General features: G+C 38.9%; 2 protein-coding genes across 2 annotated transcripts; one reads left to right on the forward strand and one right to left on the reverse strand.

The window, feature by feature from the left end:
- The first annotated feature begins 48,148 nt into the window (after positions 1-48,148).
- mtmr2 (myotubularin related protein 2) lies at positions 48,149-86,880 on the forward strand. The gene is made up of 15 exons (XM_028800499.2): positions 48,149-48,309; positions 52,638-52,707; positions 53,529-53,604; positions 60,561-60,655; positions 60,843-60,947; positions 67,607-67,708; positions 71,051-71,134; positions 71,221-71,370; positions 71,557-71,745; positions 71,897-72,082; positions 72,162-72,368; positions 83,281-83,373; positions 83,671-83,784; positions 85,647-85,823; positions 85,908-86,880. The coding sequence occupies exons 1-15, from the start codon at positions 48,230-48,232 to the stop codon at positions 86,070-86,072; spliced, it is 1,893 nt and encodes a 630-aa protein (XP_028656332.2). The 5' UTR covers positions 48,149-48,229; the 3' UTR covers positions 86,073-86,880.
- Positions 86,881-86,988: 108 nt separating this feature from the next.
- cep57 (centrosomal protein 57) lies at positions 86,989-119,344 on the reverse strand. Its single transcript, XM_028800500.2, has 11 exons — positions 119,187-119,344; positions 112,991-113,153; positions 104,494-104,673; positions 104,269-104,390; positions 103,874-103,990; positions 103,710-103,787; positions 101,747-101,845; positions 101,579-101,659; positions 92,617-92,849; positions 90,891-91,035; positions 86,989-87,264 (listed from the first exon to the last, which is right to left on the reverse strand). The coding sequence occupies exons 1-11, from the start codon at positions 119,220-119,222 to the stop codon at positions 87,046-87,048; spliced, it is 1,473 nt and encodes a 490-aa protein (XP_028656333.1). The 5' UTR covers positions 119,223-119,344; the 3' UTR covers positions 86,989-87,045.
- Positions 119,345-121,896: the final 2,552 nt, after the last annotated feature.

A 121,896-nucleotide genomic window follows, 5' to 3' on the forward strand; every position in this document is an offset into this window, starting at 1 on the left:
TAGGAAGGACATGAGACTGGGAAAGGAAACACAGTTGTAATGCAAATATGTCATCAGTTGTAAGAGTATTGGTTGCTCAAGTAATCACTGTTAATTCTGTGTAAAGTGAGGCCTTTGAGTCTTGGATGCATGTTGCACAAGACAAGGGAAACACAATGAAAGAAGACCAGGAGAGAGAAGATCGTCACCCAGACAAGACATCTGAGTTCTCAAAGAAACTAGTTAGACCTCTACAGACTTAAGAAAAGTTGGAAGCACAAAGATATGAAAACATTTCAAATTCCATCACCTGTATTTTAATAGGGCAGCACGGTGGTGCAGTGGGTAGCGCAGCTGCCTCACAATTAGGAGACCTGGGTTCGCTTCCCGCGTCCTCCCTGCGTGGAGTTTGCATGTTCTCTCTGTGTCTGCGTGGGTTTCCTCCGGGTACTCTGGTTTCCTCCCACAGTCCAAAGACATGCAGGTTAGGTGCATTGGTGATTCTAAATTGTCCCTAGTGTGTGTTTGTGTGTGTGTGTGTGTGCACGCCCTGTGGTGGGCTGGCGCCCTGCCTGGGGTTTGTTTCCTGCCTTGCGCCCTGAGTTGGCTGGGATTCTGCTAGTAGGTCTGCTAGTAGTTAGGATATAGCGGGTTGGATAATGGATGGATGGATGTATTTTAACATAAGTATTTTTATTGGATCCTTTACAGATACTTTGCCTAATCTTTAAAAACTCTTTCTAAATATATGTTTTAATACATTTCTGAGTTTTATTAATTTTGCTTTATAGTAATATTGATTTTATATTGTTTGTTTGGGTCAAGATATATTGTTAGGAGCATTTGGTGAGGGTAATTGCTGTATTCCCACTGGGGTTAGCAGCTGAGGAGATTGGCATAGTTGTAGCTTATGTCTAAAGAGAGTCATGTCTTCTGTTTGTACCAAGCTAGTAGGTCTCTTTTCTTGAAGCAGCTCTTCACATACAGCTAAGACTGTACACATTGGGCACTAAAATACGCGATAATAATACATTTTATTTATATAGCACCTACAAACAACTGAGTTAACAGTTACTGTAGCACAGGTGAACCAATAAAACCAACATAGGAATTTCCACCTGGTGTGTGTGGTCACCATATTCCAACAGGGGTTAGTAGCTGAAGAAAAGGGCAGTGCAGTGAGCGGGCATCTGCTTTGGTGATTGCACTATGCACTGGTTGACTAAGCAGAGTCTCCAACAATCAAGTGATCCATTAAGAAAATTAAAAAGATGTAGCTAGAATCATGAATGAAAAGTACAAGAAGACAAACATAAGAGAAAAAAAGATGTTGTCAACCCAAAAAAACATATTAAGTAGGTAACCTCCATGTTTGACTGTAACTTTCTCAAATGCCAATAGAGTCAATCTGTGAAAATATTTAAATAATTTTAAAATGCTTTCAAAAGCTTTCTGGTTTAGTTAGTTAGTTATTTAAAGATCAAGCTGTCCCCTTAACACATACCATCACTTCTCAAGTATACAGTGTCACAAGAACGACCATGAGACATCAAGAAGGTTTGGGGCAGCCACCCATTTAATCCATTACAGCTGCAAAAGAGATCAAAATTGGCATACATGTTCATTCAACCAAGACCAAAACAGAACTGACTTCTTCAGACAGTATGGCGGCTTTTAAAGGCCAGCTAAGGAAGTGATGTCATCAGCCCCGGAACCGGAAGGAATGTCATTGGCTGCCCCAGAGCCGGGCGGGATTTCCCTAGAATGGTCTGCAACAGATTGAGAGGGAAAATTAGTACACTCCGCCACCCCCTGGCCTGGCATGGAATTACCTGTATTTAAGCCCTTTGGCTGTCTCCTAAACACACGTGTGTGACAACAGTAAATATATAAGTAGCTTCTTCAACAATAAGATAATAGGATGGGTCAAGTTGCTCCAGGCTCCCATTATATGCCGTGAGAACAAGTGAGTCATGAATTTCTTGTTAAATGCACAGCTGGTCTACACCTTTTTATAGCTTTCAAGCAAGCAAACGTTAACATTATTCAAAGTTATTGTCTGTCTGTATTCCCGCATTGTTATCACTCTTTAATATTTTCTTTATCAGCATGCTGCTGCTGGAGTATGTGAATTTCCCCTTGGGGTTAATAAAGTATCTATCTATCTATCTATCTATCTATCTATCTATCTATCTATCTATCTATCTATCTATCTATCTATCTATCTATCTATCTATCTATCTAAAGACTAATATCATTATTAACTGACCTTGACCACTTCTGGAAAGGCAGGATATTTAACAAAAACATGCTAAAGTGAACCCTGAAGTTCATATTAGATGTTTATCCAGTTGGTAGCATTTGCTGGGACTCATTCACTTGGGTTTTTGGCAGGTGCAGGCATTTGCTCCAGCTAATTTTAAAAGGGTTCTTTCCAAGGTTATTAAAGTTAACAAAAACTAAAATTAAAACTAAACTATTACTAAAAAAACATTTTCATAAACTGAAATAAAATAATTAACAAAATCCAAATGAAAAACTAATACTAAATGAAACTATTAAAGTAGCTGGAAAGACTAACTGAAATAAAAGAATAATTTACTAAAAATAGTTTTAGTTTTCATTTTTGAATGAATATTCTTGCCGTCCGTCTTCAGCCCTTGTAACTTTTGACTCTAAAACAGAAAGTCATCCCTCACGAGCCTCCCACACATATTCATCCAGTGAATGGCGGCTGGTGACGGAGGGCAGGTGTTCACACAGCTTTTGTAGTGACAGTGCGAGCTGAATACAGACGCATAAAGCATGTGAAATACAAAGCGACATACATGTCGCCTTTCTTTGCACTTTTTGTATATCAACAGGCAATTCAAATGCTTGAAATCGGAATGTGCTGGTCAACAAAACCTTTACCGTATGGGTCAGACAGAAAAATCAAAAGTGATTAACGTTTCAGTTTACTTCTCAGGTGGCTGAATTTTGTTCACAATAATTCAGCTGCCACTTCGCACAGGAGACATCCTTTCTGCAAATAAAATGGCACTGATCGAGAGACTGACTAGGTCATCATACAAGATCAGCATATTGTTGCTGACTAATCACTTTTGCTCATAAAAAGTCGTTTAACAACAAAGCAACACAAACTTTGTAAAATTCCCGAGCTGGCAATGTCTCTACTGAACTACAGGTAGGTAGGCGAAGAGTGTCTGCCAACTGGTGAAAAACTAAACATACTAATGTGTTTTTGTATTTATCATACATATCAAATCTGCTGGGGTAGGCTCCAGGTTTCCTGTGATCCTGCTCTGGATAAACAGGTTTATATAATGTATATATCGTTCCTAATCTCAGATGCTGTTTCTGTTGTTTTGTGGCTGTCTGTACTCCTATTACCTGCTCTTTTTCTGCTCATTATGGGTTTACTGTTCTTATGGGTGGCCTATTCAAGTCTCACTACCACTAACCTTCACACTACATGCTTGTTTTTCTTTGCTTCTCTCAATACAGCTAGGTGGGGTCTGCACACTAATTCAACCGTAAGAGTCCTTTTCTTCCCAAGCCCCCATGACTTTCATGATCACACCTATCAGAACACAGTAGAATCTACTTTCTGATTTTTTATATATTTTCAGGCCTGCAGGTGGCAAAATTCTGTCTATATATCAATCAATATGTCTGGTAGAAAATAAATAATCCCAGTATGGGAGATTTTTGAATGCAATATTGAAGGCATTCATTATAAGAACATTGTCATGGAGCAGGATATGTTGTGTGCTATAGACATTTAGAGTAAAAACCCCTCAAACCTTAAAATTCACCTACATTTCATTACAAGTTGGCCCATTCTGGGCAATAAAAGGAAAAGATGAAAGGTGTCAACAGTCAACACACATTTGTTCAGCGCAAATGACATAGAAAATATTTTAAAAATTATAAAATTGTTCATATTCAGTATCTGGTTTTGATTATGCTTGTTTTTAATCAGACAAAAACAAAACCAGATAGTAAACCATGTAGTGTAGTAAACTTCCGCAAACATTAAACTAATATTATATCCACATCCATTAAGTGTACAGTTCTGATTGTGATTCAAAACTAAACTCCATAGTAGCTCTTTAACCATTCCATAATTACTAAAGCTAAATTAAAACATTATCTCATCATCTCTAATGCTAAGATACCAGTATAAATTCTGAAAGCACTAATTCCTAATACCAGCATTTGTTAGGTGAGTCAAAATATATACTGTATGATCAGTGAAGGGTCCTCCTCTGACCATCAGTAAGGGCTGTCCATAACTGAAGGCCAAGTAAGGAGACAACTGAACTACACACAGGAAAAGCTGTAGGTCCTGAAAGAGCCAGTCCTCGAGTTCTTAAGGCCTATGCTACCCAACTTTGTGGTGTCCTCTGTCACCTGTTCAAGCTGGCCCTAAAACTCCAGAAAGTGCCACTGCTGTGGAAAACACCCAGCATTGTTAATATTCCAGAAAATGCAGATGTTTCTTCACCTAATGACAACAGACCAGTGGCACTTACATCTCATATCATGAAGACCTTTGAGAGACTGGTCCTGAACTATATGAGTCCTTTTGTGGTAGACCACCTGGACCCACTTCAGTTTGCCAATCAGACAAAGGCTGAAGTGGAGGATGCAATCATCTATCTGCTCAACAAGACTTATTCTCACCTGGACAAAGCTCTCAGCACTGTGAATATATTTTTTTGATTTATCCAGTGGCTTCAATACTATCCAGACATCCCTGTTAAGGGGTAACCTCAGAGATATGCAGCTTTGCTTTGTTTCTTGGTGCAAAGAGAATTGCCTCTATCTTTATATCAGCAAAACCAAGGATCTGGTTATGGACTTGTGGATGTACAGGTTGTCCTCTCCTACAAGTACTTGGGGGTCTGCAGCAATGACAGGTTGTACTGGTCACAGAACACAGAAGAACTGTATAAGAAAGAGCAGAGCAGACACTTTTTTCCTAGTAGAATGTGTTCCTTTAATAGCACATTTATAAAAATAAAAAAGCTGGTTTCTGATGCTTGCTGCAAACAGATGTAGCCTTTTAACTAAAGGTGCACTACCAAAACCTACTAGATATTAATGGTGGTACCGTGAAATGGAAATAGTTTACACTACTGGGTTTTTAATCTGTGGAGTATGAATGAACAGTCTTGAATATGTGACATTTTCTGATAAGGTCTAAGTGTTGATGCCTTTTGATAATTAACAGTACCTGTATTATTAAAAACACAATCTTCAAATGTTCCAGCTTTATTAATTAAAGAGTGTCAGAACTTTATGCGAGTGTTTATTTTATCAGTTGAAGGTAATTAGGATAACCAACCAACAGATGTGTTGCTGGTAAATCAGCTTTATGGTCACTATACCATTCGCATAAAGGACGGTACCCTTATGACCTCTATTTTTCACAAACCAACAGACAGACGGAAATATCTAAGAAATGACAGTTTCCACCCAAAGCATATATCGCATTCCATCATCTCAGCCATTACAATCCATCCATCCATCCATTGTCTCCCGCTTATCCGAGGTCGGGTCGCGGGGGCAGCAGCTTGAGCAGAGATGCCCAGACTTCCCTCTCCCCAGCCACTTCTTCTAGCTCTTCCGGGAGAATTCCAAGGCGTTCCCAGGCCAGTCGAGAGACATAGTCCCTCCAGCGTGTCCTGGGTCTTCCCCGGGGCCTCCTCCCGGTTAGACGTGCCCGGAACACCTCACCAGGGAGGCGTCCAGGAGGCATCCTGATCAGATGCCAGAGCCACCTCATCTGACTTCTCTCGATGCGGAGGAGCAGCGGTTCTACTCTGAGTCCCTCCCGGATGACTGAGCTTCTCATCCTATCTTTAAGGGAAAGCCCAGACACCCTGCGGAGGAAACTCATTTCAGCCGCTTGTATTCGCGATCTCGTTCTCGTTACCCATAGCTCATGACCATAGGTGAGGGTAGGAACATAGATCGACTGGTAAATTGAGAGCTTCGCCTTGCGGCTCAGCTCCTTTTTCACTACGACAGACCGATGCAGCACCCGCATTACTGCGGATGCCGCACCGATCCGCTTGTCGATCTCACGCTCCATTCTTCCCTCACTCGTGAACAAGACCCTGAGATACTTGAACTCCTCCACTTGGGGCAGGATCTCGCTACCAACCCTGAGAGGGCACTCCACCCTTTTCCGGCTGAGGACCATGGTCTCGGATTTGGAGATGCTGATTCTCATCCCAGCCGCTTCACACTCGGCTGCGAACCGATCCAGAGAGAGCTGAAGATCACAGCCTGATGAAGCAAACAGGACAACATCATCTGCAAAAAGCAGTGACCCAATCCTGAGCCCACCAAACCGGACCCCCTCAACACCCTGGCTGCGCCTAGAAATTCTGTCCATAAAAGTTATGAACAGAATCGGTGACAAAGGGCAGCCCTGGCGGAGTCCAACTCTCACTGGAAACGGGTTCGACTTACTGCCGGCAATGCGGACCAAGCTCTGACACCGATCGTACAGGGGACCGAACAGCCCTTATCAAGGGGGCCGGTACCCCATACTCTCGGAGTACCCCCCACAGGATTCCCCGAGGGACACGGTCGAATGCCTTTTCCAAGTCCACAAAACACATGTAGACTGGTTGGGCAAACTCCCATGCACCCTCCAGGACCCTGCTAAGGGTATAGAGCTGGTCCACTGTTCCGCTACCAGGACGAAAACCACACTGTTCCTCCTGAATCCGAGGCTCGACTATCCGACGGACCCTCCTCTCCAGGACCCATGAATAGACTTTTCCAGGGAGGCTGAGGAGTGTGATCCCTCTGTAGTTGGAACACACCCTCCGATCCCCCTTCTTAAAGAGGGGGACCACCACCCCGGTCTGCCAATCCAGAGGCACTGTCCCTGATGTCCATGCGATGTTGCAGAGGCGTGTCAACCAAGACAGTCCTACAACATCCAGAGCCTTGAGGAACTCCGGGCGTATCTCATCCACCCCCGGGGCCCTGCCACCAAGGAGTTTTTTGACCACCTCGGTGACCTCAGTCCCAGAGATGGGGGAGCCCACCTCTGAGTCCCCAGGCTCTGCTTCCTCATTGGAAGGCATGTTAATGGGATTGAGTAGGTCTTAGAAGTACTCCCCCCACCGACCCACAACGTCCCGAGTCGAGATCAGCAGCGCACCATCCCCACCATATACAGTGTTGACACTGCACTGCTTCCCCTTCCTGAGACGCCGGATGGTGGACCAGAATCTCCTCGAAGCTGTCCGAAAGTCGTTCTCCATGGCCTCCCCGAACTCCTCTCACGCCCGAGTTTTTGCCTCAGCAACCACCAAAGCCGCATTCCGCTTGGCCTGCCGGTACCTATCAGCTGCCTCCAGGGTCCCACAGGACAAAAGGGACCGGTAGGACTCCTTCTTCAGCTTGACGGCATCCTTCACCGCCGGTGTCCACCAACGGGTTCGGGGATTGCCGCCACAACAGGCACCGACCACCTTACGGCCACAGCTCCGGTCAGCTGCCTCAACAATAGAGGCACGGAACATGGCCCATTCGGACTCAATGTCCCCCACCTCCCTCGGGACATGGTCGAAGTTCTGCCGGAGGTGGGAGTTGAAGCTACTTCTGACAGGGGGCTCTGCCAGACGTTCCCAGCAGACCCTCACAACACGTTTGGGCCTACCACGCCTGACCGGCATCCTCCCCCATCATCGAAGCCAACTCACCACCAGGTGGTGATCAGTTGACAGCTCCGCCCCTCTCTTCACCCGAGTGTCCAAGACATGTGGCCGCAAGTCCGACGACACGACCACAAAATCGATCATTGAACTGAGGCCTAGGGTGTCCTGGTGCCAAGTGCACATATGAACACCCCTATGCTTGAACATGGTGTTCGTTATGGACAATCCGTGACGAGCACAGAAGTCCATTACAATCGTATTTGCTCAGACCCAATGGATTCGGACACACAACTGCAGAAACTCAGGACAGACTTCATCAAACAAGGATACACTCCTAAATCAACAGACCTACAAATCAGGAGAGCTAGGGCTATACCCAAAACCTTCTGGAATACAAAGGTGCAGAAACCAAGAACCGGGACCCACTAGTTGTAACTTATCATCCACATCTGGAAACACTTCACAAAATTATGAAAAAGCTTTTATGACCAGATATGTGGACTAACAGACTGATTGACCAGCTGACTACATCAGAGGCCTATCTTACAGACAATGCACTTCAAAAAAACCTTATCTTATCTCTACATTTTATTAGTTCATTGTTCTCTTCTTTCAGGGTTAATTCATCTAAGGTTTATTAATTTTGCTAACATTTGAACAAAAAGCTTGTTAAAATGAAAGAAAAAAATCACTTTGCTGTCCCAATATAAGCTAGAGTATTTTTCAGTTTCTTTGTTACACATTGCCTTTACATTTGCAATCTATTTAGTTAGGCAATAAAAGGTGTCAGTTCACCCTATATTTTGGAAGAAGATGATCCGCTGTGGCAACCCCTAACGGGAGCAGCCAAAAGATGAAGATTTGACCCTATGTCTCCTGTCTCAATCTAACACGGTACAACACTCTACTGCTATGAAGTGCACAAAAGTATCTGCATTTGTGAAATTCGACATGGCAGACATAAAATAGTATTTGAGATGACAGAACAAAGTTTTTAAGAACAAATCTTTCTTCAACAAATGTGAGTTATTTTCTATAAGTTTACAAATATATTGTTAAACGTTATTTGCAAAACTGTTCTGTTAAAAGTGTGTTTATTAAACATCCAATCCGTTCAGTAAAATAGACAGGGTTAATATATGTTTAATGTAAAGGCTAGATATTAGGATAAATCTATGTATCTATTATATAGTGCCTTTCATATCTATCTGTCTATCTATCTATCGAGGCTTGCATGTTGTGGTGTGTTCAGTTGCCGGTAGAATGTGTCACTTTGCTTGACTTCTCATTGCATCCATAATGGTTAACACAGTACAACACCCTAGTACTATAATATATAAGGAAATCCGCAATGGAACAAAAGCCACGTGACAGGAGGTGACCACACATGACAACATTTGGAAACTGAGTGCATGCAGCACTGGTCGCTGTCCCGTGTTGCCCCAATAATAATCATATTAGTTATTCTACCATTAAGCAGAAATACTATTGCTATTATGTCCCTGCTGTTTTTTTCTAAGACTGTGAAGTGCCTTGAGCATGGGAAAGGTGTTATATCAATAAAATGTATTATTATTATTATTATTAATGTGGAAAGTGACATCCTTCACACCTACTAGAACTCTGTGATTTCCAGTGTGGTTTGCTATTGTAGTGTGCTGGGTTGATAACATTACTTCAAGAGGGGTACACCAAATCAACAAGCTAATTAAAGGGGCAAGCTCAGTTACAGGACACACTCTGGACCACCTGGAGGTCATAGCAAAGGACAGAATTAAAACAAAACTGAGTGCCATTATGAGCAATACTACACATCCTCTCTCTGACACACTAACACTAAGGACTTTCAGCCAACAAATCATTCAGCAGAAATGTGTCAAGAAACACTACTGGGGCTCCTTTATACCCAAAGCAATGCCTCACTGGGACTGGGACTGGGACTGGGACTGGGACTGCCAAGTCAGAGGTTTTCTTTCATTTTATTTTTTCCCTTTTTTAGTCATTTTGATGTGTGGTCAGACTATTGTGTATGCTTATCTATCTATCTATCTATCTATCTATCTATCTATCTATCTATCTATCTATCTATCTATCTATCTATCTATCTATCTATCTATCTATCTATCTATAGTGGTGTGAAAAACTATTTGCCCCCTTCCTGATTTCTTATTCTTTTGCATGTTTGTCACACAAAATGTTTCTGATCATCAAACACATTTAACCATTAGTCAAATATAACACAAGTAAACACAAAATGCAGTTTGTAAATGGTGGTTTTTATTATTTAGGGAGAAAAAAAAATCCAAACCTACATGGCCCTGTGTGAAAAAGTAATTGCCCCCTGAACCTAATAACTGGTTGGGCCACCCTTAGCAGCAATAACCGCAATCAAGCGTTTGCGATAACTTGCAATGAGTCTTTTACAGCGCTCTGGAGGAATTTTGGCCCACTCATCTTTGCAAAATTGTTGTAATTCAGCTTTATTTGAGGGTTTTCTAGCATGAACCGCCCTTTTAAGGTCATGCCATAGCATCTCAATTGGATTCAGGTCAGGACTTTGACTAGGCCACTCCAAAGTCTTCATTTTGTTTTTCTTCAGCATTCAGAGGTGGATTTGCTGGTGTGTTTTGGGTCATTGTCCTGTTGCAGCACCCAAGATCACTTCAGCTTGAGTTGACAAACAGATGGCCGGACATTCTCCTTCAGGATTTTTTGGTAGACAGTAGAATTCATGGTTCCATCTATCACAGCAAGCCTTCCAGGTCCTGAAGCAGCAAAACAACCCCAGACCATCACACTACCACCACCATATTTTACTGTTGGTATGATGTTCTTTTTATGAAATGCTGTGTTCCTTTTACGCCAGATGTAACGGGACATTTGCCTTCCAAAAAATTCAACTTTTGACTCATCAGTCCACAAGGTATTTTCCCAAAAGTCTTGGCAATCATTGAGATGTTTCTTAGCAAAATTGAGACGAGCCGAAATGTTCTTTTTGCTTAACAGTGGTTTGCGTCTTGGAAATCTGCCATGCAGGCCGTTTTTGCCCAGTCTCATTCTTATGGTGGAGTCGTGAACACTGACCTAAATTGAGGCAAGTGAGGCCTGCAGTTCTTTAGACGTTGTCCTGGGGTCTTTTGTGACCTCTCAGATGAGTCGTCTCTGCGCTCTTGGGGTAATTTTGGTCGGCCGGCCACTCCTGGGAAGGTTCACCACTGTTCCATGTTTTTGCCATTTGTGGATAATGGCTCTCACTGTGGTTCGCTGGAGTCCCAAAGCTTTAGAAATGGCTTTATAACCTTTACCAGACTGATAGATCTCAATTACTTCTGTTCTCATTTGTTCCTGAATTTCTTTGGATCTTGGCATGATGTCTAGCTTTTGAGGTGCTTTTGGTCTACTTCTCTGTGTCAGGCAGCTCCTATTTAAGTGATTTCTTGATTGAAACAGGTGTGGCAGTAATCAGGCCTGGGGGTGGCTACGGAAATTGAACTCAGGTGTGATACACCACAGTTAGGTTATTTTTTAACAAGGGGGCAATTACTTTTTCACACAGGGCCATGTAGGTTTGGATTTTTTTTCTTCCTAAATAATAAAAACCATCATTTAAAAACTGCATTTTGTGTTTACTTGTGTTATATTTGACTAATGGTTAAATGTGTTTGATGATCAGAAACATTTTGTGTGACAAACATGCAAAAGAATAAGACATCAGGAAGGGGGCAAATAGTTTTTCACACCACTCTATCTATCTATCTATCTATCTATCTATCTATCTATCTATCTATCTATCTATCTATCTATCTATCTATCTATCTAATCTAATCTAATCTAATCTAATCTAATCTAATCCAATCTAATCTAATCTAAGGAAATGTACTTAATCTCACTTCCAAGCTTAGTCAGAGCCTTGTGGATAACAAATGACATCTTTTCTGTAAATCTGACTTAAGAAAACTAAAGCTAGCAGTTAGCTGTTTGGTTTCAGAAAATGGTGTGCCTAGAAATGAGTACTATAGATTGCTCATGACTAAATAAAAATTCAGTAAATCAAATGGGAGAACAGATTAAATAACTTAGTTAGAACTCATGTCTGACTGAATGACATAGCTTAGGCAGAAACAATTTTACTCTGTCCAGAGAGCCTTGAGACAGTATTCATTCAGGTGGGCTAAAATAGTTTCTATTGGAGTACAAATAAATAAATTTGGAAGGTTTAATACTGACATACTGTATAAGAGCTTTTGCATTTCCTATTTTCAGAACATGACTTTTATGCTGTGATTTTACTGTAACTGGCAATACATTGCCTTTGGTGTTGCTAAGTCAAGGCAAATTGATTTCAGAATTGCTATGGTGTGCTTAGTTATCTGACTATAATCATTCTGAGCCCTTATGAGGAGACACATTTTAAAAGCTATTCTTGTTTTATTGTGTTTGATCATGCCACCTTGTTGCCCTCTGGCTACATTCAAAACCAAAGTTGTCGATGCATCTTTAAATTTATTTTGCACTGAATGTCTGTACTGTGGTAAGTCTCAAATGGAGGAGGAAATGTGAGAAAGCTCTCCGTAACCATGTTTATGAGCAAAGGCTGATATGGTACTGAAAGAGGGGTTCTTGTGGTGAGTGTTGAGAACTGTTTTGTCCTATTCTTTTATAAATAGTTGGATATGACAGTTATGTGAATGCTCTTATAGGAAAATCTTATGACTTTAGTTATAAGTGGTTAAATACTTGTGTGTTCCATGTCTTGCTTGTCCAGTGCAGCAGTGACTTGCAAGTGGTTTGGATAAAAGCACCTGCTAAATACATACATAAATACTTAGGGCAGAGTGGTGGCTCTGATGATAAGGATCTGTGCTGGTATCCAGAAGGTTGCCGGTTTGAATCCCCGTCAGTGCCAAAAGAGATCCTACTCTGCTGGGCCCTTGAGCAAGACCCTTAACCTGTAATTTGTTGTGAAAACTAACAAATTCCTAATACAAGAAATTGCATAAGGCGAAATAAAGAACAAGAAAAAAATACATACGGTACATGCATTCTTAAACCTGCTTAATTCAAATCTGGATAGCAGGGGCCATAGTCTATCCTGAAAGCTCTGGCCAAGGTGGAAAATAACCCTACCTTGGATACGACACCACAAGGCACATGCATGTGCACACTCTCATTCGGGCCAAGTTAGAGCTGCTCATCAATCTAACCTGAATGTCTTTAAGGATGTGAAGACACACACAGACATGCAAATATTGTGCATACTCCATACAAAAAATGACCTGGTGCAGGATTCAAACTCAGGACACTAAGTCTGTGCCACCATGCAGCCCATCTGTTAAAGAATTGAATTTAACTATTAGATGAGATATGAGAAAACGTATGTTACTTGATTTTCAAAGGTTTTGGGTTAAGCTGGTCGAGTCAGCATGTATTTCACTAAGTAGGGACGTATCAAGTTAGGTTGAAAATGATGATACAAAATAGGAGCAGGACCAAACAATACCATTACAATAAGAAAACCACTGTATAATAGAAAAAGTGCTACTATATGGAGGTAGGGCAATAATTTATAGTAAATAAAAAACAGATATGGATATATAACAAAGTGAGTTTGTGAATTTCCCATTGGGATTAATAAAGTATCTATCTATCTATCTATCTATCTATCTATCTATCTATCTATCTATCTATCTATCTATCTATCTATCTATCTATCTATCTATCTATCTATCTATCTATCTATCTATCTATCTATCTATTTTGTGTACAACTTGGTCAGCGGTAACTTGTTTAATGACAGTAGATTTAATCCTAGCCTTAAAGACTGAAGAACAGTCGTAGACTACTAAGCACTGTTGTAAGTCGCTCTGGATAAGAGCGTCTGCTAAATGATGTAAATGTAAATGTAAATGTAAATGTAAATGTAAATCTATCTATCTATCTATCTATCTATCTATCTATCTATCTATCTATCTATCTATCTATCTATCTATCTATCTATCTATCTATCTATCTATCTATCTATCTATCTATCTATCTATCTATCTATCTATCTATCTATCAAAGAGGGGTGAAGCTTAACTTAGTAGGAGTCATTCAGCGCAAGAGGCAGTAGGAGGGAGACCGATAATATTAAATATGGCACTGTGGTACCTAATATGGGGGGCAGAGTAGATCACACTTGCTTGCCACTTTACAGTTGAGCAGAGGTTCAGGGCTGCAGAAACAACAGGGGCTGATAGCAAAAAGTTTACGAAGATTTCCCCTGAAGTTCCAGGGGTATACCTGACACTGGAAATATCCCAGGATGGTTCTCCCAGTTTAAAAGGGTTTAGGGATTTTAGTTTCCTTTTTTAATTACATAATTTTACACTTTTTAATGAACATTAATATTATATACACCAATTATAATGTCCCACGTCAAAGCAAGCATCCCTGTCACACTTGACCAGTTCCAGTATGCTTATTGCCTAAATAGGTCTACAGAGGATGCCATATCTGCCGCACTTCACTCTGCTTTGACTCACCTGGACCTCCAAAACAGCTATGCTATTAATTGACTATAGTTCTGCATTCAATTCAATGATCCCCTACATGCTGGTTAGCAAACTCCATTCCTTAAGTCTAAATTGGATATTGGACTTTCTAACCAACAAGCCCCAGAATTTTAGGATGGGTAAACACATGTCTTCTACCTTGTTTCTGAGTACAGATACACCACAGGACTGTGTGCTGAGCCCCCTGCTGTATTTGGGATTCATCTACAGCTGTGTCCCTGTTCACAGATCTAATTTTAACATTTAATTTGTGAGAAACCTCTGTGGTAGGCAAAACTTCAAACAACAATCAGAAATGTTCATCAGCTAGTGGCATGGAGCACAAATAACAATTTAGCTCTAAACATCTCAGAGACTAAGGAATTGACTTGGGACTTTAGGAAGTCCACAAAATGTACACCAACCCCCCTTTGCATCAATGGAGCTGAAGTAGAACAGGTGTCTAGCTTTAATTTCCTTGGCACTTACTGTACATTACAGAGAATCTAACTTGGACAACTAACACCTCCTCCTTGGTAAGGAAGGCTCAGCCATGTCTTCACTTCTTAATGAAGTTGAAAAAAACTCATCTGTCCTTTAAATTGCTTGACAATTTTTACCGATGCACAGCAAAGACCATTCTAACCAGTTGCATAACTATGTGGTTTGTCAACTGCACAGTCACTGATCAGAAAGCCCTGCAAAGGATTGTTAAAACTGAATCACACTTTCATCTGTGAAGAGACTTCTACACAAAGTGTTGCTTGCTGAGAGGGATCTGTATCACTTGTGATCCTACCCACTCTACCCACTAGGTACTGTTTTCATTCTGTCTCTCATGAGGGTGCTACAGGAGTATTCAGGCCTGATCCTCTTGACTAAGAAATAGTTTTTTTCCCAGGACTGCAACATAATTAAATACTCAACAATGGCTAACAGCTCTGGAACTCTGTACTGTCTATACCTGCTAAAACTTGCACATTTATTGTTTTTTTTCTCTTTTTATATTTTTATTAGCTGTGCTACCCATCTAAGAAGGGCTGAAATCAAAGTAATCACCATAAGCTCCAGCATGAATGCAAGCAATGCATATGTCTTGGTTATAAAGTATTTGGTATGGGATTTATAAAAGCAATGTTATTGTTTGTGATGTAACCAGCTGTTGGAATGACAAATCCAATGCATATGTCTCTGCTATATGCGATTTGGCATTGGATATTTAAAATCAATGTTATTGTTTGTGATGAGCCATCTATTGGAATGACAAATGCAACGTCTCTGTTATACGACATTTGGTATGGGATACGTAAAAAATAGTGTTATTGTTTGTAATGTGCCGCCTGTTAGAATGACAAATGCAAGGCATATGTCATTTGGTATGTGATGTATAAAAGCAGTGTTATTGTTTGTAATGTGCCATCTGTTAGAATGACAAATGCAAGGCATATGACTCTGTTATTTGCCATTTAGTATGGGATGTATAAAAGCAGTGTTATTGTTTGTGATGGGCCATCTTTTGGAATGACAAATGATATGCATATGTCTCTGTTATTTCCTAGTTGGTATTGGATTTGTAAAAACGGTGTTAATGTTTGTGATGCACCTTCTGTTGGAATGACAAATACAACATGTTTTATTACTAAAATGTTTTTGATATGCCATCCTCTGGAACAACAGAAACACGGCAACCGGATGGACACACAGACTACCAAATAGACACTTATCCTTTCATTAAGATGGATGCTATTATTATTTTTTTTTGTTGGTGCGATTTTGTTGGTTATTTTTTAGCATTCATTATTTTGCCATTGTACAGATGCTCAGGCAATGTACAATGACAGTAAAATTGAATTGAATTGAATTAAAATTAATTGAGTCGAATATAAAAAAGGTAATGAAAGAAAGCACTGATTTTATTATATATATTTAAAACGCTGCAATAAGTAAGAAATTGTGATCCTTTACCCTCTACTTTGTAATTTTTGTTGCAAGTTAACTAAGCAGAGGTGATCTATTAGTCACTTCTACACGCTCTCCTAAAGGCTGAAATCCTCCCCCATCTGGCCACTGCCTTATGCACTACATATTGTATACCACAGATTCGGTGACCAGCCTCTTTTCCTCTCTTCTTCTTTGGAGACCAAGGACCTCCATACACAGGTATAATACTAATTTGTTTACAGTAAAGCTTCAGCTAAGAACTTCCGTCTTAGAAACTGGGAGAAATGGGAAGCCTTCCACCATGGCTTTGGAAGGTGAATACCTTCCTGTCTTCACTGGAAATGGAGTCCATTTCTCTGCTCAAGGACCATCTCAGATTGGTACTTTAGAACAACTCCTCAATGTCTTTTCAATCCTTATGATTGTCTTTTATCAGATCTAAGTCTTCAGACTCCAACATGTTGCCTGGTCTAGGCTACGTTTAGTGCTTTGTATAAAATAAATCAGTAACTATAGCAAGTTAGAATAATTTCCTTGTCTCTCAGATATTGATATTAAAATAAACATTTGAGAGGAGAAAGTGGGTGGTTAAGAATGTATTCCATGTTCATTGTTTTAATTTAGAGCAGCATTGCGGTGCAGAGGGTAGTGCTGCTGAATTATAGCTCTTTTCTCGATTGAAGGGACTTCTAAATTGTGCTTTCATCCAAACACCCTTCTTTTTGTGGATCATGTAAGGACTTTTCTTCCCAAAGACATACCAGTGTGGTTGAAAGGAGTCTTTCATTTTTTTCTCAGTCTGAATGACTAGACTCTGACATGCAGTTAATTGAAATTGAAATTTATTCTCAAGTGGCAAAGTGCTATCAGCACATGCTCCCAACCTGTACATAGAGCAATGCAATTCTTATTTACATGTCTTCAACCAATTACTGTCAGTAATACAATATCAGCATTGTCTGTAAAAATAGAAGGGCTGATTTACCTGGCAGAAAAAAATCTGTTTGAACAATGTGTTTAATTAAAACACTTCAGTTGAAGACCTGGCTGGGATGAAAAACCTGCAACCACAGGGAAGTCCCCAGTCATTAAATATAAGCTTCAGAATCTCAAGTAGAATAATAAAAATTCTGAGAGGCCATTTAGTTAACCACAAGTATGAGATAGCTTCAGTGCCAAACATGAGGTTAGTTGTGCAGAGTAAAGAATTACAAAATAAAGGGAGGACTGGCCTTACTGGAAATCTGCACTTTAGAGTAGAATATTCTCCCACCACAACAATTGCTTGGTTTCCATTTCTAGTTTAATGTCCATATTCTGCTTCTTCCGACTACTCAGTCATCTCCTTGAAATGTAGTGCCTTAGTATCTGTTGAAATTCTGACCTGATATCACTTATAAGGCCAGTGGCCTACAACATGATTCTGTCTGACAGCATGTCAACTGCTGGATCTTGTCACCTTGAGTATGTCAGAGTAAACCATTAGGAATTACAGGGGATGACAAATTGCATGATTGCCATATGCCTCCTCGATCCAGTCTCAAATTTTCAAACACATTTTCACCCCATTCTTACAACCAGTTAACACAGTGCGCGACAGAACTGGTGCCTGTGCAAATGGTTTCCAGGTATGGTGAGTTCAGCTGCAGTCTCCGTCTGTGTTTTTTCTTTATCAATTCTGTCATGGTACAATAAACACAAGACAAAGGACAGATACGCCTTTCTTCTGTTATCACAGTCAAAAAACACTTATTTCCTTTTTTTCCTTATGGCCACAGTTTATGAAATGTACTTCCATCCTCATTGGTTGTCAGCTCTCAGACCTGTGGCTTGTTGCAGACTGTTTTGACTGAGACTCTGAGGATGTGAACAGGGCTGCTTAATTCCCACTGCATCAAACATTGTCATTTTTATAGAAGCACTGTGTCAAGCAACAAACTATCCAACCACTTGGTGTAAAGGGCTTGTTCTTGAGCTTCAGAGTGGTCAACTCTTCATCGCTTCTTGGGGGATGATCTAAAACCAGGTTAGAGCATGAAAGCCGTTGCGATTTTTGGATGGCAGATTGAACTGTAATATTCAGACCTGAAGATGTGTAAGAACACCCAACTGGAACAAAGAAAAAGATGTAATTAATAACAGTCATGCAAAGTTTAAGGTTTAGATTTGTGATGATGAATTATTTCAGCTGTACAGAATCAAATACAGTATGTGAAACACATACATGAACATGGAAAGTGAAAAACAATATTTCAAAGGAGACACACCTAGCTGGTTTGAACAGCGCCTTAATCCTGGAAACATTTATAGTCACAATGGACATGGTTTTCCAGAAGCCTACAGTGCTTATAAAAAAAGTATTCAACCCCTTGGAAATTTTAACATTTTATTATTATATAAAATTGAATCACATTGGATTTAATTTGGCTTTTTTGGCATTCATCAACAGAAAAAGGCTTTAATGTCAAAGTGAAAACAGATCGCTCAGTTAATTACAGCTATAAAACGCATGATAATTCATTGCATTCAAGTATACCCCCCTTCATATCAATAATTAATAGATGCAAATTTGGCAGCCATTACAGCCTTGAGTCAGTGTGGACAGGAATCTATCACCTTTGCACATCAGGGTACTGCAGCTTTTTCCCATTGGTATTTGCAAAACTGCTCAAGCTGTGTCAGGTTGCAGGAACCACATACTCGATGACAAGCAGACTAGCTTCTGCATCTACGTACATCAGGAGATGCCCAGCTTTTTAGCTACACCCTTATGTAAATTCCAGTTTTTACATATTTCTCTTTCTTTGTTCTGTGTTTAGGTGTGCATGCTACAAATGGCAAGAAACAAAAGTATTAAAGTATTACGATGTGTTGCCTGGTGAACAAGGCATGGAGCAGGAAACATGCATTGACAGTGGGGTACAGAAGGAAGAGTAGAGTCACAGTAAACCCTGAAAATGTACTGGATGTCCTATAAGAATTAAGGGAATGGGAGCACCGGAAAGAGATCACGAGCAGTGACCTGGAAGGAAATCAGCAAATCAGCAGCATTTCTTCAGAACATTACAAGGCGGGTGACTCAAATGGATATAAAGATAATCTGACCATTCATATATAGAGTGAGGCATAGAGGGTTGTAAAAAAGTTAAAAGACTTCCAGGTCTACAGGGAGGCAGAATCATGCTGAGAAGATTAGAGCAGAGCTGCATGGTGTGTTGCACTGCAGATATGGACTTATTAAGACAATTGAAAGACAAGGGGTGCAGGAACACTACCAGAATCTATAGGGACCAAAAGCTTGGTCAAACTGTTCCAAAAGAAGAACCCTATCTGACCCTGGAAATGATCTAGGGATAAGGTTAAAAGCCAGAAAATGTAAAATTTACAATGTAAATTCAGAGGTGGGATGGGGCAAAGGATCACCTTGTAAGTGGAAAAGTGTTCTGCCAAGATGGAGTTGACCGTCCATGAAGGAAACAGAGTAAATAGGACTGGAAGAAAACAGGCCACGTTCAAATTAGGAAGGAGCGAAGATCAATTGTCATACCAAATACTTATGCCAGAAATTTAAGAAGAACATGAAACTAGACTCTTTAAGAAATGTTCGCTCGAACAATGGAAAGATATGCAATGCTGGTGTAGCCTCCTTAGCATGCGATTGACATGAGCGTCACTTATGGAGTCATCAAAATCACATTTTCGATTTCACTGTCCCTTTCAGTTTCACTGCCTGAAGCAGATTCACTTAGTCATCATTATTTGTATCACTGTCAAGAGCGTGCAACACCAGGGCTGCTGAAAAATGTTTCTTACAAGACACCACTATCAGCCTGGGAGAAGACGTTGCTCTTTAACACTTGGGCCTGTCACTTATGCAAGACACACTTATATTGTTTCCCAAGCAACACTCAGCACTAATGTTGCTGAGCACTTTTACAGCCCGAGTAACCTTCAGGTCTAATGCTTATGTGAGATGCATCTTTACAGTTGCCCAAGTGACCCTTAGGACTAACGCTTTTAGCTCTGTTTTCTTTGCCGCCTGAGTGACGCTCGAGTCTAACGCTAAGGAGGTTCAAAAGTGTCACGTCAATGACGTCATATGACACAACTCGAGTAGGTTGGGCATGGAAATGAATAAAAGAGCAAGTCTTAAAACAGATGAACAAAACAAAAGTGAAATAAAAAAGTGCAGTCTTCAAAACCCTAGGAAAGACTTAAAGTAATACAATGATTTATATAAATGTTACTTACACCAAGTGGTTTATAGTGATGGCCAATAAAAAAAACGAATCTCATGTTTTCATGCAGAATGGAGAAAAATATATTATCATATAATGAAACCTAATAGTTGCCAATGGCAGACAACAACAAATGATGTGAAAACCATATATGGAAACAAAATGTTACTCATTTTGCATAATCCATGTGTCCATTATTCCAGTTGAATGCTCAAACCATGCAAAAAAACAAATTTTTTATTCAAATATTAATAACATTTACTGTACTTCTGGAAAAAACAGCATGTCTTGTAAACAGTACAACACATTCCCATAATTCTGTGCTTGGCCAATGAATGAGGGGGGAGAGGCAGGTGAGTCTTCAATTCAGACGCTCGATTGTGTGTGTGTGCATGTTTCTTCCTTATTTTCTGTAAGTTGTTTATTTAAAGATATATAAGTAAAATTACATGTTTGGAACGTTGTGAGCAAATGAGTGGATGACTTTATAAGTGAATTATGCAACATGAGTAATGTAACATTTTTGTCATGGATCTTTTGATATTGTTTGCTTTGTCTTACATTGGTCACCTACCATGGCCATTAACACATAAATTTTCTTACCTCCTTTCTGCAGGAAAATATGACAATAAAAATTTTCCTTGACTGTCACTATAAAGCACATAGGGTATATAACATCAGAACAAAATATTGTTTTTAGGTGGAGTCTCTAAGAAAAATTTGTGAAGCTGAAGAAAAATGTAATTAAAAGAAGCCAGAACTGAGACAGTCAAATGGGATTTGACAGAAGTGAGTGTTTTTTATGGACCTGGAGAGGAGTGCAAGTGAACAAGCTGCCCTATTTGACAAAGATGGCAATGTGATGTTGTTTCTTTTGTTTATTTACACAGTGTAATCTCCCTTGTATTCATCTGTTTAATAAATTTGATATTTTTGTGTAGTTTGCCTATCTTGTCAGGAATGTGCAGGAGAGCTGCTACAGGAATAGCCATGTTTAAAACAGCATACTGTTAGAATTCAGAGCAGCCAAAACGCAGAAGTAGACCTCAAACCCAAATTTAGGCCGGTACTCCCACACAGTCAATGTAGGCCGTATCAATACAAAGTAAGCCTAGCTGCAAAAAATCAATAAGCAGGCGTTTTGGTCTGTAAAGCCTACAAATTCAAGAAAGAGAAGATAGTCATGAAAGTCCTTGGCCCAAAACACTAAAAAACAATAACTGGTAAAATAATGATAAGAATGTTAACTCAATAAAATGATTCAAAAAGATGAAAAACACAAAACATACTGCCAAAAACCAGAGAGCAAACCATAAATAAGCCAAAAGTCCACTAAATAAAAAAAAAATACAAAAATCATAAGAGGATTCCCAAGAAGAGAACTGAACAACAGCAGTGGAAACTAACATTGCAGCAACACTGGCCTCATGTGGAGCTGAGGGTGACAGCTACAAAAAACAATGTCATAAATAAAAGACTCAAAGAAAATTACAAAAAATATAAAAAAGAGAGAAAACATGCAAGGAAAAATAAATAAAATACTAATAAAAATAATTTAATGATATTTATGTCAATGGTCATCCAAAATAAATTGTAAAAAAAAGTAAAGAAACAAAAATGGAGAATAAAGCTGGGAAGGGAACTCTGGCTAAACCTTAACACATGCAGAGTTTTTCAGGGTGCATCCAATTTTTTTTAAGCTCAGTGTGATGCTATTACAAACTGTTTTACCAACTCACTGTTCCAGTAGTTCTAGAATATTCAGTTAGCAAACTGCTAGTGTCTGCTTGCAGACAGAGGGAATAGAGTTTCTTGGAAGTATGCAGAATCTCCCACGAGAGGAAGGTCTTGTGCAAATGTAGCCACTGGAGTATATGCCATGCCTATGTGCTCAGAATATGTGATCATTTAGAGCTGCAAATGTTTGTCCTCTTCTCAAAGCTGGTTGTTGTTCTTTATTTTTGATTATTAATGAGGGATTTGTTTTAGTGTTTTTTAGGGCTGGGGATATGGAGATAGATTGAAGGTTAGCAGAAATGTTGTTTGATTCAAAGCATAACAGGCTATATTCTATAATGATTTACACTACACAGCCCCACACACAACAGGCTGCAGTGCACTGTGTGTTCTGATACCTTTCTGTCATGGCTAGCATTACGTTTGTGCTACAGTAGCTCTTCTGAGCCTTGAGCGCCCATGGCCCTGTCAGAGGTCACCAGCTGTCCTTCCTTGGACCACTTTTGGTTGACACTAACTACTGCATACTGAATACTCCCCACAAGACCTACCATTTTGGAGCTGCTCTGGCCCAGTTTTCTAGCCATCACAGTTTGGCCCTAATCAAAGTCACTCAGATCTTTACGTTTCCCCATTTTTCATACTTCCAACACATCACCTTCCAGAACTGACTGTTCACTTGCTGCCTAACATATCTCACCCCTTGATGGGTGCCACTGTGACAAGATAAGCAATGCTATTCATTTCACTTGTCTGTGGTTTTAATGTGGTGCCTGATTGGCACATTACAGGGAGCAACTGTACTGTAATTTCAAACTAACTGCTTAATCAGTGACAGACTACTGCTACATGAGCTAAATCCCACATCTGTTTATGTTTGCTCTGCATCAAGCTTGTCTAGGCTATTAGCAGAGCTGCTGACTTTGCAAAACCTATGGGGTTAGGAATTTAACATTTTGTTTGCGATTAAGTTAATAATCATGAAAAATAAAGTGACGTTAGTTGGAAGTTTCAATTAATATAGAAGAGCAAACATCTGCATTTGTGTGTGTTCATTGTGATTAGAACCTGTACCTTTTTATTGATAGCTGACTGTTAAAATCCCAGAAAACAAATAAAGTAAATCATTAATTTGAAGAATCGTTAAAATGAAGCAGGGATTCCTGGCAACTTTCAGCAGTGACATCAATATAGAATACAGAATCTAGAAAAATGCATAGAAGTCCACAATAAAAACACCAATTAAAGCTACTGGTCAAGTCTGGACAATCCTGATGAATCATTAATTTATAGGGAGATTCTTACCTATACCAGGTTGAGTTGTAGGATATGGAATCCATGAAGCATCTGAAGGATCTGCAAAGAAGTCAAAAGGTAGAAGATTTAGATGTGAACTTTTAGAGATGCACCAACTGTATCACAGCCAAAGTTCTATACAAGGAGTATGGCCGAATGGAATCCTGATTATTGCCTCATTAACCTCCCAATCGAACCTTCATGTTATGCTGACTTAAGCCTGTTACCTGGTGGGGCTGGTGGCTGCTCCAACAGGTTGGAGAGCTGTGGATATGTGTCAAGAACTTCTGCTAGCATATCCTGGAACACCTTGCAGGAGTCTTCACCCCGAACCAGCATCACATCTAGTAGATCAGTGGTTCTTTCCACAGGGTCCGTTGTTGACTTAATCCTCTGATATTCATGTTGTGCAAGTAGATCCTTGGAGTGGGCTTTCTGGAGAATATAGCTGGAATCATTTTGGAAGCAACTGATCAGTTCACACTTTTTGGACTGGATGAAAGCCCGGGCCGTGGATCTAAATGAAAAAAGGAACAGGATTAGAACAGCCCAGAAAGATATTCAAGAAACCAGACATTGCACAGTGAGCTTTCCTTCTGTAAATCAGATCCAGAAAGAGTTGGAGTGAAACCATACCAATTTCATTTTCAAATTATGGATCTCTTTCGCAGTGGGATAAACTTACTCTTTATGCTATCAGAGCAAATGGATTTGTCCTCCTTCCTCTTAATTTTTTGTTTGTCTGCATCTTCTCTCTTATATCTCTTACTGATCTGATTAAATGCTCAGATGCTTTTAAATATATTTTTAGCTAGAAAAGTGGGCAGACTTTAGTGTAAGAAACTCTTTACAGGAGATATTTGAAGAGTGTCTTACCGATTAAGAACAAATAATACAGTTTTCGGAATTCCCCTTGGACCAGAAGACCTGCATGCACATGAGTTTGCTGAGCCCTGCGTAAGCAATGAATGCTGGGGATTTCCTCAGTGTACACAATGATCACATGAGAGTTTAGAATTTCCTGTCAAACTAATGACAGGAAAATTTCTCAGTGATTAGTTTGGATCTCAATTACTAAAAGTAATAAATAGCCATCTGGGCAGTGATACAGTTGTCATGGCATCTCTGAGCAAATTTTGGAAATCACTAGTATTTGAGTGTGAAATACTATAAAGAGTGAGCTCCTACAGAAAATTAATACTGCTCACTCTGTTGCCAGTTCAAAACATAGAAGGCGGGTGTACTGCTCTTCACTCCTATAGTCACATATTGTACACCCACCATCCTCTTGTCCAACTCACTGATTCTACAACAACCGTCCACCTCCTCCATCTGTGTTCAGCCATTTCAATCAAGTCTTATCATCACATTTGGAGATTTAAGAAATAAGCCCTCAAGACAAGTACACATTTCCAAATGGACTTTGAAGACATCATTACCAGTGGCATTTTTAGCATGAAAATCCTCCTGGTTAGGGCCATGTCAGAACTTTCCGTTATGTCAGCAGACTTCTCTAACATAAACATTAACTTGTCAAATTAATAAATCTGTTCCTGTTTGATAATAACCCACTAAAAATTTAAGTTCTTACATTTTGAACATCAAAAAAAATCAGACATTAGGATGCTGGTGCCTGACCCATCTCAATTGGCATAAGAAACCATCTGACATCAACATCATCTGACAAAATACAGCCATTTACATTTAAATGCTACAATAAATAATGACAGCCTCTCAACCACCCACTGCTCAAGTAAATCTACTGGCTATGAGCTGTCTATATTGAATGGGCAACAGCTCAAGTTTAAAATCGAACAACTGTGGGGTGGAAAAGGACAATCACATTCAAATAAATAAGATGATAAAACATTAAAAGACAGAAGAACAGATAGGACTGCACATGACAAATACACAGACCTTCCCCATTTCCTTACCGCTTTAGCTTCATTGCTTTCTGTCTGTCTGCTTTCGTCTTTAAGAAGCCAAGCCTGTAAGTTCTGCTTTAAATACGTCCTGCTTGCGTATGTTTAAGGCAACACCTCAGTAGGAATTTCACTACTGCTTAAATCAGCAGTACAACACTTTGTGACCATGTGCAGTGGGAAAGGTTATCTAGGGAACTCCCAGAGGTTGTCTACCTACCCCAACAAGAAGATACCTTAAATTTTTCTTTAACACAAAAAGCACGCAAAAAAAGTACAAGACTGAGAGAAGAGGTAATTGCCAATGTGAGGTGGTCCAGCAGATCTGGGCAACAGCATCAGTTTTGTAGACACTGCACCAAACTGTGCTGGTCAAGTGGGAGCTAAGTCCATGGGCAAAGCATTCAGTATTCCAGTCATTCTCACATTCATCTGTGATCAGGTTGCAACCAAAAGAATGAGACTACAAGAGTTACCAGCTGAAATGAAGTCCCTGTGCATGACTGCTGGTCTTACCCAACCACATTAACACAATACAGAAGAATCCATGAGTAGACCACTACTTACCTGAACTGAGAAGAGCCAGCAGAGGTGATTTGAGTATGTAGTTAGAATATCTCCTTTATACCTCCTACAGCAAGTGTTCAAGGCATGGCCTGCTGAGAGAAGGTCTGGGGGAATGGCGTGGTGGGCCCAGGACACATGGGATGGATTATATATCTTGGGTTGTCTAGGAAACGCCTAGAAATTCCTCAGGAGGGGCTGGGAAAAATTGCAGAAATTAGGGTGGCTCAGTTAATCATGTTGGTACAACAAATCTCATAAGGATAAGCAGAGTGAAAATGAAGATGATGAATAATGATAATTTTTGTGTACAGACACCCACCTTCATCATGCAAACACTTAATAAACAAAAATAAGTAATATTGGAGATTTTTCTTTTTAAGTCTACGATGATGTGAAAAAGGAAATATACCCTCTTTGAAAACTGTGGTTTTACATGTCACAACATAAGTGTTAATAATATAGTCCTCAAATCTAACCTCAGGTGACTAAAAACACAGATTCTACTTTAAAATATTTTACTTAACAAAAATAATCCATATTACTAACCGAGAATGCTAAACCGGATGGACGCAGGGACATCCAGCCATGGGCCGTAGCCGCAAAAAGACGTACTGCGCAGGCGCCCCAAGAAATGAGGGGCCGCGAGAAGCGGATGAGGGGCCGCGAGAGGCGGACAAGACCACAGAAAAAAGGAGTGAGCACAGAAAAAAGGAGTCAAAGAAATGAGGCGGCGCAAGCACAGAAAAAAGGAAAAGGCACAGAAAAAAGTAGTCAAACGCAGGCACCGCACGAAACCCATTGCACATGAAACTAGCACACAAAAAAAAAGAAGACGCTCGCGCACAACAGCAAGGCACTCCCCCCCCCCCTCCAGGCACCGGATGGGACACACACCAAGAGGGGGATTTAACAAGCCCATGGAACACAAAAAAAAAAGAACACAAAACCACCCCACACACCCTAAGGTTTCGTGCGGCACCTGCGTTTGACTACTTTTTTCTGTGCCTTTTCCTTTTTTCTGTGCTTGCGCCACCTCATTTCTTTGACTCTTTTTTTCTGTGCTCACTCCTTTTTTCTGTGGTCTTGTCCGCCTCTTGCGGCCCCTCATCCGCTTCTCGCTGCCCCTCATTTCTTGGGGCGCCTGCGCAGTACGTCTTTTTGCGGCTACAGCCCATGGCCGGATGCCTCATCCGCTTCTCGCGGCCCCTCATTTCTTGGGGCGCCTGCGCAGTACGTCTTTTTGCGGCTACGGCCCATGGCCGGATGTCCCTGCGTCCATCTGGTTTAGCATTCTCGGTTAGTAATATGGATCCATATTTCGCACGCTGAGGAACAAACAAGTCATGAATACACGGTCACGGGTACAAAACGATTCGGATCGGATAACGGGACCAAACACACGAACACGAATGAAACAACAAAATACACGAACACGAATGAAACAACAAAATACACGGGGGCGCATACAACGCGCTTCGGAAACTCCGGGAGAAAAAATGTCTCGGATCAAAAAACGCAAAGCTCAAGTAACCCCATTACAGAGACGTGCCCAAATGGACAGACACATTGAACGTAGACGCATACAGCGCGCGTCTCAAAGTACTGCATCGAAACAAGCACGATTTCAAAAGAAAGAGCTTGCGTCTCAGACATACAAAAAAGGGAGCGAAGAGACAGAATAAATGAACGCAGACGTGTACAACACGCATATGACCTGCCAGAAAACAAGCAAGCAAGACTCCAAAAGCAGAAAGCTCAACTGACCGACATACAAAAACGGACAAGGCTCGATACAAACAATGCACGACGTAGACTGAAACGGACTTTTGGCAAAGCGGAGGCGAATCAATTAAAAATCCAAAATAGCGCGTCACAAATAATGGACATGCAACAACGCGGCACTCAAACGCCACAACCAAAACATGCCCGTCGTGGACATCAACGCCAGACACCTGCTAAACGCTTACGCCAGTTGGCTGACAACGCCTTCAATAATGAGTCCACTATTGAGGAAAATTCATTGGGATTAATGAATGTCATTTGCAATCATTGTCATTCACTTAACTTCCCAGAAGAAACAACTGGCAATACAAATAATGAATTTACACGTTGTTGTCAAAAGGGGCAGATTAGACTGCCTCCTTTACATTCATATCCTGCATATCTACAGAAGCTTCTAACTAACGATGTGCCTGAAAGTAAAAACTTTATGAACTGCATTAGATCCTACAAAAGTTCATTTGCTTTTGCATCTACCGGAGTACATATCAGGCCACCAAAAGGCAATGGCCCATACTGCTTTCGCATATGTGGTTAACAAAACGCACTATATTATGTCCAAAAAATATTAATGTTAATCACATTAATAACCAGGTCATTTCATTACTTCCTGGAGAGACACGGCTCTTTCTAAGCTCTGACAAAGTTGACTCTGATGACGACAATGAACATCTGAATTTCCCCTTAGAATATTTGAACACTATTAACCCAGACGGATGACCACAACACAACCTTACCCTTAAAAACGGTGTTATTCAAGCAACAGTTCTTACAGAATCACATGCTAACAATACTGTTCTCATTCCTAGAATTGACCTTACGAGTTCTGACCTGGATTTACCTTTTACATTGAAACGCCGACAGTTCCCCATTAAACCTGCATTTGCCATGACCATCAACAAATCAAAAGGACAAGCCATGGACAAGGTTGGCATCTACCTCTCTGAACCCGTTTTTGGACATGGACAACTTTATGTTGCCTTCTCACGTGTTCGACGTTCATCTGACGTTAAAGTTAAAGTTATAAATGATCCATGCTAAGGAAGACTCATTCAAAGACAAGACACCATCTTTACTACTAATGTTGTATACAAAGAAATATTCCAATAAAACATTACTCTATGCCAAACACTCTATTTTTTATTTATATAGGCATCATCCAAACCTGCACACTATTCTATATCTAATTCATACATCTCACTCTTTGTCATGCCCCAACGCCAGGGGTTGGCGAGCGAAGCGAGCAGGGGGCGGAGCCCCCTAGTCCAAATACAGATTCCACGTATGAGAAAGTTCCATAGTTGGTAGAACCACCATTAGCAGCAATATCTTGAAGTAATCCTTCCTCTATATAAGTTCCTGTCCCTTATGTCATACTGGTGAAAATTCAGCTCAATCCTCCATACAACACTCTTTCATTTCATTGCATCTTGAAGACCCTTTCTTTATACTCACTTCTCTCAAGGCTCTGCCACGTCTTAATGATGGTAACATCCAGACCTGGATCTGGGTTGATCTTTTCTTTTATATCCACTCAGTTGTAGGTTGACTGGTACATTCAGATTCTTTATCCCACTGAACTTTTTGCAACAAAGTTTAATCTGTTAGACAGGTGTCCTTATAGCATTTTCCAGAATACTCTGGTACAGATGAAACCTCATCCTGGAGTCGGTAATTGCAAAACAACTAGGTCAAGTGTCTGAAAAACAACTCAAAACCATCATTCTGTCAGTACTATGCTAGTAATACACACTGTTTGTGTTTTCACCGATGTGGCATTGTGCAAAATAAGTAGACCATTCCAGCTTGGTCTTGCCTGTTCAGAGAACATTGATCTAGAGTAGGGGTCCTCAATCACAGTCCTAGAGGGCCACAGTGGCTGCAGGTTTTTGTTCTAACCCGGTTGCTTAATTAGAAAGCAATTCTCTCCAGTAATTTGATTTCATGGCTTGTTAGTGCTTTAACTCTGCTATGTCAGGTAATTCTCATATCCTAGATTTTCTTCCCCTTTCTAAGGATATCATCCAAATGATTTGAAGGCTCAAATGGATGAGTAATTCCCAGTCGTTCTTTCTCTTCACTTTCATTCCAAGTATTTAATTAAAACCCAATAATGCATGATAAATACACACAGGTGTAAATGGAGATAAGCTAAATGGAAAAATGCTGGTTTCTTTTGTCGTTTACATGTTATTGCTAATTAGGAGCAACTAAAAACCAAGACTACAGCTGTTTAAGACTAAAATAAGCAATAAGGGTTCAAAATCTTAACGAGCGAGACAACTAAAGTGAAGGAGAAGTGTTACTTGAACAATAAGTGCTTCTTATTAAGCAACTGGGTTGGAGCAAAAACCTGCAGCCACTGTGGCCCTCCAGGACCGTGACTGAGGACCCCTGATCTAGATCAAATTTGCAAACCTAAGCGGTGCTAGCTTGTTCTTTATGGAGAGAAAGAGCAATTTTTTGCTGATGGCAAAGTCATGAATTGTATCATTTACAATGCTGGCAGAGGCCTATAGATCTCTGGACATAGCTTTGCAATTTCGCAGAGATTTATACAAATAGATATCTATCTGGATTGGTTTTCCTAGGAGGTCCACTTTTGGTAAGAGTGGCAACAACCCCAACCAAATTCTATTTCTAGTAAGTAATCCTTCTGATTGTTTGCCTTACAACCCTTCCCAGACTAATGGCAGGTACAACTGCTTCTCTGTGATTGTTTTGTATTTGGCATGTTTCTCCCATAAATCTCAATGCTGTAGACTGACCTGATATAGGTTCAGGTTTTATATTTATTGGTAACACTACAACTGATCATCGACTACTCAAGTGCACTTGATTAGAAGCACTTGGATTTAATTACAGTATTCTTTCAGCTGATATGTAAGTAATAAGATTGAACATGTTTTTTTACACCCCACAACTACTAATATTTAATGTATAAAGTTGAATAAAGATATTTCAAACCAAAATTAAAATATTTATAGAAGCAACAAAGAAACAAAACTAACTACAAATATACAAAAAGAAAAAGAAAATAAACTAAAGAACAAAAAGCAAGTACACTAAATCCAAAATCAAAAACATGAGAAAATTAAAACAGTCCAAAGACCAACAGACTTACAAGGGGATTCACAAAAGAGAGTTGAAGAACAAATTAGCCAATGCCATAGAACTTAAGTAATGGCAACAGTTGCCTTAAACGGCTATCATGTAACACCTGAAGGTCCTGGAGTGATTGAGGGCAAAAGAGATCCGGGGAAAAAATACAAATAACACAAACAAACTTTTGCAAAAGAAAAACAATGCACCAAAAACAAAAAAGACTAGATAACAAAACAAAAAAACAGCCCTTAAATTGATGTGTTGTTTATCACCTGAGGTTCAGTTTAGTTAAGTTTAGAGACTGGTAAGGTCTAGATGAATGTTAGTTACTGTTGTAATAATAAACACAGACAAGCATAAAGGTTTGGGGTTTTAGCCCCGAATACTGTAAATAAATCATCAAAAGACATAGAAGGATAGGTAGACGGACAATTTATGGGGTCGGACCGGAAATTAAACTGTGGGATGCTGGGAAAATCGTGGTGATGGATGGGTGGTTGACGTCATCAAACGGGGATCAGTGGGAACAAAGGAACCCGGAAGTGCTGCTGCTCTTTGGATCGTCCGGGCGGTATTATGGCAGACGGTGCCTCGTTCTTTCCGAGGAAATAAGAAGAGAGAGGTTAGTACGCTGCTGTTGTCCCCTGGCACGACTTGTCGTGGTGCGTTTTGGTTCTTAAACTGCTCCCCATGTGCTCGTGCGTGACATGACCCCCCTTCAGCCCAGACCCGTCAGGTCGGGCGGCCTGAACTGAGAGATCATGAACCCATGAGAAAATGTGTTGGCTTGGAGGTTACCTCGGCGATAAGTGACGGTGAACGTATATGGGTTCGAGTCCCTGTGAAGGGCCATCCACTGGAGGGCAGCATGGTCCGTTACCAGGGTGAACTCCCAGCCCAGCAGGTAGTACCGCAGGTGAGTTACCGCCCACTTGATGGCCAAGGCTTCCCGTTCCACTGCTGCATACCTTGTCTCCCGGTCCAACAGTTTCTGGCTCAGGTAGATTACGGGGTGTTTGACACTATCAATGCTTTGGCTCAGCATGGCACCAAGACCTGTGTCCGAAGCATCAGTCTGGAGGAGAAAAGGAAGTGAAAAATTAGGTGTTCTCAAAACAGGTGCCATTGTAAGGGCCATTTTTATGTCACTGAATGCCCGTTCTGTTGATTCGTTCCACACCACATGCAAAGGAGCCCTTTTCTTTGTCAAATCTGTTAAGGGGGCGGCCCTCTCAGAAAAATGAGGTACAAACCGGCGGTAGTAACTCGCTAATCCTAAGAAGGCTTGCACCTGTTTCTTGACTATCGGACAGGGCCATTCCAGGATGTCTTTTATCTTGGAACACTGTGGTTTCACCAATCCTCCTCCTACCAGGTAGCCCAAATATTTGGTTTTGTTCATCCCGAAGTAACACTTCCGGGGATTGATGCGCAGCCCGGGTCTCGCTAGCGTCAGGAGGACAGCGTAAACCTGCAAAACATGCTCCTCCCTGGTGCCGGAAAAGATGACCACGTCATCAAGGTATGCAGCACAATAGGACTGGTGGGCCCATAGCACTCTGTCTACCAGACGTTGGAAGGCTGCTTGTGCCCAGTGCAGCCCAAATGGGAGTACCTTGTACTGCCAGTGTCCACTAGGGGTGCTAAATGCCGTTTTCTCTCTTGTGGATGCTGTTAAGGGAATTTGCCAGTAAACCTTTGTCATGTCAAGAGTAGATAGATAGATAGATAGATAGATAGATAGATAGATAGATAGATAGATAGATAGATAGATAGATAGATAGATAGATAGATAGATAGATAGATAGATAGATAGATAGATAGATAGATAGATAGATACTTTATTAATCCCAATGGGAAATTCGTCAAATAACGGGCCTTGCCCAACCTCTCGAGGAGCTCGTCCACTCGGGGCATGGGATAGGCATCAAACTTGGAGACCTGATTAAGACGCCTAAAGTCATTACAGAATATCCATGACCCGTTTGGCTTAGACACGAGGACAATAGGACTGGACCAGGAGCTATGGCTTTCCTCAATGATGTCCATGTCCAACATCCGTTGAACCTCTAGCTCCACCTCAGCACGTTTCACCTCTGGGAGGTGATAGAGCCGTTCCCTGACAACCATCCCTGGGTCCGTCACAATGTCATGCTGAATCAGCAAGGTCCAGCCTGGTGCTTCACTGACCACTTCTGGGAAAGACAGGATCGCACCTTCGAGCTCCTGTCGCTGGGGGGAGGTCAAATTGTGGCAGAAGTTAAGTGTGGCTTTTTCGGAGAAAAGGCAGAGGGTGGGGCCGGAAAGAGGGCGTTCTTCCCTGTCCTTCCACAGCTTCAATAAGTTGATATGATACACCCTCTTGCTCGGTCAACGGTTTGGTTGGCTTACCAAATAGTCGACAAGCCCTTTTCTTTCTTTAACTTCGTATGGGCCTTGCTAATGGGCCAGCAATTTTGAGTGGGAAGTGGGCACAAGCACCATTACACGATCCCCCGGCTGAAATTCACGCAGGGAGGAGTTTCTGTTGTAATTCCTGCCTTGTGCTGCTTGAGTCCTGGACATGTGTTCTTTAAGTAAAGGCCGAATTTTATCTAATCTATCGCGTAACTGCGCGATATACTCTAAGAGGTTAGTGGAGGGAAGTACCTCCCCTTCCCAACCTTCTTTGAGTACGTCCAAAATGCCCCGGGGTTGGCGTCCATACAGAAGTTCAAAAGGGGAAAAGCCAGTGGAGGCTTCTGGCACATCTCGGTAAGCGAAAAGCACTAGGTGTAAAAGTTGGTCCCAGTTCCTACCGTCCACGCTGACCACCTTGCGGAGCATCTGTTTAAGTGTCTGGTTAAACCATTCTACCAGTCCATCCATCTGTGTATGATAGACGGATGTTTTGAGATGCTTAATACGGAGCAGCTTGGCAACCTTCCTGAATGTATTCGATGTAAAGAAGTCCTTACGGATCAAGGTATGCCCACTTGGGAAAAAAGCCCTACTAATTCCCGTGCGATATTCTTTGTATTAGCAGCTCGCAGGGGAACCGCTTCTGGGTATCGAGTTGCATAATCTACCATGACCAATATGTACTTATGGCCTCATACCGAAGGTTCTAGGGGTCCTACCAGATCGACACCGATCCTCTCAAAGGGGACATCTATAAGGGGAATCGGGACTAGAGGAGCGCGGTCCCTCCTGGGTATCTGATAAAGCTGACAGACTGGGCAAGACTGACAGAAACGTTGGACCTCCTCATTGATCCCGGGCCAATAGAACTGGAGTTTTACTCTCTTCAATGTTTTCTCGGCCCCTAGATGGGAGCCTAAGAGGTGGGCATGAGCTAGTTCGCAAACCTCCCGCCGGTAGGTCCACGGAACTAACAACAACTTTTGTACCTCACCTTCGTGTTCCACAACTTGATACAACAGGTCATTATCCAAAGCAAAGTAGGGTCCCGGAGGTGTGGAATCTACTGATGATATGTTGTCTCCGGACACGATGGCATTCCGGGCAAACTTCAGGGAATCATCATTCCACTGTCTGTTCTCTTTTAAATGACTCCGGCGTAGACCGAAACTGATAGTCTATGCCGGCGAGCGGGTCAGGCGTCCAGTCCAGGGTAGCGCTCACCTGCCCTGGAACTCCACAGGTTGCACTTTCGGGTCAAGGTCCGTCCCCAAAGAGGGGTCCCCCGGGCCTTCCACGTCATCATTATTTGCCAAGGAGCACAGCGTGGGAGCAGCTGGGAGGGCCCCATGACCCTCCATAATCAAACCCAAATTAGGTGTAGGAGTGGTGACAGCTCTACCGCGTTTACTTTCCAACCAGTCTTGTACCAATATAACTAGATAGGGGGGCTCGGGCAGTACAGCAACGAGCAGTTGTTTAGGACTCCCCTCCAAGGTTATAAAACACTTTGCGGACCTGTATGATCTGGTCTCCCAATGTACACAAGTTACGTTTGTTCGTTGAGCAACCCACTGTTGCAGTAGAACATAACGGCGAGCAACAATGGTAATATTGCTCCCAGAGTCAAACAATGCCACAACCGAGTGCCCATTTAATAACAGTACTCCCGTATTTGTGACTGCCAGAGGGTTCAACAAAGCACAATACCTCTCTCCCTTTGCCCAGCTGCAGTCCATCAGCTCTACGTTGAGGGGACAGGTGAGAAGCATATGCCCCACCTTGCCGCACTTGAAACAGCACAGCGGGACAGGCACCTGGTCTCTCGGCTTAGCTGGAGCCTCCGCAACACAATGGGTGGGCTCAGGGGTGGTGACACATCCCTGTCGAATCCCGCAAACTGGCTTCTCAGACCCCCTGAGTTGGGTCACCGCCAGTTGTTGTTCTAAGACCTCCAGAAGACCGTTCATGTCTTTGAATGGATGTCTCCGGACCTGCTGGACGAGGTAGTCCGGCATAGCGTGGACCAACCCCTCGCAGGCAACCTGCTCGACCACCTGGCGAGCCTGGTTAATATCTGGCCATAGCCAGTGACTGAGCTTGCCCCAGAACTCGAATGCCTGGGCTCTAGCCGGGAGATCGGGGTCAAACTTCCACTTGCCTGCTGGCTGGAGGTTATGTCATAGCGTTTGTAGACTTCGGCATTCAGGAGGTCATATTAGACGGCTTCCTCTTTGGGAAGATCGTGATAGGCCCGCTGCGCAGGGCCCTTCAGTTACGGAGCCAAGATGGATGCCCACTCCGTCCATGGCCACTTGTTTCGAGTTGCCGTCCTCTCAAAGATGGACAGATACAACTCAATATCGTCTGCCTCTGTGAGAGGGACGATCGGAGGTGGTTGAGGCCATGCGGGTTCCGGCTTTACCGCTTCCGCTGCCGCCAGCCACCTCTTAGTTTTGGCGAGCTCCATCTTTGTGGCTGCCTGGTCCATCTTGACGGCTTGGAGTTGGTTCGCCAAAGTAGAGAGGACTGTGTTCAGGTCCTACCCTTCCGATATCTTCGGGCTGTATCCTGCCAACTGCGCCACTGTAATAATAAACATAGACAAGCATAAAGGTTTGGGGTTTTTAGCCCGGTATACTGTAAATAAATCGTCAATGGTTTCTCCAAAACTCAAAAGACATAGAAGGATAGGTAGACGGACAATTTATGGGGTTAGACCGGAAATGAAACAGTGGGATACTGGGAAAATCGTGGTGATGGATGGGTGGTTGACGTCGTCAAATGGGGACCAGAAAGAAGAAAGGAACCGGAAGTGCTGTGGCTCTTTGGATCGTCTGGGTGGTATTACGGTGGCAGGGCCTCTGTCTTTCTGAGGAAATAAGAAGAGAGAGCTGCCATTGTCCCCTGGCGTGTCGGGTCTTTAAACTGCTCACCATGTGCTAGTGCATGACACTGTATATATCCTGATATCTAAAGGCATGCAATTGAAAGATATTGTATTTAGTTTTCACCTCTATCTACTGATCCATCATTACTTGGTTTTTATTTTTAAAGTTTTCATAGAGTTAGAGTTTCCTTGGTCATTAAAAATATTTGAGACATTGTTTAGAGGTTTTAGAGGTCAAGAAATCTAGTCATTTTATTTATTTTTTGAACAGATCAGTTTTTCATTGTGTTAAAAATTAATATTATTTTCCTGCAACCCCATTTTCGCTTCATTATGAGTGCCTCAGTTCTATGATCCTTGGTATCTATGTTGCCAAACAGTTGCCAGGTAAGATCAAACAGGAGTGTGTGACATATGACGTCCCAGGCTGGTGGCACGTGATGTCTGAGGAAGAAGAACACTGAGATCTGGTCCTTGACAATGACTACACTGGCTAACTCTGACTCTGATTGTCTTATTATCATCCTGGGATGGCAATCAGGTGAACGCACCTGCAGCTGCTCCCCAGCATATAAAAGGGCAGTGCAAGGGGCAGATGGTAAGAGAACAAAGCAGAGGTTAAAAGAAGGAAAAAGAAGCTGGGAAGGCACCAGGAGTCAGTGAGGGCCAGACGGGGAGCCCCATTGTGACCACCATGGCCTTTGAGGACCCCAGTCTTGTGTTATAGCCATGGAGTGGCAGGGACCTGGACACGTAGAAGGATGGTAGGCACGTGTTAGATAGCTGTCTCCTCAGCTGCAAGGTCCAGTCAGGATAAGCTGAGGAGATGGCTATTTTAAAGGAGTGCACCAGGTCTCATGTTTTTAAGGACAGTTTCAATGGCTTCTCTATTTATTGGATTTTAACCTCCACAGAACACTTTCTGTTTTTGAATTATTTATTTATTGAATTTTTGGAGCACTGCACTTTGGACAGTTTTAATAAAAATATTATATCACTGTTTTACCTACCTCTTACTTAGCGTGTGTTTGTCCTCATCTGCTAAGCTCATCCCGGTCATGACTATCGATGATGTTGGGTTCAAGTAGCTACCAAATGCAACAGGGAGCATGAAGCCGACCCGCACTGTCACACTATCTATCTATTTCAGGAACGAGAGCATTACTAGGTTGAATGGTTTTGCTGCTTAAAAGGTCTTTTAGCATTTTTTGGCCTTACAGAATGCAGCAGAGTGTAGGTGTGGGTTTTTGGTTCAGTGGAACTACCAAAGTATTTGTTTGTTATTTGTTGACACTCCCCTCTTCTACTAAAGATATGCTCATGTTCATAGTCCATTTGTTTTGAACTAATTCAGATGATTATTTACTTTGGTTCAATCTCCAATTTCACACAGCAAACTTTCAAGTGAGCCAGAAGTAATAACAATAAATGCCCTGTGGGCGTCATGGACATCGTTCATCAGACAGCAACGTTTTGTTTTCCTGGAAAAAATGATCATGAAGGCACAACAAGAGCTGCACTTGTGCTCCACAACATTTTAAATAATTCTGTGGTTTGTTTACACAGCAGTATGCGTATCTGATCACCAGAAGAGTACATGAAAATGTGTTACTTTGCATGCCACAGAAAGGACACATTTCATCAAGGCAACTCAATGCAAGCTCTCCTGAGGAAATACAGTGATGTACTTCAGGAAACATATAATTTATTTGCATATGTATTCTCCATTATCCTAATGACACCTCTGTTTAATTTCTCAAATCGCATGTCTACTGTCTTTAATACAGTAAAAATTTGTTAACAATGTTCACCTTGGAATATATCTGATTCATATTGACTATATTCTATTAAAGTTAATATGCCTCCACACTGCCACTCCTGAACCTCTTAGATGAGACCAATCTTGTTTTCAGTTTCCTCAACCACAAGGACTGAAGCATACCCACCAGGGTCTGGCTACACCGAAAGGATTGTACACTAACCTAAATGAGAATTTCCACATTATATTACTATACCTCTTTTCACCTAGGTCAGGGTCTTGCTGTTTTGTCAGTGCACTGGCGGAGAAACTTTTAACTTTTTGACCATGACCAGAGGACGTAGTGCCTTGCAATAGACTGGCCTCTTATCAAGGTTGAGTTCCTGATTTCTTTGTATTGGTGTGAAAGAAGAATTAGAATTCCTCAAACTTGATTTGGAGCAGGTGGATTAAGAAAATGGATGAATGGTTAGATGGGGTGTGTGTGAACTAGGAGTCCCAAAAATACTTCCAAAAATGTGCAATAGAGGGGAATATCAATGTCAAACCCCAGTTAGTAATAGGACAAACACAGTCTTTATAAATAAATAAAAATGCTTGTACTAAGAATGAAACTCCCATGGAGCACAAAAGGCCCTCTGGATTTATATGGTGGAAGACAGCTCCTAATATTGACTGGGAGGTGGCCCCACCTCTTATGTGACCAATCACAAAGCACATGGAACATAACACAGGCAGCCTCCACACAAAAACAAAATCAAAAGCAAAGAATAATGCACATAAGCAACATAACAATGAGATAAAAATGACCCTTAACCTCAGCTGGGGAAGAAACCCTGACAGGGTGGTTTTCAGATACTTTTGCCTCGTATAAAGTTCACTGTTGGGAAATGAGATACTTACAGTATGTTAAAAGGCATCTAAGACATTACAGTAATTACCATCTCTGTGGTTTGAAAAACCACTGACTTGGTAAAACCAGTACTTTTGTAGGGTACTGCAGTGAAGCTGAGAGGGGTATTTCAAAGTACACCCAGCAGCTCATTAACTCTTTGAGGGCTAATTCATTTTTTTTTTTGTTTTGGCCCAAGGCAGAATATTTTTTCCAAAAGCTTAGTTTTCTGGAAAGCACACAAAGCAATGGTTTCATATACATAAATCAATATAAAATGCTTATTTATGACAAATGTCAGTGTGTTTTGTGTTCTGTGAGCCTCTACAGTATGTGAATTCACATACCTATTACATAACATAGTCCTGCAAGATATGGTAACATTCAAAGCAGTCAATGACGTGCTTTGCTGCGTTACACTGCTTGCAGTATGTGTTACATGAGAATACGGTAAAAGCTCAGCCAGAGAATCACAAAACTGTTTAGCGTATGTTTGTCTCATCACTCATAAGCTCAAAGGCACTTTCTGAAAAAAACAGCTTGAAGTAGTGGAGTGGCTAGTAATCTGTAGTGTCCACTAGGATGACGCGTCGTTTGGTAAAGTCCTGTATCCAGCTTGCCTCCCATAGATCTATATCTGAGTAGTCCTCCCAGGCGAACGTTGCCATAGGCACATCAGCTACATGAACATCTTCATCACCATGATCAGCTGGGGACTGATCAACTGATGCAGGTACCTCACTTTCATTTTCAATCTCAACATCACTTGCATTAAAATTGCTTGAACATTCAATTTAATACAAGCACATTTGAGAAAAAGAAGTCCTATTCACACATCATTTCTGAGGCAGAGAACAGCATTTTCAAAATCATGGAGAGTTTTTTCAATGCGTTTCAGCACTCAAAGCATTTTTCCTCAACCATTTCACTTTATAAAATAACTAAAGCTGTATGTTGCACCATCCATTTTATTTTTCAAACATACTCTCAATCATTCACTTTTGTAACCTTGCAGTGCATTCAGCTCTTTTTAAAGCGTTACTCTATATTTATTTAATATACAAAAATACACTAATGACCAATTCAGTTTTCCACATACTTTCTACTGATACCTCCTGTCAAACCCAGAGTGAAATCGAGGGAACTCTCCCAGACGGGCACTATTCCTACTCAGCGACAGTGCCCGATGCATGCCGGCGTATCCCTGAGACAACATAAGTTCTCTCTTAGGCAGACAAAAGGTCTCACATACACTTCTCTTATATCGTTAAACCTAATAACCCAGTATTTACCTCAGAGCTGGACTTTCACCTAGCTACAGTATTTGTATGAACAGCACGGCTCTCTAATGCCCTACCCTTAATGGCACCTTTCCATCTCGCATTTAATATAAATCTCTACAATTATACAGTGATCTCATCTTATTCCTAAATCTATACAACTATTTTACACTTTCTTTATATCTTACATCACACTTATTCTTCTTTATACCTTATCTCCGTGAGATTCATCCTCCCACTGGTTGCAACCTTTAACACCCTGCCACTTTAGTATTCCTTCCCCCTTGGTGAACCAAGTAACAAGAAGGAGATCTATTTGACTGGAATCAAACCTCCCCCACCTCACCCTTGGCCAAGCAACAAGAAGGAGACCTACTCAACTGGCAGACCCAACCAAGTAACAAGAATTACAACTACTGGCTGCGGTAATCGTGAACTTTCCTTTTTCTTGACTCCACTGCCAAAGCAAGTGTAGCGACAACACAGAGGAGATACAAAACATCCCCCCATATCAAACTATTCTAATTGGTTAGGGTTAAATCCAGTGCCTTATCCCCAAAAGAACAAATGAACATGCTTCCTCCTACCCCTTCAGGTTCGACAGTCGCATCCTCCAGAGTCAAGTCCCAGATGGACGGGAGCGGACCAGTCCTAACTTTGGATGGTGTCCCACTGTACTTTGTTAGCCTTGCTTCTGAGATTCCATACTGCTGGGTGTTCTTTCTCTGGGAGGAATTGGACCATCCTTCATTTGGGCACCAAAACTAAGGACGAAATCAACATATTATTTAAAGAAAGAAACTTATCCTCTACTGGGACAAGTTTGATAAAATGTCTTTGTGTCAGAAACCAGGCAGGAAGAAACTTGCATCTTTAATTTACTCTTCAGCAAATGCTGAAGATGAAACATTCATCACAGCAGTCTGTTACATCATGGTCAGAATGGTCAGAATAATAAGGGCAGAGGTCTGTTTTATAAACAACTGAATTTACATTTACTCTAACTGGTTTGTTGGTTTACACCCAAATGACTTATTGAAATAAAAGTCTATTCTATTACACTCTTGTTCTTCTTATACCCTTTATGTTCAGCTATTATCCTTTGTAAAACAGAGAGTGCTAGACAACAATCTTAAGAGTTGGGAATTCCACACCTTATACTTTAAAATAAAGCAATAATACATCTTTACAGATGCGAGCCCAAAACAGAACTGAAAATTAAATAACAAGAAGGCTGTTTTATATCTGGCAGGCAAGAAGAGGAAGGCTCTATGGGACCAGAAGTGGAAGTGATGTCTCTAGGACAGGGGTCTCCAACTCCAGTCCTGGAGAGCTACTGTGGCTGCAAGTTTTCATTCTAACTCTTTTCTTAATTAGTGACCAGTTTTTGATGCTAATTAACTATTTCCCTTTAATTTAATTAACTTTTTTTGAGACTCTGACCGCTGAATTGATTCTTTTTTCCTTAAACGGTACCTAAACATAAGTTTCATGTGAAATGAGCCAACCGATGAGCAACTAAGTTGGGGCCTGAAACTCCAACCAACTTCACTTCATTCAGTTTCTTAATTTGAAGCCAGTTCTCGTTGCTAAATTAAACCCATTATTTAATTCCATGGCGCTCATTCTGCCATAGCAGACATTTCCAAAACTGTGGATTTTCTCTTTTAAGAGTGTCAAAGTGTTTTGTGGACCTGAGCAGATCAACATTACTGAGGCCTTCACCTTTCTTTATTTTCACTTTATTGTGTGATGGACGCAGGTTGTTGTTTATGTGTTGGTACATTTTGTGTCTTAATATTGTTTGGTTGCAAATTAAGTAAAAAAATAAATTATTAAGGAGCCTGAGTCTTAAGATGTGCATCAATTAAAATTAAGGCAAAGAGTTAATTAGCAGCAAAATCTGGTCACTAATTAAGAAAAGGGTTAGAATGAAAACCTGCAGCCACAGTAGCTCTCCAGGACTGGAGTTGGAGACCCCTGCTCTAGGAGGCCGGTTCTTCTGATGGTCTGCTGAGGTAAAGAGGAGATAGTGTCAGAGAACAGAGCCAACCCCTGGTCAGACAGGGAGACACACTTAATTGAGCCCATAAACTGTCTCCCATGCGTACATGTGTGACACCTTGATATCTCTGTGTACGTGAAAGCTGTTCAGTTTTGTTGTTTACAGGACATCTGCTGATCTCTTAATCATCTCCTGATACATTTTGTGTATTACATCAATCTTACCCCTTGTCTTTTATTCATTTAACTATTTCAGTGGTTCTCTTCATTACATTTCTAAAACAAATGCTTCTGTATTTCAATGTGCACTGCAAACTAAATTACTTAACTACTGTTACCTCACACCATAACAGCACTTAGTACACACAGTGCATACCGTACCATAACGGAACCTCTTTGTGAATGGGGGACAAATCCCCCCCCCCCCCAAAAAAAATGTTTGATCAGATGTCACTGTTTGACCATAAATAGAGGACTGCTAGTAATATGGTTCCACTTCAAACACTGCGCATATGTTACAAACATGCCGTGCCACATTAAAAGATTTCCTTTTTGGTCCGGTAACAAGCTCCACCCATGTAGTAATACCTTCAAGAGCATGATTGGAAGCAATGGCTTGCCTAATATAAATCCTTTTGTAGCTCCACGAATCATTTGCCTGAGTCCAGGTGTTTTTCTATTGTGTGGCTGGTACTTGTGCACCGATTACATCAAATTCACCAGGCTCATATTTGAGTACTTGCCTACACAGAGAATATGCCGTGCTAATTGTTGTTATAGCATCTTGTTGTTCTCTTGCGTGTGTATTGTTTATTTTGGTACTTTCCAGGCTTTACAAAACTCCATCCTTTACTCAGCATTTATAGTTTTTAAGTTTATATGCAAGTATTTTCTAAATGATTAGTTCAATTGGGAGGGGAGACACAGTGGATGACACTGCTGTCTCACAGCTAGAGAAACTCTGTGTTTTATCAACATTTAACTATAGAAACTTTACAGACATCCAGCCTTTTATGGCATCAATGAAGTCAAAGAACTAAGTGAATCATAGCATCATGGCATCATGGATGGGTATAGCTGAACATTGTCAGCATAACGGTGGAAGGTGTGACCAGTAGAGGGGTGTTATAGAACCCCAAACACAACAACCACAACACACGTCCTGGGTTGAAATAAAAGGTGTATTTGTACAAATAACATACAAAAGGCTTCTTGTAATCATAAACACAGATGTGACTCTCTTTTTCTTCGCCTTCACTCCTCTAGGCAAGTCCTGTCCTCTTCCACTCAACTCCAACTTGCCTGGATGAGGTTGAGTGGCATCTTTTATCTTAGACCAGGGAGTCCATCCGGTGCTATGGCGTAGACTGCTGGAAGCACTTTTGGGTCAATTGAAAACCCCACAAATTAGGTATCATGGATACCTGCAGCACCCCCTGGGAGTACCAACGGAACCCAACACGCCTGCTCCACGGGACTACAGTTCCCAGCATGCCTTACGGGAGTCTGTACAGGTAGCATTACTAAGAGATACTGCCACCTAAAGTATGAGGGGAGCATGTGGTCCTGACTGCTTGTCTCCCCCTGTCCTTCCATCACACTGGCTGGGTTTTATTAATTGGTCCAACCCTGCCAGGATGCCAGCAAACCCAGTTCTGTACTGGCATCTCCTGCCTATCTCCTAGCTGAGGCAGGACGATCCTTGGCTTCCTTCTCATACATTAGAACAGCTGGCCTCCAGTCTAGGTAAGGAACCTTGCCCCATTTCAGCCGGGACATCTGCCCATGTGCACTGTCCATCACAAAGGAAACATTTAAGCTCTTCCTAATAGTAGGTAAGAGCATAAAGATAGAAGCCCTGCAGAATACTGTGACAATACATTAAATAATAATTACAGGAATGAGTGTCTAACACAATAATATATTTGTGTACACATAGTTATGACTTGAACCCACCTAAGACAAAACCAGTGAGACCTGCCCAGTTCTGAAGCTACTCAAGTAAGATGCCGTAGTCAACAGTATAAAAAGCTACACTAAGATCCAGAAAAACTAAGACAGAAATATGGTATTTCCTGGGCCTTTAATCACTCTTACACCATTAGGACCTTGAAAAAATTTGCTATGGTAGGACCACCCCCCCACACTGAATGTTTTCATGGGGATTATGTGAATTCAAATAGTCAGTTTACTGAATGGCTATAGCCTTCTTGATTTATTTTGCCTGAGAGAGAGAGAGATTGGAAATACACCAGTAATTACCCAACACAGAGAGGCTGAAGTTATGTTTCTTTAGTAGAGGCTTAACAAGGGTAATTTTCAGACAGGAAAGATTCATCGATGTAGTGATTGGTTAGCAATGTATAAAATGTCCAACCGTAGGAATTTAAAAGTGAGCTCATTTTATTAAGTATTGGGGTATCAATAAATTTGAAAGTGCACAATCGATTAATAGAATCTTTGCATGAAGAAGAGACAGTTTAGTTTAACACCTGAATTTTCATTAGTCTTGTTACTAAAAGCAGAACTGAACTGATCACATTTCTGTTTGAAAAAGTCTTCATTTAGCCTTTATTTATGTAGAGGTGGGGTTGAGGGGTTACTAGTTTCTCAGTTGTATAAGGGAGGAACTTTGGATTATCTCTGTAATAATTAATGATATTGATGAAGTCAGACTTCTTAACATGTTTCATCTCTCTATTAGAAGGTAAAAGAGTAACTTATACTGATTCTGTGTCAGTCAATCAATCAAACTTTATTTATATAGCACCTGTCAGACACTTTCAAGTAGGAGGCACCCTCAAGGCTCTGTTCAGGTAAGTAATACCACCCTGGGTCAAGAGGGGGTGCCCTTGTTAACACAACCTATCCTTCATTTCTGGGACCACATCATTAGGACTCACCACTTCTAGGAATCAACAAGATAAAAGCACCAGTGACCATAAGAAGGCGGTCAGTTTGTTGACTACCAGCAACTGAGATGGACTGCTCGGAAGTGCTACTTTGAATGGTAAACTTAATAAACGTTACAGCAAGATCTATACTACATGCAACTGAATCTAAGCATGTTCTGGAGACCATCTAGGAAAAGCTTGGGTTGCTGCTGAGGAGGTGTTGGTGAGGACAGTAGGGGGCGCTTACCTTGTGTTCTGAATGTGGATCTCAATGCCCCAGTGCAGTGACAGAGACACTGTGCTGTAAATATGTCCTGTGCATCCTTCGTAAAGAGCAGGGTGTATCCTGATGTCCTGGCTAAATTACCCTTCAAGGCCTAGTCATTTTTCATCACCTAATAGCTCATGTGTGGTGAGCGTACTGGCGTAAAAATGGTTGCTGTTGCATCATCCAGATGGATACTAGACATTAGTGGTGGTTGAAGTTTGCATCCCACTCCCTGAAGTACTTTGAGTAGTGAGAAAACTGCTTTATAAATGAGAAGAATGATTAGATTTTATTATTATTATTTTATTTTCATTATTTTAGCACTCTCATGTGCTGTTTATTTTTGGCCATTTTCTTCCTATTACTTTCTGGAGTAAATGGGGGCCTGCAGGTCCCCCAACACTCTTTGTGGCATAAAGTTTGCTATTATCGCATGCCTTTCAAACAAGTCAAATGCAATTCAAAGTACTTTACAAAAGATTGACAAAACATTACTTATTAAAAATTAATTTGTAAACTAAATGTATGCATATTAAAAGAATAATAAAAAATAAGCTAATCAGATGATAAAAAATAAATAAAATGCCTTTAAATACTGACACCATAAGATTATAAAATGTTACATAAAAGCTAGAGTAAACAGATTGGTTTTCAGTTTACGTTTAAAAATATCAATGTTTAAAGCTTCTCTCACATCTTTAGGAAGGCTGTTTCAGCGGCTTGGAGCAGAATGGCTAAAAGTAGCACCACCAAATGTTGTTGTTCTGATTTCTGGAACAGCTAACAAAGAGGAACTGAAGGATCAGAGGGGCCTTCCTGTTTTTTTAACCAAAAGTATTTTGGAGAGGTAATCTGATACAAGGCCATGTAGTGCCTTATAAACTAAGAAAAGTGTAACGACTTTAAGATAGACGTAATGTATGCTCTTCTTCTGGTCCTCGTCAACACTCATGCAGCAGAGTTTTGAGTAAATTATATCTGATTTATTTTATTCTTTAGTAGACTAGAAAAAATGGAATTTCAATAGTCTAGCCAGCTTGTTATAAAAGTGTGCATTCATCTCACTGTGTTACTCAGAGGGAGTAAAGGCCTCACTTTCTTCAAATGATAGGATGCTGTTTTTTATGACACCCCCGCCCATTAGCTTTGAAATTAAAAATCAAAAATCAATCCTCAATTTCTTTCTTCTTGGCTTGGGTCATGTCCTAGAGTTTTTAATTTAGGGGTCAGTTTCTTCTGTTTTATCGTAGTTGAACTGTAGACAGTTCTGTGACATCTAGACCTTTCTATCTAAAATATAGTTTACAAGTGAGTCAGTTGGACAAGTATCATCAGGGCCCTGTTGTTCAAAAAGTTTAATGGGGATCAGAATGATCCTGATTTTGAAATTCCATGTTTTGCTATTCAGGATCAGGTAATCCATTTTACTTTTGTGACCATTTTTCGGAGCAACACTGGATTGGATCTTCCTGATCTAGATAGAAAGTTTTAAAGATTACCAAATTTAAATTACTAGTGTTCTAAATGGGACTACAGTATCACAATGTATAGACTATTAGGTAAGCAAAGAACAACAAGTGGAATAGCTAGCATGGAATCACTTAAAGTGTTTTTACAATACAGACATCCCCTTCACCGAACTGATCATCATAGACTGCATCTCGAATTGGCCTGGGACTATCCATGATGTGTGTATTCTGAGAGACAGCACTCTATATTCAGAGCTCCAAACAACCAACCTGATGGCATAATCTTAGGAGACAGTGCCAATCCAGTTCTACCATGGCTGATGACCCCTTTTTTTGTAGCAAACACACCTGAGCAGGCATGCTTCAATACTTCTAATTGCAAAACAAGATGTGAATCAAGAGCTTAAGGAGTTCTGAAAAGGTGCTTTGCATGCCTTACTTACGAGTGGAACCACAGGGAGGATGCAACATGATACTTACCTGTATTGTCCTGCATAACAGCACCAGCAGGCGCAACGTCCATCTCTGCGATGACGTTTATGAGGTACCTGACCTGACCTGTTGAATGCCCAGACCAACCTCCAGCGTTCTCACAGAATGAGGGACTGACTGGGCCAGCAAAAAGAGATGTAATTGTTACAAACTGTTTTTTTTTTTTGTTCATCTCTGATGATTGGGTCATTGTAATTAATATAATGTGATGTATGACAGTTAAAATTAATTGTATCACTTTTGTGTGAAGTTGAACTCTGTTTGGGGGATTATTTTATGGGGACAAAATCCTCTTTTTTTACCTTACTGTCCTGAACGGCTTAAGAGGTAGCCTAATGAAAAGGATAATCCTGATTTTTTAATCAAAGTTATCCCAATCCTACTAACATTTTTGAACAACACATACTAAAGGTTATATCCAGATTAAAACCAAGAATGGGTTCTGTAATCTAATCCGATTTCAGAATCCTTTTTTCTTTTGAATAAACCATTTTCAATATTTGATCCAATCCGATAACTTTAAAATTTAAAAAAAACGTAAAATCCGAAACTTTAAAACTTGCATGGGGAGAAGTGAAACAACTAAGAGCATATGACTGCAAGGAATGTCCTGGCCGACTTCAAACTAGGGTTGCCACCTTTACTGTGGAAAAATAAGCGAAAACCGTTCCGTAATGAACAACACGAAACACGTCTTTTACTTTTCAGTTACGGACGATTTCGTATTCAACGACGGTTGGCAACCCTTTTTCAAACCGTATACCAATTTTTCAATGTTTTTTTATTAAGTGCTTATTAATTTCGTTTTATTTTGTATCTTTTTCTACTAATATGTATTCTACGATGAACTTTGATACAAAAAAGTTGCTATAATAAAAAAACGTTATTATTACATTAGTAATAATTTTATTGTAACTGATCACCTCGGAATAAAAGGTGAACTGAACGAACTGTAATAAAAATGAAATGGTCGCGCAGCGGCTCAAAGCGGCTGCGGACCGCGCCCTCAGCTGTCACCACAATGCATTCTGGGTAAAGATGGCCGCTTCCGGTGTACTTTAGCACTTTACAACGCCTTCAGAAGTCGGACTTCACTATGGAGAAGAGCGAAAGCAGCGAGAGTCTGGGGTCCAAACTATCCTCTTCCCGGCAAGCCAGCATAGACTCGCTGTCCAGGTACCGGTTAACTGCCGAACGCGTGTCTGCATGACGGGGAGAAAGGGGATGCAGTAGCTGCCTTTGTGGGACAAGCACATCATTATAATCTGTTTAGTTAGTACTGGTTTAGATGTGGATTCCACGGCTTCGCACAATGTGTTGGTTTTTTTCTGGCTTCTTCATACGCTTACCTAGTGGAAGATGCAAGGCAAAAAAGACCGGAGGCAGCCCAATATGGGAGCGATAGGAAATCTGACACTCTCGAAACGAGAGCCGTTATTATCATAAGATTCTCTTGCAGAAAATAAAACTACCGGGAACGCAATACTTCTCAAAGTGTAGACTACATGAAGGAGCGTTCCATTCTTATCAAGTACAAACTATTTGATGTTCTGTTTGGTGAGCAGAGTGATGCAGCAAGATTTGCTGACAGTTGGATAAGGTAAAGAAGCGAGGGAGCATTTGCGATTTTTCGAATGTTTGTTTCATGACATGACTTAAGTTAACGATCTGAAACGTCTTTAATTTTCCAGACTCTTGAATGACCTACCGAAATTAATCAGGTCAGCTGATTCCATGAATTGTTTTAAAAAAACAACTCAAAACTCATCTGTTCAGGAAGGCTTTTAGCTCTACTTCACTTTATTACCCTTCTCTCAGTTTACTTCTCTGTCAAGATGCTAATGTAACCTGTGTGTGTGTGCTATGCCATCAATTATGTTGTCTGTTTTTTTTTTTCAGAATTCACTGTCTTAATCTTCTTTATTTATCTGGTTTGTACAATGCTATATACTGTATACGCTGCCGTTCTTTATTAAATTCTGTAAGTGCCTTGAGCATGGGAAAGGCGCTATATATAAATAAAATGCTTTATTATTATTACTTATGGGACATGGGGACAGAAGTTTTAAGTTTACCTACTCATTGGATTAAGTGCTCCTAAGAATCAAAAATGAAAAAAGTGGCTTGAATAGTTTTAAATTTCACAGTTGGCCATCCCTTCATATTTCCAAGTTGTATTCAGTTTCTGCACTGTTGAACTCAAGGTAGGAATGAACTTGGAAAATGGCTTCACTGGGTGGATCTCATCATCTCCCGCAATCTCCTTTGTGTAGGTTTTTCATCCACCTCCACCACATGAACTGGGTGTGGGGCTCCATTATATTCTGTGGTGTTATGTTTTACATGAACCACTTATATTTTGTGTTATATTTTACATAACCTAATTAGTGCAGTTTGTGGTGTTTGTTGGTCAAGCATGTAAATATGAATTGTATTATATCTGGACACGTGACACTAACTATGATGAACTAATTACGCCACATTACACTTTTTGTCTAATGAAAACCTTAAGAGGCTTGAAATAGGCGATGCCACTGGCCGTCTCCATGTAATTACAAAGTTCGCAATACCAATCAGCACTCACTATTTTGCACTTGTTGTAGCATGTGCATGAACAATAGCAAAAATACTAAGGCCTTTTCCAAAGCACAGATGAATCATATAAACCACAAGGAAACACATGGAGTGCCACCAACCAATTACCAGATTTATTTTACAGTACATGCTGAATCACTCATTTTGAGAATACAATAAAGAGAAAGAGAATGACTGTGGGTGTTGTGTTTGAGTGAGTAAAATTAACCAGTAGCTTTTATTGCTGCTTCTTTAAAAACATTTATTCAAGTCCAAAATATGATGAGGCAATTTTACCTGGTGCCAAAATAGAGTTGTGATTGATTGATTTATTTGTAATCACTTTTACAACATTACTGAAGTAACATGATGAAATAAGAGTCCAGGGGTGGCAGAGGAATGGACTACCACTCAGACAGCACTGGCAGTAAGTAACACTTAAAGGAATCATTTGTTACACAGTGGCCTAACCTGATCACCCTTTCTATGGCCACCTTTTCCACATGGTTCCATCCCCTTCTAACAATCCACAGACAGGTTAAAAGGGTATATAATGTCAATCACAGACTTTCTGTTTGTACCACACCCCCTCCCATTCTCCACACAAACCGTAGATGCTTCCTGTGATCCACAATCAACCCAGAGAACATTCCACAAAATATCTCTTTCAGTTCACAGCAATATCCAAGGTTGAAATCAACATTTTCTCATCCTTCCTTAGAACATCTAGGGATACTATCTGCTTTTCCTAAGTCATTAAATAGTTTGTCAGAACTTTGAAGATTTTCTGAATGCCATTATTCCTGGCACCAGAAAACTTTTCCCACATCTAGACCTTTATTTCACTGAATGCTACACCTGCTGCATTCTTGGCCTGATAGTTAAACATATATGGAAACCCACCTTCTTTCACTTGGATCTTAAGTTTACTGGCTTGACAAGTAATCTTTTGGCCACTGCCCCTTGCAGTTTCCTGTCGTTTGAAATGGTAAAAAAGGTAAATTCCTCTTTTTAACCTCTAGGTTCTCCAGACAGAAGTAGCTTTTCTAGAGGGAAGCATTTTAATAATCCGTTACAATTTTTTTATTGTGTCCAGTGATTGTTCCAGTTGTATGGGCCACCTGACAGAGCATTTATTCGTTTTCAGCTTACCACCGCTCCATCTAGAATACAGTGCCACAATGAATATCACAACTATGAAGCTGGTAAATTACTTTTATCTCAAGGAACTCTGGACTTCTACCATTTACACATGTGAGCATCTGCGTGTTTGAACTTCTTCTTGATCCAGGAAAGGAATCCAATACAGTTTTCCACTTGGTTTGAAATCAGACAGGGCATTCCTCCCAAACAAGCCTTTTCAGATGTTTCATTCCTTCCTGTCCCAATTTTAAAGTCTATTAATAAAACTACATAATCAGTATACATTACCATTTCACTTTCTCAAAAAAAATCTAATATTAAGAATGCTTATTAAGTGCATACATGCAAACAGTAGGGTTCTGCCTTTTCCACTTTGATGTCACAGTGAAGCCCAGGCTTGGCTCTTTCCTTAATAAATTTTCCAGAATAGAAGAACAACCAGTCCTGATCAAGACACCTGGATCAGTACTTTAGTTCTGAAAAAGATCTACAGTTTTCCGATAATTTTACTCCTAATTACGACATTGTAAACAATGAGCAGGAAATAGTTCTATCAATTTAGTTATTAAAAAAAATAAATCCATTATGTTTTATGTGTTGGATTAATTTCCAACTCTAATTTATCCCTTAGTGGCAATTAGTGCTGTTAATTGATGTTCTGAGATTTTTCAGGTAGGAAGACTGAGGTTTTGAGGTAACTTAGTTATACTTGCTGATCATGGCACCAGAGAGTGGTGACATGTTACATGTTGATTAGCACGTGCAAGTAAAATTTAACTGTGCTCTATACACATGTCAGTAGTAATGATCATAATCTTTTTCTTTTTTCTGCTGCTCCCATTAGGGGTCGCCACAGCGGATCATCTTCTTCCATATCTTTCTGTCCTCTGCATCTTGCTCTGTCACACCCATCACCTGCATGTCCCCTCTCACCACATCCATAAACTTCACTTAGACCTTCCTGTTTTCATCTTGCCTGGCAGCTCTGTCCTTAGCATCTTTTTCCCAATATACCCAGCATCTCTCCTCTGCACATGTCTAAACCAACTCAATCTCACCTCTCTGACTTTGTCTCCCAACTGTCCAACTTGAGCTGACCCTCTAATGTACTCATTTCTAATCCTGTCCATCCTCGTCACACCCAATGCAAATCTTAGCATCTTTAACTCTGCCACCTCCAGCTCTGTCTCCTGTTTTTTGGTTCTTTGCTAGTCTCCTAATAATTTATTAAAACATTTTGGTGAATCTTTAGATGAAAACCTGCATGTATATGCTCATCATTTGAAACCAATACCTAAAGTGACCTGATTATATTTCCATTTGTCTTGTATTTAAGTAGAGGTTAAACTGATTATTTCTCTCTCTCTGACAACTTAATGGGTTCTCCCAGGTTAGTCTTTTTTTTCCCCCAAATCTTAAGGTGAGGGAGATTCCCCCAAATCTTCGTCTGTGGGAACTTTCTATGGCTGGATGCCCTCCCTGAAGCCAGCCTTCATTCTGTCAATTTTTACAATGTGTGTGTGTGTGTGTGTAAGAGGGAACACACACACACACACACACACAGGTAAAGATAGGTAATTCAGTATCTTTGTTGATTTGAATGCACTTCTGGCAGTATTAAACAGAAGTTAACCAAGTGCAAATGCATTAAGTGGAGGAAATTTTCAGCATTTGGGATGGTTTCTGCTGTGTAAGAAAGTGATCCTAGTTAGACAGTTTATTTCTAGTTGATTTTTAATTCACTCACAATTTATTTGATTGCTATCTCTTTTTTTTCCTCTTAACAGCTCTTCTACATCCCGCTCAGATCGATCCTTTCATTTGAGGTCTAATACCTGCAAGTCACCGGAACTTCGGGTATGTATTGTAACTAGGATGTTGAAATGATCTTTATTCATTTAGAGGGTCTGAGTGGTGTAGCCATTGTGCCAAAAATATACAGTAAGGTGAAGGGAACACAATGCTGCTAATATTTGGAATTTACAACATTAGAGGAACCTGGATGCCCCATAGGGATAGATTACATATATAAATGGAAATAGGGCAGGCATGGCACCTTTTTGTAAAACACCAAAACTTTGGAAATACTGGGGACCTTAGTGAGTTTTTACAAACTTGAGGCTGGGTTCATACTGTATGGTGGCTGTATAGCTGTATAGATAAGTGTCACTATTTTGATGTGTTCTTTGTAGGTCTTTACCATGTTTGAGGCAATCATTACCGGTATTTTGATATGTCGTATGTCCTGCTTAGAAGTTAGGTTTTCTTTCAGATTGTCTACCTCACTAAGACTCTTTCTAGCTGAGGCTGAAGACAGGAGCACATATCTGTATGGTTTTTAGGGTTCTTTTCCTCATAGTTACCATGTTTTCCCAGTGTACCTTATCATAAATATGCCATTTTAAGTTAGAAGAATAAGAAAATATTTCAGTTAGTAAATAACATAACTGGCTACAATTGAAAGGAAACCACATCAAATTTGCATTGACAATAAATTGCCTTAGAGAAATGAACTATATATACAGGTACTTTTCTTGTGTTGAAAGTATGCCGTTGCACTGCTCATTAAATATGTTTGTGGGAAGGGCACACATGATGAAATACTTGGTGGTCTAATCCAAGTGTTGGTGTTCAGTGAATAGACAACCTTTCTATTCTGATAGTGTTCTTGTTTCCAGGTCCTTGGTGACAGTAACAACTGGGCTGATCTGGAAGAGCCACAGTTGCTGCCAAATGAATCCCTGAAGGAGACGGGTAGGTTTTTTTTTTTTTTTGTTTGTTTTTTGCGCCAAATGTACTGTAGCACTTTCATCACATATACAGTAACTTCAGTTTTTACTTTTTCTTCTTACAGTTTTTGTCTTTTTATCAATAGTTTATTCATATGTATAGAGTCCTTTAAATGTATTCTGTTCTAAACTACTTTAGGAATAAATGTGTAAATACGATATTGTGATACGAATTGAAAAGAAATATTTCTTTAGTTAGTGTCAGACAGTTAACAATTCATGCAATAAACAATCCTGCTTAAAAATAAAAATTGAAATTATCAGATATTCATAATAACAATACAAATACATATATTCATAATGCTGAAAAATCTACTGTCAGTTGTACCAAAGCTGTTTTTATTAGTAGATAGATAGATAGATAGATAGATAGATAGATACTTTATTAATCCCAATGGGAAATTCACAGTAATGTTTAGGTTAAATTCTGTTTAGATTTTTGCCAGAAAATAAGTATTTTTAATCTGGTTTATGCAAACAAAAGTCAACTTTATGCTTTATTTATCACATTATTGTACTCGGTGCTTAACATTTACTGAGTTTTATTTTTTATCTATCAGTTTATTAGGAGATTTACTGAAGTATATTTTTCTGTAAATTTTTCAACTTACTTGTAAGTTATTATTTTAGGTTTGTCAAACAAACATTACATAGTCTGTACTTTAGAGAAAGGAATGTCCATAATAAGTGGAAAAAATAAAATAACATGTTGTGTTTTTATCCCTTGTATTAGTTTTGTAATATATTAATTTAAGTATGGCAAAAAGAAATTGAGCAAACTAAGAGTCATACTGTATTTCATATCAAATTCATATTTAACTTCAGTACCATCCTCAGCTCATTTGGAGAGCCATAATATTAACGTCAGATAACCCATTGGGTGGTTGTCAATCAATAATGCTGAATCATTGGGAGCAGAACTAAACTTAGTTCTGAATTGAACTATGGGGGACCTCAGCAGCTTCAGGTTTTCATCCCAACCATCTTCTGGTTTTAATTGGACTACATTAATTTTCATTTTTGTATTCAGTATAGGTGTTACAATATTACAAAAGTGAGTTTTCTAAATTTTTATTTGCAATGTAGCAAACCTTTTTATATGGTACACGAAGGTAATTTAATGTTTTGCTAGTTTGTAAGATCTTAATCATAATATTTTTCATTCCACTTTTCCAAGTGGTCAGGTAAGGTACAGTGTTACTTACTAAGGAGAATGTTAGTGGTTTTGACACTGAAGGAGCTTCAGCCTTTCAATATGAAGTGTTGTTTTCTCTCGTGTGTTTTCATTAATTGTTAATGTTTCGATACAATTAAGGGAGCAGAAAAGGTGAATTAACAGGAAAAAGACAACGCAGAGTTAAGCTTTAAGACAAAAATATATATTTTTAATGCATTAAAAATACAAATCTGACATTACTGCATTTTTATTAATGCAGAATAAGTAACAGACCTGCTAATTAAGCAGTGAGAAGAAGTAAAATGATTTACTGGTTATAAAACTGGTTGGGAAAACATGTATAGCCACAGGGGGCACCCAGGACTAAACTTTGGAATAACTTGCCTAGAGAGTTCATGACATACTGTACTTACTTAAGGACATGATTAATAAATTCTTTCCATATTCTAAAGGAGCTGTACGGCAATGCGTATTCCTCAAAAAAACTTTTTTTTTTTTTTTATTCGGATAAGAATAGAATAGAATTTTCTCACTTTGTTATAATTGATGGTTTTACATTTTTTCCACTGAATAAGTTAAGATGACCAGTGAGCAAAACAGTTTAAGAGATCACAATACACGTAGTAATACTCTAAACATTACTGCGAATGATTGGGAGTGATAGTGGTTCCGGTACTGTCTAACAGGTTGGCAAAGATTTTTTCTGGTACAGTATGAGTGCTGAACAGTCCTAAAACATATGGCTGAGCAAAACAGGTGCCTGACAACATGACTCACAATTGGAGTTATGGGCCGAGTTCATTTTTCGTGATGCAAGGTTGGATAACTGCACGTGCTATGCAATTTTTTGTTTAAGTATATAATGTATATGTAGATATACTGGGCTGACAAGTGAATAATAAGGAAGCATACTTCCAATAATTTCATTTTCTTTAATAGATTCCTGCAATAGTCCAATGTTTCATTCCGAAAAACCAGAAGGTTTAAAACATTAACATATAACACACCATCTGATTTGCATCTGTGGGCACAACCTGAGTTTAGTAAAGAACAGTTATATATGTTTACAAATTTAATAAGTGTTCAAAATACAACACCGTTAAATGGACATAGTGATATACTGCATCTACAGGCCATGTGTACGATCTCACTTGGCTTGTCAGATATTGAGAAACTGTTATTCCCTCATTAAAAAAAATCCAATTTAGCAGACCCAGCTCTGTCATGGTTTGTCTAAGATGTTAGGTCTTATGTAAGATAATGTTTTCAAACATTTTAAGTTAATTGCTTTATTATTTTAATGAAATCGTATAGAAGCTGCATTTTAGAAGTGTTATTTGTAGAATTATACAGCTTAGAACAATGATACAACTGCTAAATTCCCAGCTGTATATTTAATTGTAACTAAATTATACTTGACTTTTAAATATTACTGTCAGCATAGGGATGTACTTTACTGTTCTTACTCATAGTTCTAGAGACCATAGTCCAAATAAAGGCCTGAAAATTTTTCAGTATAAATTTTGTATGTTCTCTCTGACTTCTCCAAGAGTGCTCTGTTTTTTGGCACATCCTAAACTTGCAGTTTGGGCTGATTGGCCACTTTAAATTGGGACAAAGTGTATATTTGTGATCTCTGACTCTCTCCCTGTTTCCAGGGCTGCTTGCATAGGTTGCAATTATGTTTATCCTCATCCTGGAATAATTGGGTTAAATTCATATAAATACAACAATGATATACATAAGTTGCTCTCCTGAACTGGATAATGTTGGTCTGAGAATGCTGTATGTATACATCTCTTCATAAGCAGGGGTGATGTAATGAGAATGCATATAGCTGCAATGAAAAACTAGAGTGGTGGTTTAGGCAATGAATGGTTAAGTTTTCCAATGGAAATAGAACAATAGCCAGGTTTCCATCCAAGGAGTTTTTGCGAAAAAATATTTAGCGCTTCAAATTTTTTTACCGATATAGCTGATGGAAATGCTAATTATCGATAAAATGTTGTACATGTCGACATAATATTTTTCCGTTTAACTTTAGCGCATAAATTCCATATCGATAATTCAGATGTCGCAAAACTACATTGGAAACACTTTTTGTCGGAAAAAAGGGTTTTAACGCAAATAAATGTGTCACATTTTCATCACGTGCAATCAAAACGAGAATGGCGGAGCGGTTCGCATGGTCTGATGAAGAGAGTTTTTTTTTTTTTGATTAAACGTCGTTATTTTGTATTAATTCAAATTTCAGTTTTAATTAAAAACCTTAAGGGAAGCAGGTTACAGTACTAATTCAGTTGTTATCGCACTGAGAAGGGATGTTGAAAGGTAGGCTCAACTGTACAGATCCGATGCTGCAAACACAGCTGCATCATGGGCACTTCCAGGAGTGCCAACGCAAATGTCTCGTATCATGCACCTGTCATCAACAAGGGCCTGGAGAACAATAGATGGCCACCCTTTGCAATTAATGTAATCGCGGTAGCCTTCCGTCGGGGGAAGAATAGGCACATGCGTGCCATCCAGCGCACCGTAAATATGTGGCACAAGATGCACCAAGGAATTGCGGTATGCAATTTCATTGGCCTCCGTTACAGTCGGAAGTCTGATATAACGCCGCATTAATTTTTCTTTAATAGCGGTGCACACAGCATATACACATCGATGGACGGTAGTTTTACTAACCCCGAAAGTTTCTCCAACTACTCTATACTCGGCGCAGGTTGCCAGCTTGTAAAGGGCGATGGCAGTCCGCTTTTGGGTTGGAACCGGTAGTCGGTGGCAACCTGTGATGGGCGCAACATCAGGACTGATGAATCCACACAACATCTCAAACATCGGCCGTGTCATTATAAAATGTTGCAGCCAGAGATTTTCTGTTAAGTCTCTCCACCACCTCCTCCCAGAAGGTCTTATTCCGTCGTCTCTCCCATACCCGTGGGTTTCGTCGCACTGGGGTACTTTCTTCGAGCTCTAGGGCTATCAGACAAGCAACTGCTTCATTCTGCTGTCGTCTTCGGATATTATGTACAATTCCAATTATTTGTGAAACTGAAATAACAGTAAGCTGGCAAATTTCAAAAAACTGTCTGAATAATCTCTCCATTTCTTTGTTTAGTGGAGGGGGTGTAACGTGGAAAACAAAAGGTAGATAATTTGCAACATACACAAAATTATGTATGGAGCAGCTCAAGGGCAGATTTTTTTCGCGATACAACAAAAGTTATGCGACAGTTCGTTTTGGGGGGGGATGACGTCATCACGCACACCATTTTATCGATAAAAAGCCAGTTTGATGGAAACAGGCTGGAGACAGCAAATTTCGCACATTTTTTTTACGTATATTCTGTTTGTCGATAACAAAACGTCACAAAAAACTGGATGGAAACTTAGCTAATGACACTTCCTTTTGCATTCCTCTTAAGTTAGTGTAGCTGCAGCAGCAGCAGTAAGCAAAGCATCTCAGCTGAAACCTGAGAGACAGTGCACCATTTTCTTGGACAGTTTTAAATAAAGCATTGTTATTTTTTATTTCAATCAGAATGTTATCAATGGCTTGTATTTTTTACACAGTTGGAACTATGAAACATAAATTTTATCAGCAAATATTTATAGGCATTTAATACATAAAAAAAAACAAAACAGAAAATATTTACTTTCGGATATAGGTATAATTGCTACCTGAACTGTTTTAGGCTAAAAAAAGGTCATCTGGGTATTTTGTATGGTTGTGTAAGTGAATATGTCGTTTTATTGTAATTAATCAAATTTTATGGGTATTTGTTGAATTATTAGAGTTACAACATGCATTTAAATTAATTTTTTCGGAAGTAAAATTTCTATTTTGTCCCTACAGAGTGGAAAAAACATAGTAAAATATTGTATTATTGTTTCCTTTAACTTATTTTCTATCCTATCTATCTATCTGTCTATCTGTCTATCTGTCTATCTATCTATCTATCTATCTATCTATCTATCTATCTATCTATCTATCTATCTATCTATCTATCTATAATATAAATAAAATTCTTCTCGCGTTTGAAACGGAAATTAAATATGACCACGCGATATGGAAATGTATGACCACAGAACATATTATAATACAGGAACTAATCAGTTCGTTTGTGGACACCATTTTTATATCGTCTTTACGAATTGTAATTATTTGTGTGAGAGTTATTTTACTGATATTGAAAAGAAGTAAACACAAACACGCCGATCTACTGTATCCCATAGAAGTGCACCCCGCTTCATCCTGTCCCAGCCCTCCTCTCTGGACTATAGCGCTGAGCCGTCCGCCGCCAGGCACGTTCTGACAGAGAAGTTTTATTTATTTGTTCACGTAACTGTCGCGGAAACTGCCACATTGAAACTTTTTTTTTAGTTGGCAGTACTTGATAGTAGAAGAGATGAGGAACAGCGTTGCGTCTTTCTACTTTTTAACTGTGGCGAGCTGTAAACAATGTGTGTGAGAACAAAGTGGATGCTGGGAGGCACGGAATGTCGGGCTACTCTGTGGGGTCGAGCGCTTCACAGTTTCGGGCAGCCTCCTCTCTTCTCACATTGTTTGTGACACTTCAAGTGCCCCGTCGGCTCCTGGGAGAGTGGAAATCTTTGCGAATGAGTGTAATCGGCGCCATCGAAGCAGGACTCTGTTTGTAAATTAACCTGCACTACTACTTACTGTCCCTTAAGGTGAGTTGGGTCACTAAAACCCTGCAACATTCAAAGTTCCTTTTGTGATGAATTATTTTAAGAAGTAAATTACAGGCAAATAGTGCAAGGTTGTCGGGCAGAAATTTCAAAGATCGCATAGAAAATGTAATTTCTATACCACAGCGGTCATGTAACGCCTTTCACAAGGGATCTACTACCGAGAGATAATCCACATACATTTTAGCTGCTGTTAGTACTACTTACCTGTTGTGTTATAGCACCTTTAAAATGTAGTTTACCCCAAACCACTCCAGTAGTGCTCAGTATATCTTTACTTCTTAAATGTTAATGTTTTACTGTTTAACTTATAGACTACATTTTATTTTTTTCCCTTGCACTCAGTGAGCGAAGCCACTGGGTAATCAACTAGTTGATTATAAGGATGTTAGCATTTATAATGTCATATGTAATTTTAAACTTTATGGCTTCGATGAAGGTCAGATATAGACTTTATTAATACTTTATTTGTAAAGCATGGTATACAGTTAAATTGTTCTAAAATGAGATATATGAAACTGGGTTTTTGATAGTCATCATCAGCTTTAAACATTTAATATCCAGGAAAGGAGCCACCAAGACATACAGTGAATGGTCACTTTATAAGATATGCCTACCTGATAGCGAAATGGTTTACCTCTGTTCTTCTTTACATTTATTGCTGCTACTTTTTTGTCTTTTGTATATTTTACATTTAAAAATTTTTTTTTAACCTTTGCCTGTTTTTTTTCTTCATAACATTTTTTGTCTTTATTTGAATGTATCCTTTTTCTGCTGCATTACTTTGTTTTCTGCGATTCTTTTTGCTACTTTTATAGAAAGTGTTCATCTAAAGGTATATTTTTCTCTTTAATTTGTTTTCTTTGTAGAATGCTGCAAGAGTATATGTTTACATTTGAGATACCTATTTGAAAGAAGCTGATTTGGAGATTTCTTAACACTGAGGATAATTATTTGTGCTATTGTAGTTGTTTAACCTTACAGAGAACAACACTTTTTTTTTTTTTTTTTTAATTCCCTTCCTGCAGTCAAAGATGTTACTTACATTTGTCCATTTATGGGAATGATCAGAGGAACCTTGACTGTTACAAACTACAGGTTGTTTTTTAAGCGGGTGGAAAAGGTAAGGATGCTGATTAACATAATATAGTCTACAGGATTGGCAAATGAGTGTGTATATGTATGGATAAGATCAAAGTGGCACATGTACACATTTTGCTTAAATAGACTCTGTATTAATTTTACTGATAATGTATAATCTCTAGAGAACTGTGCTTGACATATACATGTTTGTATTATTTTGACTTTAGGATTCTGCGTTTGTACTTGATGTTCCTCTGGGAGTGATAAGTCGAATTGAGAAGGCTGGTGGTGCTTTGAGCAGGGGAGAGGTCTCTTATGTGCTTGTTTGTAAAGTAGGTTCTACCGAAAGTACATTTTGTGACTACTATTTCTATACAATGGATATCAAAATAATACCATTATTAAATATTTTTTCACTATTTTAAATTCTGTAATATCACTAAGTATATTTAATTTTTAGTCTCTTTAAATGCTTTCAAAATAAGTTATTTAAAATGCTGTGCAGTAATATTGAGTAAACTGAAAACTTTGAAATAAACTAAAAATACCTTTTGCCCCCCAGGATGTTGTCACTTTAAATATGTAAGCACACAGCTGAGTGGTTTCAAATTAATTACAGTAATTGCAGTAATTTGAAACAATATATACACTACCAGTCACTAGTTTTACAATGCCTTAGTTTTTCTTCAAAACTCTTATTTTAAGACTGATGGATTTTTAAGTAATCAACAGAAGTTGGGACAACTATGCAAATTATTTGCTTCAACTTGCATGGCTTAATTTACTTTAATTGCTGCAGAACATCTGTAGGTTGTCACTTATTAGTTGTTCCCTGAAGAAAGCCCATTTGTAATATTCTGGTATTTCCTTTTTTCTGTTTTTGCTAATCTAAACTTTAAATTTAAACCTCTTGCTGTTTAACACTTACCTTTTCACCATTGTAGGCCATTCAGTGCATTTCATCTGATTAAATCTGAAGAAAAACTGAGGTGCTGTAAAACTTTTGACCATTAGTGTATTACTAAAAAACGGGAATATGTCTTAATTCATAATCCAGAGAATCCACAGAAATCAAAAGCTGCTCGCCCCTTCCAGCTGTCATTGTTCTATTTCATGGAAAAAATATTGACATTTTTTAACACCATGCAGTGTCAAGAAACATATACTCTGGAATCCTTTGTTTTGATGCATCTGTTCCCTTAGAGTTTCATTCAAAATTTAATTACATTTTTACTAAGATTTTCAAACATTTTTTCAGTAACCGCTTTCCTGTCTAGGTTGGCTTTGTTTTATGAATGTACAGTAGGAAGTCTTCTTCAGTAATGCAAATCACTTTATTTTAAAACAAGTGACCAAAATTCCATGGGTTTAAAACAGAGTTTTATATCTGAGCTCATTAGGGGAAATGCAGTTTGCTTGCCCCGTTTGTTCCTTTTGAAATTCATATGTGAAATGTTAAGATTTGATTTCAAAGAACTTCTGTTCAGTCCACAAATAGTGGTTTGCTCAAAGACCATCTAGAAGAAACCAGACAACTCTTACAAAATAAAAAGAAGACAATGAAACAAGTTTTGAATTTAAAGTTTGGTTACATTAGGAATACTAAAATAAGTTTTCTTAGCACTGTGAAATTGCATGCTTAATTTTATATGTTGCATTTTGAAATTTTATCAATTTTACTGGCAAATGTCTAGTCTTGGATTGCTTTTACAGAAGTGTGCACACCTAACTGTTTGTTTTTCTTTGCGTTATTAATTCATCTTAAAATGTTAACTTTTTTTTTCTTCATTTGGAACTTGTAGAGCGGGCTGTACAGATTACTTCACTTATTTTCATTAATTTTACCTCTTGGTTATAAGGCAACAGATTTTCAAGGGGGGCTGCACTGTACCCATACTATACATACTTAACATAATAAGTTGTAATAATCATCACAGAAAAAAGTTAAACTGCATAGTATAATTTTAAGATTCTTTGTGACATCCTTCTGTTTAAAGTTTATGTCAAGCAGAATGTTTTCATTCCAATGAGTATTTTAAGATGATGCATTAAAAAAAAATGTTAAAACACTAAAATATTTATTTGGAAATATTATTAGGTTTCGGTTATATAGGCAGATTAATAAATGATTCTATTGTGTGTTTCTAAAAGACCATATGACATCGGTAACATCTGTTCAACTTTGTATTGTGAATTTTTTTAAATTTAGATTTAAACATATAGCCAATACTCCATCATGATTTGAAGCAACCAACAAGCTTACCGTGAGACTTTCAAAAATGTTATGTTTTAGAAATTTAAACTGCACCCTCCGCAACTAACAATAGGACATCAAAGGCAATTTAACTTACATTTTTAACTACATAGCATTGTAAAAGGAGCTTAAAAACTGTTTTTAATGTAGTCTACTAACACATGCTCTTGCATTCTATTATCCCTGTTATTTTTTAACATGACTGACTGCTAGGAAAATATTTAATCGACAAAAATGTGATAGTTGACTCTTTGATGAAGAGAAAAAATGCAATGCTCCAACTTACAAATGAGTTAACCAAGTCTCTGAATATCCCTGAATGTTATGACTTGTACATTTTCTAACTTGTAAATATTAGGACAAGTTGCTGCAAGTGAGTTGTATACAAGAGAGTGACATCTTAAAATGTAGATATGAGACCTTCATAAAATGATATGCATTAACATAAACGTAATGACAAAAGAGTATATCTCATATTGGATTATTTGCCTTATAAGATATATCTTCTTATAAAGACTGACAAATATTTAACAAAAAGTAAACCATGATTTCATATATTCATTATTTTACTTCATTAATTACAGCAATAATTCCTTCCTTTTTTGGGTTCATTTTACAGTTGATACCTCTTTTAGTCATATGGATGTATACATCTGGATACAGCCAACTGAACATGTCATGTATTTACATATAACTTTGAGGAGCATTGTAATGCTTTGTCTTACATGAATCACCCTTGGGAATGTTGGAGTACTCCATATTGCCCAGGACACTTAAAACATTATTCCCATTTGGACTCATCATGTTTTACCAATTAACTTTAACACACAGCCTCTCATAGTTCACTTTTGACAGTGTTTTTGTGACTTCAGCTATCATCTCACTAAGTTAAACTTCTGCAGTATACCGCTCACTGTTTTGCTGAATATCACTTTTTTTTTTTTTTTAAGGTTTTTATTTATCTATTTATTTTTAATCAACATCTGTAGTAGTGTGTGTTATTGATGCCATAGATAATCATTGGCAGTATCCTTTGTTTAAAATATAGTGATGCATGACACCCATGAACTAATATCAGCTGAAAACACTTTAGACAGTGAAACATCTTTAACTTCATTCCAATTACCTGTATAGGTATGGCAACATAAGATAAATTATGGATGGATATATATAATATATATATATATATATATATAACAATTATATTTATCTTTACCTCATATCCTAGGGTTAGAATAAGGTCACTGTCCCTCTTGTGTGTCATAAAAGGTGATTAAAAGGGTCGGCAGCAGGAGTGGCATCTGTCCATTAAATGTTGTCTCCTGCAATACCACCTAATTTTTTGTCAACTGGGTGGACCCAGAATATAGCTGTTAATCCGGCAGTGAGTTGGAGACAGTGATCCTTGTCTTTGAACACATTGTTCTCCTTTTAGCATGTTCCATTTCACTTCTGTTAACCACAAGTAAATAAAGAAAAACACACATGAAATTTCAAGTATCCATCATCTGTGACTTGCAGTTGTATTAGGTTAAATGGCACAATTCAGAGTTAATTACAGTGTATAAACATAGAATTAAGTAAAATTAGAATTCAGTATATATATGTATGTGGCAGGGAATAGTTTTAAAAAATGGAAGACACACTACAAAACTATGGAAACAACTGCAAAACAAAACAAAAAAACAGTAACATTGGAAAAATTCCACTACACAGCCTGACTGGACAGAGACTGGCTAAGAAAAGAGAAGCAGCATTCAAGGATGAAGGAATTTTTTTTTTTTAAGTTCATTGTATTTTAACTGATTTTTCCTGCCTTACATCATTGCTATGTCCATCTATTTATTTTTCTGTTTTTAGTTACAAAATACTCTGAGCTACCGTTTCACTACTTTTTGTGTACAATAGTCAAAGGAAATTGCTAAAGTTTTCAGGAAGTTCACCATTACAGGATCTTTTACCAGCCAACATGCTCTGCTTTTGCTGCACTTTTGTTACAGAACACAAATGTATTCCATTGTTCACATGAACGAAAAGTGATGAGTTGGTTGCTACATCAGGAAGCTTGTGCATGCCTGAAAGTAGCAAAGTTATCGTACACAGGAGCATTTCTGATTTTCATTAAACTCGCAGTGCTATTATTTAATCTCCATTACTGGTTTCTGCCCCTTCCGTAACCTAATTGTCTAATTTCCTTTTTACAATGCTTAACTGCATATTTGTTTTCTATCTGGCATTATATCAGAAATCATGTAATTTATTGTTTCAAGATGATATTCTACAAAATGCAATTATTTAAAAATCATAAGTAACTTAAGTGCTCTTGAATCATCAAGGAGGAGCCCACTTATGATACACTTCATTCTCCATTCCATGACAATATACTACAATATTTACAAGACTGGCTTGTAATTGTCCATAAATGTATTTTGTTAACTTACTTTGTGCACTGTAAGAAAAGTGTTGCACACTTACAGCTTTTAAAGGGACTGCAGGCCTCAAGTATAAATATTGCATACGCACAAAAATGTTGCTTATGTGCGTTTCCACGCCCACTTTGAGATGTATAAAAACTAAACTTTGCATAAAGCCACACACATCTCAGGCCATGCGTAGACAGTTTTCTGCCTGGTTTTGCAAACTGGTGGCATCCGGCATCAAAACCGTGCTACTGTTTCTGTGTGATTGTAATCATTCTGTAACAATATAATGGTGCATGGAATAACCAAACTATTCAAAATACCATAGCTGCTTTAGCAGTATTACTATCAGTGCATCACTTGGAGTAATTTAACCCATTATATCTGAGTGTGGAATCACAGCTACACAGCAGCTGATTGGAAAGCTCTATGGTGAGTTGTGTCGAGAGCGCAGATGATTATCGGGATACAGCTTCCAGCTTTGAAGAATGTTTATAGCACATGCTGCCTCTGGAAAGCCACCAGCATCTGCATGGACTCCAGTCAGTCATGCCACAGTCTATTTGAACTTCTTCCATCTGGCAAATGCTTCAGAGCCTTTTCTGCATGGACCTCGTTTTAATCTAAGAACTCTAAATGCACTCAATCAGCCCATCAGGTTCTCCTAGTAGAACTGCTTGTACTTATAATTACATTCATCTCACTGTAAAGTTGCACTACAGCTGTAACATTGCACAATCCTGAGCCACTTTATGAACCATTTGCGTTATCTGCACTATAGTATGTACAGGTTTATTGTACTTATGCTTTCATATTGTATATTTTTCATTGTTTTTTTATCGTATTGTTATTTTATAGGAAAACAGGTTTTGTGGAGTATTTGCATATTCAATTCAATAGAAGAGAGCATGTATTTAGATTTTCCAAGTGCTCATCGGTACTGCTTCGCCACCATGCCGACACATGTTTAATACATGCTTTAATGCATTTCATCGTGAAGATAATATCAAGTATACATCTTAGTATTATAAAATGTTCAGAGAGCTGTAATATCATTCTGTGTGGTGATCACTGCCTGCATACACCTGTCTACTAAAGAAAGAGCCTGTTTAAGAAGCATGTAGTGATTCACACACGTAGAACACCTAGAATACGAAGCATTTAATGTGCTACTTTAGTTACAATGGGATTTGAGAAACTCAAACATCGATTTTAAGCTGAAGTTTACGACATTCTACTTTAATGACAAAATAAACTACAAGTTTTAAAGTCTACGTTTCAACCTTCTTTTTTTCTTCTTCACTGTGTCCATAATTTTTTTCCCCTAATGTGCTTCTGTGTGACACTCAGACAGTGGGCTATGACTAGCTTTTCACCTCGACTTTGACATCTGACATCTTTTTTTTTTTTTTTATTTTGGGCACTGCCTAAGCCACCAAAAGTAAGTTTTTTCCTTCCCTCCACTTCACTGAGTAGGATCTCACTTCGCATTCGATTAAATTCTTTTTTTTTTTGTTTATACATGCTTTTACCATTTTATTAAAAAAAAAAAGAACACAATGAAAGGGGCTATTTATATTGATCTGCATATTCAAATATGCACATGTGCATTAAATTTCATGTTCATTGGAATTTGTAAAGGGGAAGTGCATGGAACTTGGCGTATGCAGTTTTCTGCATCTGGATTTTTTTGTGCGCACACACATTTCCAGTTTTGTCTGTAAACCGTGTTTTAGTGTGAATTCTACACACAGCGTTGCATTTGAGGCCCTGTAAGTTTCCCAAACAAATAACCTGATTGTCAAAGCATCCCCAGGGAAGTCAGCTGTCTGAGTATGGGTTACCTCATTATGTCTGTGTAATTTTGCCACAAAAATTATAGGATGTTTTACAAATCTTATATTTTCACTTTTTTTTATAAAATAAGCATTAGAAGTAAACATTTTTTGAATGAACTTTTCAAGTTTACATATATGAAGGAACTGTACGCATTTATTTTCCCAAGAAAAACCTGACTTGTTTCTTGCATGTGTGTATTTGGTAGGGAGCATAAAAGCTTTATAGTGCAGACAATAAAGCCTCAATATTTTTCAGCTGTCATTCTTGTGTGTGTTATAGCTTGCTTTTTAATTTGCCTAGGATAAAGGTGTCTGCTAAATAAACAGCAATAATAATAATTGAAAAAATCGGTGGGGATTTTGTAGGACACGGATAGAGAAATACTTTTGTCTTAATGTTCTGTACTTTTAAAGTGAAAACTACTGTAAGTGGGTCCAGCATTTTGTGGTTGATGCAATATTTGTGGTGTTGTTTCCAGGACATCCGGAATCTGAAGTTTGCTCACAAGCAGGACACCCAAGGAAGGACCTCTGTGTTTGAGACCGTAATGAAGCTTGCTTTTCCTGTCTCCCATAACCTGGTAATGAGGATTAATGTGGCTGTGTGATTTTCATTGCATACCTTTCCTCATGTAATAGTCCTCTTCAGCATTGACAAGTTAATTTTAGCCAATGATTTGGGATAGTGTTTAGGGGTCTAATTATACTGTATTGCATATTTAGATACAGACCACACCACCTTGAGGATAAATATCGATTTACAGGATTGATGATAAAATAGATTTGGAATTAAAAATAAATTAAAATTTTCCATTGTAGGATTTTGGTAGAAATATGGTAGAATTTTTGTTAGCAACTAATGGAAACACAAGTGTTAATTTAACTTTCAGTTTAAAACATACCATAAATTAAACTCTGGATATTTTTTTTAAGCATCCAAATAGTGACAAATGTTTCCTGAAGAAATATGTGCTATGTGAAATATGCAATCTGCATCTGCATTTCTAAAATACTTAAGTGAAACCATATCTGTTATACCATGTGCAGTTCTATTTAACACAAAAAAGGACATAACAGCACAAGAAACTGCAGAATAGAGCAGTAAAGTTAAATCCTGGCACAATATGTGACTTTTTTTAGGCTAAGGCAACTGTACTTATTCAACTTGGAGCTGAAGAAGGCTATGTGGGAACTTAATCCAGGTCTTCAAAATTGTAAAAGGCACTGTTAAAAATGATCCAACAATGGGAGTTGAGAGGAAGAGCATTCTAAGACAGAAGTCAGGAAGGATGTCTTTTCCTGTAGGGTCATAGGAACCAGAAATAATATCTGAATGATGGACTGAATCATCTTCTCTTGTCAGTAAAATCTTATTCTTTCAAAGTGCACTAAATAGCCTTTTATAAATAAATCCACATATTTGATTGCTTAAAACTTGCATGTCTTTGACACTTAAGTTTTCATCTTTGTGCATTTTAAATCTATATAAAAATATGAAAAATAAATATTAGTTTGCAAATTTTAAATACTATAAAACATACTTTTCAGTTACATATTTATTATCAGCTGGTGTATTTTGATAACACTTTTGTCAAGTAAAGAAAAAAGCAAGCCCTATTTATATCAGTTTTGTCTTTACTCTTCTGGAGATTGTAACATGAGAGCTCCCTCTGGTGTATATAAAGAACAACAATGTTGCCAAAAAGTGAAAAGATGTTTAAAAGTTTGTGTGTTTATTATGACAAAACATGTTGGGGAGGAAGTGTTATGGAAAAACCTAAAGTTTACAAAATTGACAAAAAAGGAAGTTGTGCTGTCCCAATGGGCTTCTTCTCACGGGGTCTTGCCCTGACTGGTCTGTGTGGATGCTTCTTCACTTTTATACTTTGCCATATATAACAAAGCACTCACTTCTCTGCTGATATCTCTGTTTCTCTACTTCTTTTCCAGCAAGTGTGCTATTGCCAGCAGACATTTCTGCTGTAAATTTATCTAATCACAGGTGAGGGGTGCCCAGTAAACCCCAACCTGGGTTTGCTCCAGATGCAAAAGCTGCTGTTAAAGAGGCATGTTTTCAAAACCGCTTTAGGCATGCTTGATTGCTGTTTAAGGCAGCATGATCCAAATTATCCCGTGTGGAATTCTTGTGCTATTAGACAGGTGGGGTTTATGTAGCATCTTGCCAGAACTTCAATGCCATATTCTTTATCACTGGTCACCTGTAGTCATTGGTGGTTCCTGTTTATCCATACAGAGGTATTTTCTAGCCACTGGGTTGGATCTGTCTTCCCTCCACAGCACTTCATAGGTTTAACGTCATTGGTGATCTCTACATCTGGTAGAACATTTCCTATGCCGTAACTATCTTCAAGACTGGTAATTTTCGGAAAACGCAGGTACTAAGACAAAGTTCAGCAGCTCTAGTATGCATAATGGGATTCAGCAATAGCTTGACGTGTTGAAATGATTCCACAGACAAAATATCTTTGTTTAAAAACTTTAGTAAAACTTCAAAGTAACACTGTTCACACAAAATAGAGAAAAGATTGGTATTGCAAGAAAAGAAAAGTACTATTTAAGGCTTATATCTTGTTTGTTTCTTTAAGTTCTCTCATACAGCTGAACCATTTCTAAACTTTCAGAAAACTGTATGCCTATCCCATTTTCATGCTGTAAATGGGTCTTTCAGTCCCTGATAGCAGTGGGACCTATTCTAAACAACAACTGACTCAATTAACACACTGTATCTTAGTTATAGCAAGAAAGTTCTCTCTAATATTAACTTACAGGAGGTAAAAGGCTATGCCATTGTCTATGACTATGAAAGAAAATTATATTCGATTCAAATTAAGCAAACTCCAGTATGCATTTAACTTGGAGCATTAACTTTCTAAGATTGGCTCTTACAGTCTTGTTATATTTGAACAGAATGTATTTATCATTAAGTAGTTATAGGCCTTGCAAAAGACATGTTCTTTTCTAATATATTATGTATAGCCATTTAAAGAAATCCCACCCCATTATTTTAATTATTTTGTACCACTTTGCTCATGTTTCAGCTGCCACAGTCATTGAAAAGGCTGATAGATAGATGTACTTTATTTGTCCCCAAGGGGAAATTAGAACTTTACAGAAGCTCAAGACAGAGAAACTGATATAGATAAATAATAAGACAAACAACAACCCCCTAAACACGCATATGAACTTCTGGCTTGGATACTGGAGAACATCTGCAATCAATAACAGGGTTATAGGTGAGATCCCCTGTATATTTGGCTGGCTAGGAGGAACCATAAAGGACTGTCTCTCTCATAGTTTTAAAGTAATGAAGAATATTTTTTTTTCTTTTCAGTTTGAGGGGCTTTATATATAGTCCAATAGAATGAACTATTTCACTGTAACATCTTTTTTTTTTTTATTAGTTTGCTACCTGGTGCATGGAATAATTCAATTGTGTAAGCAAACATTTTTGACCAGTCTGATTAGAAGTTGAAATGTGGAATATTAGCATTAGACTCTTACCCCATACTAAACCATGGAAGCATATTACTAGTATTTCTCCATTGGCTGCCACTCAAATTTGTAACCCTTCTGGGGTTACAGTACAGCTGGACCATGGCTTGTCCTCTTCACCTCTATTTCCTGTTATAGACATTATTATTACTATTAATTTGGCAGATGTCTTTTACTTCATGAAGTGTCAAGATTAGAATACATTACAGTTGTTTATTTTACAATAAGGATAAATTAAACTGCCCGCCTTGCCTTAAACACTGTTGTACATTTTTAAAGCCAATCTTGGCACTTTCTTGTTCAAGTGGTCATTTTTCTGTATTTTTTTTTAATCAGTTACTTTGTTTTGTTCATATTTTTATTCTGTGCACTTACGTGACAGTAAGAAACACTTTTATTTTATTTTAAAGCAAGTATTTGCATATGAGTATGGACAGATTTATCCTGAGAATGGCTGGAAAGTGTATGACCCAAGTGCAGAATACAAAAGGATGGTAAGTCAAGTTTCAGGCAGGTGATACTGTTCATATCTTATTGTAGTTGACAGATGCTGCAAGCTAATGAGCACCTTTTCTTTTAGGGCCTACCTAATGAAAGCTGGCGAATGACCAGAATCAATGAACACTATGAGCTATGTGATACTTATCCAGTAATGTTGCTGGTTCCTGCTAACATTCCTGATGAAGATCTGAAGAGAGTGGCAACTTTCCGTGCCAAGAACAGAATTCCAGTAAGTTTGTAGAATGATTTCAGTTATCTAAACCTTCTGTTTAGCGTGGCACTTCATTTGAGGCTCTTTCACATAGGTCATCTCACCATTGGCACATATGCCTGCAGAAACATGGATATAACTAGGGAATGTGGACAATCTAGGTCTGTATGTGTTGATGTCAGGCTGAACATGTTTGCTTTACAGGTGCTGTCATGGATTCACCCAGAGAGCCAGGCCACAGTAGTACGCTGCAGCCAGCCCATGGTGGGAGCCAATGGCAAACGAAGCAAAGATGATGAGAAATACCTTCAGGCCATAATGGATGCCAATGCACAGTCCCACAAGCTGTTTATCTTTGATGCTAGGCCAAGTGTCAATGCAGTAGCCAACAAGGTGAGTCTACTTGTCCTTCTGTTATTGCTGTATGGACCATTATGTTTCAATTATGCAGTTATAGCAGGGTTTCCCTTAAATTATACCTTTATGTCTGTCAGTGAGACAAGGCCAACTTATCAGTCCTTATCTTCTGTTGTGTTACCTGCAGACAAAAGGTGGAGGCTTTGAGAGTGAGGATGCATATCAGAATGCTGAACTAGTCTTTCTGGACATCCACAATATTCATGTCATGCGGGAATCTTTGCGAAAGCTTAAGGAGGTGGTGTACCCAAACATTGAAGAGTCCCATTGGCTATCTAACCTGGAGTCAACACACTGGCTAGAACATATTAAGGTAACTTTTTGCTAAGACTGTTCACCATAATGTGAGAGAGAACAAAATAAGGTTAAACTGTTTCCTCCTTTTACCCTAGTTGATCCTAGCGGGAGCGTTACGTATCGCGGATAAGGTGGAATCTGGGAAAACCTCTGTGGTCATACACTGTAGTGATGGATGGGACAGGACAGCCCAGCTCACCTCTCTGGCGATGCTAATGCTTGATGGCCATTACCGCACTGTCCGCGGATTTCAGGTGCTAATTGAGAAGGAGTGGCTAACCTTTGGACACCGCTTCCAGATGGTAGGTAAAATCAAACACATTTGGGTGTCCATAGCCATGTGGCCAGCCAGATTATGATGTATAGAACAAATATATGTCTGTGTTCCTGCAGTTTAGAGCACGTATGATGAGAACCGGCCATTCAGCCCAACAGGCTGGTCTCTCCTATTCACCTACATTGTCCAAAATAACATCAGTTTGAGATCTGAAGGTCCCTAAAGTCCTGCTCTCTACCACACTACTTGGTAATTCCATGTCTGTATGGATCTTTGCATCTTTGTGTGAAATCTGCCCTTAATATGTTTCCATCTGTGTCCAGGTGTTCTTGTCTCAGAATGTATTTTAAAGTAACAGCTGGGATCCACTGTACTAATTCCTTTTATAATTTTAAATACTTAGATCATGTCATCTCTTAGTTTTCATTTACTTAAAATGGATTAGACTAGACAGGTACATTGAAACAGTTTGCACTTGGGAAAATGAGTTAAGAAAACTGAAAGTCTTGGTGGTTTTTGTGTCTCTCCCCCAGTAGCACGTTATACAGAACTTTTCTATTTGGACCCAAGATTATATCCATTTTAAGTGCTTCCAATTTAGTGGACAGATCTTTTTCATTATAACAACAAATGCAAAGCTGAAATTTGGAAATCTGGAGCAAGTTGCTAGCAACATTTTTAATCCAAAATTGCACTAATGTGCACAGGCTACTAAAATAATAATTGTATTGATGGCTTTACTAATGGAAGTTTTGCCTGCTTAAGATTTAAGTGCACTAATTACCTGGAAATGTTTTTATTTAATAGTTGCTAAGCATATTTAGAGAAAAGGTATTTACAATTCCACATTACTTGCACTTATACTGGGACTTTGGTTCATTAGTGGTGCAAAAATTAAAAGTAAATAAAAAATAGAGGCAGACTACATAGTCTAGTGGCTAAGGATTTGGAGTATAAAGTACCAGGCTACAGGTTCACTCTGTACTCCATTTATTAAAAATATGGTAAACAGTTATACTGCTAGTGAACTGGGGTGGTTGGAGCTAAGTAAAAAAAATAAAATTATTATGTATTTGGTCATATGTAAAATACAAAATAAAAAAAAAAAAGATTAAACCAATGAGACTTTTTTTCCCCATGAGTGATGTGTCAAAATATAACATTTCCAAACCCATTTAATTCAATGCAGAATCTGTGGACTGAGCAGAAGGCAGGAATTTGTCCTGGATGGGGCACAAGTATATTGCAGGGTGCATTTATGCCCACACCCATTCATACTGGGGCCAATTTCAAATTGCCAGTTAACCTGCTTGTTTTTTGGGCTGGAATAGAGTTTTGCCCTGTTATGTCACAGCTTTAGAAGGCTGGATTCATATATCAGCTCAGTGACAGCTTATGTGGTTTCTGCATGGTCTCCTTATGCTTTTGTGTTTTTTTTCTGTGGCTACTCCTGTTATCATCCAACAGTTGAGACATGGGCGGAGGAGATTTATTGGTAACTCCAAAGTAGCCTGGTTAATTAAGTGTGGGTATTTGTGTGAGTTTTCTCTGATGGCTTATTGCATCATCTAGAGATTTTCCCTGCAATTGTGCTCAGAACTGCCAGGATAGGCTGTGGCCCCCACAAGACTGGTTTTATTAAATAGATTTGATTAGTGGTCGTATGAACAAAAAGTTATAAATTTGCATGTCATAATTAAATTACCTAATATTTATATTATTTTACAAACTCGTTATTGAATTAGTACTCAAGATTATGTCAGAAATGTCACCATTTGTTTTGAAATAATTTGGCAATTTGAAAATTAATGTAGGGCGGAGTGGTGGCTCTGAGGCTAAGGATCTGCGCTGGTATCCCGAAGATTGCCGGTTCGAATCCCCGTCACTGCCAAAAGAGATCCTACTCTGCTGGACCCTTGAGCAAGGCCCTTAACCTTCAATTGCTCCAGGGGTGCTGTACAATGGCTGACCCTGCGCTCTGACCCCAAGGGGTATGCGAAAACTAACAAATTCCTAATACAAGAAATTGTATAAGGCAAAATAAAGAACAACAACAAAAAAAAAAGGATGGAATAATCATTGTATGTGATATTATCACAGTGATTGGCGCTGCTATTTAATATGCATCTGGAACTTCGCTTGATTCATAGTTCATTCATTGTTTAGCATTTGTATATTTTCCCAGTGTCTCTTTAGTCATCGTCTGAGTACTCTGGTTTCCTCCTTTGTCATGAAGGACATGCATTTTAAGTTAACTGTAGCTGAAAATTTACTGTACCTGGTTCAGTAGCATGAGGTAACTGAAGATTTATAAATAATATGCTCATTGTAATAATTGCTGCCACAGTGGAGACACAGGCACATACATACATAGACCACTGCAGCTACTGGGCTCCACAAGTTTGAAATGTGCCTCTGTCTGATATGCCATCTTTCTGTTGTTTTAACTATTACATCACTATATGACATAGCAACAGCAAACAGAATTTAGATAAGCATTGTGGTCTATGAATATACAGTGTGTTATAATGTTGTAGCTGTTTTGTCCTTGTAGGTTTGCTTTTCCAATTAGACAGTAATCTTAAGTTTCTTTAGTTATTAGTTTAGATGTGCATTTAGCAGGTAGATGTTGTGCAGCCTAACATGTGCATGCATTTGTGGTGTTAGGCAGATTTGTTCATTTGGGTGTTTTCAGTGCTGAAACCTGCATCTTCTGTGGCTTTTTGTTATCAGCTCTCTTAACGGCAGTCCTTTTCACAGAGTGTGAACACATCGTTTACTTCAGATGCATATCTTGCAGCTCATATATTTACAAGTATAGCTACCAGTTCTTTTAACCTTACATCAACAATACAAATTTCCATACCGGATCGGTCGAGCCCCGGGTTAACAATGACCACCATCAGTACTGTTAGCCAACAGGGTGCTGGTGGAAATTGGGCTACTGTTAGCCGTAGGAGGAGAAGAATATGGGGGAGACGTGTCAGGAGGCAGGAGGAGAGGAGGAAGGTAAAGAGAGTGGAACTGAGGGTAGGAACTTTGAATGTTGGCAGTATGACTGGTAAGGGGAGAGAGTTAGGAGATATGGTGGAGAGAAGAAAGGTTGATATATTGTGCTTGCAAGAGACTAAATGGAAGGGGAATAAGGCCAGGTGGATTGGAGGTTGATTCAAATTGTTCTGTCGTGGTGTGGATAGGAGGAGAAATGGAGTAGGGGTTATTCTGAAGGAACAGTATGTCAAGAGTGTTTTGGAGGTGAAAAAAGTGTCAGACAGAATAATGATTATGAAACTGGAAATTGCAGGTGTGATGATGAATGTTGTTAGTGCATATGCCCCGCAATTTGGGTTTGCAATGGAGGAGAAAGAAGATTTTTGGAGTGAGTTGGATGAAGTGATGAACAGTGTATCCAAGGGACAGAGAGTGGTGATTGGAGCGGATTTCAATGGACATGTTGGTGAAGGGAACAGAGGAGACGAGGAGGTGATGGGTAGGTATGGTGTCAAGGAGAGGAATGAAGAAGGTCAGATGATAGTGGATTTCGCCAAAAGGATTAACATGGCTGTGGTGAATACGTATTTTAAAAAGAGGGAGGAACATAGGGTTACGTACAAGAGTGGAGGAAGATGCACACAGGTAGATTACATCCTATGCAGAAGAGTCAATCTGAAGGAGACTGAAGACTGCAAAGTGGTTGCAGGGGAAAGTGTAGTTAAGCAGCATAGGATGGTGGTCTGTAGGATGATGTTGGAGATCAAGAAGAGGAAGAGAGTGAGGGCAGAGCCAAGGATCAAATGGTGGAAGTTGAAAAAGGAAGACTGCAAGGTTGAGTTTAGGGAGGAGGTGAGACAGGCACTGGGTGGCAGTGAAGAGTTACCAGACAGTTGGGCAACTACAGCAGAAGTAGTAAGGGTGACAGCAAGAAGGGTGTTTGGCGTGACATCTGGACAGAGGAAGGAGGAAAAGGAAACCTGGTGGTGGAATGGGGAAGTACAGGAGAGTATACAGAGGAAGGGGATGGCAAAGAAGTGGAATAGTCGGAGAGATGCAGAAAGAGACAAGAGTACAAGGAGATAAGGAGCAAAAGTGAAGAGAGAGGTGGCGAAGGCTAAAGAAAAGGTGTATGATGACATGTATGAGAGGTTGGACACTAAGTAGGGAGAAAAGGGCCTGAACTGATTGGCTAGACAGAGGGACCAAGCTGGGAAAGATGTGCAGCAGGTCAGGGTAATAAAGGATAAAGATGGAAATGTACTCACAAGCAAGGAGAGTGTGTTGAGTAGATGGAAAGAGTATGTTGAGAGGCTGATGAATGAAGAGAACAAGAGAGAGAAGAGGTTGGATGATGTGGAGATAGTGAATCAGGAAGTGCAACGGATTAGCAAGGAGGAAGTAAGGACAGCTATGAAGAGGATGAAAAATGGAAAAGCCGTGGGTCCAGATGGCATACCTGTGGAAGCATGGAGGTGTTTAGGAGAGATGGCAGTGGAGTTTTTAACCAGATTGTTTAATGGAATCTTGGAAAGTAAGAGGATGCCTGAGGAGTGGAGAAGAAGTGTACTGGTGCTGATATTTAAGAATAAGGGGTAGTGCAGGACTGTAGTAACTATAGGGGGATAAAATTGATGAGCCACACCATGAAGTTATGGGAAAGAGTAGTGAAAGCTAGGTTAAGAAGTGAGGTGATGATTAGTGAGCAGCAGTGTGGTTTCATGCCAAGAAAGAGCACCACAGATGCGATGTTTGCTCTGAGGGTGTTGATGGAGAAGTATAGAGAAGGCCAGAAGGAGTTGCATTGCGTCTTTGTGGACCTGGAGAAAGCATATGACAGGGTGCCTCGAGAGGAGCTGTGGTATTGTATGAGGAAGTCGGGAGTGGCAGAGAAGTATGTAAGAGTTGTACAGGATATGTACGAGGGAAGTGTGACCATAGTGAGGTCTGCAGTAGGAGTGACAGATGCATTCAAGGTGGAAATGGGATTACATCAGGGATTGGCTCTGAGCCCTTATTTGCAATGGTGATGGACAGGTTGACACACGAGATTAGACAGGAATCCCCGTGGACTATGATGTTTGCTGATGACAGTGTGATTTGTAGCGATAGTAGGGAGCAGGTTGAGGAGGCCCTGGAGAGGTGGAGATATGCTCTAGAGAGGAGAGGAATGAAGGTCAGTAGGAACAAGACAGAATACATGTGTGTAAATGAGAGGGAGGTCAGTGGAATGGTGAGGATGCAAGGAGTAGAGTTGGTGAAGGTGGATGAGTTTAAATACTTGGGATCAACAGTGCAGAGTAATGGGGATTGTGGAAGACAGGTGAAAAAGAGAGTGCAGGCAGGGTGGAATGGGTGGAGAAGAGTGTCAGGGGTGATGTGTGATAGACTGATATCAGCAAAAGTGAAAGGGAAGGTCTACAGGATGGTAGTGAGACCAGCTATGTTTTATGGGTTGGAGACGGTGTCACTGACCAGAAAGCAGGAGACAGAGCTGGAGGTAGCAGAGTTAAAGATGCTAAGATTTGTCCTGGGTGTGACGAGGATGGACACGATTAGAAATGAGTACATTAGAGGGTTAGCTCATGTTGGACGGTTGGGAGACAGTCAGAGAGGCGAGATTGCGTTGGTTTCGACATGTGCAGAGGAGAGATGCTGAGTATATTGCGAGAAGGATGCTAAGGGTAGAGCTGCCAGGCAAGAGAAAAAGAGGAAGGCCTAAGATAAGGTTTATCAATGTGGTGAGAGAGGACATGCAGGTGATGGGTGTAACAGAACAAGATGCAGAGGACAAAGATATGGAAGATATGAAAGATATGGAAGAAGATGATTCGATATGGCGACCCCTAACAGGAGCAGCCGAAAGAAATAGACTCCTACACTAACATTGTAACTGAACAACAGAGAGCACACACAGCTCCTGTGACAGTGTATCTATCATGCATGTTTACCATTCATCCATTGATCCCGTCGATTGCCAGTGTATAATCTGATGCTACAGAAAGGTTTTTCCCTTACAATGTGCTCACTTCACATGCAACACAGATTTATATATCTAATAGGATTTTTTTTAGACTTTTCGACCGTAGACAGTTCATCGTAAACAGAGGCCTGGTGTCTGTCAGACCAGGTTAAGGAGAGCATCTCTGGTCTTTGCAATTCAAAATCTCTGCTCCTACTTTGAGCGCTGCCTTCATGAGGTGTCGGATTGATGTAGAAATGTGGCACTCGGCGAGCTGTCTAATTGTTCCCACCAGTTTTAAGCATCTCGTCTCCAGATATTTACAGTATGTTATACGTATAGCTTCAGTGAGACTAACATAATTTAGTTAGACTTTTAATAAGCCATTGACACAGTTCTTCACCAAAGATTAACTCTAAAACTAGGAGCTAAAAACTTTGACAACTTTAAAAAAAGTATTTGGGTAAAGTGTTGGGGAAATCTTACCTTTTAACTAACCAATGAGCTTGATGGACTAATTGGACTCCTTTGGTTTGTCAAACTTCTTAAGTTCTTAACTTCTCATTGTGTATGCAACATGAAGAAAAATACAAAAGGCAAATAAGATGTTTGGTTATATTGTGAAAGCAAATGTCAATCAAGGTATAATATTCTGATTTTTTAATGCACTAGTCAGATGGCATCAGGAGTCCTTTGTACGGTATTGGTAACCAGGCTACAGAAAAGATGTAGCAGCTGTTGAAACTGGCAGAGAGGAGCATCTACGTGCATTTTCCCATTCTTGAAAATGATCAAAGGCATTGATTAAATTGATCAAGTAGCATTCTTTCAGTCACGAGTCACGTTTCATCAGAAACCTTGACAAATTTTAAAAAGTACATAGAGTGATTGATTGAAAAGTTGATAGACTGACTTATTCAGAGAAATCCTATTGAAACCAAACAAGCTCTGTTTTTCCAACCTAATTTCCATGAACAATAATATGTTTGTTATAAAGTTCTTTTCACAAGTCAACATTTTGGGTCTATTCATGAAGAATGAATTCAAGTGACTCATCTCTATAGTGTCTGCCATCTTGCATACCATCATTCTGATCTGATTTGCTCCATGGAAGCAGCATTTCTTTTGATATTGATGTCAAAGGCCAGCCAGACCTTGAGTTACCCTTGAAATATGTCATGCTATTACAGATTTCTTGGCTGTGCAGATAAAGGGAAGGCTTTTAATGGGCAAGAATTTATATCAGAAGGCATGTTGCTAGACGTTCAGTGATAGTACAATACTTAATTTTTGTGGTTTTTGCAATCTATGTTGGTTCGAAAAAAATAAATATGTACACTGTAAACCACAATAGTAGAAACTTGCAACTGACATTTTATTATGTTGGAGTTAATTGTTTGACACCTACAGCACCCCAGAATACCCATTTCAGACTCCGAACCTCTTGTATCTATCTGGATGAGACACTGCAGCATCTTCTCAATTGGCTGACTGAAAGAGCTTGATGGAATAAGTGGTCTTGTGTGCTTTTTCAAACTGTGTAAAAGGCCACCCACGTAAATGATTTCTTTGGGGAGATAATGTATATTACATTAAACACAAAATAAACTTTGATACCATAAAATATTACAATAATTTCATGTGTTCCCAAACATCTCCTTGCAGCACTCAAGCCACTTCATGTTTTTGTTAAATTCCACTAACCGCGCACCTCATTCATATTAATGAGGTAGTGGTTAGTGGTAAGCAGACGCCCACTCTGTTGCAAAAGCACTCTCAGAAATGTTCACACATATTGGTATCCGTTGCGAGATTTTGACTGATCAGGGCGCACCCTTTATGTTTCGCATCATGAAGCAGCTATGGGAAAGCTTTGTAATTAAGCAGTTACACCCCACTCCTGGTACCATGTGACACGTGAGTCACTGTTTTGCACCCCAAAACACAAGGCTGAGTCTCAGAACTTTAGCAATACCAGCTTTATTCAACTTGAACAGGAACAGCAGGGTTATTTATTGCAGCGGGAGCTACCACTCTCCTATACACAGACACAGCAAACGGGCATATTCAGGGCCAGGTCAGTGGCCAAGCTATACTGTTCCCTGCGTTTATAATGTCCCTTGCATCACCCATCGGTGACAGGTGTGTATAGCGCAATCTAGATCGGCTCGTAGTTGTTTCTGTGGTGCTCTACTGCTGCGGTGAACATATGGTTGCCTTGGCAACAGAGAAGCAGTCCTCCACAGATACAGCAGGCACGCTTTGGTGTGCCGTCCCGATTGGGGTGGGGGGAGGTCCTAAAAGAATTCAGAAACCTCACAATACATTGGAAAAAACAATCTTGTAGATTGTGTTCTAACAAATAGAGTACAGTACACAAAAGACCATAAGCCATGGAGTGACGATGAGTAGTAGAAACTCTTATGAAGCAAGGAGTTCCAAACTGGAGCCAAATTTGGTTCAGAAGATGCTGTTATGTCAAAGAGTTGGAGAGATGTATTTTGGTGTCTGCAGCCCTGTTTGAAACACAGTGGTGGCATTGGTCTAGGGGTTCATTTTAACCAGTGATGATCTACTCAAGAAACAGATGGAAACAGTAACTGCTGAGAAATATAAATTGATTATGATACTGTACAATTGGGGAAAAGTAACTTATTGGTAAAAAAAATTAATCTTTCAGCACAGTCACAACCCTAGACACACACTGCAAACACTAAGAAGAGCAACTGTACATGGAACAGACATCTGCAGATTGAGCCATTAGAGTGATTGTTAGATTGTCCACCAAAGAGCCCTAAAGTCAGCATAACTAAAACGAACAAAAAACAGTTGAAGTTAAAAGAGGTGTCAGGGCAAATCATGCAAGAGAAATTTAGCACAGAGAAAACAGAGTAGTATACTAAAGATAACTGCTTCAGCGTAGCTTTCACAATAAATACTGACTTGTTTTTTTTGTATCAGTTTTTTTTGTGTTTATTCTAAAATTACATAGTGTATTAATAAACAAATACCTACTGCCCAGATAACTAGCTTTAAAAAATCATTTTCTTTACTGACCTAAGTCATTTGCACAATAGCATATGGTCTTAGTGTCTCCTATCTCAATGGAATTATTTAACCTCTTTCAGCACCACCAGTCTTTCCACTGATCTTCAGTTCCCAAAAGTTCAACTAATTATCCTAACAGAGTGGTCCGGAAGCACGTCCAGGTGAGATAGAAGCCCGACAAAGTGGGCTTTGCAGTCCCTGCAGCACCCCCTGACCCCAACAGGGCTTTGCTGAACTCCAACTGTGCCTGGTAGGAATTCGAGGCACCACTGCAACCCAGGGGTCTGCCATCTAGCACTCCAGGGAGGCAGTGCGCCGTGTGTATATGCTCCCCTGGTCCTTCCTTTAAGGCATCCCACCGGGTAAGGGTTCTGGCTGTCTGCCTGCCACAGCTCCTGCATAACCAGGTGAGCAGAAGCCTTTAAGTTGTAAATTAAGCGGTGTTTTCATGACATTCTGTAGGCTTATTGTTCATTAACCATAAAAAAAGTGAATGAAATTCCCTTAAAATAGTAATTTCTTAACTAATAAAAGATGTACACAAAGCATTTATCTACAAAAGAAAATAAATAGCTTGGCATATAAGCAGGCTACATGTCTAGTAAAATAAAATGTTCTTAAGATTTATATTAAGAAAAGACAAGGCTTTTTCTTTTTTGTTTATCTATCTATCTATCTATCTATCTATCTATGAACTTAATTTCGTTATTGGAGAAGCAAAATTATCAATATGGAAGACCCGTAAAAATAAGATTACTGGGGTTGGGATTCAAGATGTTATTGTCTTTTTTAAAAAGGTGTGTGAAAATACAATATTAGAGTATTTTAATTTTTATAAGTTTACCAATAATTTAGTAAAGTTTAAGGAATTGTGGTGCGTGAATAATGTACTTTTTAAATCTGATGATGGTAATTTGCAGTTTGTGCTCTGGAGTTTGAAGTTTTATTTATGTATAAATAAATAATACTCAGGATAAAGTGGGATTGGAGGATGGAAACAATGGGAGGGGCTTACATAAATATTTTTTTTCTTCCAAGAAAAATATGAATATATAATGGTTTGAAACAGGGTATTCAACTTTAAGAATGTGTTTACATTGTTAGTTTAGAATTAGGATTAAGGATTTATTAGGGTTTATCCCTGTGCTTATTCAATATAGTTTGGTTTAAAAAAACTAAACTAAAATAACATATAAAACAGATGTCCCTCTGGAGACAAGTGAAGTTCTGTCTGTCTAACATGTGTAAGTAATTTACAGGTACATTGGACAGGTGTGGCCTATCAATTGTTGGCTAAGCAGCGAGCACAAGCTCTTCTTTTTCTGTTCTTTTTCTAGTTCTGCTGTGTCAACATATGAGCAGCACTACTAAACGCAGGCTCCCTCACTCGGATGCTCAGAATGTCTGTTTTAATTAAAAAGGATAAAATGGAAAGGTCTGAACTCAACTGATGAATCACTTCTTTGCTGACATGACTAGTGATATTAAGCAAATACTGTATGGGCTTTTGTTTTTCCCAGCTTTTTACTTATTTGAGCTTTTATATTTATTACTGTGTACCAAGCAGGGCTGCACGGTGGCGCAGTGGTAGCGCTGTTGCCTCGCAGTAAGGATACCCGGGTTCACTTCCCAGGTCCTCCCCTGTGTGGAGTTAGCATGTTCTCCCCGTGTCTGCCTGGGTTTCCTCTGGGTACTCCGGTTCCGTCCCACAGTCCAAAGACATGCAGGTTAGGTGTATTGGTGATTCTAAATTGTCCCTAGTGTGTGCTTGGTGTGTGTGCCCTGCCTGGGGTTTGTTCCTGCCTTGTGCCCTGTGTTGGCTGGGATTGGCTCCAGCAGACCCCCATGACCCTGTGTTAGGATATAGCAGGTTGGATAATGACTGACTGTACCAAGCCAATTTTGATGAACACCTCATCTTCTTGTATTCTGTCAGAGAATTGGTCATGGAGACAAGAACCATTCAGATGCTGACCGCTCTCCTGTATTCCTGCAGTTCATTGACTGTGTCTGGCAGCTGACAAGACAGGTATTTGACTGTCATTTGTTTTTTCTTTATTTGAATTGTAATTTGCAGCACACTGCCGCACCCCCTCAACTGGGTGACGTGGCCTGCTTGTTTGTCATGTGTATTTATTAGAAGCTAAAAAGTGGAGACGCACACAGCCCAGGTGTGGAATAAAAATGTGACTTTACATGTGATGGGGCATGTGGCAAAGCTAACAGAATGAGCGCAGGCTTGAAGCGTGTGCTTCATTACACCAGGGGTTTGTATTGGGCCAGTGTTGAAAGAAGAAACAAACACACTACTTCTTTTGTTTTGCAGTTCCCAGCAGCATTTGAGTTCAATGAGTTCTTCTTGATCACAATATTGGACCATCTGTATAGCTGCTTGTTTGGGACGTTCCTCTGCAACAGTGAGCAACAGAGGATCAAAGAGGTAAATCAATGAGTAACTAGAGATCTTCAGAAGAGCAGCTACCAATAACCGTCTTATGTTTTGTTGGGAATGTGTAACAAACAACCGTGAACGTGGTGTAAGAAGAAACCCTGACAGCATTTTAGAAGTACCTGGATGAAGGACTGGGGCAGCTTAGCTATTAGCTAAACAAACAAGCTTGATGGACTGAAAGGTCTTCTTATGTTTCTTTTGTCTTCATCACAGTACATTGGAAATTCTGTAATAACTATGCCCACCCACTGTAAAATAAGGGGGCTCCAACTTGAAAGTAGATTTCTTTAAAGATACAATATAAACATCATCATATTTGTAAGTGTATTTCATAAACCGGTACAAATATGAATTTCAATAGTTTGGATTTCCTCTGTGGTACATCATGTTGTACCAGGAATTGAAAACGTGAGGCCTGATGTTACTTGTGTTAAAAAAATGTCAGAAGCATCATGAATCAGTTTGTGTCAATCAGGCAGTCGATTATAGGTTTTGCTTTTAGCAATGCCAAAAAATAATTTGTTTGGCGAGGGTCCCACTTTATTTTCCTTAATCTCTTTTATATTTATGATGGTTCCTTAACCCTTGAACTGACACATACTTGGGGGTTAATGTTTTAAGTAAACGTCACAATTCACAAAGAAAAAGTGAAATTTAAATGGAACACTTTTTTTCCCATGCAAAGAGCATCACAATCACTGCAACACTGATAATTTTACACACTGCTAATGAAAAACTATTTAAAAAAACTACTGGAAAAATATGTACAAGGTGCAACTGACGCCATGGATGAAATTCAGTAAATCACCGAGCCAACTGTGCTTGAACTGGCTGCACTCAAGCACACAGAGGTAAACGCCGACGCTGGCAGGCTAGTCGAGTGCAGCGGCTCAATCCCAGAGACAGTGAGCCTGCAGTGTTGTGTGCCCGTGGTCATGAGCTGGCTGCTCAACGAATGTATGGCACTGACTGATCAGCTCCGGCGTGCTGGCAAATTGCACTGGAAACCGACTTTAGCCGGTTCCGGCGGTTCAAGGGTTAATATTAGACTTCTGTGAAGGTTACTGAAGCACTTAATTTTTAAGAAACATGATTATACAAGTTATTGATACACACAAGAATTATGGGGAATTGAGTAACTGCTTATACAGTATATTGACATACAACATGGGATGCATGGCAGATGAGACAAGCAAACAACCTGGACGAGGCTGGCGATTTCCTAGCTAGATTATGATGCCAGGCCTTTGAGGATGTGTGGACTTGTGTGTCATAGCTCTGGATAATGCTGAAGGTTTTTGCCTGGTGTGGAATACACTCTTAATCTTTGGAACCTGGTCCTTTATTTATGCTGTGGTATCTTCAGCTAAGCATGATTTTGTAATAATTAAAAGATATATTTGTCATGCGTTGACTCTTTCTGGCAAAATGATGTTGAGGTGCTAAAATCTGGCTCATTCTCCCAGATTGGGCTTGTTGCAAGCTTGAAGAAGTGGATCTTAAAGTTAATATAGTTTATGGCGTCCAGCTCCAAGGCTGTACGGAGTGTAGTTTAAACATGAATTGTCCTTTTAGATGACTTATTTGTCTGAAGAGCTCTCATCCTATCAACTAATTCTTGATTAACACCACTTGTTAGAAGCTGAAACTCCGAAAGCAAGCTGACTAAATGGTGGATGTATAGCTCAGCTACAGAATAGCTCAGTCTGGAAGGCAGGTAGGGCGTCTGGCTTACTGCATTTTTATTAAGTCTGACCTGCTTGACACAGAAAGCCTTAAGTGCCACTACATTATGCGAAATGCCCGTTTTGCCCAACACGTGTATTTTTTAACCTACTGCCTTTTCTCAGGGGCTGCAAAAGAAGACCGTTTCCCTGTGGTCCTATATCAACAGTCACTTGGAAGAGTTTCTCAACCCACTTTATGTCAACTACTCTCATCATGTGCTGTACCCTGTTGTCAGCATGCGCCACCTGGAGCTGTGGGTGGGATACTACATCAGATGGAATCCTCGGATGAGACTGCAGGTAAGGAAGGGGCTGTTACTTGGAAAACTCCTTGTAACAAAAAAGCTGCTGTTAACTTTTTTTTTTGTTTGTTTTAAATAAAAGGAACCGATTCATCATTGCTACAAAGAGCTGCTTTTAAAGAGAGCAGAGCTGAAGAAGAAGGTAGAGGAGCTTCAGAGAGAGCTGATAAGTAGATCGGCATCATCCTCTTCAGAGAGAGCTGCTTCTCCAACTCGTTCAGTGACTCCAGTGCAGACCTTTGTATGAATCTTGCACAGCTATATTCTCTCATTGTTGAAAAATCTACACTACACAGGTGATAAAGCACTAGACACCTGACCCTTGCTAGATATGATGTACTAACTGCCACCAGCTTGTAATAAGCTTTACGCTTGTTGGCCCTCATCTCTCTCATCTTTGCAGTGCAATTCATGTGGCTAATTCTGGTGGGTTTGTTGGTCTTGTTAAAGAAATGTGACACTAGAATTGTTATCATCCAAACCTGACAGCTGGAATTCGTTTGTTTGAGTGCAGCATGGCTGTCACATTTGCTTGGCTGTAGGGAACCCAGAGTTGTCCAAATTTTACAACCTTCATCTCTGAAAGTGAAATTACAGCCTGAGTATTGAAAAGGTGACTCCCACTTGATCTGCTCCACCATAGAACCTCCAATCCCAGGCCAAGAGGTGGAGTAGTGAGGGACCAGAAGTCATTTGCACAAGTGATTCAGACTTGTTTTGCACTAATCTCACCACTGTTACAGCAAAGGGAAAGAGAGAGTCGTAATCAACTAGTTTATGAAGGTAGTACTTGGAGTTTTTTTTCTGATGTTGTAAATAGGTATTTATTTTTTTTAACCTAGACTGACATATATGTTCTTAGCTGTAGTAGAACATCAAGACACTAAACTTTGGCTATATTAGAATGGTTGATGCCTGAGAAGGGTCACTGAAAAATCTAAATCCTGTTAACAGTTAGATAGAAATGTAAAATCAGCTTGGATTTGATTTGAGGAAGGAGGGAAAACTGTTCAGTAGTGAAAATACAGACAATGTAAGTTTCTTCTGGCCGAGAAGCCTTAAGTGTTATTTATGTTAGTTTCTTTCACTGTCTTCATCCAACACTAAGATTATAGTATGTATGACTTGTACTGGTCCATCAGTGTAAAACAGACTACAACACATTTAATTAAAAAAATAAATACTTTATTAAAAATGTAAGAATAAAACAGAATCGCAACTCAGTAATCCCAACAGACATCATCTTTCCGGAGGGAGTTCTGCAATGTCTGCATATCTCTCAACAGTCGCAAGCTTTCATTGCCTCGGGTGCAAGACTTTGCCCTTGTCGCTCTTCCACGTTCCCGAGAAGAACTTTTACTACACTTGGCAACTTTTGTTTCCATGGAATCCTGGGCCAACTTTGTTTGCTTTCTTGATGCAGCCTTTAATTTTGTAAGCTGGAATAAAAACAGAGAGCTTATTACTGTAGTAATCCGGCTATTTGTAATTTGGAGTGGTCCCTGAAAGAAAAAGATCATTTAAAAACGGGTAAGCTGCCTCCCACTTGAGCAAATTCAAACAGGAACTGGAAGAGAAGGCCCAAAGGTAAACCGAGCAGCTGTGTCACTGGTACTTTTTTCATTTGTTGCATTGCTGAAAATATCTGGATTATACTTGACACACACTTCACTCTGATAATGTCACAAAGTGAACAAGTGACAATCTGTCTGCAATCCTTATTCCTGTAAGGCCAAACAGCATGTAGGTCCAGGAACATATCAGGCTTTGTAGCATGGATTAAAAAAATGCACAGGTCCAGTTGCTTATTATTTTGGATACTAGCTCCAAAAAGGAGTTCTTACTGACTTTATCTTTGATTACCATGACATGTTTTGTAGAAGTTTCAATGACAACTGCTCAACTCGGTATTGTTTCACAAAAAACTGTTTAGTCACGTATGCGGTCAAGTTCTTCTTTCACTCAGATGCCCAAGATGGTTGCCTTGTGCTCTCCAAACAGAGCAGGACCTCATCTTGGCCACATGGCCAGCAGGAGCCATTCATCTCGGTAGAGCCAGGTTACGCCAGCATGTAAGCTGGAGGGAAAGACGACGCCTAAAGGCAACTGTTGATGGAAGCACAAACTCTTTGAACATGATGTTTGTGTGCCAATTCATGCAAGACATACTGTATGTAAGTAGAATGACAGTTACTCAGAATGAGCCAGTTTGAGGTAATTTTGTCAAGAGCAAACAGCCGAGGACTTTGAAGAGAGGTACAGCGGGGGCACGTGGTGGTACATAAACAGGCTTTGACTGGGAAAAGTCATGAGAAGAACACAAGGAGCAGTGGAAAAAAACTATTTCTCCAGTGAGTCATTTCTACCTTCTTCTCAACAGGTACAGCATGACATACGCTGATAACAACAAAACTAGTCTGGGGGTCCTGAAAGTTAAAAGACAATATCGGTAAATAAAAAGCAGTTTGAAATGAATGTGGTTGTCCTACAGGGAAACACTCCTGTAATGAAGCAGTTGAATCTTATGGAAGAATAATGTCTGAATCCACAAGCTAACCATTTTGAATGTTTTAAAGAGCATGACAATATAGTAGAACATACTGTGACATGCAAAGGTTTGAGCACCCTTACTTAAAATGTCTTAACTGAGCAGAAGATGAGCTGAACACCAAAAGGCATAAAGTTAACGATGAGATTTCAGCATTTTATGCAAGATTAGTGTATTGTTTTTGTTTAGTACAATCGTATAATGAAAAAGAAAAGGAGCGCCATGCAAACGCTTTTGCACCCCAAGATATTTGAGGCCTCAGATAACGTTTACCAAGGTTGCAGACCCCCATTAGGACTTGTTCACAGTCATTGTTAGAAACCCCCAGGTGAAGCACATCGCAAAGCTCTATAAATTCTCTGACTCCACAAACCTTGTCCCAACAGGTAGCAGCCATCAGCAGCTGCCTAGCACTCTGAAAAATAAAACAACTTATGTTTAAAAAGCAGAAGGCGGCTTCAAGAAGACAGCAAAGCATTTTCAGGTAGCGGTTTCCTCAGTTTGTGATGTTATTAAGAAAGGACAGTGGAGGTCAGGTTGAGGTCTGGAAGACCAAGACAATGTTCTGAAAGAGCTGCTCATTAGATTGCTAGAAGGGTGAATTAAAAAAAATCCTGCTTGACTGCACAGGACCTGCAGGAAGATTCGGCAGACTTTGAATTGATGGCTCACTGTTCTACTGTGCAGTAACACCTGCATGAATTTCCCATTGGGATTAATAAAGTATCTATCTATCTGACCTTCGTAGTACAGAAAACGTGTGTCCTAGAAACAAAATTCAGGGCCTGAAGTTTGCAAATTAACATCTACATAAGCCTGACACATTTTGGAATCAAGTCCTGTGGACTCAAATCAAAATAAAACTTTTTGGCCACAATCTGAAAAGGTACATTTGGAGAAAAAGGGTTCCAGGACAAGGACACCTCTCCAACTATTAAGCATTGAGGTGGATCGATCATGCTTTGGGCTGGTGTTGCAGCGTATGGTACAGAGAACATGTCATTGGGGAAGAATGGATTCAAATTAATACCAGAGAATTCTGAAAGCAAACATCACACCATCTGTAAAAAAGTTGAAGTTAAAAAGAGGATGAGTCCTACAACAACATAATGATGTGAAACACGCCTCAAACTCTACAATGGAGTACCTCCAGGGTTGGTGCAAGCTGACGGTTTAGCCATGACCCTCACAGTCCCCCGACCTAAACATCATTGCAGATCTGTGGATCTCAGAAGAGCAATGCATGCAAGACGGCCCAAGAATCTTGCAGAATTAGAAACCTTTTGCAGAGACAAATGGGCAGAAATACCCCAAATAAGAGTTGAAAGACTCTCAGCTGGCAACAAAGTGTTTACAAGCTGTGATACTTGCCGTACTGACAATGTTGGGTGCCCAGACTTTTGCTTCGGGCTCTTTTCATTTCTTTTTGGAATTCTGTATCTTTCAATGACGGAAATAAAAATGTAATCTTGCTTAAAATGGTAAAGAAATATGTCACCTTTAACTTTATGCCTTTTGGTGTTCAGTTCATCTTCTGCTCACGTAACTATTCACAGTAACAGACATTTTAAGCAGGGGTGCCCAGACCTTTTCATGCCACTGTATATGTTTTGCAGCGTCCGTCTCTAGCTGTGTGGAGTTTGCTGTGGACACTCCGGCTTTCATCCCATGTCCAGATGATGTTGACATGTTAAGTTAAACGCCAACACTGAAGTAATATGGCATGGGTGAGTGCAAGTCTGAGTATGTGATAAACGGACATGATGTACAGGGCTGACTTCTGCATTTCCTACTCTGCTGCAAGTGATGCGTTTTATTTTCCAGCAATCCTTAAATTAGATAAATAGGTTTCAGTAAATATTTGGATGTATAAATTGAAGACGATGATAAGCAAGTGAAAACAGCAAAGTAATTTTAGAGTCTATGAACTACTCGCTTAAAGAGACTGGATAATTTCATGCAGTTAACTACAGTCTTAAAACACTGGCATGATTGGGGTTATAAAAATGTGCGACTTCATACCCTTAATCCAGGGTGCGCTGGTATTTTTGGCACTCTCTGCTTCATGCAGATTTCCTTAACATGAAAAGTTACTTCTAACTAGAGTAACGGAAACAAAACATTATGAAAACTATGAGACCTGTGAGAGGTTTTGGAAGAGAGGAAGACTTTTTTTTTATGAATTACACTTCAACTATCAAATGTTAACTGAATGATACAGGGTTTAGATTTTTTGACAATATTCAGTTCATCAAATAAAATCAGAACTGTACATTACTATTTTCATAAAAATACAGCTTTGACAGCAAACAGTGTCATGTACGATTTTTAACTTGTGCCAACAAGATATGGAATTTGGCTGGAGCGTCCTAACATTTGCATGGAACTGTATTTCTGTTATTTTGTGCAGTGTCACTTACATAGCTTTAACACCGTACATCCTAATTAACTGGTTTGGCAAAAGCCAGTCTCTGTTACTCTGGATAACTTTCCTTATCCAGTCAGCCGATTAGTTACCTGCTGCTGGTGACGGTGCACTTTGGCTATCTGATCACCTTTACTCTCCATCCGCTTTACTAGAGATTGCAAGTCCCGCTCCAGATCCTGACGCATCTGCTCACTAGAAGCCGCCTGGATCTGCTTTGCAAGGTCATGGTGCTCCCTATGAAAAACAATTTATATTAGTAAACAGCAGATGGCTGACAATATGGAAAAGGAGGATGCCGGAGGATAAACATTTTTCCAATGCCTTTAAGTCCAACAGGCACTTTCACATACAGTATGTTGCCAAATTATAGAAGAAAAAAGTGGTTAAGTAACATTTTAAATTGCAGACTAAGTGGCACAGTATTATATGAATGTGATTTTTAAAATCAAACAAAACAAATGCATTTAAGGTTCTAGGGATGGACACTGCTAACTGGTCAAATACACTCATGCCCCATTTTACAGACGTCCCTCTAGGTGAAGTGAGCTCACATAGAGACAGACAAACACTGAGTGGCAAACTCACTCACTGCCCAATGACAGCCACCTACGACGCACTGGATATGACATTCTGCTGTCCACGGACCCGGCGTGCAGCCGCTAAGACATGAAGATGAACTGCAGTTCATCGACGTCTGACATTGTTTGCTGTTGGCTGGAGTACATCACCACGGACATCTATTATTATTTTTATCTTGCTCTCTGCATGAAAACTTAACATTAAAATTTTTTCAGCTATCACTACAAACAACACTGGGGTAAGTAACATATAAAAATAACATTTTTGGATGGCATATTCCTTTAAGTCCACCAATATTATTCTCTAGGGATTTTTTTTTTTTTTATTTTCCAAAAAGAATTGTATCGGATTATATTTCATCTACTGCGGTGGGTTGGCACCCTGCCCAGGATTGTTTCCTGCCTTGTGCCCTGTGTTGGCTGGGATTGGCTCCAGCAGACCCCCATGACCCTGTGTTCGGATTCAGCGGGTTGGAAAATGGATGGATGGATATTTCATCTATGTATTATCTGAGAAGCTCCCTTTTTAAGCCTGCATTAATAAACCTCCGAGTATTAAGGATATTTGAAATCTATGAGCTTGCTATCTTTTACTTATTCTTAAACTGTAATGATCTCTAATCAAACCAAACAATATACTGTATATACTGCACAGAAAGTTTTGCTGCTTCCATATTTTGTAGAGAAGCATGGCAACAGTAAATTGCTCCAGCTATTAGGCATGGGAGAATTCAACAGCTTCCAAACTTCTTAAATTAAAAAAATAAAAGTATTTTCCAAAATATGTACCGCCCTCAGCAAAGTATGTTTTGACCTTGTGAGTTCTGGCAATGCAAATGTTTGAAGTCATCAATCTTTATTTTGTGTCCTGAAGTAGGCTACTCAGTACTTGTGACAATTTCTAACACAACATTTTCAACCTGACCAACTTTTAATTTTTTTTTTTTAGTCAGTTCAGTCATTAAAATATGTCCTTAAAATTAAAAAAATTTGCTGTCATGCTTTTGTTCAGTTTTGGTGGGGAAGGAAACTCTGCAGCCTTCAGCTAACTATACTCCTCTTCCCTTCCACAACTACCAACAAACGTAAAATTACCCAATATGAAGTCATAAAATATCCATTTTGATTTTTTTCCGGTTTAAGGTATAGACAAGGCTTTTAGCCTTCTTTCAGGACTGCTGCAAACTTTCATACACATTTTACTCAAGCCATACTTTACTGGAAAACACGTACTCACAAGCTCATGTGTCCAAATTCATCCTGTAGCTCAAGAAGTAAGCCAGAGAGCTCCTCGCAGCTAGAAGAAGAGCTAGAGGTGTCGGAATCTCTCATGCCAGAAGGAAACGTGGGCCGTCTTGTTAAGGGCCTGTCGCTTAACACCCGCTCATTACACAAGACCCGTGAGTGATGCTTCATCAAGTGAAGAACGTTCTGGACATTGGCACGCACAGAGTGGCTGGCACTGGTAGACTGGTTAACACATTAAAGCATAATATGCATGTCACATTAGTTTTCTTGCTAAAAATTGTGAAGGAAAAAAAAAGATAATATATATATATGTCACACACACACACACACACCCTAGTTGTGTTACCCATCTAAGATGGGTAGAAATCTAAGTAAACAAAAGTAGACCTCATCCGTTAATGTTTGCAGTGCACCATGCAATGCACAGGTTTCCGTTATATGTTATTTGGTATGGGATTCATAAAAGCAGCACTGTTTGTGAGCTCCATCTGTTGGAATGACAAATACAATGCATTTTATTACTAAAAATATTTGTGAACTGTTCTCTTTTGGAATGACAGAGACGCACGCTCTTTTATTATTGGATTATTGAAGCATTTTATTTTCCTTTATGTCACTTGTATTATGGATAAATATTTTCTGTACATATTGTATTAGTTAAACATCTATATACAGTGGAACCTCGGTTCACGACCATAATTCGTTCCAAAACTCTGGTCGTAAACCGAGTTGGTCGTGAACCGAAGCAATTTCTCCCATAGGATTGTATGTAAATACAATTAATCCGTTCCAGACCGTAGAAACTGTATGTAAATATATACATTTTTTTAGTTTTTAAGCACAAATATAGTTAATTATACCATAGAATGCACAGCGTAATGGTAAACTAAATGTAAAAACATTGAATAACACTGAGAAAAACCTTTAACAACAGAGAAAACTAACACTGCAATAGTTCGCGCTATAGTGCTAGGAACCGTTCTCGCTAAAAACACTTTTTTTAATGAGTTTTAAGCACAGGGGGAAAAAGGAACATTTGAAAAATCTGTAATTAAATAAACCACCAAGAAAAGTAACATTGCAACAATGCAGGCTACGAACCGATCACTGGAAACAGAACTGAAAACAAAAACAAGCCTTCTCTAACTTATGCGTCCCTCAATCGCTCTGTGTGTGTGTGCGTCTCTCTTTTGCGAGCCCCTGTGTGTATCTCTCTAGCGCGCTCCTGTGTGTGCGCGCCTGTCTCTCCTCAGCCCCCCCACTACCCCCCCCCCCCCCCACGCGCCGCCTGTGTATGTGTGTGTGTGCGTCTCTCTTTTGCGAGCCTGGAGCACCTGTGTGTGTCTCTCTAGCGCGCTCCTGTGTGTGTGCGCGCGCGCCTCTCTCTCCCCCGCCTGTGTGTGCGTGCGTCTCTCTTTTGCGAGCCTGGAGCTCCTGTGTGTGTGCGCGCGCGCCTCTCTCTCCCCCGCCTGTGTGTGCGTGCGTCTCTCTTTTGCGAGCCTGGAGCTCCTGTGTGTGTTGTCACGCTTGGGTCACAGATTTGCACAGAGACACAGGAGGTTGTAGAAAAAAAGGAACTTTATTCAAAGCTCTGCAAACAAACATTTGTCTCTTTTCAAAAGTTTAAACGTGCTCCATGACAAGTCAGAGATGACAGCTCCGCCAGGAGCACAGATTGTCTGAGAGAGAAAGAAGGAGAAGCAAGCAACCAATTTAACAAACTGAAAGAAGCCCGTGCAGGCTTTTTAAGAAGGCGGAGCACCGCACGAGAGGCATATTACGCGACAGAGCCGGCAAGAAGGGAAAGGAGGAATGTGAAGGTAGTCTGTCCATGTTTCTTAGGGGTTTTCCCAGGGGCGTCTGTATTCTCTGGGGGTGCGATCAGCTTTGCAGCTCACAGTGTGTCTGTCTAGAGCGCTCCTGTGTGTGTGCGCACGCGCCTCTCTCGCGCGTGCTCCTGTGTGTGTACAGCCCTCTGTCTCTTGCGCTGCCTCTCTCTGTGTGTGTGTGTGTGCGCGCGTGCGCTCTCTCTCGCTCGCTGCACAGGGAGAGAATGAACATCAACAAACCGAAAGGGAACCTGGCTTGTTCGTATACCGAGTGTTTGGTCGTGAACCGAGGCAAAAGTTTGGCGAACTTTTTGGTCGTAAACCGAGTTGTACGTGTGCCGAGACGTTCGTGAACCAAGGTTATTTTAAAGGAATTTAATTTATTTTAGTATTGTTATAGTCACTATAAGCCAGCAGAATTTCATTTTGTTAACAAAAAATGAACAGGTGACATCTGTAGTCTACAGCAGGGGTTCTCAAAGTTGGTCCTGGGGGTCCCCTGTGGCTTCAGGTTTTTGCTTCAACCAGATTTATAATCAGTGACTACTGATAACACTGATTTCAGTTAATTAGCTGGTATATTTTTTCTCTTCTCTTATTCTACATTAAGAAAGCACAGAGGCATGATTTTTACATTTATAAGACATTTAGAAATATTTACATTTTTGTTATAGATTATATAAATGCTTGACTCACTTTTGTTTCTTTCATTATATTTTACCCTTTCTCAGTGCAGTATCCCCCCCCCTTCGTTGTATCTTAATAATGACAATTAAAAACAAACAGAGCAGACACCCAGGCAAACGACACTGAATTGTGAAGGGCCGCAACTACTTTAGTGTTAGGCCCACTAATTAGAAAACAATGGATTAATTAAACAATTAGAACACCCGGAAAAATAGAATGAAAATCAAGATGAAATTATTAAAAAGAAAAAAAATACACTATTCCCATATAGTACATTTAATTTTTTTTTTTTTTTTTTTAAACCAAACCTAGTTTTTTAATTTCTATATTGTTCCCAATACACAAAATCTGGGCAATAACAGTTTGCTTAGTTAGCCCAGGATCCCAATTAAAAGCAGAAGCTGGTTGGAACAAAAACCCACAGCCACAGGGGGTCCCCCAGGACCGACACCGAGAACCCCTCGTCTATAGTTTAATTATAAAAATACCAAAGTTGAAACTTTACTATAGAACATAAGGCTTCTCCGTGTTTGGCTATGCAGGAGCTTGGTTTAAAAATGTAAAGAGTTAAAAGAATTTCGAGAGCTGGGGATAAAGTTCTACCTGCATTGGCTATCCACAATGAGGACATTATAAGTACTGCCACTAGTGAGATATATATATAACTCTAATTTATTATACACAAACACACAGTGCCCTCCGCTATTATTGGCACCCTTTGTAAAAATCAGTAAGGCGGGTTAGAAAGAATTCAGTTTGCTGAAGACCCATCATCTTGCACTGAAAAAAATGAGACAGTTCCTATACACTCCACAATCAACTTGATGTCCAATTTAAATGGGAAACATGCTTCAGTTACATACTTTCACATTAATTTCCAAGGTTGCCAACAATTGTGGCACATGTGTTCTTGTTAAAAATACGGATTTCTGGATGAGGGCTTTGTTTTTCTTTGAATGAATTTGTTTCAATTAAAAGTCAGATGTTCTCATTTTTTCAGTGCAAGATGACGTCAGCAGTGATTTTTTTGTAAACCTGCTTCTTTTTACAAGGGGTGCCAATAATAGTGGGGGGGGCACTATATTTTATATAAACATATACAGAAACACACACACACACACACACACAAAGGGGGTGCCGAAAAATAATACGCCCAACCAAGAAGAGAATGACATGTAGCCATGAAACTTGCAAGTTATTCAATATATTTACCCCAAAGTTTGACACACTTTGCACATTGTGCCTGAAGTTTATGTAACTCTTCCAAAAAAATTCTGATGTCTGGTCATTGAAATAACTGCTCCTCTCACCTCCGAATCGCTCAAAAACAAACTGTTTTCAAGGTTTTGAAATGGGAAATAGTCAGATGGAGCAAGATCTGGTGAGTATGGTGGATGGTCCACGTAGCCAAACCCCAGCTTCATCAAAACATCCACTGTCTTTCCAGCCTAGTGAGCAGTTCCATTATTTTGCAAAAGTAGAACTCCTTTCCGCAGCTTTCCTCTTTTTTTCTTTCAATGCCTCCTTTAATCAGTACAGCAAGCTAAAGTGGTATTCTGTATCAACTGTTTAGCCCCTCGGAAGACAACATCATTTATTTATATAGCATGTTGTCATACAAATTATGTAGCTCAAAGTGCTTTACAAGATGAAGAAAGAATAAAAGAAAAAAATACAAAAACAAAACTAGGCAATACTAATTAACAAAGAATAAAGTAAGGTCTGATGGTCACGGAGGACAGAAAGAAAAAAAACGCAAAATTCCTCCTAATCCCAAAACGCTGTAGCCATGACCTTTCCTGCTAACTTTTGGGTTTTGAATTTCTTTGGCCTTGGAGAACCTGAGTGCCACCATTGCATGGATTGTTGTTTTGTGTTATGGTCATAGTGGCATAACCATTTTTCATCAACAGTTATTAGTATTTCCAAAATGTTGCCACATGCTTTCTGAAAATGCTGCAAAATCAAATTGGAAGTGTCCACTCAACGTTGTTGCTTATCAGTATTCAAACATTCGAGCTCCTACTTGGCCATCAGCTTCAGCATACCAAGCTCTCAAGGATTATAAATGTGTTCCCTGGATATCTGTAGGGTCTCAGCAATTGTTTTAAAAAAAAAAAATCAGAAAGTTTGCACACCACTTCTTTGCAGCTGAATACGATGGACACTTGCCACTCAATTTTTGTATCATACATTCATGGATTTCCTTTGGAGTTTTCTTCTGCAGGAATAGGAACTTAATGACAGCTCGGAGTTCCACATTTAAAAATCCCACACTTTTCACTGACATGATTCACTCAATGATCTGAAACAATGTCAAAACATAAGTACAAATAGCTGCAAATCAGCTATGCTGGCAAAATAACAATCAGAATTTAGGAAGTTGGTTGGACTTGGAACGTTTCAGCACCCCCTCATAACACTGATCCCTGTGCAGTGCAGCACTGCATGGCTAATGAGCTACCATACAAAGTAAACCTTAAAGGAGTTTTCCACCTCCCTGAAAAATAAAACACACATAACCCTGTGAAATAATAAGGAAAGATTTATTACTGTTTACAAGATATTTCAATCTTCTTCATGGAAGAAAAAAAGTGCAAAGCATCTCCAACAGACTAGAAACTAAAAAGACATTCCAGCTGCAGTGGAGTCATCACTTCTAGCAATGGAACTAGACAGCTGCTGCCTTGTCACATGACAAATGTGTTCCCCAAGTCTGGAAATCTGTGAGCACAATTATTATTACCCTTAGACGTGTAGGCCTTACTTTCACAGCACAACAGCTTCAAGCACACCTTAACAGTGGTCAAAACCCAAGTCTCAGTTTCTACTGTGCAGAGGAGACTTTGTCCAGTCTGCAGTTGTCCACTGCCGGTATTTCAAGGCCCTATTTTGTCCTTTAATGAATGGCTTTCTTACTGCTACTCGCCCTGTCAAACCTGTGGCACAAAGTCTCCTCTTCAAAGTAGAAACTAAGACCTGCTTTTTTTTTTTTTTTGAATACTGTTAAGCTGTGCTTGAAGAGATTGTGCTGTGAGGCACCGATCACGCAAGCTGGTGAACCTGAGAAACTTGTCTTCTGATTGGGTTGTGACTTTGGGTCTCTTCCTATCACAGTTTCTTCCAGTTTCCAATTGCATTTGGATTGTGTAGGACACTGTACTTACTGACACTTTCATTTAGAGCACGGGTGTCAAACTCCAGTCCTGGAGGGCCGCAGTGGCTGCAGGTTTTCATTCTAACTATCTTATTCATTAATGACCAGTTTTTGCTGCTAATTAACTTCTTTTGCCTTAATTTTAATTAACTTGACTCAGGCCTCTTAGTTGTTTCTTTCTCCTTAATTAGCAGTCAAATAATAAGGAGACATAAAACAAGCTGCCACATGACCAGCTCACCTGTGCCCATCAAACAATATCTGAAAATAAAGAAAGGTCTCATTAAGGTTGATCTCTCAGGTCACCAAAACATTTTGATGGTGTTCTTAGAAAAAACAGAAGAACAACAGTTTTGGGAATGTCTGCTATGGCACAATGAGAGCAGCAACAAGCCATAGAATTAAATAATGAGTTTAATTAACAGCAAGAATCGGCTTCTCATTAAGAGACTGGTTGGAGTGAAATTGGTTGGAGTTTGCATTCCCAGTTTAGCTGATCATCTGTTGGCTCGTTTCACATCTCATTTCTGTTTGGCTGTCATTTAATGAAGAAAGGAATCAATTCAGAGGACTGAATCCTTAAAAACAAGACTATTAAAATGAAGGGAAAAGGAGTTAATTAGCAGTGAAAAGGGTTAGAAAGAAAACCTGCAGCCACTGTGGCCCTCCAGGCCCGGAGTTTGACACACCTGATTTAGAGAAATTGCAAAAAAATAAATAAATAAAAATCACAGGCCTACACTTCTAAGGGTGATAATGCTTTGTCTCGTTTTGTTTGTTAATTGCTCTTTTCTTGCCATTATCACTAGAATATTGTCCACCTAGTACTTCAGACAGTGTAGTAACAGTCTGTTCCAACTCCGCTTTAAGACAAGCACACGGTTTTTAAGTAATCAACAGAAGTTGGGACACCTGTGCAAACTGTTTGCTTCAACTTACAAGGCCTAATTTACTTTAATTTCTACAGAACATCTATAGGTTGTAACATATTAGTTGTTTCCTGAAGAATTCCCATTTGTAATATTATGATATTTCTTTTTTCAGTTTTTGCTAACCTAAACTTTAAATTCAAACCTCTGGCTGTTTATTGCTTAACTTTTCACCATTTTAGGTCATTAGTTGCATTTCAACTGATTAAATTTGATGAAAAGCCAGAAAAACTTAGTGGGGGTCTAAAACTTATGACTGCTATTGTGTATTGTTTACTACTTGCTAGTTTGAGGCTATTGTTCCATCCGTGTCTTTTGTTCCTTGAGGTGCAATGGCATAGTGGTTAGCATTGCTGCCTCACAACTCAGATCACATTTTTGATCAGGGGGTAGTTAAAACAGCATTGCACTATTATACCTCAGTCAAAACTAGTTCCATTCCTTCTTCCCGATTGACTTAAATGCATTTTGTGGAGTTCAGCGAAATTCCTGAACATTTTCAGAATTTCACCAAGCTCACAGTGAAGCAAACTGTGCAACGTTCACTCATCACTATTGGTTATGCTTCTTTTGTGTTTCCAATTGGAGCACAGGCAGGTGAAGCGAGTTACTCATGGTCGCACAGTGTCATTAGCAGGATATGAACCCACAACTTTAGGGTTTGAAGTTCTAGGTACAAAGCCTTAACCACTACACCAAACTTCCTGTCAACATTAGCCCTTGGCACCAAAAAAAAAAAAAAAACAATACTATACAAAAAAAATCACTTCAGTGACTTACATGATACTTTGATTTGACACGGCCAATGGAGACAGGGAGGGGAAAGAGTGGAGTTTCGCAGCAGCAGCACTGTGAGATGCAGCAGTGGAATCGAACCACAGATTAGCATGGAGACTCGAGTTCAGCGCTGCTTTGTAAGCAACGGTCCGTTTTTTCCCTTCGCATACCACCATATCACTACATTGATATACAATTACTTTTATGTAAAGACTGAAGAACATTTTCAATTACCTGTATGTTTATTTAACACTTAAGCAATTTAAAGACAACCTTTTAAATTGGAATTGAATTGTTTTAATAATGTTAACCTCACCACAGTTTGAAATCTATTGGCTTGGATAGCAAAGAGTGTCAATCAGCACGATTAAGAAAATATAATGCATTATATTTTGGAAAACTGCTTCCTTTAACACATTTACTTTTACAGCCCTAATATATAAATGTTATACATACATACATACATACAAACACAAACCCACCCACCCCCCTTCATCAAGACCTATGCAGCCTGATATCAGGAAATTTATTTAAAAGAAATCCCTTACACAATTCATATTTAAAAACTGTTCAATAAACAAACGGCATCAGGCATATATTCCAAATAAGACTGGCAGTTAAGATTGAACCTGAAGAAACAATACACAAGCAGACTCTTAAAAAAAATATAACTCTATAATTTACTTTGGTTCTGTACACTACTACCTAGAAACCTGAAGGTGGTTAACTCTATGCTTGTTCATTACTTCTTCTTCATACATTGTGGTGTAAGATAAACCAAATTATATAAAATGCTTCATTTGAACATGTCATCTAAACGATAAACTATAGAACAGAACATCTGGAGGATGTCTGTGCTACACATTTCAAAACATCATTTAATGTGTTCACATATCAGAGTATGCACCACATGATTGAAAATCTTGTCATTCAGTACTAAAAAAAGAAAACAGCATCAGCAACATTCAGTGCTTAAGAGATCAAGATAAACCCATTTGTAACTTAAATAGGAAGTAAACCTTTCAAAATTTTTTACCAAACTTGGAAGTGCAATCTGAAGAAATGCCCACCGAGTGACAATATTAGCATACAAATCGGTCAAAACTGTGGCTTTTGCTTAAAAACACAATACTTTAAAATATCATTGGAAGCAAGTTTAATCACAGATGACATGTTAGGTTTAAGCCCTTTTCCACAGGGAGATAAGCTACAACCAATGTGACTTTATGCTGAAGGTAATGTATAAATGTGTCATGTAGGAAATATGCTAGTCATGTAAGTTGTGTTCTGATGCAGGTGACTTTCCGTTTTAATCAAGTCAGTCATTAATTCTCAGTTTTACGTTTTCTACTAGATGTTTTTGCTAGTGAGATTATATAATTGATGAGTGGCCTTAAGAGATACGTTCTATCCCTGTTCAATTCGCCTTCCAAAGCTGACATATATCCCTAACACATAATTTCTCTATTAAATCATAACCTAAATTTCCAGTTCTATTTTTTATTTATGGATTAAAAATGACAAGTAAACCATTTAATTTTAGAAGGGAATAAACAGTTTTGCGCAACTTACCTTTCCTGCCACAAACGGCACATCTCTCAAACTGAACCGATAATGCTGCTGTGTATGTGAGTTTAATAAATGTGGGGACTTCTAGAATTAAAAAATAAACATAATAAAATAAAACCTTTACAAAAGACTAATTAAAGCACTTTCAAAAAAGCAAACACAGCCCCACACCTGAATTGTGTTTTTCTTCTTTTTGGTTTTCTTGGACTTTGGTGGTGGAGGGGAAATTGACTGCAGCAAAATCCGATTAGCTTCCAAACCAGTCTGTAACTAAATTGAAAATAAACAAAATCATAATACTTGTAATTGACTGTAAATGAAACACTTTCTCTAAAAAAAAAAAAAAAGCCACCAAAACATTCATTGGAATATTTGCTGTTACCAGTTTGTGTTGATCCTTCAAAAATATACTATGAAAATGAAAAAAATGGGTTTAAATCTATCACAGTCACCGTTTTTCCCCTAAGACTGGGTTCTTGTTTTAAGATGTGGAAAGTAACCCCCATGAAGTGGTATTTCCCATAGTGTAGGGGAAAGCAAAACTGTGTTTACATATTCAGTGGGATGCTTAACAGTTCTACCATAAAACAGCAAAAAATCAGCTTTCAGAATGCCCATTATCCAAGAGCAGAGAAGTAGGGATAGGAAACTTTGCCTCAAAATGCTCTGTGAATAAATAAAGCACAGCACGTTTAAAGTAATGTAATTTAATATAATGTAAGTTAGTGCAAGGCAAAAACAATCAGTTGTTCACTTACATTTTATTACCAGCTTTAGCATTAAAGCAAGTTTTTTTTTTTTAATACACTTGAATTATGAGTGACATTCACCTTGACACCCTAGTAGACATAAGTAGGTTTATGTGTTGCATGATGCCCTTTGAATGAGTAAGATAAGTTTTTGTGGCGCCTAAATAAAAGCATTCATAATTTACAAAAAAAATAAACTTTCATTTTTTAGCTTTAGCTGGATGTAAAAGTGTAGATTCTCCACTTTGCTTTCCTAACGCGAATATTGAAGTATCTAGCATGTTCTTTTTGATTTACCAGGCTAGCACACAGCCAATCGGGAGCCTTTTTCAGTCCCCCACAAGCTTCTAAAATTGATAATTAATTTTGCTTTTTCTTTAGGGAAAGGTCTGTCTGTCACAGAGAAATCGATTCAGCCTCACGGCACAGAAAGGTGAGTGCTCAGTGTAGTTTGAAAACATCAGTGTCTGTTTTGGGAACAGCTCTTTTAGCTGCCTGAATGAAAATGTATCCAGATTTATTGAACTTGTGTTATACACCACTTGACGCTTTGCATGCAAACTAGACTTAAATTGACTGCTTATGGGTACAAGTAATAATATTGAAACAGTCAGAATTGTGCAGCAGAGAACAGCTTGGAAAATTCCACCACACCCAGAATTGTGGCACCCAAAAGACATTATAGCATACGGACTGTTGACAAAGTGAACTTTGCTGGTCATGACTGGCTTGCGGCAGGTATCGCCAAGCTTTAAACATGACAAAACACAATACTTCAGCAGTGACGAAATATCAATTATATGGAGTATATTCTTTGTTTTATTATAAAATGCCATGTTCCTGAGGCTACACTGTTGTTCAGTCCTGAACAACCTTTATGGTGACAAACACAAACAGGTACAAATGGTGCAATAATTTGTGCATGCAGGCTATTGTTGGTTGTGGGTTAACTTATTCAGGTGTTCTAGTTATATATAAATGTAAGAGAGCAAACATGCAGGTTATACTGTCCTACCCCAACCAAATATAAAAAAAAGGAAATGTGTTGGTTATACAAAGGCACGTGGTATATTCAGAAAAACATGGTACTTAAACTATAACAGCTACAACACGTACTACACAAACTCATTACAATTCCACCCGGGGGTTAAACGTTAACATTATACAAAGTTATTGTCTGTTATACCTGCATTTTTATCACTCTTTAATATAATATTGTTTTTATCAGTATGCTGCTGCTGGAGTATTAAAGATTAAAACAGTATCTATCTATCTACAAATCTGAGGATACTTCCACTGTAAAGGAAAATTAAGGCAAGCGCATACTGTACTCATCTCAACCCACTCTATCCCTGCACGTTTAGAAAGAAGAAAATCAGTAATACCTGGACAGCTTTATGTTGCAGTAATTTCCTGTGGTGTTCTTCATTATAAAGCTTCTGTTCTAGATCCCTTATTTTACTCTGCATATAAAAAAAAAATTCAAGACTTCAACTAACAATTAACACATTTTCAATACAGCATAAAACAGGATTTGCTACAGACTGACCTCTGCAAGTCTCTGTGTTGCTGTAAGTTTGCAATACTCTCTTTCCAGGATGTCCAACTTCTCCAACTTGGACTGAACGTCTGAGTGATTTGCAGACTTCTCTCTCTCCAGGGACATCTGAAAACAAGCATCAATCTTGAGGATGAACAAGAAGGACACACCCAAGGAGGTGGCCAAAATATACCTAGGAGCAAATAATCTGTCCCCAAGTGACAAAACAAATAATTACAGATCTGGCTTTTGTTCACACTGATTACTCAGTACCCAATTATGAAAATGGCAAAGGTAAAGCAAAAACAAATAATGACTAAGTGTACATAAACAGACAGATCAAAGTTTGTAACAAGATAAATCATGCTGACACTTAAGCAGCAAAATAAATACTCATTTCATACCTGTCTCATTAACAAAGAAGTACGGTCTGCTTCTGCATTGTGCACCATTTTTCTCATATATTCCAATTGCTTTTCCAGGAGACTGCAACGTGATTCTGCTTCTTTCAGTTGCAATGACAGTTCTAAGCAGTGGGGAAAACATTTATTAAATATTCTAGTACATACTGATACTTTAATAGTGTATAAAACAGCTGTTGCAAGTTCAGAAATGCCAGATACACACACCCTCATTTTGTTTGGCTATCTGTGACTTTTTGTCATCTCGGTGCTCTCGCTCATGATCATGTATTTTCTTATATTCCAAGGTCTCTCTGGAGAGACGCTGCAAGTTTTCCTGTGCCTGCATGCGCTCTTGCTCCAAGTGGTGGATCTTCTCTTGTAAGTTCTTCAATGCAGTAAAAATAGCTAGGAAGACAATGTAAAGGATCAATTACACGGTCACATCCCTGAAGCAGTACCACATAACCTTAGGGGCTTATCAGATGACACAAACAAGTGGACTGTATTGATGGCAATAAAAGGACTGAACAATAGCAAGTTGCTGATGATATTGCAATGACAAAAAGACATAGGATATAACATTAGTGTAAATCCTACTCAAACCACAGACTTTTTTCAGAATTGTTAAACCCATCTAGGCCAGTTTTATACTCTGAATATATAAAGGTTTTAACAGTTCATAAGATATTAAAATGAAAGATAATGAAACTAAAATAATTTGGGAGTTTCAGTAGCAATGTGCAGATGGGTGGAAAATTGGCTTAAATACCAGAAACAAAAGTAACAGTACAAGGACAATTTACAAAAAAGGTGACACATCTCTCTCACATAAGTGCAGGGGCTGCTACTCTTTCTAATATTTAAATAAAATTCATAAAAATATATATAACAAGCTGGTTGAAATAGCAGATACTAATAAATTAGGTGGAATTGCAGATAACCTAGCATCAGCTGAATTGTCACAGAGTGACCTGGACAGAATTCAGATTTGAGCAGACTTTTGGCAGATAACACCCACTTTTAGCAAATGTCAAGTGTTACACATAGGAAGTAATAATGTTAAATTTGACTAGACAATGGAGGATAGGTAGGGTCTGAAACCTAAAAGTGCACTTAATGAGAAGGCCTCAGGATCTGTACTCAACTAGTCATTGTCCCCATCTGAACATTGTACATTGCTGCCCCATCCACACTAAATGTGTTTTCTTGTAAAAACACATTTACAGTGGAACCTCGGTTCAGGAACGTCTCTGAACACGTACAAATCGTGTTACAACCAAAACGTTTGCCAAACTTTTGCATCTGTTCACGACCACACACTCGGTATACAAACAAGCCAGTTTCCCTTTCGGTTTGTGTGCGCCGATGATTTCCGCACCTGTTCAGTCTCTCCCTGTGCATTCCCTGTGCAGTGAGCGAGAGAGACAGACAGACAGACACATGCACGCACGAGAGAGACATGTGCGCACACACGCGAGAGGCCTGGCACATAAGGCCGAGAAGGCAGTTAAAGAATGCAGCGGGCTTGTTTTTAAAGAGACTGATTCAAGCATTGTTTTAACGTCATTGTATTTAATGAAGATTTTTTTCTATTGGATTTTAACCCCCACTTCACTTCTGTTTACAGCGATCGGTTCGTAGTGTGCATTGTTGCAATGTTACTTTTCTTGGTTGTTTATTAAATTACGGATTTTTCAAATGTTCATGTTTTTCCCTGTGCTTAAAACTCATTAAAAAAAAGTTTTTTTAGCGAGCAGTTCGTAGCGCTATAGCGCGAACTCTTGCAATGTTAGTTTTCTCTGTTGTTCAAGGTTTTCTCAGTGTTATTCAATGTTTTTACATTTAGTTTACTATTACGCTGTGCATTCTATGGTATAATTAACTATATTTGTGCTTAAAAATTAAAAAAAAAAAAATTTACATACAGTTCGTACGGTCTGGAAATGGAAATAATTGTATTTACATACAATCCTATGGGGAAAATTACTTCGGGTCACGACCAAATTGGGTTACGACCAGAGTTTTGGAACGAATTACGGTCGTGACCCGAGGTTCCACTGTATCTATATTTTCAACTTTCTTCATCACTATCCCATCGTTTTCAACCCCTGTTAACAAAGACTTCTTAAAACAGTCTCCAGGGCTATATACTTCTGAAAACATAGTATCAGTGTTTCAGTGTGGATGGACATAAACATGGTTTTCCAAAAACATACCCTAATTGTATTTTGTTTGGTTTGTGCTTATGATCCTGTTCATTACAATGACTCATTAACCAACTGGTCACCATTCACAGAATTTAAAACATTTTCCAGCACAGTTCACAGTACTGTATTTCCAACAGAGCAGGCAGAAAAGAGTTGCTTTCCATTGACTTTGTTGTGCTGCATACCCGTTTGGATCTAAATTGCATTTTGTAAAGTCTGAATCCTGCATACATGCATAAAAAGCCAATTACTTAACTGGTCACTACAGTTTTGCCATAAATCCCATGGCTACCGGCATTAACACTGTAGTGAAAAACTCTCTAATCAATGTTTATTACTTAAGCTTAATGTGTTCAATAAGGAGGAGTGCATTTTGCAGCAAAATTAATAACATGCGCTTAAGGTGGACAGGTGAATGCAGCTGAGCTCACAATATTACAGGACAGAGAGAGCCAAGAAAGCACAATACACTAAAGTGATGGTGTAGAAGTTCTTTCTCTACTTCTTTCTTTTTTGAGTGAGTTTTACAAATTTTGTTTGGTACAAGACACTTAAAATAATACTACAATTGCGGCCAGATTTAAATATTTCATTTACTGTATATCTGGCCACAATTTTAGTATTATTTTAAGTTACCAGTCAAAATTCACAGCTCAGACAGATGATAGTTTACTACTTTGTGGCTAAAACATTTCTTGTCAGAGCAGTAACTTAGGCAGAAATTACAGTCTGATGGGGTAGATTTTTTTTCATTATCTACTGACTTTCAATAAGGATTCTGTAAAAACATATTAAAACTTATAAAATCATATTATTAACATATGACCTACATGGAATTTTCCTTAGAGTGATAGACCAGTTAGGTAGGTTCCAGCCAGCAGCTTTTGTTTTTGTTGCACCAACATCTATGGATGGTTAGATTTTAACTAAGCACTCCTGTACTGTGACATCAATGAAGCGTTGAGACTATCTGGGAAAGTGATTTTTTCATCTTCAAGTCATAACATGACAAGTAACAAGTAACTAACCAACAAAGAGATGGACCATTTTAAAATGCTAAGTGTTGTTAATGTTATCTGAATCAAGTTGTTTTCAGTTTGTTATCAGATTCACATTTTTTTTTTAAATAATTAAATTTATCCAGTGAGCGAAACATAGATTGCAGCAGCTCTTTTTTAGCATCTTCAGGTATGCCTATAAGTTATGCCTAATGAAAAAAATGTACAACATCCTTAAAAATGTAAATTGTATGTGCTTTATATACAAAATTTAAAACTGACTACCATATTTTCCTGAATGTATCCTACATCCCTGTATAACCCACACATTTCATCTTTCACTAAAAAGTTATTAATTATTGAACAATAGCATTTCCTCAGGCAAATAGTATTTTGTAAGAAAATATGATATTCTCCATCTAATTAATATGATATTGCTGCAGACGAATTATATTCTCCCATGTTCGAACGTCAGTAATACCCACCGCAAGACAGTCATGAAACAGCAACTTCACATTACTAACCAGCCACTTTATTCATATTATTCCGGGTGCAATGTAATTATCCCAGTCTTCCTCTACTGCATGCTGTACAACTGTTGCAGTATTAGTAAATGCACCCTGTAAGAAGTAAGTTTATGTCCAGTTTGGATACTGTTACACATGAAAGCATCAAAGTAGAGTATGACTTGCATTCATTGAACTCCGAGTATGCCTTCATTTGGTGACCTAAAACAGCCACCTGCCCCTAAAAGGAGACACTGATATTTTCAAACTGCACCAAGCTATAGCCTTTCTGTGTTGCGAGGCTGAATCAATAGGGAGGCATCTCTAAACAGGACTTCTCTAAACCTCCTGGTACACTGAACAGAATGTATGAATATCAAAGTGACAGATAGACGTTTCTCTAATTAAATATATATATATATAAAAATAATAATAATAATAAAGGACTGTTGAGCTTAGAAGCTAGACTGAACACTGGCAAAGTCTCCCGATCAGCTGCCTGCTGTGTGGCAACGTGGTAAACTACATCACACTAGATGCGTCAGTATTTGTGCTTAGGAAAAGAGTAGATATAGTTATTATTACAAAGCAGTTAACCCATACTTTTACATAAAAAAAAAAAATGCACACCACAAATAGCAACTTACTTGCCCAGTGAACTTCATGCAAAACCTAAATCTATGTAAGTCTATTAGGGCTGTCAAGAAGAATGCATCACAAAAAATTCCTTGAATTCTATAACTGTTTTTTCCCCCTGACACTAGTTTCACTTTGTATTACTCTAGAAGTGCTACACTTTATGTCCTTTTTTTTTGGCACGTCTCCTCCACAGCAAATACTGACTGACCTATTTGCATTTTTGAATAGTGAGCTTGTTGAGTCAATTATTAGTAAAGGAGATAGCCTTTTAAACACAATCTTTATGAGCATTTGGAGGCTAGTTTTACTAAACCAACTGCGGTGCTCTTGGATAATGGCATTATAATGGTCACTCTTGCACTTGAGATCTCCAATTTACTGCTGTTTTATGCTTCACCTATTAACACTAGAATCCCCACCAAATTTTGTTTCCCTTGATCACCCTACATTCCCCAACACTTGCGAGGAAATTTAGATGGCCTTATCACCTCACCATATTGCCCACTGATAGCCGCCACTCACCTATGCCCAGTACAGCCAGCCATTTGTGCCTCGTGACACTTTTACGATGTGTTTGTCACCGCCACTGTTGAAGATTTTATATAGCAAAAACTTGTAAGGCACTATATAAGAAATGATATCATTATTTGAAATACTGTGCATTTCATGAGTGTTCTGTGTCTACAACAATATGTGTAAATATATAACGAAAAAGAACTGTTAGGTCTTGTACACAGAAAGCAAATGTATGTGTTTATTATATCGAGCTTATGTCACATTTGGGTAATTACAATGGCACTGATAAATAATTTGTCTTTATTGCCCTAACTTTTACAAGAACCATACATTTAGCGGACTGTTACAGACTCAGATCAAATGCATGTTTTTATTATATCAAATATGGCAGTTTCAAAATTAAACAAGCAAGCACACAATGCATGAATGCAAATGTCTTTATTCTTTACCGATTAATATTTGGACTTCAAACATTCACAGAGACATGTCATTTGAATGATTTCTTTTCATTAGTTTTTAACCTCGGATAAATGCCATATTGTTTCGTTACTGTGAATGTGAAATACAAGTATCGTTTTCAAATTAAGACATGGAACATAAACACTTTCACAAAAGTTATAATGAAACAAGTATTCAAGAGAAAAACTAAATAAATTAATCATTCAAATGACATGTTGCTGAATGCGTATAGACTGGGAAGTCCAAATAGCTTTCCAAATAAAGATGTTTTCATGCATGTGTATGTTTGTGTGTGTTTCACATGCAAGTAGTCATATGGGATATAATATATACATTTCTATTGAATAACAGACAGTGCAGGTTTGTTTATTGCAAAATGTAATGCTAAACAGCAATTTAGGTCTGTGTGCCAGTTATCATCACAGAATCGCGATTGTCAAAAAAAGTAAAAACTCACATTCAAGCAGTTATATTTGATATAATAAACACATACATTTGCTTTGTATATACAAGACCTAACATTTCTTGTTTTGTCGTACATTTACACAGATTGTTGTAGACATGGAACACACATGCATGCATACATGCACATGTATGCATTTCAAATACAGTAATCCCTCGCTATATCGCGCTTCGCCTTTCGCGGCTTCACTCCATCGCGGATTTTATATGTAAGCATATTTAAATATATATCGCGGATTTTTCGCTGCTTCGCGGGTTTCTGCGGACAATGGGTCTTTTAATTTCTGGTACATGCTTCCTCAGTTGGTTTGCCCAGTTGATTTCATACAAGGGATGCTATTGGCAGATGGCTCAGCTTACTTTTCTCTTTCTCTTGCACTGACTATCTGTGATCCTGACGTAGGGGGATTGAGCAGGGATGGCTGTTCGCACACCTAGACGATACGGACGCTCGTCTAAAAATGCTGAAAGATTATCTTCACGTTGCTATCTTTTGTGCAGCTGCTTCCTGAAACGACATGCTGCACGGTGCTTCGCATACTTAAAAGCTCGAAGGGCACGTATTGATTCTTGCTTGTTTGTTTTTCTCTGTCTCTTTACTCTCTCTCTCTCTTTGTCTGCTCCTGACGGAGGGGGTGTGAGCTGCCGCCTTCATCAACTTTGTGCCGCGGTGCTTCGCATACTTAAAAGCCAAACTGCCCTATTGATTTTCCTCTGCCTTTATGACAGTCTCTGATCCTGACTCCTTTGAAGAGGAAGATATGTTTGCATTCTTTTAATTGTGAGACGGAACTGTCATCTCTGTCTTGTCATGGAGCACAGTTTAAACTTTTGAAAAAGAGACAAATGTTTGTTTGCAGTGTTTGAATAACGTTCCTGTCTCTCTACAACCTCCTGTGTTTCTGCGCAAATCTGTGACCCAAGCATGACAATATAAAAATAACCATATAAACATATGGTTTCTACTTCGCGGATTTTCTTATTTCGCGGGTGGCTCTGGAACGCAACCCCCGCGATGGAGGAGGGATTACTGTAATGATATTATTACTAATATACTGTACCATCTTACAAGTCTTTGCCATATAAAATCTTAAACAGAGACATGAGCTGTAAGTGAGAGGATTCAAGTTGGTGGTGCTAAACATAGAGTGTAAGTGTCAGAAGGGGTAAACTGCTGGCTGAAGTGGGGATGGGTCATTTTTAGCTTTAGCACTGCTAACCGACACATTTGCAAAACAAAGGCGGTTATCAGCAAGCAGTACGCAAGATTTTCCTCAGGTGTGTTTGTGGAAAGTAGGCTTTACAGGGAGAATGAAAATATTTCCAGACTTTGCATATTCTGATGGTTAAAATTGGAATTCCCAAACACGGTCTTGTTTTCCATATTAAACACAATGGGAAATAACTGTTAAATTTCTGATTTTAATTTTGTTATTATAACATCACCTTTTTAAAGAGTCTTTTGAGCAATGCTCATTTTAGTTATCTGTGCCAACTGACTGCTCACTTAACATGTATTCTTAAGTAATAAATGTCCTTGAATACTTGCTTTACTTTAAACATTTGTTAGGCATAATTAATTGAATCATTACTCGATAATCTGTAATAAGAGTGTGATTGTTTATTTGTACATTGCTCTAAATAAAATGTTAATGTAGCACTGCCAAGCAACAGCCTGCATGGAATATACAAAAATTATAAAATCGACAAGACAGGTGCAACTGGTCATGAACAAGACTCATTGTTTATTGAACATGCTAAAACTGACACTTAGATTATGCCTCCCTCTTATTTGGACGGGATTAGTTTTTACACCAGGATGTGGGGTAAAGTAATACTGGAGGACATCTGCAATTTTTAAACTCTATTCGGACAACAGGATTAGATTTTTTACAACAGGTGGTGTAGTAAAATCAGTGATTTACCAGCAGTGCATTACTCTGTACACACATTTCCCTTTAGTTGTGGTCTGTACGCTATTGGTCCAGACCACATTAGAAACCATATATATATATTATATATATATATATATAAAACTAGCCGTCCCCCGCGGTTCTACCTGTGTAGTAGTGAAGCAGGACACTTAGGAGGGTCCTGACCGGCTCCCCACTCCTGATGTTACACTTCCCCCTCCCCTCGGCCCGCAGCCTCTGTCTCAGATTAACAAGAATATATCACTCCTGCAAGTGAACTATGTTTCTTAGTATGATGAGAAAAGTCACAAAATCAACCGGAATGTTCAAGCAAATTATAGAAAAAAACTTGATCTAAATCCATTAAGTAGTTCTCTCGTTCGCTAGCTAAGTGGAAGTAAGGGTACACCCCAAAGCTGGCTCGTGAGTGAGGAGGGCCCAGGCCCCCTCTGTGTCGCTTGGATTTGTGCAAATGAATTGGTACTGCAAGCGAACTATGAAACATAGCATAATGACAGAAGATACAAAAATCAACCAGAATGTTCAAGCAAATTATTGAAAAAAAGAAAAAAAAAAAACACAATCTAAATACATTAAGTAGTTCTCTCGTTAAAAGCGGACAGACATTGGATTTAAATGTATATGTGTGTGTGTGTGTGTACACATCAGCGTGCTGACATACTTTTTATGAGATCCAACACCCCCAGCTTTTCAGCATGAACAAAAAGAAGTACACCGACAGTTCTTTTTACCATTTCAGGCATGGTGCTTTAACATATAAAATAAAGATGACTAAAGAACAAGATGGTTTTCTATGGATAAATATTTTGTGCAAAATTAAACATTTTGTTACTTGGGATGATAAACAAATAAAACTAATCAAAATCAGACAATTCAATAGCATGAAATCAGTGATGGCTATAGGTCCTAAACAAAAACAAAAACAAATAAAACCTGATAGGATCATCCCTGCTTAAAATTATTCTATAATGAACTTCTTCAAAAAAAGAGATGGTTCATACCTGTTCTGTTGCCCAGAGGATACGCATTCACTGGTCTGCCTGGTTCTATATGCAAATCAGAGTTAAGAAAAGGCCGACTTGTGGGATAGTCAATACAGGAGTGTTCAGACAGACAATCAATTCCTTCTGGACCCACTGTATTCCTCAACAAATTATCCCGAGGCTGTAAAAAGAAAATAGCACATCAGCAAAAAAAAAAAACTCACAGACAAGCAGGCAAAGGAAAGCACATACATCTAGATGGAAACTATAAACCAAAGGATGAGCTGTAATCCAATGAAGCATGAGAAGCGTATGTATGAAGCAAGAGATGATCGTAATCCACATGGTGTCCTTCAGGTTCCTTTTTAAAGGGCCAGCTTACTCTATCTTCTTCCCAGCAGCCTCTGCACCCTCTAAACCTGTCAAATAGTGCTATACTGCTGGGGCTGCTGGTAAAGTTGCTCTGAAATGTATTACTGCATACAGTCTATCTATGTGACAAATGAATTTAACTAAAGGCATTTTCACACCTAGATCATTTGGTGCATCTTCCATGAAACTGGATTTAGACCCTTTGTTAAATGTGGTCTTGGTGCATTACCAAGCAAATCCTGAAGCAGTTTTCATGAGGTATGAATGTGATCCAACATGGGACCAATCCCACTACAAGAAATAGTATGTATTACGTGTGAAAGTATGTGTGTTAGGTATTCACACTAAGTATCTGCTGCGGGTAAATAGGGAATATCATTCCCAGCATAATGAGTCAAGGTTTTTATATCTGTATTACCGCAATTATTTTTCCATTTTGTTTCAGTACACAAACTCATGCATCATTTTCTCATTTTCTATTGCTCAGCAAACTTTAGATCAGGGGTGCCCAATACGTCGATCACGGTCGACTGGTACGGTAGATCGGAAAGGTAGTGCAGGTAGACTACGTTACATTCAAAAAATTTTTTTTAAACGTTAGTCTATACGTATATCCTCCCTATGGCATTTGCCACTTGATTGACAAACAGGGCCAGTCTGAGATCTCTTTTCTTCTAGCACACTGGTCATCCCGCATGCACGATCAAACGCGCGAGCTACTGCAAAACTCCGGCTGTGAGCTAGTTAGCCTTCCAATTTATATTGACTAAAGAAGGGATTTAAAAAAAAAAATGTTTGGGTGGGTATGGGCTGGATGTGTAATTGGAAGAGGATTTTTTTCCTCACAATGTCACAATCAAAGTGCATTTGTCTGATCTGTCAATCTATCATTGCCATTCCAAAGAAGGAAAATGTGGAAAGGCACTTTCGAACTGTTCATAAAAACTACGAAACTGACTTCCTTCCGAAAAGCGATCTGAGAAAGAGAAAGGAGGGGGAACTAAAATCGCAGTTAATCGGACAGCCGTCATTTTTCACTCGGCTAAATTCAAAAGCAAAGGCAGACACACCGAAGCATCGTTCCGGGTGAGTCACTCAATCATTAAGCATAAGAAATCCTTCCAAGATGAAGAGATGATAAAAGAGGCCTTCGTCTCCTGGCTGGAGAAAAAGGAGTTTCTCCTTGTCATTAAACATGCAGAATACAAGCAACTTAATAACAATCAATGGCTGCTAGACTTGTCATTTTTTTCCCGATCTGACCAACATGTTGAATGAGCTTAATTTACAGCTGCAAGGAAAAGAGAACTCCATGGTCAATATGATTAGCTCAGTTAATGCTTTCAAACGAAAAATGCAACATCTGTCCTCAAAGCTGCAGAGCCTTGATTTGGGGAATATCCAAAACCTCCCATCAGAGCTGGAGACGCAATGGAAGGCGTGTGCGCAACTTGACAGCATACACTACACAGAGCAGATTGAAAATTGAATGTCAGACTTTGACAGACGGTTTCAAGACTCAGCTTTACTTGAGCCAATCGCTACATTTAAGTGCTATCCGTTTAGGGAAGATGTTGAGGGTGATTCACCCGCATCAAAAATTGCAACACTGTTTCACCTAAAACTCCTCTACAGTGGAGGATGACATTTTGACACTACAGGATGACATTCAGCTGAAGTCTGGGTCCCTTGGACAGTTTTGGAACTTACTCACAGAGAAAAAGTACCCAAACATGAGGAAATGTGCTACCTCCTTGACTGCATTATTCGGCTCTACTTATTTATGTGAGTCAGCCTTTTCCCACATGAAGATTATTAAATCCAAATACTGTAGTGACCATGAATGTATTGAATTGTTATTGTGCCATAAAGGTTATTCAGTTATGCAAGGTACAACAACATATATTTTATGTATACAACAACATATATTTTATGTATAAAGTATACTCAGTATATATATAGATATAGCATTTTTAATGTAGGTAGATCATTTCGACCTGGTCATTTTAAAAGCAGCTTGCAAGCCGAAAAAGTGTGGGCACCCCTGCTTTAGATATTTTTAGTAATTATTTATCAGTGCTAGTTTTACACATGGCTAAGCATAAGTTAAATGGTCTAGAGCAACCCTGAGAGAAAAAGTTAAACTGATACAGAAAAGTAAGGAAAACTAATTTCCAATACAGGGAGAGTGTTTACAGAGTATAAGGAAGTATTTTCTGCTTAAATATGTAAGCTCATTCAGTAAGGAGTTATGCAAGCATACAAGTACATATTTATACAACACACGTTTAAGCATGCAAGTTATATGTATACATAAGAACATTTATGCATACACAATATTTATCTATTTTCTCATTTTTCTTTTGCACATACAGCCATAAGTAATATTTGAACAGATAGCAAGAAGCTCCTGTAATAAGTTCTGGCTCTTCACTGCCACTTCATAGAAAAAAGGTAATGGGTGGATAATATATATTGATTTGTGGCTTGAGGTAAGTAGATAAAATATTGCAGGTAGTTTTAAAAATCCAATCCTATTCATGGATGAGAAATCTATTAATTTGATGGTCTGGTTTACTTCAACTCTCTGAAACACACAGAAATATCAGTGTTGTTCTACATACATCTGTTCTTGTTTGTGGCAGTTAGCTGCAGGGTTTTGCTAGTGGAACTGCGAAGGTTCTGTAAATTTGCTAACCTAGGATATGCCAATCTCATTCTAAGAAACCAAATATAATGATAGGAATTTAGCCATATGGCTAAGCATACAAAAACAACAAAACTTTATTTATAAAGCACATTTACAAACAGCCAGCCAAAGTGCTGTTCAATCAAAAATAAAATAAATAAAATTAATCACATAAAAATCAGTCACATAGAATTAAAAATAACCAAAAATAAAGGAAAATAGAACAAATTAAGTTAGCAGCAGCAAGATAACAATAAGAGAAAAGGAAAAAAAGACTCACACCATTGATTCAAAAGCCAGCGTGAAGAAGTAAGTCTTAGGTAATGACAAATGTGACTAAAGAGGGGGCCATTCTGATATACTCCAGTAAACTGTTCCACAGAGAGGGGGCAGCTACCAAAAAAGCCCGGTCACTTCTCCATTTATACCTTGACCTAGGGACCACTAATAGCAACTGGCTAGATGACCTAAGTGCTCTCTTTGGGGTGTAAATTTTTAAAAGATCTGAGAAGAAAGAAGGCACCAGTCCATTTAGGCATTTAAAAACCATTAACACATTTTTTAAATCAATTTGAATATGAACTGGAAGCAAGTAAAGAGAGGTGAGTACTGGAGAAATATAGTTACATTTGTGAGTGTGAGTTAAAAAATGGGCCGCAGCATTCTGCGCCATCTGTAGGTGATGTAAGGATGCCTGATCAACCCGAAGGTACAGACTATTACAATAATCTAACCTAGAGGTTATAAACACGTGAACTGCTTTTTCTGAGATCATTTTGAGATAAAAAGACCCTAAACTTTGATGAAAGACTCACCTGATAAAAACAGGATCTAACTACAGCATTAATCTGTTTATCAACTGTGAAAGTTCTCTCAAAAATACCCCCCACGTTTTTGGTATAACGCCTCTCATATAATACCAGAGAGCCAAGAGCATTATTTAGAGAAGTTGAAATTTCAGCAAATACAAAAAACAATATTTCTGTTTTCTTTTCATTGAGCTGAAGAAAGTTTATTGTCATCCAGGATTTCATTAAAACACTCATGCAACAGGCATGCTGAACCTCCCTATAGTGTTTGTTTTAAATGGCAAGTAAAGCTGCATACCGTCACCATAAAAATGAAAAGAAATCTCATACTTCCTAATAATGGAACCTAAAGGCAACATGTAAAGAGTAAAACGTACAGGGCCAAGAATGGAACCATGTGGAACACCAGAGCTAAGAGGGGCTGAGGTGGATGAAGAATCAGCAAGCCATACAGAAAAACTGTGACTTGTTAAATAGGACTGGAACCATTCAAGAGCAACACCCTGAACCCATATATATTGCTTCAAATGTTTTAAGAGATTGCTTGGTCCACAGTATCAAATGCTGTGATAAGATCCAAAAGAATCAAGATTGCAATTTCACCAGAGTCAGTTATTAATAGAAGATTACAAACCTTTAAAAGTACAGTTCCTGTGCTATGACAAGCTCTAAAACCAGACTGAAAATCATCCAAAATACCATTTTATTTAAAAAAATCTTCAAGCTGGAAAAAGAACAAACTTTTTCAAGAATCTTGTCAAGAAAATACAATTTAGAAATAGGTCTATAACTGGACAGGATAAAGGGATCTAAATTCTACAATTCCACAGGACATACTGCATGAACAGACAGCCCACAAATGCTGCATTGCAAATAGACTTAGGTTTTGAAGTTTACTCTTAAATTATATTCTATTTATACACCATAAATTAAATTCCCTCATGGCAATTAACAAATACTATAACTCAAGTACAGTTTTCTTTTTGCAAATTACAGACATATATATTATTTAAATATGAGCCAACAGTTTTAATTACTTTAATTTGTGTCAAAAAGTAAGTCAGAAGTGACATCAGAACCATTTCAAAACACCACCTGCCTGAATAAGTAATAGTTTGCGGAGGAAGAGTCTTCAGGTTTATCATTACTGTACACAATCACACGGGTGCTGAGCAGAATGAAACATATCCCAGATGACAGCTGGCATAGCAAATATCACATTTGGACACTGCCTTTAGGTAAGCAGTGAAAAGAAAGGAAGAGGTGCAACTCGAGCTGTTGTGATGCAGTTCGGGTGACATCTAAAGTGGCCTTTGGAAAGCATCCTGAAAGACGACTGTGAGTAATGGAAATTAACATGTTATGAAACGGCACCGTATAGATAGATAGATAGATACTTTATTAATCCAAGCACGTTTCCACAAGTATACTGTTCAAGAAAACGACTCTGGGCCCTGTCAATTACAATTACGTAATATTTAATATAAATATGTTTATAGAGTGAAGGTAATTCCAAAGAAAAATACGTTCTGAATATCTATTGCACATTACAGTATTAAAAGCAAGTACCACCACCCTGTACATACGGAGCAATGAAGAAAACATGCGACATCAAAAAGACTCGTAATTGGTATAGTTTAAATTTTGGTAATGTACAAGGATAACATATTTGATAACGGTTGTGAGAACTGTGCGAAAAGTGTCTTATTGGCAATACCAGCGCACCGACCACAGAAGGTTCCTGTCATATTTAGTGCTACCGGAAAAGGGTATAGTGTCTTTCTTTATGGGGAATTTAGTACGTAGGCTGAAATTTTAGACTCTAAAACTCCAATATATATTTTTTTATCATCACATGATGCTCCACAGTCGGACCGCAGCCTCTCCACTACTGGATTTCTGACATCTCAAGAAATGCATGCACATAAGGGTCCTGACCCGCGTCACACCGCAGCCATCTATGCACACTACGGCCTTACATAAAATGTTAAAGCCTTCTGATACAATTCGAGTATACAATGAAGCATAATTTTGTTTACATTACTCTAGTTCTCTTAGCAATTACCAGAATAATTATGAGGCAATTACGTACGCAGGTATGGGACCTGTAACCCAAGGTCTCCACTGAGCTAAGAAGTCGCAAACTTACCTAGCCCCATCACAACACCAACCTTCTACAAACGCAACTGCACACGCTAACAAATGCACAAACAAAAAAGCGCGATTTCACCCCAGCCCCCCAAAAGTAAACAGCCTCCGCACTCACAGCTACTGATATTCAAACGTGCGTCTATCGCGTGCACTGCTCAAACGTACGCAATTAGACGCCCCTCTGCATACGCACCGTGCCTTTGCTGTAAGACGCCACCGCCGTCGCCATCGATTAAAACAGTCCCAAAGTGTATTGAACATCTATCGGTCCACCGATTTACGATAAACACTGAGTGCCTAATAATACGGGACAGGAAAGACAACCAATATCCCGCCTCCAATGCAGAATAATCTAACTATGATTGACACGCCTCTTTGTAAACCAAAAGTCGAAATGCAAAATAGGTTCCGCCCTTTTACAATGTGTACCAATCAGAAGCCCAAGTTGGGTTAGTATTAATTTTTCAATAGGTTAAATGCAAGGGAAACTGGTAAATTCAAGTTGTAATAGTTAAAAGATTTGGCCTGGAATAAGTAACCGCCGAAAGTTTCTCTGTTTAAGAACAACCTTCATGCTTACATCCTAACACTGATCACAGCCTAGAATGGGGAAGATATAAAAAGCGATACTGTCTTTAAAAACACCTCCAAAATCAAGCGGAAATCGGGCAGCAGAGGAGGCGCCTTGGGCAAGACGGAAAAGGGAACAGGTAGGCGGCGGGGAACAGACCATATTGGTTGTCACTAGTACCTTATTCTAGGGTTTAACGTGTAAAAAAATCCTATCTAGGTTTCCTTTGTATACTAGTTCAATATGTCTGCATTATTTGTTTTGTACAATTACTTATTGCATATTAATTGGTTTATTCTGTGTAATTATCGTGATTTGTTAGGCGTTTACACTAAATCTATATATAAACGTAAAAAATTGTTATACTTGTGTTTATTTGTATGAAAATATTGGTAATAGTCACTGTTCTTTAAATTTGTACGTGATTTTATGAATATTGTTGACTGCGTGAACATAAATCTTTAATATACAGGAAAACGGCATGCGATTATAATCATAGAAGCAAAAATGTGTTTCTTGAAATTATAAAATTGCATAAGATTTTTGTTAAATTTAACGGTGTTTTCTCCTAAAACTGAACACTGAACGTCCAAAAAGATGTCACAATTTTAAAGCTGTGATTAATGGGTAGGGTATGGTATAGTGTATGTTCTGGCTTTGTATATGATCTTTTAATTTATAAAAAAAAAAAAATCTTAGCCACAATTATGTATAGATTCAATACGAAAAACAGTAAGGTAATTTTTCAAAAATTATATTTTCATTATTAAACATTTCAGGTTCACACTTACTCAACCTCCACAAGAAAGAAATCTGCCCTATTTACAGTATAAATAAAAATATGAATTGCGCCACAATTTCCAAATCAAGTGTTTTTCTATCAATCAAAACTTGTTACTAGATTAAATACATATTTATTTTAGCTTTGCATTTCTTCGCATATTATTTGTGTGGATTTCAGTATTAACAAGACTACACAACTGCAATTTCTGAACAACAAGACATTAAGTGAACAGGCCTGAAAAATTATGCAGTGGGCTTGCGCCCTGCCCGGAGTTTGTTTCCTGCCTAGCGCCCTGTGTTGGCTGGGATTGGCTCCAGCAGACTCCCGTGACGCTGTAATTAGAATATAGCTTGAAAAATGTGGGGAAAGCAACATACAACTGGAATTTATGCATCACAAATTAAGGGTGATGATATTCATTTCTTACAGCAATGTAGATAACATTGGTCTTCAGTTTCTTCAACATTAAAATGCAGACTAAATGAGTCTAGTGTCTGTTATCAGTCCTGGGCGTTCTGTCTTGAGTTTATTAGTGTTCTGCTGAAAGAAAAGTTCAAATTATTGACATTCATAATATTTCTTTGGTTGTTCACTTTTGCCATTATCAAAGTCTTTTTTTCCCTCGTTTTTTTTTTTTACATGATTATCACCTTGTTCTCTTTCCTTCTACTTCTGTTTCTCCTTCCAGTCTTCTGTTGAGTATGGCTTGCTCCTTTGTTAATGTGCCTAAAGTATTTAAGCTTTTGTTTACAAAAGTATTTGGAAATGCCTTGTTTTAATCTTCTATATGGAAAACATATTTGAATGCCAAGTGGTCTAGCTCAGTTAACCTGCTACATTATAATCTCTTAATCCTTAATCAGTAGACATTATTTTAAACTGTATACAGTACACATTACTAAATCAGTGATACATTATGTTCTCTCTTCATTTAGTTATTCGATACATAGATCCAACTTAATTTGTCCCCATAGGGAAATTTGGCTTTTTACAGAAACTCGTACGTATTACAAATACATACCAGAATAACTATAAAGGAAGAAAATTAAAAATAAAGAAAACTTCTGACTTTCCAGTCACATTCTCAGTGAGGCATTATACTTGGATGTTGCTGTTAGTATGAAGGCGTCCAGCAGCATTTCTGCCACACTTTGGCTGAATGTCCTCAATTGTTCATAATGGCAATCAGTTTTGTTTAAATTCTCTCCTTCGCTACTAACTTCAGGGGGTCCAGAGTGCATCCTGTAACTGAACCTGCCCTTGTAATGAGCTTGTTAATTTGGTTGGCCTCTTTTGAAGTGATGCTGCCAGCCCAGCTCACTACAGCTCAGAAAATCACACTGGCAAACACAGAGTTGTAGAAGATGTCACTCCACTCATTAAAGGAATACAGTCTCCTAAAGAAAAAAGCCTACTCTGCTCTCTTATATAGTTCCTCTGGTTAAGAGACTAGTCCAACCCTGTTATTGATTTTAACCCCCAAAAACTTGATAGGAGGATGCTACCTCTACATCCATTCCCTGAATAGTGACCACACATAGAGACTTT

This window comes from Erpetoichthys calabaricus, chromosome 4 (genome assembly GCF_900747795.2).
Source record: "Erpetoichthys calabaricus chromosome 4, fErpCal1.3, whole genome shotgun sequence".
In the NCBI taxonomy this organism is placed as follows: domain Eukaryota; kingdom Metazoa; phylum Chordata; class Cladistia; order Polypteriformes; family Polypteridae; genus Erpetoichthys; species Erpetoichthys calabaricus.

Excerpts from the sequence above, each read along its gene's own strand:
- mtmr2 (XM_028800499.2), top strand. The coding sequence starts at position 48,230 with ATGGAGAAGAGCGAAAGCAGCGAGAGTCTGGGGTCCAAACTATCCTCT. Across the intron at positions 60,656-60,842 it reads TTTTTAAGCGGGTGGAAAAG|GATTCTGCGTTTGTACTTGA; the intron begins GTAAGGATGCTG and ends TTTTGACTTTAG. Across the intron at positions 67,709-71,050 it reads TTCCTGTCTCCCATAACCTG|CAAGTATTTGCATATGAGTA; the intron begins GTAATGAGGATT and ends TTTATTTTAAAG.
- cep57 (XM_028800500.2), bottom strand. The coding sequence starts at position 119,222 with ATGGCGACGGCGGTGGCGTCTTACAGCAAAGGCACG. Across the intron at positions 103,991-104,268 it reads CTTCTTTGTTAATGAGACAG|ATGTCCCTGGAGAGAGAGAA; the intron begins GTATGAAATGAG and ends GCTTGTTTTCAG. Across the intron at positions 92,850-101,578 it reads TGCCGTTTGTGGCAGGAAAG|TCTACCAGTGCCAGCCACTC; the intron begins GTAAGTTGCGCA and ends TGTGTTAACCAG.